This window comes from Vipera ursinii (assembly GCF_947247035.1).
Source record: "Vipera ursinii genome assembly, chromosome: 7".
NCBI lineage: Eukaryota > Metazoa > Chordata > Lepidosauria > Squamata > Viperidae > Vipera > Vipera ursinii.
Genome location: NC_139521.1, coordinates 36,359,945 through 36,483,171, shown reverse-complemented (window position 1 = coordinate 36,483,171; position 123,227 = coordinate 36,359,945). Strand labels below are relative to the sequence as shown.

At 38.5% G+C, this 123,227-nt stretch overlaps 1 protein-coding gene across 4 annotated transcripts; it reads right to left on the bottom strand.

Annotated features, from left to right (window-relative positions):
* Positions 1–3,803: 3,803 nt before the first annotated feature.
* Positions 3,804–121,478, bottom strand: MTUS1 (microtubule associated scaffold protein 1). Of its 4 annotated transcripts, none has more exons than XM_083367719.1 (16): positions 121,255–121,478; positions 90,126–92,233; positions 87,449–87,629; positions 73,729–73,935; positions 69,108–69,239; positions 67,877–67,978; positions 65,806–65,856; positions 30,867–31,081; positions 21,782–21,848; positions 12,113–12,327; positions 11,178–11,283; positions 10,750–10,823; positions 10,308–10,403; positions 8,226–8,342; positions 7,072–7,169; positions 3,804–5,871 (listed from the first exon to the last, which is right to left on the bottom strand). In XM_083367719.1, exons 2-16 carry the CDS (start codon positions 92,103–92,105, stop codon positions 5,655–5,657), a joined length of 3,858 nt encoding a protein of 1,285 aa, XP_083223845.1. In that variant the 5' UTR covers positions 92,106–92,233; positions 121,255–121,478; the 3' UTR covers positions 3,804–5,654. The 4 variants fall into 4 exon arrangements, with proteins under 4 accessions (XP_083223845.1, XP_083223847.1, XP_083223846.1 ...); XM_083367721.1 differs by having other exon boundaries at positions 73,729–73,899; XM_083367720.1 differs by lacking the exon at positions 121,255–121,478 and adding an exon at positions 119,259–119,417.
* Positions 121,479–123,227: the final 1,749 nt, after the last annotated feature.

The following is a 123,227-nucleotide window of genomic DNA, read 5'->3' as shown; positions in this document are numbered from 1 at the left end:
AGAGTTAACATATACATTATGATATAATCAGACATTCTTGCTGAAATTATGGTGAATGTTGTGATACAGCATTTAACTCTTCAGTTCCTTCCTTGAAGATAGTGTGCCATTTTTAAATCTTTTTCTGAATTCTATAAAAATTTCAACTGTGATGGATTTAATCAGACACAGAGATGCAGATGTGCTTATGATCAAATAATTTTGCTTTAATCTTTGTAGAAGATAAATGGTGCCACTTTATAAGTCTGTAAGAAGGAAGCCTTATTTTTTTCCCTATCAAATATGTAATAGACTGCAATGTAAGAGAATTTGTTTAAATCTTCATGGTTCAACAATCTCATGGAACAGACACTGTCAAAGCTCTAACCACAAATTGCATTATTTATTTTCTGCTCAGAGTTTCCTACTGTTTTTGTTTTGCCAACTCTGGATTGATGCATTCTTCGCCCAAATGATGTCAATGATATGCCCCCTTTTACAATTCTTGTCAATTAATATTTCTGGTATTTGGGGCCATTAAGGCCCAGTTGGTTTGGGGGAGCTCTATAGCTCCTTGTAGTGAGAAGCAGGTCAGTTCCAGGTAGCTCTCACTTTGCAACCATTTGCAGTTAGGGTTAGGGTTAGGGTTAGGGTTAGCGTAACCCAGTTGTGATTGCTAGTCAAGGTTTGTCTGTCCTTGCTTTTGTAAAAAAAAAGACAGCTTATTCAAACTGAGCTCAAATGCTGGTGATCTCTTGGGCACATCTATATCATTTTCTTGGCAACAATTCAGGAGTGACCTTCCTGATTTTCTAATGTGGTGTACAAGCATGATAAATTTTTTGGGTGGTTTTCCTTTCAAGTACTAGCCAGGGATGTGTACCCATGCTGATAAATGGAACAGCAAAATGAAGCCTGCAAAGTACAGGGCAGTTTTAATGGTGGAATAGACCTGTTTCATTTATGTTCTAAACCAGTGGTTCTCAACCTTTTCTTCACTATGGACCCCCTTTAAAATACCTTTTGTGGCCACGGACCATGAAGACTTAACTCAAGATTTAAACTATAACATTTCTTCAGCCTTTGTGGACCCCCTGAGATGACATTGCAGCTCCCAGGGGTTCGCTGACCACAGGTTGAAAACCACTGTTCTAAACCATCTCTCCCAAATGCTTTCAACAGGCCTATTTGAGATAGCATAATAGGATATCGAGGCTTTAGGACTACATTGCAGGAAGGACAATTGCTTAGCTGAAAATGCGTTAAGTATCTTCCAAACATATCAGATGCCTGTCTTATGAAACCCAATCTTGTTCAACCTGATTTTCCTTTATGAACAAAAATATAGTCTGATAATACTTCTCACAAGAAATGTTGAAAAAATGCAAATGAATATATTTATGTAACCATTTGTTCTTTACATTTGTACCATGCCTTTTTTACACTCTCTTTTTTATTAACAATCCACAATAACCACCCAGTGAAATAGGTCAGGCTGAGCAGGAATCACTGATTCACTCTCCCAGGAAGTTTCTGTGGCTGAGAATAAACTAACATGTGGGTTCTTCGCTCCTAATCCAACATCACTACAAATCACAACACGGCTGCTTGTTACTGAAATTCAACAAAGGGAAAAGAGGCCCCCCAATGTCATTTATCTCTTTTATTACCTAACGAAAATATGAAAAACAATTTAACAATTTTTGTATAGCAAGACAATTTTACCATCTTCGGCTAAGTGTTAAGTAGAATATTTCAATAACAATGGACAGAACATTGTAGAAGTTCATAAGAGCCTTTTAGCATGAAATCCAGCACATATGCTGTTATGGGTAATTTATGTTCTTCACCAGGGCTGCTTAGAAGAACCATTCAACTCCCCACACACACATCTTCTATAATCTACTGAAGTGCATTTCTTCATATTAATGGGCAATGCACACAATGAAAGTAAAAGCATTCCATTCTGCCCTGTGTTCATGAAAGAACAGCGGCATGTTGATTATATGCATAATTAAAATGTAATTAACAGTTAACTAGGTCGTTCACAAAAAGTGTGTATACTTTATGACATAAAGAAGGAAATCTGTTGTTTTTATAGACAAGATGAAAGCATGCAAACAACTATATTGGCTGCCCCATTTCCTAATCAAAGTGATCAGCTTGCATCCTGAGTTAAGGACTACTTGTAATCTATTTTTATAAGAATATGCATGCACTCCTTCCTTCTCTCCTTTCTTCCATAGAAACAGCAAAGGAGAAAAAAAAATCAGAATGAAGGTGAATGTCAGGACCCACCCCAAACCACGTCTTATAGGAAGACAAAACTCTTGGAGTCAAATTTAGTCCAAAAAGAATCTTTGCTATGACATGCTTGGTTGTAGGAATACAAGACAGGACTTAATATTGTCCCATGAACTAAACCCTTATAAAGAGTTCCCGGTTTAACCCCCCCTAACCCCATTTGGTCAGTCCCCCATCATTTACCTCGTATCATCCCTCTCGTGGAAAAAAGGAACTTAGGACCTTTTATGTTTATTACTCTCTTCCCTGACACAAGCCAGATGCTAACCCCCCCTTTTGTTTCCCCAGTTCAAAAGGCTTCTCTTTTCCTTTGAAATGCCTAATACCGGTTCAATACACATCCATTCTCTCCTCTTCGGGAGATGGCAGAATCCATGGAATGATGTTTGAAACATACATTTATGAATATGATATAAATGGATTCTGACAGTGAAGGTGAAACTTGAAGAAAAATTACAAGGGAAAATAAAAGAGAATTTGGCACTATACAGGAGTACTAAAAGGCTTAATCTTCAAGTGGCAGGCAAATTCTTGCAAATCTTGTCTTCAAAGGAATCTGCACTTTTCAGCAGTGGTGTCTGCAGTTATTTACATACCCCATTTTTTCTTGTTTTTAATCAGCAATTTAAAACACTTCCCCACTTTACACTCATATGCACTTCTACGTATAAGCAACAAAAAGGAAACATTTTTATATCTACAAGTTATTATCCTCTAATCTGACATGGGATATTCATCTACAGAAACATAATAGATTGAGATGCATGACCCAATATATATGTATTCCCAAGCTATTTCACAATGCTGCTACCTCATCTTCAACTTGAGTTTATTCCATTTATTACTTATGAATACATGATCTTCTACACCATGCCTGGTTCTCACTGGTCCTTGAAGACCTAGTTCTCAGAGACAAGATTAGATACATGAAACCAATGCTAGAATCCAAATAATTGGGAGGAGGGATGGTTGCAAGATGCCCTTCATTATCATGTATTTTGTATGCCTATATTTCCTCTGTATACATAACAAGGGATCAGATGAAGCTGTAGAGAAGTTGCAATTCTACTGAAACTTTTCTAATTCTTCAATGTCTTAATCAGTTTATGCATTGCTCTGGTAGTTAACCTATAACTTAATTAAAATGCAAATTGAAATACAGCAAAAAATCTCCACTGTGAAAATATATTATAAAACTTGATGTTCTTCTCCCTAGTCTGAGAATCTTGGAAGATATATCAACATATATCTTGCGTGGAAGATAGTTTTTCATTACACCAGAGAAATCAACTGCATAATGTCTGCTAAATTAAACCATTTTTTTCAAGAGATTTCTGAAATCTGAAAATTACTGTTTTGATGTCTGCAAATCTAAGCTCAGTCTAAACAGAAACCACTTCTGTTTAAATGACTCACAACTTGGAAGGAAGGCTTGTCATGTACACAACATACTTTACGTTAGCATTTATATTACTTTGGCTTCAGAGATTTGCTTACACTTAAAAAGGCAAGAGTTTTAAAGCAGTAAAAAAATTTATTTTAATTTTCGACACTCAGTACATGTGATCAATACATGTGACCTTACCAAAGAAATAAGATTGCTTCAAGACATTTCTAACCAAATTTCAGCCTACAGCAAATGGTTATACAAATCAATCTCTGGACAACAGATTATTTCGAAGTGCTAGCATCTCTAGCTACAACAGCATGTACTGTTCCTTAAATGGCTTTGGGCAAGTAAAATATTCCATATACAATGCAGAATTAAAATATTTTATCCTTGAATTTTCCATATTACCAAGTAGAATATGTTTTCATAATTACAAAATTACTAAAATCTTTCCCCCTTTAAACCAGCATTTTGCTTTCTAAACAAATATCTAATTTGACATTTTGTTCTCCAGGTTTACAGATGATTATTCAAGGTCCCTTTCTTTAATTTTATGAAAGGGACAAAGGATATCTCTGAAAGATCATTGCCAACCTTAGACTAACAATTACTAAATAACAAAGAACTATCAGTTCATTTGTTGGGTTGTATTAATAACAAACCAAACCATAGGACTTAAAACTTCCACCTATACCAGAAAGCAGAGACAATTTTTAACTGTATTAGAGCTCATTTCTACAAATAAGAGATTTTAAAACTCAGAAAAATAAAAACTGAACAGGTAATTTACAAGAGCAGACATGCACTATGCTGTTTTAAAATTTGCAATGGACAATTAAATGCTACCCAAGAAATAAGTATCTTTCTATTACGAAACAATCAGATTTTATTGAATTCAAGAAGGTCAAAGAAAACCTATCTGCAGCCAATGGGAAAATGTTAATAAATCTGTTACTGATGAATGTAGTGAACAGATTTGTTCCCTATAGCATTTACCGATTAAAGTACACATTGATAAATTATCAGTTCAGGATATTACAAAGCAACATAGTACATTTCTATAGCCTCTTGCTCCTTTTAAAATAAGCACATCTACACTTTTTTCTCCTGTGCTCTGAAGCACTTCTATTTTGAGTCGGATAAGATCCTGTAGCTACTGATACTCTAAGGGGACTGTATGTTTGAATTTTCTACTATGCTGATGTGTGTTCTTTGTAAAGGCTAAATAATATAGCTAGAGAAAAACAATTTAATTCTGACATGTATGTGGAGAAGATGAAAAATAATATTTTGGACAATGTAATTATGCCTGGAAAGGAAACGATCAGACTCATTATGTTCCACAATGAAACAAGTAGACAACCAAACAGAAACAGTATCTCCTTTCAATCATTTACTAAACTGAAGTACAGAGATAACAGAGAACATATAGTACATGTGGCAGTTTTTCTTTAGTCCCGAGGGGAAAAAACTTTGATAAAACATGCATAATGAGAATATTTTATTCATGAAGAACATGACCCTATTTTCTTCTGTGTTTGTCTTCCATCATATACATGGCAAAGGCAGCATGCTGCATCTAAGTCATTTATGCACACCCACAGTCTCAAGAACATATCTATGAGTATTAAAGGTTGCAATCATTTATTTATAAGCCCCTGAGCAATTTTTCCCTAGAGTTAGGTGAAAAAGGCAAAAGTGAACAAGACATTTCTTGTTCTTTAAGTGCTTTGTGCAACAACATTTGGAGAAGTTATTTCTGAAGTCCTTTTTCTTTAACAAGGAGGAGCATAGTTGGATCTCCTGTTCCTGAACCTTGAACATGTTATAGATATTTCTCAATGCAGTTCATCCCAGTTGTATTTCATACACAGTGAAGCCCATCTGCATTTTTATAGCTTTTTGCTCTCTTAATCCATGTTTTCAGTTCTGCAGTGTGTGAAGGAAATGCTTGAAGGGAGAGTGTCTCTTCACAGTGGTGTCATCTGGGTGACACAGTGGGGCTGGAGAAAGAGCTGGAATTTCTTGGGGACTGAAAGGCCATTGGTGGAGTACCAGGGGAGAGTTTTCTTGGGCTGCAAAGGTCCCCGTTGTGCAGCTTCCACAAAAGTTCTTCATTTTCCATCGATAGGCGTTTATTTACCTTGGATTCTTTCTCCAAAGATTCTTGCAAAACTGCTTGCTCAGTGGAAAGTTGCCTGTTTGGTTTAAAAGGGAAATTATAAATGAGACCTTCTCAACTTCAAATATTTTTATTTATTTACTTATTTATTTTATTAAACTTATATAGATTGGCCCTATTCTTCTTTTAGAACATTCAAAAGCTATAAAGGATTCCACCCTTCCCTGGGTGGGTAGTGGTGCTTCTTTCAAAATCTATGAACTCTCCATTGAATTAGCAGTAGATTATCCCCCTTTCAAAATTACAAACTTGGACAAATGAAGGTTCAGTTCAGCACAGTGAAATCCTCAACTTATCTCTCATTTTCTTCAATCTCATTGGTGCCCATCTATTAGAGGAAACTTATAATACTATTAGAGGAATAATACAGTAACTGTAATAGGATTTTCTACTCAGATGCTTGTAGAACAACTAATTTTTCACAGGGAAAAAAAGCTGGGAAACTTTATCATACTCCACTCTCATTCCTCTTAGCTTAAAGTGATACTGTCATTTTCATGCTTAAGATGGAAAGGGAGGTAAAATTGAGCAATTTTCTATACCCTCAAATGATAAGAGTATGAAACCTGGAGCCCCTGGAGTTGTAATAAATAAATGTACACACAAAATGTTTGTCTCCCAGATGTAAGAGATGATAGCAAGTAAACAAAGATATTGTTTGATTGTCCCCAGAGAACATTATTTCACTGTACTGGCCTTCAAAAGATGCTTCTACTTTTAGCAATATAGGCACAATCTATTGAATAATTCTGCCAGTTTGAAGCAAATGCATTTTTATGCAGTTGGTGCTACTCTTGTTTATTTGAATTTCAGTTCCACTTTATTATACTAGATTTAGAACAGCTTGTATCATGGCTTTATCTGCATATGTCTATCATATTAGGGTCAAATGCACACTTCCCCAAAGTGAGTTTTAGTGTGGCTGCCAGAGCATGACTGAATTATAATTTTTAAATGGGTCAGAGGATAAATATTATTAAGTATAACAGGAATCATTATATTTCTCTATTTAGTTAATTTAAATCACATTCAAGTTTATTTACTGCAACTATATTTATTCATCCTGGTCCTGTTCATTTTTTAATTACTATTCTTGACATGTCACTCAAAGTCCAAGGCAATTCTGGAGAAAGTCTGCATGCACCCTGTTCTAAATTCCCCCCATGAAGCATAGGAATCTAGAGATTGGCCAGCTAGAATTGAGCTTTTAAAATACCTGGAAAGTTCCATATGTTTGTCCATCCGAGCTTTTAATTCTTCATTCTCCTGCTGAAGTTTTCTCATTTTCTCTACCAGGGCAGTGTTGCTCTCCACCTTGGATAAAAATTCAAATTCCACATTTTTGGGGGGGGGTTTCACCAACATAAGGGAATATTTCTCTAATGCAGACATGTCAAATTCGCAACGTCGCGCAACTTATTGGGACGGTTTTGCCATTGCCGGTAATGAGGTGGGTGCAGCTTCTGGATAATGCATCTGGCCCACGGGAGGGCAGTTTGACAACCCTGCTCTAATGCATCAATGTTGCTAATCCTCTGAAGCATTTTTGCTAATTCCAACTAAAAAGTTATCCTGAATGTTTATTTATAAAGAGTAACCTAACAATGGGAAATAACTCTGTTGGTCTGTTGCCCTTGACAAAGTACACCACATATAGTTTTTAAACTGCTACAAAACAAATGTTTACAACAAAATCCAAAAGACTGAGAGTTTTCAAATGGATCAACAATGTCTATTAGAACAATGCAGGACACTTGTAGCATGATTCTTTAAGTACAAGTCATGAATGCAAAATAAAAATATGACTCCAATAGACTGAGAAATATTTTTGGCCTCAAGACAGAGTATTTTAAGCTCAAAAGTCAGCTATCAATGAAGATAATTGTTCTTTCTGATTAATAAACAATAATTCTTAGACCAAGTTAATTATCATTTTGTTCAAGTTGTATAAAAGCAAGAAATAATGTATATTACATATTTTAAACATTCAGACAACTGTGCTTTATCTTCATAATATTAAACAAGCAGTGCTTATATTCCAAAAAAGGTAAAGTGGATAGAAAATCACAGTTGGCCTCCAGGCATATTGTAAATTCATGGCTAATAATGAAATTGAACCAGCAACTTCAATTTTAGCTAGTCAGTCAACAGGCTTTACATGGGATCACAAGCTTGTGCTAAAAGCTTATCCTCTCTCAAGATTAATTTTCCTTCCTGAAATTAGTTACAGGCTAATTTATATGTATTTGTCCCATATTAGAGAACATTTTTGGTGCCTGTTCTCAATTTCATACTTCAGTGATTTAAATCTTTTTGCATTGTCAGCACAAAATGAGATTTTGGAGGCCAGCACTTCAATGCAAAACTTACCAGTTTTTCCATCTTCAACAGTCTGTTATCTTGCTGATGCAATTTCTCATTCTTGATCTCCAATACTGCTTTCAAACTTTCCAATTCTTGTTCCAGATACATAATCTGAGGATTTTTCTGAAAATTTATATACAGAGATGCTTAGGAAGGCCCCTCAAAACTGCCATGTGTTTTACATTAGGTATATGATATATTGCAGTGGTGGCGAACCTTTTTGAGACCGAGTGCCCAAACTGTGACCCGAAACCCACTTATGCATCACTGGGTGCCAGGGGTGTGGCCACCGAGTGGGTGATGCTCCAGCGACCCAATCCGGGCATCAGAGGCCTGCAAAATCGGCCGTGGGGGGGGGAGTGAAATCGCTCTGCAGCCCTAGATCTGGGCAGCAGAAGCATTTTGCAAGCCTCCGATGCCCGGATTGGGCTGCTGGAGCATCGTAAATTGATTGGCTGAGGGGCCCCCGCAAAATCGCTCCGGAGGCTTAGCTAGACTTGTGCTGCAGCTGCCTCCACCATTCAGCCAGGATCCGCCCAGCTCTTGCAGCTGCTCCCTCTCAGTACAGAGAGAAAGAGAGCAAGAGCGCAGGAGCACGTGAGGAGGGGGCGGGGTAGCTTGGCCCCACCTCCCTCTTGGGTGATGGCATGCGTGCCCACAGGGACGGCTCTGCGTGCCGCCTTTGGCATGCGTGCCATAGGTTCGTCACCCCTGATATATTGACTGGCTATGGATTTTCTTCGCTACACTTGGGGGCGAAGGGAAAAAAAATATAGACACTTGCAAACCACCATAGAACCCTTCATAAGCACCTACCTGGAATGGAGAAATTTATGAAAATTGTATTTGTATTGACTGCAAATATCCACGCACTGCCCAATTCCAAACAAACGTTACTTTTGTAACTCCACAGGGATTAAGCTATGCTGAGTGATATCTTTTATTAGGACCAACTCAAATGACACAACATGTTGTGCAGGCTTTCGAGTTACCCAGATATTTTACCAGATAAGAACTCAAAAGTTTACACATTCTTCTGCATCAGCATTTTAAAACTTATATTTTGGATTTTCTCCTATCATCCTCCAATCAAAATGGCTAAGATAGTGTTTTACCTATATGCAGATCATATTCAGAGGCTGAGGTATGCAGCATTGCATAAGGCAAAGATCTAAATGGAATTCATAACCATAAACGTGCTTCAAATGGAACGCCTTGGTTTTAGGGATTTTGCTGTCAACAGGAGAACTTAGCAGGAGTGATTGAGCAGTGTGCCCATATAACCACTGTGCATTATTCTATCAAATGTTGGAATGCCTTAAATTGGGTTATTTTAGGCGGTAGAAGAGGGAGGACACAGCATCCTGTCTGAGTCTCATTAAAGCAGCCATATCTGTTATCTAGGTTCATGAGGCTGCAATAGAAACATTATCCTATGATTCTGCGTGCAAAATAAATACTTTGAATTCAGCTATGCATGTTTCACTATACTTAACATTCATCCATTTGAAGTGACTCACTGATATATAAATGGTATAAATGTTGTTCTTTCCTGAAAATGCTTTGCTTTGGCATTTGTGTTACTTGTCCTATTTATTGGGGAAAAAAATAGAACATTCCCCAATATTTTGGACAAAAAACATTTTTGTTGGATCAGGCACTTCCCAACAGCTTTTGCAGAGAATGTTGAGAGACAAAACCTGAAGTAGACAGAATTAGGATTTCAGTGATATGGTGGTAGTGCTTCAATGGTCTTAAGGCAGGGGTGAGCAACTATGGCCCTTTATGACCTGTAGAATTCTGGGAGTTGGAAGTCCACATAGGGGCCATAGTTGCTCACCCCTGTTTTAAGGGATGAAACTGTACCTTAAGCTTCTGCAAGCTTTGCATAGTTCCTCATTTCCCCCACTCCACCCAGCACAAAGTATAATAAGTTTATAGTCTGTACTCTATGAAAGTATTAAATCAATTGCAGCTTCTGGGCCATGTTTTTGCACCCAGTCACAGGGTTTGAAAAGAGCCTGACACCAGTGAAAGATTTCTACATTTATAATATTTATAATATATACAATCCAATACCTTACTTACACAGTTTGTTTTTTCTTTGGCTATTCGTTTTTGTTCTTCCAACTTGAGCTTTTCATTTAAGCAATCATTTTCACTTTGTAATTCAGCTATTGTTTTCTGAAACATTAAATACAGTCCAATATAACAACTGAGCTTCTAACATAAAGCCAGGAATCATTTTAAAAAAATACTATCAGAATAAAGTAAATTGGTAGAAGTCAGAAATAAATATGTGCTAAGATTCTTAATACTAAAAGCTGTGATAAAATCTGTTAATCCAACAGTATAAGCAATAAATATGTTTAATAAAAACTAAACTGCTGTACTATATTAATAATGGCCAAGTATAAATAAGGATTTTTAAAAGAGAAAAGTAAAGGTAACATTTTCAAATAGTGGAGGAGCATAATCTTGAAATAGTTCACAGAACTATGTATTAACAAACTTAAAAAAAAATTCAGACCTCCAGTTCTTCTTGTTTCTCATGGAAAGTTTCTTCAAGTGACTTTCTTTCTAATTCATGGGCAGCCTTGAGTTCTGGAAAAAAATTAGAAGTTTATTATTATGAGGAAGCTTCCCTAACATGCCTTTATTACAAATCACAGTAGCAAAAGATCAGGTTACATTTCAGTTAGAAGTAGAAAAATCTTGTATCCGTAAAAAAAAATCAGGCTTTTGAATGATTTTAGATCTCTTTCTAAATATAACATACTTAGTTACAATCAGTGCTTTTTTTGTAAAAGAAAAAGGTGCCGGAACTCACACGTCATACAACCTGCCTTGCCTACCCTACAAGGTTCCATCCAAAAAAGGTGCCGGAACTCCGTTCTGAGCGTTCTATGAGAAAAAAAGCCCTGGTTACAATCATGGGAAAGAAATGAGACAATTTACCCGAACAAGAAGATTCATATTCCTTCTTCAACTCTTCTATCTTTTCTGCATGACTGGTTTCAAGTTCTAGCTTAAAATTTTCATGTGTTGTATTCAAGTTGTCAACCTAAAAAGTAACAATATTTATAAAATATTTAAAAAAACAATATATATATAAATTTCACAATTCTTATTTGGGGACAAGAAATAACTTGATTTTCTTGAACCCTATATAAATGCAGCTTAAAAACAAATTACAAAGGCAAGTCAACCAACCAAAACTAAGCCATTGCTATGGCATTACCAGGGCTCTGCATTCCAGGAGATCAGTTCCCAGCCTCTCCAGATGCTTCAGAACATTCTCTTAAAGAGCACCTAATTAGGGAGGGAGCATCTTATCAATTCAGAGAGTCAGTTTTGTGCAGTGTTAAGATACTAGGCTAGAAACCTAGTGCCTTCTAATTACACCTTAGGCACAAAGCCAGCTAGGTGAGTGTGGTTCAGTCACTCTTTCTCAGCCCTAGGAAGCAAGCAATGGCAAGCAACTTCCAAAAACCATGTCAAGGAAACTGCAAGAATTTCTCCAGCCAGTTTCCAGGAATCAACACTGACTCAAAAGAATGCATGCACGCACGCACACACACTAAGCAAACTAACTCTATAAGTGTTTCACGAGCCCACAAAGCTCATAGGGCTTTGGCCTAACATGGGTTAATCATGGTTTGCAACATGAGGCCATTCTAGAAGGCTGCTACATTTCAATGAAGTTCTTTACTGCAAAATGAACAATAAAGTTGACTTTGTGAATATTTACATATTTACACAGACACTTTTAAACTCCTTCATTGCCAGGGTTCCAGATGAATGCATTAATGTAGAAGCAAACCTTAATTAAATATTGCAACAATTAAGCATTATGCTAAGAAAATGCTCCATCCAACTCCAGCTCCACTAACCTGCTCCTGAAGTTGTGCTTTGTATTTTTCAGCTTCTTCTATGCAGATACTCTGAAGTTTTTCACACTCAGCTGTGTAGAACTGTTTCAGCCGCTCTTCTAATTCCAATACATCACTTTGGTGCTGTTGGTTCAGCTTCTGCACAAACCCTTCATAAGCTGCTTGCAATTCAGCTCGGTCCTTCTCCAATTTCTCACAGGCGGTGGTAGTAGTGACTTGATACGATAAATAACAATAATTTCTTCTTACAAACATATCTTTGCCTTCTTTTTTTTCAAAGAAAATACTCAACACAATAATTTCAAACAAAATTGCCAGGGAAGAGAGGAACAGTATACCTTTAATTTACTGAGGGTTAATTATTTCCAGGTTTAATCCTAAGCCTACCAAGTTTAAAAGAGGATTGAATAGCAGCTAATAGAAATATCTTGCAGGAAAGTTGAAAAGCTACTGATAATCTTGGCTATATTACCAGTCATTTACAAGATTTACAGTTATGTACATCATCCCTCACTCTTTCCAAATACGTAGCATCTGTATCCAAAACAATACCGCTGATTCAAGACACGTCTCAAATAAAGGTTTAACAAGGCAATAAGATTTTTTTCTAGCAAAATCTTTCTCAGTGCTATCAAGTTGCTTAAAATAGATTTCTCCCTAGAAAGGACACAGTCTACCTAAATGATGTTTTTGCCTTGTGGGATACATCCAATTTCTCAGGAGATTCCAGTACTACTGATCTGAACTTGCTACTAATTCAAGCAGTGGTCCCAGAAACCAATGTTGGGGAATCCATCCATGTGCGATATTGCAAGTGTCCAATTCTTTGTCATATTCTTTCACACCTTTGCAAAACTGCTGGGAGAAATTACTAGGTCATGAAGCATAAAGATTTTTCAGTAGAAGTTCCTTACTTAGCAGAATTCTCCCTCCCCTACCCCAAAATATGCAGCCCTGCTATTCAAAACTATATGGAAGATTGTGTGCACTTCTGATCTATAACTTTGATCTCTGGTAATTATTCTACACTGGCAAAATTATATTTTAAACTGTTACATTGATAACACAGTCTTTTTGGACAAAATTCTTCAAACTTTTAAGTGGTTGATATGTTTTTATTATGCTTTTCCTTTAGTTCAGTTCTTGTGGATTGTTTCATTGCCTAGTTTTTGTGCTTTTCTGGGCAAAAATATGGTGCACATACAAACACACACACACATTCACTTTTATTGATAGGAATAAACATTTTAAAAGCTGTCTTGAGAGTTTCCAATTTGGTAGCCATAGAGCTCTAATAAATAAGAATGCTTTTTATAAATTTAATCCTGTTCCTCTGTCAAAGGACAATTAAGGAAAAGTCAACTAAATGAATGTGATGTTAACCTAATATGTTAACCTACTTTTTCTTTTTCCCAGGGGATGGACACAGGTGTTCCTGATAAGTATGAATCAATAAATTTCATCATCTAATCCTGGAAAATGATTATTGACTGGTTAATATATATAGAATTACTATATGCTCTCCCCAAATGAACAATGAATTTTCATTAGCACTGATGATGTTATCTAATTTAGGTAATGAAACGTTTGCAAGAATACAACCAAGCTCAAGAGAGCTCTTGAGACTCATTAATGAAGAATTTCTACAACTTACCATTTAACAAGCTATTGCTTGTACTTTATAGTTCTGCTATAATTATATGTCAAGGAAAGTGAGAAGTGATGGCACATGTAATTATTTTTTAAAAAGTGATGTGACCTCAAATACATCTGTGTCTTGAGGTAAGCCAACTCAGAAAGCAGACACAAGAAAAACTAAGATTCTACCTTAGGGGTTACTTATAAACAGTGCTTTTTTTGTAAAAGAAAAAGGTGCCGGAACTCACACGAGGTTCCATCCAAAAAAGGTGCCGGAACTCCGTTCTGAGCATTCTATGAGAAAAAAAGCCCTGCTTATAAATCTTGACTCTTGACAACCTGATATCTTCATGTTTTCCAAGCAGTTTCTGCACATTTTCTTCAAGGCCTACATATTTGGAGGCAGGGATATATGGTATTCCTCAAATCTCTAGCTTTTAACTGTGGGATAAAACTTGAACTTTTGTTTTCAGTGTGACCTCAAAAGCTGAAATTATCAGCATGCATCAGCCAGATGTACTAAACAGGAACAATCTCACATAGAGCACCAAATAGTCTAGTGCTATAAGAAGCAGAAACAGAAAAACACCTGGAGGGCACTAGGCTGCCTGCACCTGATTATTGGATATTATCAAAAACATCTGGAAGGGTCCAACTTCCTGAAGAAGAAAGGAAGGACACATGAAACAATCTCGTCATTCTGGGATGCTTTCATACCTTTCCAAGATGAAATTTCATGCATATTAAAGAATAAGAAAATTATTTTAAAAATTGATTTAAAAAGAATCTGATGCAAAAAGCTAAAATATGCTTATTTATTTCAAAAGGCACTAATCCAGTCCTAAATAAGTCAGATTGTTTGCAGGCCAGAAAATTGAGTTGTGGAAATTATTTTGCCTCTTCACCAGGGAAACAGAAAATATTACTTGGCTTAATAACCAGTCATCATGGTTCCTATTTATCTGCTCCATTAAGGCCTCTACCATATGAAGGAGGATTAGGAAAGGGAGGGTTCCTTCTTTCATTTGCCATGGAAACTGAAAAAGAAAACATGACTATCACCTGCAGTTTGGACAGTTTGGACCTGTTTTATTAGCTCCTCTAAACCAGAAAACAAGTGGGGGAAAAGAGAGGAAGAAGAACATGTATGGTGCTGGGTGACCTTTTGCTAGAGAAGGACGGACATCTGGCTTGGCAAAACAATTTCAGGACAGGACAAGTATTTGGGGAAAAAAGAAGTCAACAGAGGTTTTTGAATTCAAGAAACCATATACTAACTATAACTGATCTTAGTCAAGGACTTGATCATAGCATTTTGGGCCAATTATAAGTGCTGACATTTTCAAGGAGATTCCAAATAGAAAATACTATAGTACAGGGGTCCCCAACCCCCAGTCTGTGGACCAGTACCGGGCTGCGGCATGCCAGCAACTGGTCCACACAAGCAAGCAAAGCCCCATCCACAGAATGCAGGTAGCACACAAAACCACGCACCCTCTGGTCTGTGGAAAAACCTCTCTCCATAGAACTGGTCCCTGGTGCCCAAAAGGGTGGGGACCTCTGCTATAGTAGTCCTAATTTTAGGCAGCTCATAGCTCTCTGTCAGTCTAGCGAAGTAATTCTGACAACCAGGTGTACTACATCTATTGTTATTGTAAGGTTACCTTAACAAAATCTTGGAAGACTGAAAATTTTTCTCCCCTCCTTTCCTTTTATGCTCTGGAAAACTAAGGAGCATTTCTTCTGAAACATTTCCCACATATTTTCTACCCCTCTTCTGTGAGCTGAGATACTTTTTGCAGGCCAGCTGTCCTGTCTGTGGCTCTCCCTCCTGCCTCCCAACATCATTCCCAATATCACTATACTAAGTGTAAGTGCATTACTCTTTCACAGGAAAGCCCTCCTTGTTAGCCCTGGCCTTCCACATTGACATCTTAAACCCACTAATATACAGCAACTTGAATCTTCTGCAGGAATATAATCCCCCCTAATCTCTGTTGAATCCTTATTTCCTACTTTATTGTGCTCTAATTTATCTAAATCCATTTGTTTGTTTTCTCTTTGTCTGTTAATTGACATCAAAAACTAATTGAGCATGTGAATATTTTCTTTGGATTCCTATGGAAAAACTGTATTAGATACCACCAGCACCCTGGTATCACAAAGCAGTAGGCAACTTCACATAGCATAGGGTTATACAGGGCTTTTTTTCTCATAGAATGCTCAGAACGGCAAAAAAAAAAAAAAAGCTCCCTAGCAATCTTGGCTCTTTTTTATGACTCATGGACTTCAACTCCCAGAAATCTTGAGCCAGCCACGCTGAGGGGAAAGAGAGAGGTTTCCATGCTGAGCCATGCTGGCTCAGGAATTCTGGGAGTTGAAGTCCTTGAGTCATAAAAGAGCCAAGGTTGCCTACTCTGCACTAGAGGAGGACATTAAAATTATTAACAAGGTTACTTCTTTAGGAACTAAACTTTTAGAATCTAAAACAGCTAATTCAAAAAAGCCAACAGGAAAGAACCTCACATTTTTCATCTGCTTCTGTCTTTTGGAAGGTAAAATTAGATAACAAAACGATCTATTTCCTATGTTAACAATCTCTGCAATGAAATCAGTAAAGGTAACAGGAAAGAAATGAGAAACATTTTTCTCAATGTAATATGTCTAATTTAGCTGATACTAGAAAAAATAGTATCTTTTGTACACTCTTGAAAACTATTTTGAATCTATAACCATCTATTACAACTAAACCATTTTAAATTAATCAATTCTTAAGAATAAAATATTCTTAATTTGGAGTTTACTTTTACTGTTTGGACTCTTGTGTGTTTTGAAAAATAGATTTTTAGAATCTAGTTATGTTGCACTTCAGTCTTTAAATAATTAACCTAGTATATACATAACAATATATGATGTTTTCCATGATGAGCTTAAAATCAATAACAACATTTATTAAAAAGGCTAAAATAATTTCTGGTGGTATTATCTGTACATTAAAATTTTGTTTAGTCACAATCTTTCACTTTTCACATTCTGGACAAGCAGTGGTCATATATCCTAGCAAACGATGTTACATACAGTATGTGCATAAGTGTAGTCAGTAGCATATGCCTTTTTGAAAATATCAAACATGCAAAGAAACAAAACTAAGTCCAAAATATCTGTATTACATCCAGAAATGCCAACTTTGCAACCAATAGTTCTCATTCATAACTATGGCACCCTAAGGATACCTGCATACATGCAAATACTTCTCTGGGATCAGTAACACAGCAGGGATTTTTTCCTTCCAGTAACAGATTGCTGGGAAATACCAAACATGGCCTTGAGAATTCCAATGTTTGTTACAAATTTTTCTGGATGTGGTTGGAAAGAGGCTCTTTGGCGCCGGAGACCACTGACACAAGGAACACAGCTCTGGGTTGGGGTTTGCAGAAGCTCCGGGTGGGGGCTCAGCACGGGACGCGGTGTGGCAACTGCGGGGAGGGGAATCCCCATGGCGGCTGTGGGGAGGGGAATCCCCGTGGCATGTGGCTCCGAGCCGCAGGGGCGGGGATGCAAAGGACGAGCAGTGATGCCGTAGCAAGACATCGGCATTGCTCCCAGTGACAGCACCTCTGAGTTCCAGCACTTTTTTTTTAAGAAAAAAAAAGCACTGGGATTATATATCATAACCCCAAAGCCCGATACACATCTTAACACAAAATCAGATTCTTCCAGTATCACTTTCTCCAAATGTTCCTTTAAAAATGACTAAGTTTTTGTTATTGGTTCCAAAATCTCCATGCAGAGATGGATTGACACGAGGGAAGGAAACAAATTAAAGGAAAGTCTGGATGCTTTTTCTTTAGTGTTGGTGCCCACCAGACGCATCCTTGGTAGTTTGAACCTTCAGCTAACCTGCTTTGTCAGTTGGGAAAAGAAAGTAGCAGGAGCAGTGGCAGGTTCAAGACAGCTCACCAGAACATTATCCAGGGTACCGAAAAAGCAGCTGGTCTTCTCCAAATAAAGCCAGAAAGAAGTTCAACTTTGCATGCACAGACCTGATATCTCACATGTAGAATTGTCCAGCTGCTACAAAAATCCCCACACAATTTAAGCCATTTAAACAAAAAGGGATTGTTTGCAAAATTTTTAGAATTCATTAGCAGAAAAAAATACTATATATGTTGTGGATTTTTTTTAAAAAAACACACACCCTAAGGTCTCAAAAAGGGAGTAAAAATCATTCAAAATTGCTAATAAAAAAATCTACAAAAACATTCATGATCACAATGCCATGTTTTGACAAAATTGTTCTCCTAAGGCAAAGTAAGCACCATTAAGTCAATACACTGATTAAGTGAAGGATAAAAATCTAATGTGTTTTAAGCAATTTCACACTGCAACTTGTTTCCTTTATGAAATAAATCAAACCTATCCAAAGATAAAATATATTTGTTTTATGATGATGTCCTGGAATTTTTTAATAAAATGATCACTATGTCAAGATAAAATGTGTAATTATTTCAGGTGTTCAGACATTCAATTAGCCAGTATTACAGGCAATAAAAACAGTCTTTTTTGTACCTACTGCAATGGCATCTTGAAGCATAGAGTTTTATTTTTATTCTTTTAATTTAGCTGAAAGGATTTTTTTTTAAAAAAAATAATAATATGGGCACTAACAGTAATGAGAAATGAAAATTTCAGTCCAAATCTTCCTGTTACATTTTGAAAATGCTGTTCCCATCCTCAAATGCTCCAATTCTATTCATTTTATTTTGTCAACTCAAAAGGGAAAAAAAGCTTGTTCTTACTGCTTCACTATACCTGAGACAGATTGGTTAATACAGATTGGAAGACTGTTAGATTGGTCTGGAAGAGACATCTGCTTTCAAAAAATTACATGTAATCCTCAGCTTACAACAGTTCACTTAGTGACCTGTTTGAAGTTACAATAGCACTGGAAAAAAAAGACTTATAACCATTTTTCACACTTAAAACCATTGCAGCAGCCCAATGTCATGTGATCAAAATTCAGACACTTGGCAACTGACTCATATTTATGATGATTGCAGAATCCCGGCATCATGCGACCTTCTGACAAGCAAAGTCAATGGGGAAGCCAGATTCACTTATCAACCATCTTACCATGTTAAGTGATTCACTTAACAACTGTTGCAAGAAAAGTCGTAAAATGGGGCAAAATTCAGTTAACTATCTCACTAGCTACAGAAACTTTGGGCTCAATCGTGGTTGCAAATCGAGGGCTATCTGTACATTGACTAAAAGAATATTTTTTATTTCCAATGCTGACATAACTTCTTTTAATTTCTAAGACAAATGAATGGCCAGAACAAATTGTATTTGTAAAGTTTAAGATGGAGATACATTTTCAAATATTTGCATCATGCTACAACTTCAATGAGATCTTACTCTCATAAAGCTCGTTTAGCTATTTCTATCATCAGCAAATTGCAGAGCACATATGCAATCACATCCAGTTGAAGCTTTTTGCCTCAGTCTTGGTATTCCAATTGTATAAGAACAGAAAAGAAATAGCTCTACCATGTAAACAGTTCTACCATGTGGACCAATTTCTCATAACACTAGAATTAGCTATTTAAAATTTCATGGTATTCCACTGTTTCCCAGGTTTCAAAATTGATTTTTATGGTCATTTGACTGCAGTTGACCCATAAAGCTTTGAAACATTATTCTAGCATATTTTCAGATAAACACCAGAACATAAATTAGGGACCATTTACCTCACAAAAAAGCACACATAACAGAACCTGTTCTAGTATACAAAACTAGGCTTGTAGACTAGATTGGAACACATATTACAAGTTTTAAAATTTATTTTCAAACATATATGCATTTTTATATTTATTTTTAGGAAAGTCTTTATAGACTTTTAAGAAGGCACCTAAGCTTTAGCTATTTCTTTTGGGGGTCAGACATCAATTGAGTCCCCAATTGATGAATATTTCACTCTAATAGCATCCTTCAGTTTTTATATACTTTAATGAAATATGTTTTTAAATTGATTATGAGTTCATTTTTGTGTGCCACCTAGAATCACATGACTTGAGTTGAGCAGCCATATAAATGCCTGAATGAATACATAAATAAAATGGACTGTCACAATCAATTACTTTCACTTCACTGAAATAGGTGCTATGATGTTATCCACAATAAGATCTTTTCAGGTGATCACAAGCCATTTCAATTTTCATTCACAGGTGAGATTCACAAGTTAAAAAAAGCCCTTTTCCTGCCATCAGCCTGGACTTTCCATACTTCATGTAAACATAACACCTCATCTAAGGTGACACACAGAGTTACACTTTGCTTTAAAAAAGTTGCCATCCATGCCTAATGCTTAATCCATTGATCAAAACTGAACAATGTTTGTTGCTCAACATCCTTATATTATCAATGGACAAGACTATAGGAGAAGGGAAAAAATGACCTTGAGGATCCAACAGAAACACACAATACTCTGTTGGTACAAAGTGAAACAGTAAAAAACCATGTCTAGCTAACAAAGTCAACATTCAATTCTCCCATGTATATAATTGTATTACTACCACTTGAAAAATAATCCCCTTAAAAATGTTATGCCTATGCATGATTAACATAAACATCTCTTTCAGTATATTAAGGCAGAAGAAAGCTTCTTTATCTCATCTACTGTATGCTTTTAGTAAGAGTAAGCTTTCAGTGCCAATAATTGATAATGTATGAATCACCTTAGATATGCTAAGGTACAGTAACATTTCTTGAATCTGTCACCCTCCAGATGTCATGCTATCTGCAAATAGGTTCAGCCATATGTCCACAAAGGTTGGAATTGTAGTCCATGTGCAATGAGACATCAAGTTAGAGAAGGTCATATGAACAATGGTGAAAAATATAACCACTGCTTAAAATTGCCCTGAAGTTACTTGTCATTTGTTTCATAATAAAATATCTGAAATGACAAGGGACTTATAATCACATTTCACAGATTGAATGTCAATCAACTTATAGAGCAAATTGCTTAAGTGTTTCACATATGTTATCTCATTGCCCCATTCTATTAATCCATCAAATAGGTCAGTCTTAGTTATGTGTTAAGAAAAATGGCTGAAATTAAGTGTCAGCAACCTGCCTTAGGCCAGCTAACAAGGACAGAGGTAAGATATAAAGCAAAACCAATTTTATTCTCTTACCCATAATGTTACAACAGGAGTCTTCAAACTTGGCCCTTTTATGACTTGTGGACTTCAACTCCTCAGGCACTCTGGCTGAGGAATTCTGGGAGTTGAAGTCCACAAATCATAAAAGGGCCAAGTTTGAAGACCCCTGTGTTACAATCACCTTATGACCTAACATTAAATATACTAAAGCTGTTTGTTAAGATAAAATGCTCCTCTGGTGCATTTAAAGTAGATCTCATCTGCCTTGAAGCAGTTAATCCATTTAGTTTAAGTGATGTTTTTCTTAGTTTGTTGTTAATTTCACTGCGAACAGGCTAAGAGTGATACACCACTGTGAATAAAATACAGCACATTACCATTGTTTCCTCATTGTCAAAAGGGAAAATAATGCCTGTTATACCATTTAAACTATGGATGTTCAACTTTGGCAACTTTAAAACTTGTGAAGTTCAACTCCAGAATTCCCCAGCTGATGGGGGAAGTCCATAAGTTTTAAAGTTGTTGAAGTCCACAAGTTTTAAAGTTACCAAAGTTGGACACCCCCCTGATTTAAACCAACAAAAAGAAAAACATGCATTTTCACAGCCTATCTCATCATCCACTTTCCCCACAGTGGACGTTTGGACCATCAGAGACATTTTTTGGAAGCCAGATGACCTCAGGGTCAAGGAATCAAGAATCTGGAAAAATGAAGACCACAAAGATCTGAACAGAATGAAGTGGGAGTCAGTGGAAGGGGAGGTCTGAATATGCTGAGTCATATTCTATGACTTGTTCTGGCCCTGCTTTGCTGCTCCATTTATCACTTTAAAAAGGAGGGTGGATAGCATTGATTAATACTTACTCAGATCTCCACGAAGGTTGAGAAGTTCTAGTGATAACTCTTTACGCTGGGAAAGCACTTCTTCTCTCTGTGGAAAAAACACAGCAGAGATACATATAATGTTATTGGGGGAAAAATACTTTTTAGTAGTTATATTTGTGGGCTATGTGCTAAATGACAGGAGCTTGGGAGGTGGGGAGATGCCAAGGTATGAATCATCCAGGATAACAGCTTTTTTAACACAGGAAAAACACAGAAGTTCTGAGATAAGGAAGCAGATGTGTTTAAATAAGGTTTTCATCTCTTGTTAAGTACTTTAAAGTCAGCAAGACCTTAGTTTTCAGATTAAGGGTGGACACTCTTAGGATTAAATTAACATCTTCTAACTATATTCAACAAACTTGTAGGACCTCTTATTCATAACTTTGAGGGCCACACAGGAGTGACAAAGTTCAAAGTACTTAATAACAAAGATAACTAGAACCCAAGTCTTCTATAGATTACAAAGCCAGTTACAAAATTTAGAAGCAACACAGTGTGTGTCACAGTTTCAGTCAAAACATTCTCTTAATCAGGATTGTTCTTTTCTTAACGCTAAAGTTGGTGCACTTTAAACATCTCAAAAGAATCCAGGTCCTTTTCTGCCTTTTTCCAACTACTGAACAAGTTACAGGACACAGCTCACCCTGGAGTTCAATTAGACAATAACCAAACAGCCCCCTCTCCCTCACACCCTCCCCGCCAGAATCTATAAGGTGCAATGAACCCTCTGCCTCCTTCATGCAATCACTGCTTGGAGAGCTCAACATTGCAGAGATATCAAAATCCAGGCTTCCTGCTGCGAGAAGCATTTCACCTTGCTTGCAGCAAACCACTGCTGAAAACTCCTTGACATTATTCCAGAAGAACATTACAGAACAAATACTAATTACCTTTTTTGCAGCACATGGAAAATACAAGCACACTTTGCTGCTAGAGCAGCCCATTGTACAGCTTCGGTCCCCAGCTTATATTCTGTCCCCAGCATATGCAGGCAGGAGTGTACAGGTGGCAAGCAGTACCACAAAGCAAACTGGTTGGGCCACATTTAACTCACAGCCAAGTCGCACTCCATTGGCCACTGCCTGAGCTCGACTTCATCATGCTTTGCAGTTTACCGTAGTTCTTCTACTGGTCTCTCCGAATACAGAGAGACACACTCACTGCAGCCTCTGCACTTGGCACAAGCAGCTAGTGATTACTTAAAGCTACAGCAATTTTGTTTCTGAAAAATGAGAGCCAGACATTACTAAGATCGATTGCCACTTACTCAAATATCAGTTGGTATGATGCCTGGGGGGAACGGGATCAGGGGAAGAAAGGAGGGGGAGAAAACATTCTCCTGGCCATCTCTATGGATAATGGGTTTTATTTTTAGCCGTTCTGAATTAGTTATTCTAGGCTTTTACTCTTAATTTATTAGACAGGCTGGTGGGGAAATGAGATGATGTGAGCTGAAAGAGGGGAGAAAAGAAAGGAACTTTGCCAAAATTTGCTTTATGTTTGTTATGCAGCTCTGTTGAGTATACAGCAGCAAATGAAAGAGATATTAATCCTTTCAGGAGCTTCTCATTGGGATGGTGGGAGTGAAAAGAGCAATGTGAAGAGACACAGGGATACTTCCATTCATATTTTAACCTCATTTCGCCGGGACCTGAAAACTTGGCTCTTTGATCTGTTTGGTCCAGACTGTGGGGTTGTTAATTTAACTGGGTTTTAGATTTACTCTTGGGGCTTGAATTTAATTTAATTGTTTTAATTGATTTTAATTTTTGTATTTCATGGTTTTAACTGCCCTGTAAACCACCCTGAGTCCTACGGGAATAGGGCGGTATACAAATTCAATAAAATAAATAAATAAATAAACAAACCTCAGTTCCATACTGCTGTAGACACTCTTGGTTCTAGGTTGTGTGATTTAGTGGTTAAGGCATCAGACTAAAAAACAAGAGACTGTGAGTTCTAGTGCTACCCTAGGCATGAAGCCAGTTGGGTGACCTTAGGCCAGTCATTCCCTCTCAGCCCTAGGAAGGAGGCAAGGACAAACCACCTCTGAAAATGTTGCCAAGGAAACTGAAGAGGCTTGTCCTGGCAGTCACCAGGAGTGAATAGTGACTCAAAGGCACAGAATAATAATAATAATAATAATAATAATAATAATAATAATAATAATAATAATAATAATAATAATAATAATAATTATTATTATTATTATTATTATTATTATTATTATTATTATTATTATTATTATTATTATTTAAAAAGGTGATAACCTTGAGTTGATCTCATGAGGCATCTAATCAGGAGTCAAATCCAGCCTTGCATTTATTGCTTAGATTAATATATGAATTTGGTCACCAAGAATCTTTTTCCTTCTCTAATATGGTGACTTAATTCAAAATCAGGATTTATATTGCATCAGTATTTATTCTGCATACTTAATCAGTATATTGCAAAGCATGGGAGGTCCTGCAATCATATTAGGGCTATTAATAGAGTGGGCTCTTATTGGCTCTGAATTGTTTGAATAGGTTGTCCAGATCACACATAATCCATGAACAATTATGCTATATAAGGTAGTTAGTCTTGGAGGTTCCATAAAACTTCCTGTTATTTGGCAAATAAGTCAGTCCTCCCTGCTTCTATTCCAGAGAAATATATAGGCAACATTAAAACAAGAATATTAATGACTTATTTACATAGACTAAAATGCACAAAGGAGGATTGTATGCATATTCTAAATTCTATATATGTTAATTTTATTAATAGTCTAAATTTGTAAGTATTGAGTGTACAAGAAAATAAGGTAGTTCAGTTCAAGACACAGGAATTACTTTGCAAATAGACAAAAGAGAAAGCCCCACCTTGTGAACATATTTGTTATTTCTGAAATATTTATTCAATGCAAATTAGTTTAAACTCACAATAAGAGAAATCCATTATCTGATAACTGATTAGTTTGCCAGGAGCTCCTATCAATTCTAGGTAAAAGGAACAATTCTCATTGTTTAGCAACAGAGTTCCATTTCTTAGGCCAAGAAGAATTTATGTTAAAATAGAGGACCATCTCTTTAGAAGGCCAACGCGAGATAACGAAAATCATTGAACCAAATACTAGATATTTGACCAAAAAAACTCCGAGTGACTCAAAGAAACCAACACAGAATCAAACCTATCAGTAGCTATTGGATGGATCATCTGAACAGCAACCAAATCTAATAACTGGTCTTATTTTGCATTTGTCCCAGAGTCATGTGATTGCCAGTTGTGACCTTCCCAGTTGGCTTCTGACAAGCAAAGTCAGTGAGGGAAGCCAAATTTAATGACTGCATGATTCACTTAACAGCCACAGTGATTTGCTTTACAATCATGACAAAATGGTGGTAAAATTGGGTGTCACTTGCTTATCAAATGCCTTGCTTAGCAAGGGAAATTCTGGTCCCAATTGTGATTGTACATCAACTACTACCTGTATGTATTTCAGCTGGAATCTCATAGCTATCCCTGTGCAAAGCCATGTGCATCAGTTTGTAAGGAGATGTAAAATGCTAATTTAATGCCTTCATTTTTGCAGAATTAGCCTTGTTCACAATCCATACAACTATGTATTACAGTGTAACCTCTGGACAATGCAATGATAAAGGGTATTTTGTTTGAAAGACACTGTGGAAGGGCATGTTCTATAGAGCCTTGGTGGAGCAGTGGGCTAATGCCTCCTTAAGTAACACCAGCTGCCTGCCATTAGTGCAGGTTCGCATCCCACCAGGCTCAAGGTTGACTCAGCCTTCCGTCCTTCCGAGGTAGGTAAAATGAGGACCCAGATTGTTGGGGGCAATTAAGCTGACTTTGTAATAATGCCGCTTGGGGGGGGTGAAAGCCCTAATAAGCAGGCATATACATAGAATGAAGGCTACTGCTAAGCTTGTAAGCCGCCCTGAGTCTTCGGAGAAGGGCGGGATATAAATGGAATTAAAATAAAAATAAATAAAATAAATGTTCTGCAAATCAAACTAAAGGAGATGCTCATCCCCAGTTAAAGGCAATCATACATTAGCAATGCAATCCCAGACCAATCCCAAACCACTCAGCCTTTCTTTTTTCCCATACCTGGAACTGTTAACTCCCGTATTACTTCCACCTATTTTTTTTACTAAATCTGCTGCTCTTGCTGTAAAGAAATGGGATAGGCTCTTCACATCCTGTCAAGAAGAAAATACCATTCACAGCAGGAATACTTTTCTGAAGGAAACCCAACATTATTCCTATAGCTTCATTGCTATTGGCTCTGTGTTATTATCCAACTTCAACACTAGGAGGCTATAGTGATACTGTATATCATTCTATCATCAGATAAACATATGATAGAAATGGACAGGACAATTTTTCTTTATGTGAAAAAGGCATTATAACATCACATGTAAACAAAGTATATCTGCATTTGTCTAAGATCCTTAAGCTACTACGGATTATGTTTGGTTAGTTTTCTGTTTCTGGGTATGAAAAACACTGAATGTTGTTGTTCCCTTACATAGTAACAAGAAACCTAGGTTGAAATATATGAATTGAAAATGGTGAAACATGCACAAATTGCCTAATTTTAATGACTGCTCTGGCAACCTCTTTTAAAATAACACTAATAAAAAAAACAATCCCAACTACTTCAAGAGACTTACCATTTCTTTCTTGTAGCTAGATAGGAAATTCAAAATGGTTAACTGATCAAATCCAAAGGCATGGCAGAGTTTTGCAAGTGTGCAACCCATGAATTATTGATGAAGTACACACGATGAAAACTGAATAGCTCAATAAATTCATGGGCCTGTAATATTAATTATAGAGGCCTGACACATATAATTTCAAGATTAAAGCCAGATCCATGGTCTTTCTTGATGAAGAGGCTGTTATATATTCCTAAAAGGCTTTTTTAAGGAAGTAAGCATTTACATTTGGACAGTTTTATAGCCACGATTTAATTAAAAGAGTATGTTTAAGCAACAACAATGGCCCTTCTTCAGTCTTTCCCTTGAGATCAAGGTAATGAAAAGACTATGACATCAAAGTTACCATGACAACAGAAGTGTCACTAATGCTACACTGTGATCTCATTAACTTTCAGTAGAAGATGCAACACTTGTTCTTTTAAAGCAGGGGTATCAAACTCGCAATGTCACGTGATGTGTTGCGACATATCATGACTTTTTTTCCATTGCCAGCAGTGGAGTGGGCGCGGTTTCGGCATGACGTATCCGGCCTCTGGGCCGGCAGTTTGACACCCCTGTTTTAAAGATATGGTAACCTTTAAATAACTTTTTCTAGCAACAATTAGTCTTTAAAAAATGTAACTTTTCCTGAAATTTTTTCTTCTTGACATTCAAATGTTTATTTGTTGATCTCTGTAATAATGGTATCCTGGACAAAATAATATTAAAAATATCTCAGGCATGTTGTCTTTTGTGGAAACTAAACAGATTTACAATGTACAATATTATGATACTGGCATGCTGATTTAAATAAAAAGCTACAACTAGCTTTCAAAACTGAATTGTGACTTATGAAGATGCAACACACTGGTTCCTACATGAAGAAAGCCTTCATGAGATCTTAGCACTAATTGTTTTACCTGCCTCATTTTCACAAATCCAAGAGAAATTACCAGAAATGGATACTATGTAACATTAAGTCAGAAGGAGTTTTAACATGTTTTCCAACTAACAAGTTTGATTAAAAGGCATAATCTTTTCTGAGTTATAGTTTACTTCATTAGAATGACTGATGCAGTATTTAAACTGGTATTTACAGAAATCCAGTGCTTACTCATGCTCAGTCATATACTAAGAAATAATGAGTTTTTACCACCTTGGTTTGCTTTTCTTTGAAGAAGGCCAAGGGAAAATATTTGATTTGAGATTTAGCATGACAAATGTAAAAGTAATGTCTCATTTAATACAGTATAACAGTACAAAACACTCTGCCACTTCCTTCATCTAGGATTTCAACTACCCAATTTAGTCTTAGTGTCTGAAGAATCAACCAAGTCTAACTCAGCTCAGCTTTTTAAGGTCAGCGAAGGCTAACAAGGGGTCATCTACTAGCTGGGTAGGATATATATGTATGGTGGAAAACTGATATACTAGAAATGCATAGTGCATCCTATTCCAAATTTGAGCATTTGGCTTCAAACAGTGAGTTGTTTCAATAGAAGGCTGCACAGTGTGTGATATTAAGAGCAAAGCACCTGTTTTCTAAGTGTTAAAGTAGCCTTGTTTTCCAGAAGGCATACAAAGCTGTTCCAGAAATATGTCCAGTTGTCCATGCATGGGACCACCAATGAAAAAAAGCAGCAGTGCATGCACCCACATCTCCATACAACCAGGGATAGTCTTTGAAATACATACAAGCTTCCTGGGAGACACAGTTGCTTTAATGCTTCAGGTACAGGTGTTTCAATCATACAACTGCAAAGTATGCAACTGCAAAGTATTTCATTTACGATTACAACTAACAAACCATTTAATTATAGTTCTCGATATTGTGATTAATCATTTGAAAACACCCATGGAAAAATCTCCAAGCTCATATTGTTTTAAAGATACATATGCTGTGAACTAGACTACTTGCAATCACACTGAAATATTCCATGCTCTCAACAGTATATTGTAACATAGATGGCAGCTATTTTCTTTGGAGACTTCAGATGGGCATAGGACAGGGGTAGGCAACCTTGGCTCTTTTATGACTCATGGACTTCAACTCCCAGAATTTCTGAGCCAGCATGGTTGGCTCAGTAATTCTGGGAGTTGAAGTCCACGAGTCATAAAAGAGCCAAGGTTGCCTACCCCTGACATAGGACAACACCTTCTCCAAGTACATTATACTATAACTCCCTGGAGGTGTGCCGATTGCTCCTTTCTTTCTAACTCAAAGGAAGCAATCAATATTCCTGAATGTTATGTAACCATGTTATAAGGCTGGATGAAAACAAATTAAAATCAAATCCAGACAAGACCAAAGTGATGCTGATAAAGAAAATCTGATCCGATTTGTCTTTTGCTTTTTGTAAAGAAAAAGCTGGACTTTTGGGAGTGAGGTGAAATTGTTTTGAAAAGGGTTATAACACGTGTGTCAAACTCGATCACTTCATGTGATATAATGTGACATATTGCGACGTTTTTTGCCTTTGTGGAGCCTGGTGGGCATGGCCTGCATGTGACGCATCTGGCCTGCGGGCGGCCAATTTGACACCCCTGGGTTATAACATTCAAGGTATATTTCTGCAATTTGAGAGCGCTCCTTGTTTCTCATCTGTCACTGGATTTTGTAGTCAGTAGTTGCAACAAGGAATGTGTTGTACAATTATGGCTGATCTGCCAAATACAAACCTTCTTGAATGAGCCAAACATTGTGTTACTTGTCCATACCTTAGATGACTGTTGCAATATGCTCTATGTTGTATAAACATATCCACAAATTGCTACTGGTTCAAAATACAGAAATATGATTGCTTTATTGAAAAATTTGCACTAGCTGCCAGCTGCATATCAAGAATAATCAAATCTCATTTTTATTTTGTACAACTCAAAATAATGTACATAATGCAACTAAAGTATTCTCTGTTGTTCTATAGTGCCCTAAATGACTTGGAGCCTTAATATCTGCAGAAGTACATCTCTCACGAAGGATCTGCCCAGCTAGTCAGATAAGAAGCCCTTCTGCAGATGCCTTTACTATCACAGATTCAACTTTCAGAAAATGCCTTCTTTTATTGGGTCCCAGGCTCTGGAATGTCCTCTTTAGAGAGATGTGCTTGGTCTCCACAGTGTTTAGGAGATTGGTAAAAATGTAACTTCCATCCTTCCGAGGTAGGTAAAATGAGGACCTAGATTGTTGGGGGCAATAAGCTGACTTTGTAATAATGCCGCTTGGGGGGGCCCTGAAAGCTCTAATCAGCAGGCATATACATAGAATGAAGGCTACTGCTAAACCTTGTAAGCCGCCCTGAGTCTTCGGAGAAGGGCGGGATATAAATGGAATAAAAATAAAAATAAAATAAATAAACTCTTTTAACGCTTTATCGTGTACTTAGTTTGGCGTTCTATTTTAATTTTGATTGCAGTAATGCACTTTTGCTTCCATGTTGTATGTTCTTCACTGTGGCAAGTATTTCAACTATCAAATTGCTAGAGAAACAGCATATAAATCCAATAACCAATAATTAAATTATTTTAAGCTATGCTGGCTGGGGAATTCTGGGAGTTCAAGTCCACACATTTTAAATGCTGAGCTTGTTGATCAGAAGATCGGCAGTTTGGCGGGTCGAATCCTGAGTGCCGCGTAACAGAGTGAGCGCCTGTTACTCGTCCCAGCTTCTGCCAACCTAGCAGTTCGAAAGCACGTAAAAATGCAAGTAGAAAAATAGGGACCACTACAGTGGGAAGGTAACAGCGTTCCGTGCACCTTTGGCGTCTAGTCATGCCGGCCACATGGTCCTCAGAGAAGCGCTGGCTCTTTGGCTTTGAAACGGAGATGAGCCCCTAGAGTCAGAAACGACTAGCACGCATGTGCAGGGGAACCTTTACCTTTACCTTTTATTCTAGGCCAATGTATGTGGAGTGTAGCAGATTGGGAAAAGTTATTCTAATTTGCACATAGGGTTGCTCCTAATCCACCAGAAGACTGAATAACAGCAACACAGAAGAACCTGGGAAATGTCCCTACCTACTGTACCCACCTCTGGAGGGATAACTGAAAGAGCATGCAGGAATTATCTGCAGTGATTTGGAACTCAGCATTTTCTTTGTAAAATACCTTCCTTGGCGGTTTAAGTAACTACTGAAACAAGTAGTTTAAGCAAAACTTAAGTTCAGTCCATGCCGGAATTCCAAGCTTGGCAATCATGTCTATACAGTAGAGCAATGAAGTGGGATGGGAAGTCAACATCCAGATATCCTTGGAAATGTAATTTGTGCTATTGCACTGTTCATTTAGGCTTCTCATTTAATTTGGAGTTTTTCTTTTGCGCCTAGATTTCAATAAATAAAGCATGTATAAATTTGACATGGAACCTTACCTCAGACTGAAAGTGCTGGATCACAAGAGCTAATACTTCTAATTTCCTATTGCTATTTGCCAAACATTTCTTCAGCTGCTGGATAATTCCACTTTGGTTTTCACATTTTCTTTTGTATTGTGTCAACTCTTGCGTTTTTGTTTCTGCTTGTACTTCCTTAGAAGTCCTGGTCTGTAGACATGAATTCTTAGGACTCTTCTCTTTACCCTGGCCAACTGGAAAGAGAGGGGGGAAAAAAGTTAAATCAGGAATATAATCCAAATTAGCAAGACAAGTGAAAACCACTCACAGCATGTTGCAGCATTCTTTTGATAGTTACAAGGAAAATAACTCATAAATTCAATTCTCTAAAGATTAATTATCTGTGTTTATAAGTGTCTCATTAAAATATTTCATTGCTATCTTCTACAATTAATATTCAACACTATCAATTACTTTGATCACCAAAATCCTATTTTCCCACATTTGTATTTTAAGACATTTACAATAAATATTGGAAAGCCCTTTTGACACACACTAATGCATCTTTAGTGCTGCAATTTCAAATATGGCAAATTGTAGATACACTTTATTCTCTAGACAATACTGCAGGCATACTTGGCAATTTGCAGAGTAAGCATTTTCATGGATGCTTTTATGCTCTTAATGACTTTTATAATTACTGCCTTAATGTTGACATCGAACAGAAGGGTTTCCCATTAAATGTAGTTATTCTCTTTTTTTAAAAAAAACCAGTATCAGCGTTTTATAGTAAAAAATAATTGTTTCCAAATAAGCCAGTCATTTTTTTATCTAAAGTTTATTTGTTTTAACTACATTTATATTCCTCCTTTTCTTTTGAGAGCTCAAGGCAACTTACATGTAAGTTTCCGCTCCCTGCCCAAATGTAAGTTACCCTACGCAGTAAACGGGACTAAAAAAAACATCCAGTTAGTTTTATGGTTGAGATTTGTATCTGGGTCTCTCCACCTCATGTCCAACGTTTTAACCACTGCATTGATTTCATAGTTTTATAGAGAAAAATACAGTTCCTGACATCAATGGTATATAGAGCCCATGTAACACTATTACTTATATACAGTACAACATGAATTGTGGAATTGATGATACTATCAAGTCCCTTCCTACAATTTCAAAACTGTATTGTGATTTTATGAACCTTTTCTCTGACAGTTATAAAGCATTCATTATTCACATCAAAGATGCAGCTTATTTGGAAATTGAAGTAACATTTCTAATTGAGGAGATTGCCTGAACTTTATTGTTATCTATCTTACTGAACATTTACTTCCAAATTACTTCCCAAGAAACATTCTTATGAGCAACAATAAATTTCATCTTATGTTTTTGGTAAGAGTTTTACACAAGGTTGTGTCTAGACAGGGGGAAAAAGGGGGGACTGCATTTGCAGAATTATTTGAATTGTTATATTCTTATCAACTTTTATCAAATTGTTCATACAAAGTTTGATGCCCAACTATTGTATGGGTACAAATGATATGCAGTTACAGTTTTGTAATCATATTTTAAAAAATCAATATAGTTTTAAAAATCCTTGTTTATAACACCTAGTGCAGCAGTGAGACTAGATTGTAAGACTTCCCAGGATAGAGATTAGGACTTGGCAATGAATTCGGTTTATATGATTAATGATCATCCTGGCTTCATTCCTCTAATTACAGGGAATGCATTAAATCTATATACGGGATGCTACATTAAAATGTTCCTAGTCAGTCTGTCTCCTGAGTTTCTGCTAAATTGGAATTCGGATAAGGCCTAGAAATTAATCAGGAAATGGATTGGAGATATAGGGGTGCAGTATGAAATGAGCCATATTACAGGTAGTCCTTAGCTTACAATTTAGCCCAAATTTCTGTTGCTAAGTGAAACATTTGTTAAGTGAACTTTGCCCCATTTTATGAGCTTTGTCACAGTTGTTAAGTAAATCACTGCAGCTGTTAAGTTAGTAACATAGTTGTTAAGTGAATCTGTTTGCCCATTGACTTTGCTTGTTAGTTGGTCACAGAAGTGGATCACATGACCCCAGGACACTGCAGCGGTCATAAATATGAGTCAGTTGCCAAGTGTCTGAATTTTGGTCACGTGCCCATGGGGGATGCTGCAATGGTCGTAAGTCACTTTTTTCCAGTGCTGCTCTAACTTCGAATGGTCACTAAGTGAACTGTTGTAATTTGAGGACTACCTGTACAACGTTTCTGCAACTGCTAAGACCAATACAGAGGCTTGCAGCTGCAAAGTGTTTATATTCCCTTAGTTCTATTACAGATATCCTTTTACAAGAGCTCATTTTAACACTAATTTTAACACTAATTTTAACAACTTCCCTTTAATACATTTTCTAGAACTTTCCAGCAATGTCTACATATATGCTGGATGATTGACTCTGTCGATCATATTTTTCAGTTTGTTTTTTTAAATCTGAATGGAGATGACCATTACTTCACCTATTATTAAAGAATTTCCCTAGTCACGGTAAGCAATTTTATATAAGTTATATTATGGCTGACAGAAGCCCCGAATTCATCTATTCAACAGCAAAATGTTGCTATTTAAAAACAAGGATACTCCATGACAAGAGACAGAATGACCACCTGTAGAAATGTTGTTTGTATGTGAAGACTGCTTTAAAATGTTTAAGGCACATTTGTTACACTTAATCTCTGGTTAATGACCATACTACAATTTAAAACAAAAATGCATATGCTTGCAGAAGTGCTATAGCAATCCAAGGATATCAATAAATACCAAAAATAAATTTCAAAGTTGCATTTCCATCCTTTGTTATTGCATGAATCTAAAGCATGTTAAATTAGAAGCATCAAAGGATTATTGCAAAATGGTTGCTTTCGTAAAGTTCACGTTTACATTGCATTAGCCTAGTTAACATCCAATAAGTCCATCCCTAAAATAAATATTTCTCTTTTGTAAGAAACTAATCTTGGGCATCTTAAAACCTGAGCTACTGCAGCAGCACAATTCTATTTTGTCAGATTCTCCATTTAGACAAATTGTCTGAATAACATCTGAGCCAGCGGTGGGATTCAAATATGTGAACAACCGGTTCTCTGTGTGGATGCCACTTCCGGAAGTCCATTCAGGGCCTGGGCAACAAAAAAATTAGCTACTGGTTCTGCTGAACTGGTGCAAACTGATCTGAGCCAATTCTGAGACACATTTTGCTACTAAGTAAATTTATATGCACATACATGTGTATATTATTTTTTTATACAAGTTTTATTGATTTTTTGATATTTACATATACATGTATTTATGAAGCAATATGGTGGTTGGGTAGTCAAAATAACAAATAACAAGTTCAGGTTGCATCAAGAAGGATTCCCTCTCTGATTCTATTAATTATCAGATAGTCAAAATAGTCAAATTAATACATTTCTAGTTGTAACCTAGTCAATTAACAAAATTTTCAATATATTTTCACTAATACATATCAATATCCTGTTTTTAAATTTTATCTAATTGCAATAGAATATTCTAGAATAGCCTATAATATAAAAAAGAAAGCTTAATTTTTGGGTGACCCACAATTCCCTATTTCAATAAAGAATAATTCTCTTGTCTACAAAACTTAGATTGTTCATTACAAAACATTCTCACGTTTTACTATTAAAATCTCGTTTTCATCTTAACAAATCACCAATTATTAGGAAGATATTTTTTGTCTTAATCGTTCAACAAGTATTAAAATACTATCTTACATCGTCTTAACCATACAGTACATCAATTGTTAAAATACTATCTTTTTATATATCATTCCAAATTCTATAATATAGTTCAGAATTATATTCTACTTCCCTTACAGATCTAAGACCTAAATGTAAAATCAGTTATATTTTTTTAGAGATTCCCCTTAATCCATTGAAAGGTATTTTTATACTCTATCTTTAGGGATCCCAAAAAAGAAACAAGTTCTTTTTTAAAAAAAATCTAACTCTTGCCTTCCTTTTGTGTCAATCAGGCTTTGCTTTTAGCATCCTTAAATTCTCAAATATATCTCCCTTTCTTCCAAAACCCCTTATTTAAATCCAGGGAGATCATCCAAATGTCAGTTTTGTGAAGAAAATGTCCCCTTTGTAACCGTTGAAGTTTTGCTTTAATAGTTCAGTTTTTGATGATTGATGTAATATAGTTGTCATTAAATCAGGCACGTCTTTTCCTTCTTCCAATTCCATCTGGATTGGGTAGAGAGTAGTAGCTGGTGTGATGGTTGTCATTTGATTAGTTGCATTCTCACTAAAGTATATTTGAAGGCCTTTAATGTCTTCACTCTTAATCTTGCTTTCTTCAGGTGCTATTGCTTTTTGAGTTGTAAGTTTTGTAGTTGACATTGAAATTTGGACTTTAAAATTCTCTGTAGATTGCATTTGTTGTTCTTTGAAATCTCCTGTTTTAGTGTTAGTTTCCACTTCTTCTATTTGCTCTTGGATTATTATTTCCTCATTTAAGGTCAGAATTTGATTTGGTGGCTTTAAGTTGTCAGATTTTTCTTGCAATTTGGTTTTAATTTGCTCTGTCATTGCCAAAATTGTGTCCAGTATCAATTTATAATCAAGTGGTGGGATATATTCATCCATTTTGTTGTTATTTGCAGCTAAATCTTCCAAGGTAGCTATTTTAATAATAGTCAAAGATTATCCACCTCCAAGAGTTGTTTTCAGTGCCAGGTGTTAACCACACTTATCTTTAAAAGTAATGTCAAGGACAGCTCTGTTTTTCAGTCAGTTCTCATAACAGGAGAAAAAATCACTTGCTGTACCAAGTTTCACCATAAAATGTCATCAATAGCATATACAATGCAATGTAGAAATTATCTTTTTTTCCAAATTAATATAAAACGTTTGTAGCATTAGTCCAATTTTTTTCTTTAATTCACAGCTTAGAGAGGAAATAGGGTAGTAGATCTCCACCAAAAAATAGGAGCTTTTTAGTAAATACAGATAAAATTACTCAGTTCCTTTGCTAAATTACTTGATTTTCTTTAAGGCTTTAAGATTTGTTCCCAAAGTAAATATTTGTTGTTTTCTCAAAAAGTGGGGAAAGAAATTTTCAGGAAAAGTCCCACAGGAAAAAAGTTAAGGGAGTAAAAAAGGTAGAGTCTAACCCAGGTCCTCCAGATTGCTTCTTTGTGCTAGGTAGTACTTTTGGCTTTCGGCAGGGAACAGATTAATGATTGGCCATCTTTATGGCCAGTCTCTTCTTCTTCAGGCCAAAGGAGTTCTCCTGGATTCAAGCGGAGGGCTGCCACCCTTCCGCGATCGCAGGGAAGGCCTCCTCATGGTAGTCACCCCTCCAGGGTGATTTTCGACCCTTTTCAGGGTCCTCCGAAAGAGGAAGAACTACGGTAGGAAGCAGACTGTTCCTGTGCGTCCAGAAGCGCCGCGCTCACAAACCGGAAGCCCTAAAGGTTATTATTCATGTTGACTCTATGCTATTTTATAATGAGTGAAAAGATAAATAATGAAACATAATAAATTAAGCTAAAAACTAAATCCAGAATGCTTGCCATACTTATGTTCTGATGATGAATAGATTTTAGAAAAAAAAAAGAATTAGAGGTTTTTAAAACAACAAACTTGATCTACACTAACTTTGGATAATGACAATTCAACTACCAATATGAAAGAAAGAAATATTTAAAGAATTGAGTAACATTTATACCTGACCCTATTTTGATCCACTTTATGCATTTATTTTATTCATGCATTTATTACAGTAATTTGCAATAATGTACAAATTATCAGATTTAAATTTGTTGAACTCATACTTAAATATTAATAAAAGGTATGATGGGAAACATAACATGTTTTTATAATAAATAAAAATATAACACAGCCAGATTAATCTAAAAGACTGAGTTCAAGTCCTGCCTTAGCCATGAAATCCACAGGGTGACATAGGGTCAGTTATTCTCTCAGCTCAACCCGCCTCACATGGTTGTTGTTGTGTGGAAAATAGAAGAAGGGAGGTGAATATCTTTGCTGCCTTCAGTGATTTGTAAAAATAATAAAGATGGGATTTAAATAAATAATACATATCTTATATAATTAACAGAAGAAAAATATTTTGGGGATTGGTACACCTAGTCACACATTTTAATAAAACTCCAAATACTGTTGCTTGAGTTATTAAATTGTGCTTTATAAACTTTCAATGTCATTCAAAGCTGCTCTAATTAGAAATTTAGTGGTTAGGAGGTAAAGAAACTTAGTCATATTCTCATCTTTAATTTGATAGTTGCATCAATTTGCTTATTTTCATCAGGACAATTCCACTGTGAATTATCAAAGGATTCAGGAAGCTTATAAATAAATGAAGCACTGGGGGATATAAAGATGAACTAGTCTGTAACAGAATGTTGGAGGGTCACTATTAGGGTTGATTGTAGCTAGAATTATTACATTCCTAGTGGTTTCATCATCATAATTTTGTCAGCACTCCCTTCCGTACAGTAAACTGTTTCTTCCTAACAAATGCCAACATTTAATTCCAAATATTGCCAAATGTTTGTGATTAGATACTCAGCCCCAAATACGATGAATAATTTTAATCAATACAGTGGAGTTCAGGTGCTACATAGAATCAGTGGGTATTCACCTATTTTACTAGAATTGCCAGTTTTGTGGAAACCGTCCACAGAAATGGGTTGTAAACTATTCCATGGGTTATCAAGTATTCTTGTTGCATCACTCTCACATACTACATTAGAACTAACAGGGATTGCAGAGAAAGTTATTTGAGAATTTGGTGTTCGCAAAGTTAATATACAGTATTCAGTAATTAAGAAAGTCAACCTCTTAAAGTATGCTAATTATCCAAGCCCAGAGAAAGAACCCAGAACTGTGTGGATAGATAAAATACGCTTGTATTCTGGTACAAAGTTATAATTCAGTTGTCGCTAAAAATGTAAATGATTGTGGAGTAACTGGGAAAATAATGGAACAGAGATTAGATATAAAGAATAAAAAATTAGAAAAGAACATGGTAGTCTATCCTACAAATGGAAATTCAGCATTGGCAAGAACCTTAATCAAGAATTTTTTGAGATCATTCAAAGGGACTCTCCTCTTATATACTGTATGAAGGATTGGGAAGTCCTTGCATATTCTGTATTTATTTGAAGACCAGCATTAAAGGTACCTAATTGAAGTCTGTGTAATTCTTGCTTTCTTAGCATGCCAGCTATATGATGTTTGACAGGCGGCGACCAATCAAATCAAAAGCTGACAGTAAAATACAATAAGATTATATAGGGATAGCTAGGCAAACATTTTTGTCAATTAAAAGAAATGGTTTTACTTCATGAGAATGTTTGATTAGTTATCCCTCAGTGTTTCTAATCCTTGATAACTTCAACGTACAGTATATGGACTTCCAACTCCCAAAATTGCTTACGGTTCTTGCCAACTTTGCCTCATGCACTTTACATCTTAGTACTATACATCTTACAAATATTTGGGGCATCAAAATCTGGAGAAATCTGTTATGTACTAGAATTTCTGAATCAAGACTGATTTGATTCAGAATCATCAAAGCCAAGATCAAATATAAATTTTATGATGCAAGATTAACTGCTTATAAGTATGGGAAGTTTAGATGAGTTCTTTAACTTGCTATCAGTTTAAAGAAAGTGATGAGATTTCAAGTAGAGGGAGCCAGTCTATACAGGAAAAGGGATTAAAAACATAATTATACATGATTTAGGCATAGATGGTGCATCTATTGTTCATGTTCTCAGGCACACTTCCATCTGGCATTGTAATTGAATTAAAAATTTATTATGCACTCTGTAATATCTACAACTCAGTCAGTCTTAATCCACAAGTTGAAGAGTTCCTTTTCCATATGGCAGCACTACCTACACCAGAATTTCCTAATCTCATGTCTTCCCAATTTCCATATTGGCCTTGCTGGCTATACTATGGGAGCTGAATTCTAATATAAATGGAAGACAAAAGCTGGGATCTTACCCTTTAAAAATGAAACAAATGAGTACTTTAAGTTAACCAAAAATAGCAGTTAAATCACAGGGTTGCCTAAATGAAGTTTCCTCCTAAATGCCCAAGAGAAAATTATGTTTTTTAATTTAAGTCTTTGGTATATCAGAATTACAGTAGTTACCTTACCAAAAGCCAAATTTTCTTCATTTTCCTCACTCCAACTGCTAGCACCACACCTGCTAATATTTTCAGCATTCTTGCCCAATAACTGGAATATCTGGTCTTGATCATCTCCAGGAACAGAAATCAAATTGGCAGGAATGTTCTGGCTCTTTACTGCTGTTTGAAACACTTTACTATTAATCAGATTCTGGCTCATATCCTTCATCAATGTGACCAAATCAGCTTGGGTATTTAATTGTATTTCCATTTTCATCCATGCTTCCTTAATCTCTTCAAGTGCATATTTCATTTCCAACTGACCAGATCTAATTTCTTCTTTAATTGACTGCTGTATCTCCTGTAAATCAAAAGTTGTTACCATTCCTCTTCTAGACTCTATCATGGTGTTTTCCTTTTGTTCAGCTTTATATAATTCCTCCTTTGTTTGAGTTCCTCTAAAGGTCACAGCTAAGTCATCCATCATTATGAAAGCATATTTTAGATGCCACCTTCCAAATCTTGTACACAGAATATAGTATTTCTTGAAGAAAAAAATAATCACTTATTGAAACATCGCTATTCAGACATATATCCAGTGCTTTTTTTGTAAAAGAAAAAGGTGCCGGAACTCACACATGTCATACAACCCACCTTGCCTACCCTACAAGGTTCCATTCAAAAAAGGTGCCGGAACTCCGTTCTGAGGGTTCTATGACAAAAAAAGCCCTGCATATATCTATGGATTTTTTCCAATATACGAATGGAGAGACACTGGGTAGAAGAAGCAATCTTCTCAGTTCCTGAAGTTCAACTTAACTGCAAGTCTTGGCAAGAAAATATCACTGTAATAAATGGATGCCTAACATGGCCACACCCAAACCAATCAAATCCTTTATTTCAGATCTGAAGGATGTCTCTCAAAAGTTAATGTCAGTCATAATACTACTGTGTTCAAGGAGAATATATGTGGGTGTTGTCTTACATGGTAAGTGTCAGTTCTCCCAGGTAAACCAGATAGGAAACAAAACTAATTGTATTTTATTGTAAGGCTACATTAATAAATTCTTGCAAGTCTGAAAATACAAAACTTCCCACCTCAACTTTTAATTATTTGATCCATTAGGCCAGCTCCTTTCTAAGTTAATTTCTTGGACCATTATTCTTGGAGGCTACTGCCTCTCTTGTATGATAGTTGCTAGGCAGCATTTCAAAGGTCATTTCCACATTCCATTACAGGAAGGCATCTTCTTTTAGCAATACTTTATGGACATTCTATAAAGAAAATCCTTTCCACATTTTGAAAACCTATCTGTAAATGTTTTATATAACTCCCTAATTTTCTTCATTTGAATAGATATTTAACTGTATCTTTACATCAGCTATATGAATTCATTGTTGTTGCTTCACAGGTGGTCCTTGACTTACGACCACAATTGAGATCAACCTATGACCCCCTCTGTTGCTAAGTGAGACATTTGTTAAGTGAGTTTTGTCCACTTTAGGACCTTTCTTGCCATAATTGTTAAGTGAATCACTGCAGTTTTTAAGTTGGTAATACAGTTACTAAATGAATCTGGTTTCCCCATTGACTTTGCTTGTCAGAAGATTACAAAAGGTGATCACATGACCCATCATAAATCTGAGTCAGTTGCCAAGCATTTGAATTTTGATCACATGACCACGGGTGCTGCAACGGTAGTAAGTGTGAAAAACAGTCATAAATCACTTTTTTCAATGTTGTTGTAACTTTGAATGGTCACTAAATGAACTATTATAAGTTGAGGACTATCTGTATTACCAGTACTAGCATTTCACTTAATTTCATCTCAACTCCAGACTAATAAGCAAAAATGAACAAAATAAACCTGTACTTTCAGCTGTATCAGAAATTATATACTACTAAAACTCTTGTCTGTTTGTAATTCTCTGTTGGATGATAATGGTGCATAATAGGGGAGCAGGTTTTAATCAATGAACCTCAAATGGGCTAATTTTTTTTTTTAAAAAAAAACTGGGACCCATTACTGCATAGGATTAAAATTTGGCAAAGTTGTGGTGGCTTCAGGATTGCCCTCCTGATATGAGCACATGATAATAATTTCCAATGCTCCCTGCCAGCTCCACAGAATGAAAGTCAATGGTAAAGCTGGCAGGAATTAGGAAGTTGCTCCCGTTCTCACTATCCTATCCGTGGTTATTCGATTTCTCTGTTCAGGTAAGGAAATATCTCTGACACAATAGCCCAAAGGGTAATGGGTTGTCTACTATAATATTAAAAACAAAGAACATTTACAATACAACTTTATGTTAGGATTTGCAAGATTGGACTGTTTATGAACTAGATTGGAAAGGAACACATGATACATTATACGCACTCTATAAAATTGTTTCATAGTCTACAAGAGTATTTATTGAGGGAAGGAAAGAGCAGGCACAAAGTTCTGGACAGGCTCAAGGTTGACTCAGCCTTCCATTCTTCCGAGGTAGGTAAAATGAGGACCCAGATTGTTGGGGGCAATAAGTTGACTTTGTAATAATGCCGCTGGGGGGGGGGAAAGCCCTAATAAGCAGGCATATACATAGAATGAAGGCTATTGCTAAGCACATTGATTTATGCTTAGATTGTAAGCCGCCCTGAGTCTTCGGAGAAGGGCGGGATATAAATGGGATTTTTTAAAAAAAAACATGCTTTAGGGCAGACATGTCAAACACAAGGCCCGGGGGCCGGATCTGGCCCATGAAGTGGTTTCATGTGGCCTGCGAAGCCATCCTGGAAACAGTGAGAGAACGGCCCCCACTGCCTTGGCCCTGGCCCAGAGACCCTCCTTCTGCCAGAGACCCTCAGATCTGTCCCACTCCTGCCCGGGCCCCCATAGGCACCCTTGATGCGAATGATGTAGAGCTGGCCACGCCCACCCAGTAGGCCATACGCACTTTAGCCACGCCCACCCAGTAGGTCACGCCCACCCTGGCCACACCCACCCGCCCCCCTGAGGGCAGCCGCAATGCTGATGCAGCCCTCAATGAAATTGAGTTTGACACCCCTGCTTTAGGGAGTCTAAACTAGTTTTTGATTAAAAAAATGACTCATTTCAGACATGACAGATATCAGAAACATACAGTACTGGAAGCATGGTTGTTTTTTCAAATGCAACAGCCTCTCTATAGTGCAATATTTTTATCTCCAAGTAAAAATGTTATGAATAAGCATCATTATGCAATGTATCCCATCACCTAGAGTACCACAATAATAATAATTTTAAAAGGTTATTGACCACCATCTTCCCATAATTTCTCAAATAACAGTCTAAGAATGTTTTTGACGAGATAGCTAGGATGAAAAGCAGAGGAAAACAGAATCTTTTAAATAGCAGATTAAGTGTATATAGAACAACTTGTTAGAGTGGAGAAAAGAATCTGAAATGGGATAAGCTGGCAGCCTGCTTACTTACTTTCCATGCACAGCATAACTCAAAAATATTATTTATCTCAGCTGATTCAGGAAGAATTTGTTCATAACAAACAGGATGTAGCCAAGGTGTGTTCACAATAATTACCATCAAGTTTAAAATATGTGTGGGAGTTTTGCATAAAAGCTGTTGCTAGGCATGTAAACAAAGACTTGCAATTTCCTTAAATTATTTTATTTAAAGTATTGAAACAGCATCTTAACTAACTTTTAAAATGAGCCTTACAAGTACTATTAGAAATTAATTTTCTTTTTATACTGTTCTATACTTTATAAACATTAAAATACAAAGCTTAGAAAGACTGAACACTCATTTAATTAAGAATGCATTTAGATACAGTAGCTTTGGGTCTTGGATTAAATATCTGATGGTTTAATAAGTGGAACTAATGAACTGAGAAACCTGATTTTAAATTTCAAACAATCACAACAAAAATAAAAGCATCTACTACAGTTAGCCTTATAAAATACACATACAACATAGAACAAACTGCTTTAAAGGATAATTATGAATGTAATGTATGAAATAAAATGGAACCATTTGAACTGTGAAGCAGATCAATATAAAACAAAGAGCAGAATCTGGGAAGGAATCATATAAAGCAGGGGTGTCAAACTCAATTTCATTGAAGGCTGCATCAGCATTGCGGTTGCCCTCAGGGGGCCGGGTGGGTATGGCCAGGGTGGGCATGGCCTACTGGGTGGGTGTGGCTAGAGTGCGTATGGCTACTGGGTGGGCGTGGCCAGCTCTACATCGTTTGCATCAAGGGTGCCTATGGGGGCCTGGGCAGGAGTGGGACAGATCTGAGGGTCTCTGGCAGAAGGAGGGTCTCTGGCCCAGGGCCAAGGCAGTGGGGGCCGTTCCCTCACTTTTTCCAGGATGGCTTCGTGGGCCACATGAAACCACTTCGCGGGCCTGATCCGGCCCCCGGGCCTTGTGTTTGACATGTCTGATATAAAGGCAGTATTATACATTGAATGCAATTGCTCCAGAATTGATTGCACAGTGTGGAGTCCCGAGGTGTGCAAGTGCAGTGTAGGTGGGGCAAGGCCGAGCACGGCTCATTGGATGCCCCAGGCTCACATCCAACTTTGGAGTGCTGTGCGAATGCACACACACACACACACACCCCATTCCAAGCTTGGAGACTTTTAGCTATATCTGAGCTGGCAAACTGCTAATCATGTCTGGCTTGGGGAGAAGGACTTCTCCTTTCTCTGTGGATAAAAGTCCCTAAACTTGGAATGCAATGTGTGCATGTGTGTGTGTGTTTGCCCACATGCATTCATGCGCTTGGTTGCCAGCAGTTTGGGGAGGCGAGGAGCTTGTGGGGCACCGAGTTTTCCCCACATTGAGTTAGCTGGTGCGACTTGTTCCATGCCAACACAGCCATCCCAAGTCAGCGGAGCTGGGCCCGCTTCACCTACCCGGCCACCCCCAACTGGCCATACTGAGTCAGCCGCACTGAGTAAGAAGTGTTGAGCCAGCCAGTTAAACCCGCCACCCAGCCATGCCTCCCTAGTCGTAGCAACCTGGCTGTGACAACCCAGCCACGCCTACCCAGCTACGCCCATCTGGCCCTTTGAGGGCAAACATAATGCTGATGCAGCCCTCAATGAAATTGAGTTTGACACCCCTGTTGTAAATCATTCTTTGCTCTGAGAAGAGCTAAATTAAAATATACATGGCATACCAGAAGTCAGGCCCCACAGGCCAATCACAGTATGTAAAATGGCAAGCAGTTTGAACACTTAATGCAATTTATATAATGAACTGTCTATAGGGCCTAATGTTTGTCGTAAAATGGGGGAAAAATTCACTTAACTGTCTATGTATCAATTCTCAGTGTAAAGTGTTATACATTCGATAAGGCACTTTCCCCCTCACTTTTCAAATGATACATACATTCTAACATCTAATTTACCTTTACACCCCTTCTTTCCAAGGATTTAATTTCAGATTATACAGTAGGGCTGCAGGGATCGGTCCACATCAGTTTCCCAGCCTTTCAGGGTTGGCAGCCCAGAGTGGGGGGAAGGGAGAAAGAAGGGATGGTTTTGTGGAGGGGTGTGAACATACGTGTGCGTGTGTGCATGAACATCCATTGCTCAAGTGAGTGGGGCCATGAGTGCTCGGGCGAGTGGCGCCACAAATATCTGTGAAACTCACACGAGCCCACGAATGCCTGTGGTGCTTGCAGCAATGCTCACACAAGTGGCGCCACGAATGCCCACGAGTGGAGTCATGAATGCCTGTGATGCTTGCACGAGTAGGGCCATGAACACCCATAAAGCTCACATGAATGGGATTGCAAATGCCTGCAATGCTCGCGCAAGTGGGGCTGCAAATGCCCCTGATGCTCATGTGAGTGGGGCTGTACACATGTGCACACATGCACCAGCCAGCCACTCATGTGGCCCAGTAGTGGGTCACGACCTACATTTTATTTATTTCTACCTTCCTCCATTTATCCGTATCTTCAGCGCTTTTCTAAAGAGTGTCAAGCAGGGGGCCAATTTTATTTCAGTGTTCCACAAGGATGGAGCCATCATGGAGAAGGCCCTTCTTCTTGGTCCCACTAGATGGACCTCCCTAAGAGAAAGGACTTATATATATACTAACTTATATATATATATATATACTTCCATACTTCCATCCTTCCGAGGTAGGTAAAATGAGGACCCAGATTGTTGGGGGCAATTAAGCTGACTTTGTAATAATGCCACTTGGGGTGTGTGTGAAAGCCCTAATAAGCAGGCATATACCGTATATACTTGAGTATAAGCCGAATTTTTCAGCCCACTTTTTGGGCTGAAAAAATCCACTTCGGCTTATACTCCAGTCAACAAAAAAAAAGAACTGTCCCTTCGTTCGGAACAGGCTGCTGAGAGAAGGGAGGGCTGGGCTCCCCACGGCTGCCTCAGCAGTTGGCACGGCCGCGGGTCCGGCGTTCGCCCACCGAACAGCTGATGGGCGCGGGCGTGGCCGGGCTGTCCCCAGAGCCGGGCGGGTTCCACCGGTGTTCGGCGTTCGCCCGCCGAACAGCTGATGGGCGCGGGCGCAGCTGGGCCTTCTCTGATGCTAGGTAGTTGCCACCGGTCGTGCTCCCCCGATACCCACTGTGTTGTTGAGCCCGTAGGGCTTGACACCTGGCAGCACATCCCGCAGGGAAGGTCTGCTAGGGAGGCGGCAGTCAAGCGTTGTTTCCCTCCTCGTGCGTGTGTGTGTGTGTGTATGTGTGTTTCAGACCCGCGGGAATGGCTGGCAAGGAAGCGGCGTCCCCCCCCTCCTGTGTGTCGGGCCCACGGGGCTTGACACACAGAGAAACGCAAATGCCGGACTGCCGCCACCTTTACTAGCCATTCCTGCGGGTCTGACACACACACACACACACACACACACACACACATGCACGAGGGGGAGAAACAACGCTGGACTGCCGCCACCTCTGCCAGCCCTGCAAGCCTCTGCCGCTTCTCCAACGTGGAGATTTCCAGAGGTATTGGACTTCCAAGGAGACGCAGACTGCAGGGCAAGTCGGCCGAGTGCCTTGGCGACATTCCGGCAAGGCAAAAGGCACAAAGGGGGCAGGGGTCCCTCAGGCCGGCTGGGGAGGGGGAAAGCGCGTGCTCTCGGCTGGCTTAACCCAGTTCCATTTTGCAAGGCAAAAAGGAGCCGGGAGAGGGAAGCAGGGAGGAGCTCTCCACCCACCCTCTCTCCCGCCTTTCATTCCCCGCGTTGAACAGCGCGAGTACACACGCTACGTGACTGGAGACGCATCCCTCCCTCCGGCCAGCTTATTCTGCTCTCGCTCCGTCCGTACAAAACAACTGTTATCCAGCTTTATTTACTCCTGCCCGAGCCAGCAGGGCTTACGTTCTCCTCTTCTCCCCCTCCCCCTCACTGGAGCGCTGCCTGCCGCCTTTATTCCCCCCCCGCCCCCTCCGCAGAACAAAGGAATGCGAGGCGCCGAGGCAGCGCCCTCCAGCCAGCCCCTTCCAGCGCGCACGCTTCTCGCCCAGTCATAACATCCAACGCCTTAAGGATTGCTGCGAGTCCTCCGGCTCCCTTCTCTGGTCGCCGCGGCCGCCGTCGCCCTCCGCCCAGGCAGAGGCTTGCAGGGCTGGCAGAGGTGGCGGCAGTCCAGCGTTGTTTCTCCCCCTCGTGTGTGTGTGTGTGTCAGACCCGCAGGAATGGCTAGTAAAGGTGGCGGCAGTCCGGCATTTACGTTTCTCTGTGTGTCAAGCCCCGTGGGCCCGACACACAGGAGGGGGGGGACGCCGCTTCCTTGCCAGCCATTCCCGCGGGTCTGACACACACACACACACACACACACACACACGCACGAGGAGGGAAACAACGCTTGACTGCCGCCTCCCTAGCAGACCTTCCCTGCGGGATGTGCTGCCAGGTGTCAAGCCCTACGGGCTCGACAACACAGTGGGGATCGGGGGAGCATGACCAGTGGCAACTACCCAGCATCAGAGAAGGCCCAGCTGCGCCCGCGCCCATCAGCTGTTCGGCGGGCGAACGCCGCACCCGCGGCCGCGCCAACTGCTGAGGTAGCCGTGGGGAGCCCAGCCGGTGGAACCCACCCGGCTCCGGAGACAGCCCGGCCACGCCCGCGCCCATCAGCTGTTCGGCGGGCGAATGCCGGTGGAACCCGCCCGGCTCTGGGGACAGCCCAGCCACGCCCGCGCCCATCAGCTGTTCGGCGGGCGAACGCCGAACACCGGTGGAACCCGCCCGGCTCCGGAGACAGCCCGGCCACGCCCGCACCCATCAGCTGTTCGGCGGGCGAACGCCGAACGCCGGTGGAACCCACCTGGCTCTGGGGACAGTCCGGCCACGCCCGCGCCCATCAGCTGTTCGGCGGGCGAACGCCGAACGCCGGTGGAACCCGCCCGGCTCTGGAGACAGCCCGGCCACGCCCGCGCCCATCAGCTGTTCGGCGGGCGAACGCCGGTGGAACCCGCCCAGCTCTGGGGACAGTCCGGCCACGCCCGCGCCCATCAGCTGTTCGGCGGGCGAACGCCAAACGCCGGTGGAACCCGCCCGGCTCTAGGGACAGCCCGGCCACGCCCGCGCCCATCAGCTGTTCGGCGGGCGAACGCCAAACGCCGAAGGAACCCGCCCGGCTCCGGAGACAGCCCGGCCACGCCCGCGCCCATTAGCTGTTCGGCGGGCGAACGCCGAACGCCGGTGGAACCTGCCCGGCTCTGGGGACAGCCTGGCCACACCTGCGCCCATCAGCTGTTTGGCGGGCGAACGCCGAACGCCGGTGGAACCCGCCCGGCTCCGGGGACAGCCCGGCCACGCCCACGCCCATCAGCTGGTCGGCGGGCGAACGCCGGACCTGCGGCCGCACCCACGGTCGGGGGGACGAACGGGGGCGGCCATGAATGGCCACAGAGCACACGTGCCGGCAGGGATGGCTGGGAGAAGGCTGGAGACGGCTGCCGGTGGTCGCGCAGCTCCATCAGCTGAGAGGCGGCAAGAAACAGCCGCCGGCGGAGTCAACGAGCAGCTCGTCATGGCACAGAATATAGATATGTTGCTAAGAAGGGGCCAAGCTTATACTTATACTCGGCTTATACTCGAGTCAATAACTTTTTCCAGTTTTTTGGGGTAAAATTAGGTGTCTCAGCTTATACTCGAGTCGGCTTATACTCAAGTATATACGGTACATAGAATGAAGGCTACTGCTAAGCTTGTAAGCCACCCTGAGTCTTCGGAGAAGGGCGGGATATAAATGGAATTAAAATAAATAAAAATAAAAATAAAATATACTTACTGGGGAGACTGTGGTAGTATTCTCCCTTCCTGTGTCATTTTATAATGATTATTTTTTAAAAAAATTAACACTGAACACAGAAAATTATGGCCAAAATTCTGTTTAAGTATTCTTTCAAATGGAGAATTTTTGCAAAATGCAATCAATTAACTGAAGTGCTTTGCAATTCCTTCTGGTTAACTATAAATCCTCTAAGTGCTATGTATCTGCAAAAATAGCTGGAATTAAGAATTCAGCAAATAAACTGGTTTTGTTGTGAATTTTTAAAAACCTCTTTATGTATTCATAGTAATATCCGAGAGACTTATAATTTACTATTGCTCAAAAAATGAACTCAAATCAGATAGCCTAATTCATGCCATCCGTCTTTAAAACTCAGCTATTTTTATGAAGTTCAATATTTAGCAATTATAGACAGTCCTCAACTTACAACAGTTCATTTAGTGACCAAAGTTACAAAGGCACTGAAAAAAGTGACTTATGACCATTTTTCACATTTATGGCTGTGGCAGCATCCCCGTGGTCATGTGATCAAAATTCAGATGCTTGGCAATGGGTTCATATTTATGATGGTTGCAGTGTCCTAGGATCAGGTAATCACCTTTTGTGACCGTCTGATAAGCAAAGTCAATTGGGAAGCCAGATTCACTTAACAACCATGTTACTAACAACATTTGCAGTGATTCATTTAACAATTGTGGCAAGAAACATCATAAAATGGGGCAAAATTCACTTAATAACTGTCTCTTGCTTAGTAACAGAAATTTTAGTCAAAGACAATTTGTACCTAAAATATATCTATCTCCCTGATCACTTTATATATATGTCCAGATATGCACACAGAGAGATTTAAAGGTAAGACATTTCTTTTTCTTCAAAAATGAGAAATGCAACAGATAAAGGCATTTGTTTTCTGTAGAAATATTTTTATTGACATAAAAATTAATTAGCAAGAATTATAAATTGATTGAGGTAATTCTAGTAGGGTAAACCTGTTAGGATGGATGCTCTTTCTACAGCCCCCTAGAGGCTGCTTTTGTACTATGCAGAAGCATGAGGCTAATTTTGTTTGCAAGCAAGCAACAATTAAAATCTCCATGACTCAACTATTGTATTATATTTTTTATTTTTTTTAAAGGACAAGGGTGGGGGGCAGGTTAAGCAGATATACCCACTTTCCCCAACTGGTTATCTTGCAGATGAGTTAGAATTGTAATTTCCCAAGAAACAATCCTAACTTGGAGATAACTGGATTGGAAAATGATAAACAACATAATTAATACTCTGATGAAATTTTAGTGCTTTCTCTCATGTTTATGCTTAAATATATTTTAAACAAATATCAGTCAGTACAATAAATTAGTTTTTCTTTTCTTTTCTAACACCATCTGGAACCTGAAGATATAACTATCAGATTACTTCATTTTACATCACACTTTAGATACTTTTATGCCTGCCTGTTTGTTTGTCCAATACAATGTAAAATATAAGATACCGTAAACAGATAATACAGATTCACAGAATTATCCCAGAATTCTCAAGGGGGCCATCCTTTAGATGCGAGTGAAAGTCCCAAAAATCTTTGTTGCATTGGTAAAAGGAATTCTGGGACTTGCAAACATTTCTGGAAGATGTTTGGGAGGCACAAGGCTGTTTTATTCTATTTAATCCTGGTGAAGAACATCCCAACACAGCTTTTTGTAGCCAAAGTCAACTGTCCTATTTATTTTAATCATACTGACACTCAGAAGGTAGCAAGGAAATTTCTGCAGTATTCAAAAATGGTAGTTTCATTTATTTATTTAGAAAATTTATATGGCTGCTTACTTACTTTCAGTGATTGTAGGTGGCTTACAAAAAATTAAAAACCCAATATATGAAGAGTGAAAACAATACTCCCCCTGGCTCCTTGCAACTACAACAGTCAACCAAGTGTGAGCCACCAATTCTGAATAACGTCAGCTATAACCAAAGCACATCTTCCCTTCTTTTACTATAGATACCACCCACATTTTAGAGAAATAAAAAAAATCATCTGTTTATATGCAGAACAATATAACACATAACTACCAACTTTCATCAGTAATTTCAAGACATGACATCTGTTTCAAAATAGAGGTTACAAAGAGCAGCAAATTGTTTTCCACAATGACCATCTAATCAGCATTAAAATCTTACCCTTTAATGCATTTCTTCCTCCTAGAAACTAAAATAAGCATTGTTTAAAAGTACTTAACAACATGCAATACGGCTCCAACTCTTATAGTTATGAACAGTAGCACAGCTGAATAAATATCAGCTATTAACAAAAATAGCATTTCTTTGCTTATCTCAACATTATAAGCCTATCTCAAACATATGTAAAAATTCAGCTTAAGAAAAAAAAACCAGTAGCCACAAGTGATAATCTTAGAGCCATCCAGCAGCTTACATGGGGTAAGTAGGTATTACAGATAATAAGCACTAACAAACAAATGTCAAAGAAGGAAATTTGGTATCATATTGAAGGCTGACTCATTTGAAAGGCTTGCCCCTTTCCCCAAGTTGGCTAATTCATCAAGATGGAAATATAGCTGCAAATGTTTGGGGCTGTCTGTAAGTGCCAATTTTCTAAACTCAGAATAGCTTTCAACCATAACACTAAAATGTCTCAGGTGACATGCCAGAAGCAAGGCTTTAAAAGGGTATTGGACGGGGTTTAGATTGCAGTCCTATACTTAATGAAGACATGTATTGAATTAATACTGTTAAATTGATAGAACTGCATGATGAAAGGAGTGGATAGCTGCAAACCTCATAATGGTGAGATAGAAGCTACATTGTCAATGTTACCTACAAGATGGCTACTGGTACAGAGCACTCACCACAGTTTTCACAAACACAAAAGGGCTTTTATTTTATTTAAAACATTTGTATAGCTGTCCATCTAAACTCTGAGCAGCTCCCAGTCAAGAATTAAAACAACATAAAGACCATAAAGGTTAAAAACAAATTTCTTTGTGCAACAGAGGTTGGCCTTCCTGACTGAATTACAGAAGATTAAGAGCTTCATGGGACTTTGCAAACAGGCAGGTGCACCATCAGCAAAGAACCAACACTTATTTAGCCTGGAGAGATGAGAAGCAGAACCTGAGCTGGTCTTGAATCTTTCAATCTGTATTTCTTTGTGCAATCTCCTAATTGAGTGTGTGTGTGTGTGTGTGTGTGTGTTTTTAAAGTACAATGCAGGTAGTCCTTGATTTACAACCTTTTGTTCAGGGACCATTCGAAATTACAGTGGCATTGAAAAAATTACTTACCGGTATGATCATTTTTCATGCTTACGACCATTGCAGCATCCCCATGGACATGTGATAAAAATTTGGATGCTTGGCAATTTCATAGTTTTGACGGCTGCAGTGTCCTGGGGTCATGTGATCACCTTTTGTGACCTTCTGACAAGCGAAGTCAATGGGGAAGCCAGATTCACTTAACCATATTACTAACTTAACAACTACAGTGATTCACTTAACAACTGTGCAAAAAAGGTTGTAAACACTCACTTAAAAATTGTCTCATATAGTAACAGAAATTTTGGGCTCATTTGTGGTTGTAAGTTGAGAATTACCTGTACATAGAGTAAAAGAATCTTTTTCTGTTTGCTGTCGACATAAATTTATTTTGTTTATGCAAACAGGAAGAAAAATTAACACAAGGAAAGATGGATGAGTGGGATGCTGAAATGGGGATCCAATTATTGTCTATTATTCCAGGACTCACTATGGTTTTAATCTGGCATATCACTTATGTAACATGATAGGACTCCTAAGTAGACAGGAAGCTAGCATGTCTTCCTACTGTAGTCACCTGAACTTCAGAATATGTTTTCCTCAAGACAACAGTCAATGTTCAACTGTACAGGCACCAGATTAGCAACTAAGATAGCCTTTTTATTCTTGCCAAAATTAAGGAATCGAATATAGCCAAATGTACAGTCCTTGTAGCTTTATTAATAGGAGAAAACTAAACACACATTCCTTTTCCTTTAACATCAAGGAACTTGCCACTGACAATTGTTTGTTGATTACACTGATTGCCCACTTTTCCTTCAGGTGCTTAAAACATTTTACATGAGGACTTCCCTTTACTTTTGAGCTCAGAACAATAAACCTATAAGGTAGTGAGTAATTGGCCCAAAATCACCTAGAGAATTTCTGGGACTGAGATGGGACTTCAATTTGATTCCAACATCCTAATCAATATACCATACTGACTCTTGATATGAAGCTCAGAAGGAGGGTACAAAACATACTCATATTAAATATAGAAGGTAAGCAAATCCGTATCTGGAGCTATGTCAAGTTATTTAAAGGCAAGTTATTTCTAACTGTGTAGGAGGTTTTCACTTGGATCAGCATCTGTGACAAAATGTTTCCATAAAAATAAACTGCCCTTCTATCACAGGAAAGATACCCACTTGTGATTATTCAATTCAAGCTTGCAACTGGCATGTCAGTTTCATCAAACTGCAAATATTTCAAACAGAAACTGTTTTGAATTAAAACCAGCTGTTCTGATCTTAAAGTGTTTTGATTTGGAAAGAAGACTCTTTCACAGCTAACTCGCTCACAGCTAGATGGCCCCACTGAGAGTTTGCAATATTTCTGGCAACATCAGAATAGTGCTGAAATACATCTAGAAATGGTGAAACAACCAATTTCAAGCTAAAGGACATGTTTCAGTTTTTGGACTATCTAGCACATAACAACAATAAACTCATATTTATTCACTTAAAGACTAGCTATGTTCATCCTAATCAGTTTGCAAAATGCAATCTGGGGATATTAATATTTATTTATCTAAAAATCAGAATACAAACTCTTCCAGCTTAAAAAAATCATAAAAATATACCTTAAGTAAGTTAATAAGAAATAGAAGTCATCAATTATTTTCTAATGAAGATTTCATTCAAATACACAGCTTTAAAGTAACTCTAGGTACATTTTAGAACTTCTCAAATACTCGAAAGACCTCCACTGTATAGTAAACTGAAGTAATTTTATTTTGGCATCAAAGAATGGTATTAGGAGCTGACAGGGAAACTGATACAGTTTTTCCTCAACTTACTGCCATTTTTGTTTAGTGATTGTTTGAAATTACAACGGCACTGGAAAAGTGACTTATAATCATTTTTCACACTTATGACTGTTGCAGTATCACCATGGTCACATGATCAAAATTTGGACACTTGGCAACTGGTTCATATTTATGACAGTTGCAGTATCCCTGGGTCCTCTTTTACAACCTTCTGACAAGCAAAGTCAAAGCCAGGTTCACTTAACAACTGTGTTAAGTGTGTTAACAACTGGTGTACAAAAATTCACTTTAAAATGATGTTTTTTAAATTTCTAAGATTACACATGTGTCAGGCTTAACATAATCACTACAGATAAACACACACACACACACACACACACACACACACACACACACACACAGACACATTACATTCAGCTACTGAAAAATGGATTAATCGGCACAAATTATAATTAATGGGGGATTAACAGATGCACTTAAAATTGAAAAAGGTACAAGACAGGGATGCCCCCTTTCACCATTGTTGTTTGTTTTAACATTGGAGATTTTATTGATTAAAATTCGTGTATCAACTAAAATTAGGGGAATAAAAATAAAGCAGAATGATTATAGGTTAAGAGCATTTGCGGATGACTTGGTTGTTACACTATCTCAACCGACTCAATCGGTTACAGATTTAATGGAAATTATAACTCAATATGGGAAAGTTTCTGGTTTTAAGATAAATAATTATAAGAGTAAAATATTATCTAAAAATATGACTATGAATGAAAAAGAAAAGTTAGTAAAACTAACGGGTTTTGAAATAGTGAAAAAGGTTAAATATTTGGGAGTATATATTTCAGCTTCAAATGTGAAATTATATAAGAACAACTATGAGATATTATGGCAAAAAGTACAAAAGGAGTTAGATAGTTGGAAAAAATTACAATTATCTCTGTTGGGGAGAATTGCAGCTGTTAAAATGAATGTTCTACCAAAGTTTCTTTTTTTGTTTCCAATGATACCTATATTGAAAAAGGATGCCAATTTGGATGAGTGGCAGAAGGCTATTAATAAATTTATTTGGGCAGGGAAAAGACCGAGAGTTAAATTTAAGATCTTACAAGATGTACGGGAAAGAGGAGGACTTAAAGTGCCTAATTTGAAATTATATTATGATGCGGTTGTTTTATCAGCGGTTTGTGATTGGCTTAATTTAACAAATGAAAGATTACTTTACCTTGAGGGATGGGACTCATTATATGGGTGGCATGCATATTTAGTTTATGATAAAAAAGTGGATAAGGCATTTAAATCTCACATTTTAAGAAGCGCCTTATTGCGCGTATGGAAAAATATTATTATAAGTTAAATTATAAAATACCAATTTGGGGGATTCCTGGGCATGCGATAGAGGGTGTATCTGTGGGTGTGAGCTTGGATACGACTTCATATAAGGAATTACTTAGATGGATAGGGAATGGTTGGGAATTAAAATCATTAGGTGAGTTAAAAAAAGAAAATATCATACAGTCTTGGTTTCAATATACTCAATTGCAAACAAGGTGGAAGATAGATCAGAAAATTGGTATTACATTAACTGATGAAAATTTGGTAAAACAAATTAAAGATAAAACCCGAGCGCATATAAAGAGAATATATAATGCTTTAATAGAATTGGATTCTGAAACAGAATTAGCTAAAGATTGTATGATAAAGTGGGCTCAAAATATTCAAGAACCAATTCCATTGGATACATGGGAGGTAATTTGGGTTAGAAATGTGAAATTTACCCAGGCTCAAAATTTAAGACAAAACTTTTATAAAATGTTTTATAGATGGCATTTGGATCCCAAAAAATTGTCCTGCATGTTTCCTAACGTACAGCCCAAATGTTGGAGATGTGGTAGTTTGGATGCTACCTATTATCATATATGGTGGACTTGTAGAAATGTTAAAGCTTTTTGGATTAAAATTTGGCGGAATATTCAAAAGATTTTTAAGAGAAAGATAAAATTTTCTCCACAATTGTTTTTATTGGGTATTGTTATAGATTGTGATACTAAAGAAACAAATTTGATGTTGAATTTGATAACAGCAGCAAGGCTCTTGGTAGGTCAATATTGGAAGAAAGATAGTTTGCCTACTATAGAAGATTGGTCACTTAAGGTGTCAAATCTGGCAGAAATGGCTAAGATTTCTGCTTATTTGAATTTATTTTTATTGATGCATTTCTATTAACTTGTTCAATCTTTTATTGTTAGCTGCTTTACTATACTTTAACTGCAAGTGGAAAATACAGATTGAATACCTATTTCTCCTTCTTCCTTAATTGTTATCATCTCATATTTGGTCTTTAATATTACTTTTTTTTCCTGAATGCCTGTTGCAGAAAAATATTAGAGTTTGGAAGGCCTGCTTAAGTTTTGGGACCAGGAAAAAGTACATTTCAGTAAAGTTGACAAGTAGGACCCAGATGAAGTTGCTCCTGCTTTCCTTGCTGCTTGAAGTGAACTGCTTGCTAAAATTACATTTTTCACAGTATTATGGTCACCAAAGTTGACCTTATTTGCCTGCAATTGCACAAAAACTGGGAGTCAATGCTTTTTGCATTGGGCACAGGGTTTGCAAAATTCTGTGATCAGCAGTTGTCCATGCTCACATATATGATAACTGTATTTCTGATTTTTATGAAGCAAACAATGCTTCTACCTGCCTCTGTGGTCTAATGAAGTGAGGGTGTGGGTAGAATATAGCCATCACTGCCTCTCATCAAAATGTAGTAGTGGTTGAAAGTCAAGCCTGTAGCAAATCATTAAAGAAATAATCTTTCTCTACCTTCCTTCCTGAATGACGTGTGAGCCATTGTTTTGATGCGCTTAGGGTCAGCTGTGCTGCAGTACAATGAGGTAATAAATGCAAAGCAAAAGATGGACTGCCTTGCACTATACACTCCCCTCAATCTTTTTGACACAGACTGACTAGAGGACCTGCAAAGACTGTTAAGTAGTTAATTTGACAAAAAAAAGTGTAACTGCAGTGAATAACTTGTCCTTCAGTTAACAACTCTTTGGGTGGCTTAATTACAGGCCTGCAGTAATATCCATGCTAAAAAGCAAATGTTGCAAGCTGAGCTGGTTTAACTCATTTGAATAGCAATTCAGTTCAGTTATTAAATATTCAAAAGCTTCATTTTCAGTTCAGACATAAATCTAAGGAACAGGACAATGCATAGACATGTGCACATAGGCATCAATCACAGCAGAAAAGCAAATTAGCAGAGATATCCTGAAAATCTGAGCAACTGGTACAATAAAACCATTAAAACACAAAATCATTCAGCGTCAAAGCTAACACCACCTAGCTGCACTAGTGGTGTTGCTTAAACCTTTCCTTTAAAATTAAGGAAAAGGGCAAACTCCTCAAGGGTTTGAGGTTTATTTTCTGATAATGGTGGGACTGTGGTGAATTTGTTTGTTGATGGACTTTTCTGTTGTTATCATGGAGGATTTCTGCCCTATACTTTTCTATGCTAGTTACCCAGTGAAAGGAAAAAAGAGAAGGGAGACAGCAAAACAAAATGACTTCACTGCCCTTTGACAGGTTCACTTAACAACTGTGTTACTAAATAACTCCAGTGATTCACTTAACAACTGTGACAAGAAAGATTGCAAAATGGGGCAAAACTCACTTAACAACCATCTCATTTATCAATGGAAATTTTTTTTCTCAATTGTGGTCTTAAGTCAAGGACTAAGCTGTAGTGATAATTTTTATTCAAGGGGTTATTTTACACAACACTCCATAGCAATATCTAATCTGACTAAACCAATGTTTTTCAAACTGGAAATGTTTAAGATGTGTGGATTTCAACTCCCAGTTTTTCCTGGGAATTGGTAAATTCTGGGACTTGGAGTCCACATATCTTAAAATTAGCAGGTCTTAAAAACATTGCACAAAATGTTTCTCAAATTTCCATCCTGACTATATTTCCTCAGAAGCCCAGATGATGGAACATGTTTAACCTTAATTAGAAGATTTGTACCTGCTGCTTCTATTCTATCATTGTTTCCTGTTCAGTGAGGTAGCAACACTGTCAATCAATCAATGATGCCTTTAAATAATTAGATAGCAGAGATTTGAAAGAAAAAAAAAGGTACTATGGTAAAATCACAGATTACTATTACCACATTCCTTCCTCTCTCATGCTGGAGGGAATGATTCTTCCAAAGCACTATTTAGGCAGAGAAAGGAAACGCACACATTACTGATCAATTATGTTTTGATGACTTATAATCAGCTCTGATTCATTTCAATGGGCAACATCTCTGTATTAAATATATTTCAACTGTAATTCAGCATTATATAACCAAACTGACAATGCAGCTTCATGAGTATTTATGCCATGATGGAATTAATGCCAGAACAGGGACTTATTTTCATACAAGCCAATAAAAATATTTAGACATGGATTAAAAAGAATGGTTGTGCTCAGATTATACACCTCTCTCTCTCTCTCTCTCTCTCTCTCTCACACACACACACACACACACACACACACACACACACACACAGAGTAACACTCTCTCAATCCAAATGGCTCTGACTCACATACACAACAGCTTCCACAGACAGTGTGCTTTAACTGGGGGAAAACACACTGGTATTATTGCTTCATAAAGCCATCAATGAATCTAGGTTCAAAGCCAAGCTCCTTGGGCCACAGCTTTTACCAGCCAAGTGTTTTACTTGGAAGGAAGGCAAAACAGAATACTTGCATCTAGCTATTTAACCAACAGTAATAGGGCCAATGAGATGAATAGTTTGTTTCTATATTTTTTAAACTCTCCAGTCCACACCATGCCAAACACTGTTTCGTCTGCATATCAAGGACATACTGTATACATATTCACAATCATTGCAACATGCTATCCTCTGTGGATTCATTTGTAAGGATCATAGATAAACCTATTTCGTTAAAAAATGTTGCAAGCACATTTTGAAAATTCACTTTGGGTTCAGGAAGATATTCAGGTCATATCAGACAAGAACAAATGATAATCAATGTTTATATGATTATATGCATAGCAGCCTTGACATATGCAGTTATTTAAATCAAGCTATTGAGATAATTGCAACTGTATACAGTATGTATTACATATGTATTCTGTTTTTTAATTTTCTAATTAATTTTTCAGCACCTAGTATTGAGAGGCTATTAAGCAGAAAGCATACAAAGCTACTTGAACAACCAATTTTGGTGTTTCACGTGCAATCTACATCATTGATTAGATGATTTATTTTCTAGGAAACAGAACTATAAAAATTAAGTTTTATTGTGTGTTTAGACTGGCTATTGTGCTAAGCTACTGAAGGGAAAGATTAGAATAGCCACGGGCACTCGCATGCTAACCTGAATACGAAAAATACTCAAGACACTCTGATGTTAGAAGAGATTACTGTGCTATGGTAGATGTCACAGCCAGGCTGAAAAGAAATTGCCCACAAAATGTGGGGACAGAAATGAGAAGCATAATCAGAATTTCATGCCTGAGAATAGATATGGGTAAAACAATAGTAGAAGGCTTTGAATAATTTATATAATTTGCTGGAGACTATTTTAAAGTCTGCATGCCAATATTCCCCTAACTGCATTTTCTAATCATTAATCAAATGCAGAAAAGTGTTGAACAAAATGAATCCACCCATTTTAAAATAAAGACCAATCTCATTAATTGCAACTGCAAAATTTGTATTGCCTAGTGATGTGCCCTAGAATCAAAATTATTTCTTATATAGAATAATTTCTTCTCCAAATTCATGTACAGACTTTCATAATTCCATGTACTATCATGCTAAAGAGATTAAGAAAGATACAGAATTGAAATTCAAAACTCTCAACACCTATAGACATCTGCTAAATGACCATGCATTGCATGTCACCGGTGTACCAAAATTCACTTTAAAATGATGTTTTTTAAATTTCTAAGATTACACATGTGTCAGGCTTAACATAATCACTACAGATAAACACACACACACACACACACACACACACACACACACACACACACAAAAAAAACAGACACATTACATTCAGCTACTGAAAAATGGATTAATTGCTGAATTTTCTAAGGACAAATTTTGTGAGAAAGAAATGCACACTGAACCATACATAGTTGCTATTAACAGCCAGAGAAGTCAACAAGATGTCCCCCAGGCATACAGGAAAATATACTAACCTGCATGAATAATAACTGTGCTTCTCCTATATCCAGATGGAAGCCGAAGATTTCGGAGTAATCCTTTTGCAGTTAGTTGAATATGCATGTTGGATAAGGAGAATTTTGGGGACCATAACATGTCTTTAGAAGATTTTGAAGAAAAACAACCAGGAAACATTCTCCATATATTGTCACATACTATCTTTGTAACTCAGCTCTGAAGCCATGGAGTAGCTGGCCAGATAAACAACCTCACAACATATCAAAGCCTCTCTTCATTTCTCCACTGAGATTCCACAAATAGGTGAAAAATTAAAAGAATCCAGAAAGGAAAATACTATATCCACAGCCTGCTGCCAGCTTCATTGCCTATCAGCTTTAAAACAAAGCTCACCCTGAGAATAAAACTGCTCTGTTATTTAGAAGCAGCTCTGAATTACATCACACTGTTCAGGTTTAATCAAATGTGTGGTACAGTGGCAACAGAAAGTGGGAGGAGGGGAAAGAAGTGGGTGGTCTCCCAAGCTGAATACATCAGCCAGCAATGTCACAGATCATGCCATTCAGTTTTCAGGACCACTAGAGGAGAAGATTTAATGTTCCACAAGATAGATTAAAACCATTCCTTATATTAACAGTTTTTAGTAAATCAAATTTTATGTTCATTATTATTCTGAAAGCTATCTGACCCAGCAACACTAGACAACAATAATTTGGCTCTTTGTGATCAAACACAAGTAGATTTCTTGTTTGTGGCTGTATCAATATTCTCTGTTTGATTATAAAAATATTCAACAGAGTTCTTTGCCTATAGGATTAGGCTAATTTTGTGTATTTGAACTGTCATTAGGTAAGCAGTAATCTTAATGTAGGATAAATGCTTTAAGCTGTATCAGTTATGAACTTGTCATTTTAAATTTCTAGGTACATCTCAGAAGGAAAAAAAACATTAAGCTAACTTTGTATGCCACCCACAAATTTACGATTCACTGATTCTAATTTTCCAGATGGGAAACGTTGTAACTGATGTTTCAAAAATGCTGAACTGGTGCAGCCAACTAGCATGAGGAATGCCCTAAATATAAAAAAAATGGACTGAATTAATTTCAAGATATGCACAAACATAGGCTTCATTTAACACTGGTATTCTCGGTTTGAAGTACTGTATATATCTCCAGCCATTTGATCCTTATCTCAAACCCATAGAACAACTGACTAGAGGTGCTGCTGTTTTTTCTGATTACTTGCTATATAACAAGTACATCAACAGAGAATTTGAAAAATAGCCTAAACTCTGGCCAGGCTTTAATAAGCTCAATGATGTAAGAGGTGGGAAATTCTTCAAACACATTCAGGAAAATATCCTTGCCAACATGAGGCTGTATTAATTAGCTCTTCATTCCTGCAGTGGTAGGTCACCCTAAATGGCACCAGCCAAAAGCTGAAGTGACAGCAACCTATTCATGACATGAATTACAGAGAATCTCTTGTTCGACCCAAGAGAATATAAAATTTTGCCTCTATCAGGCTGTATGTTGGAGGCTATGTATTAGTTAGTAGGATTATGTAACATGTTCAAAAGCACAGTGGTGCAAATGAATCGAACTGCTTCTTGAAGCAGTAAGAAAAACAACTCGCTTGGAATGGCTTTCTCAGATTGGGTTTCCTCATGTGTACATGTACAGCTGCTTCACATACAGTTCTAGCAGAAGTGCTGTCTGAGAAAGTCTTTGGGGCAGTTACCATGAGAAAAGTCATGGTAGGTCCCAGTTGCCACAATCTACATGAAAATGTAAACCCATTTGGGGCCAGCAATCTCAGTATCAATACTGAAAAAAGGTGGCCAGCAAGAACTGGTATACACACAACACCCAAGAAAACTGGCAGAATTATACCACTGCAAGAAGTGCAGCAAAGAAAATTGTCGTTCAGGTCAGTGCTGAAGATTATTGGGATTTATACAAACAACTGGACATGGAAGAAGGCAAGAAAAGCATATCTATATTATCAAAAACACGTGCCAAGGAAGGACAAAACATTGAGCATTATATATGTGTGAACGAATCTCAGTATGAATACTGAAATCAACCAAGGTAAGAGGTTTAAGCTGATGAATTGCCATGTCTCTGTTCAGCACATCAAGTTCAAGAAGAAAATGCTTTAGGTAGGAAAGTAGATAAGAGTGCCATTTTCATGACACTGGGATTGTCTCTCCTTCATACCACTTTAGTTCAAATAGCTTTATTTTCGGGACAGAGCTTTCTGGTTCATCATTACTTATTGAAATTATTGTCACTTTTCTTTACAGCTTAGTTGGAGATGGGGGGGGAAGGACCAGATTCTCTTTGTGTGTAGTATTGTTTCTTTTGTTTCCAACTTAAGGGAAAAGGAAAACAATTTGGGACCATCCAGATCCACAACTATTTTCTTTGATGCCTGGACAAATTGTAGATTCATTGGACTGATTTTCACTCACAAGATACACATTTCAAAGTAAGCAACCTTTTTTTTGCAAGCACGGGTATTAATGCAAACTGAAACCATTATGAAACCCCCTTTCCTTTTCTGTCTTAAGTATGTGACAAGATGAAGACTCTGTGATTTTAACACTAGATTTTTTCCCCTTCTCCCATCTCCATTTATTTTGTTTTTAATCGTGGCTAATGAAAAGTTCTGAGAATTTGAAAGCTTGGACCTTATTTGAATAATTGAGATGGCCAAATAAAATATTAATATAATTAATATCTGTCACTTTTACATACTTTTATGTTTTCAGTAATTTGCCAACTTGAGTTTTTTTGTATGAAGCATTACAATAGATGCAAATTTGGGCCATGGCTGGCTTCACTATTAATATTTAAAATATCTTTAAAACATCAAATCAAATATAAATTATGTTCTATTTCCAGAACACAACTAGAAATGTAGATAATAAACATAATTTTAACAGGACCTGTATACTCTATCCAATAATGTTTTCTTTAGCAGTCAGCCCCCATCCTCCTAAGCCAGGGGTCGACAACCTGAAAAAGGAAAAGAGCCACTGGGAACCTGTTCCATCACACACACAAAAAAGTGGGAGCCTTGTGCGTGCGTCCATGCACGCGCATGCGCAAAAAATGGACGCCCGCGGTTGCCACTTTTTTGTGTGTGTGATGGAACCGGTTCCCAGTGGCAGCGGCGCCACTTGTTCGGAAAGCTGCCGTGGCTCGTTTGCAGAGCTGCCGCTTTCGGCAGCCTGCAAACGTGCCGCGGCAGCTTTCCCAAAGAGCGGCGCCGCTGCCCGTTCACGAGGAGGTGCGTGCACACCTCTCCAAAGGTTTGGAGAGGTGCGCGCGCACCTCCGCTCGTTCGGAGAGGTGCGTGCGCACCTCTCGGAACGGGCAGGGGCGCCACTTGTTTGGAAAGCTGCCGCGGCCCGTTTGCAGAGCTGCCGCTTTCGGCAGCCTGCAAACGTGCCGCGGCAGCTTTCCCAAAGAGCGGCGCCGCTGCCCGTTCGCGCGGAGGTGCACACACACCTCTCCAAAGGTTTGGAGAGGTGCGTGTGCACCTCCGCTCGTTCGGAGAGGTGCGCGCGCACCTCTCAGAACGGGCAGTGGCGCAGCTTGTTAGGAAAGCTGCCGCGGCCGGTTTGCAGGCTGCCGCCTTCCTCTGAAGGCGGCAGCTGTGCAAACGGGCCGCGGCAGCTTTCCCAACGAGCGGCGCCACTGCCTGTTCGGGCGGAGGTGCACGCGCACCTCTCCAAAAGGGCAGTGCCACTCTCCATTTGGAGAGGTGCGTGCGCACCACTGCCCGTTCGAAGAGGTGTGCACGCACCGGGCGGCTGGGAGCCGCAGGACTCAAAGAGCCGCATGCGGCTCCAGAGACGCGGGTTGCCGACCCGTGTCCTAAATGAAATACTTATATAACTTTTCTAAATTGTGGAGGACTCTAACTCTAGTCTGATGTATAGCAGTTCTGGAAGCCCAATCCCAAAAAGCCCCATTAGGAGTTGAGACTGTGCCCCTATGGACAAGTGGCCATTGAAACCACAGATCATGTCCTGTTATATTGTACCTTTGCTGAAGATTCACAGACTCATAACTCCCCACAGAGTAAATTAGCTGGAAAATCTTGATATCTTTTATGTTCAGCTGTTATTGTTGGATTAGTCTGATACAATCACCTATAGCTAAATTCTGTTATACTGTCTACAAAATTAGGCAGACTTTGACTACCCGCTGATGATCTCATCACTAATTGTAATATACTATTAGGCTTTGTTCTGTTTATTTTAATGTTTTAATTTTTAATTATAGGCCATGACCTTAATAAAAGATTGATTGACTGGATAAACATAATCAAATACAGTCATGATTAAGACTTCAATCCCATCGTTCACTCTATTCTTAATAAGGACATATGTTCTAATTAGCACTGATTGCTTAAGAAGAAGCGGTTTCTTCATAAAAAGAAATATATTAATATGTTAGCCCCTTCAGAGATTCTGGCCCTTTCAGGGACTCTGTCTACCAGTAAAGAGTTTATGTAATGTACCTAAGTGACATCTGGACAGTTTTTAAATAAACCCTGACTTAATTTTGTCCAATTGGAATAAAACATAAGACAGCCTATCCAATCAGTTTGACATCCTTGCTTGACTTGGGCATACTTTGGGGGGAGTTAGTGTGTTCTTCTATCTATCCTCTAAAACTGCCAAGGGTGGTGGTGGGCGCTGAAATGGGCTATGCTAAACTGAAGTAACTAAGCAAACACAGATAATTTGCAGAAAAGAATCTCTGGGGAACTCAGAAAGATTAAAAAATCCTATTATTTATTTATTTATTTAATTTATATGTATCCCATTTTTGTTATTTTTACAAATAAATCAAGGAAGCAATCATCCAACATACCTTCTTCCTCCTTTTCCCCACAACAGCAACCCTGTTAGGTGAGTTGGGCTGAAAGGGAGTGACCGGCCCAAGGTCACCCAGCTGGCTTCCATGGCTAAAGTGACACTTGAACTCATGGTCGCCCACTTGCTAGCCTAATGCCTTAACCCTAAACCAAACTGACTTGACACAGTTCTCATTATTTATTCCTCCCCCAATTGTAAATATTGATTTTACTGAGTCTAACCTGCAAGAAATTCTAACCTTCAAGAAAGTCTAACCTTCAGTTTTAGCAGTTTTTCTCAATATAATCAAATTATGAGGATGAATTTTTAGCGCTGAAATTTTGTCAGATATATACCATACTACTTACATACCATATATGTATGTGGTTGTTATGATGGCTATGCATCCTTTAAAAATTATTTGGAAGAAGTGCTTCAATGCAAGCAGTAATGATTTGAATTAATGAACAAAATCTTTAAAGCAACTCTTAAAGCAGCTATGCCATTATTTCAGGCTTGCACAGAAACTTCAAAAAAATGTGGGAGATTTAATAAAGAGCATTAAGGTTGTGCGGGCTCCTGCCAGGTTTAAAGCACTTCTCCCAAACAATTTTTAAAGGGCACATAGCCATTGTTACTGTTATTGCTTTATTAAACTTTAAAAATAAAGTAATACATTTAACCTCTGCATACAAATGTTCACTTCAAATACTAGTGAATTGTGTTTTTGACTTATCTTCTTGTTTATAAGTTTAGCTAGGAGAGAAAAATACATTAAAATAGCAAATGGATTTCCTTTCCAAGGAAGGGTTTAATTCTACCAGTCTACTTTTTAATTGTTCATTACACCGCCTTATTAGAAAACTACAGAATCAATAATATATTTATTATATCAGGGTGAAATTAAATGTGGTGATGATGATGATAGCTTTAAATGTAAGCATGAATTAATCATATAGGAAGCTGATGACATCAGTGAGAACAAGAAGGATGCCGGATAGTTATTTTGTCCTCAAAGTGGACCGTATCACCAGTTTTTATTTTATTTCCAGCTAAATCTAGTTTACAGAATTAAATCCATATAGACAAAAACATTCAAAACTGTCTATGACTGGTCCAAGTAATCCATAAACATTTGATCAAGAAGTGGAAAGTGGTTGTGCAGCTTCATTCACCGTATGTACACAAATTTTAAATTTGAGACCTATGCATTTAAGCATCAAATTATTATACACAGAAAACATCCAGCATCTTAAGTTATGTACTTATACAAACTTAACATTTCCAAAACACTTACATATACATTTCAGGACTGGAATCTTCTTTGTTGGCATAAAACATTTAGGAGTGAGTGGGGAGGGAGCGATTAAACTACTCACCAGAGCTGAATGCTGAAAATAAATGCCTGGATCCATTTTGTGCTGAAGGTCCTGGAAAAGATAAAATTCTAATTTGGCAATGTAACTCGCCTACAAAATGAACACATTACAAGACGTTTCCATGGTATCATATTAGATGTTACCTACAAAAACATTTAAATATGTTTGGCTATTAATCTTGAAGTCAATATATTTGTCTCGGTATCAGCTCCTTAATATTAATAGTAAGAGATCAAAAGCAGAAGGTTTTATTCCACTTATTAAAAGTTCTGCTTTTAATAAAGGGCAGATACTGCTTCTGGAATATTTGTGAAAAGATAATCAGGAGGAACTTGGGCCTTTTCCTCTCAAAGCCTGCTACTCCATAGCAGGTCTTTCTGAAGGCATTGACTGCTGCTGCTCATGACCCCATCATTAAAGTCGTACATACATGGAATTAATCATTTGTTCCCTCAAGCAGTCTCATCCACACAATACCTTTCCATAAGACCATATCCTATGAAAATTAGTAAGTTTTTCAGTCCCCCCCCCTCTCTCTCTCTCTCTCTCACACACACACACACACACACACAGAAGGTGGGTTTGGCTGGATGTAGCCATTACAGCACAGTTGGCTCAATTAGTTCGACTAGACATAGGAAGAACTGGTCTCCCCCAAAATATGGCTTCCACTTATTTTCCACATTTAATAAAAGGGTGAGAACAGTATTCAAAGAAAAAGAATACTGGGTATTTGGAGAAAAGTCATCTGGGCCTCATGTTTGGATATCTGAAGTCATCCAAACATGAGGCCCAGATGACTTTTCTCCAAATACCCTCTCTATAATAAAATTTGGATATGTACTTTGGTCTGATATTTTATTCAAGCAGATACTATATAACCCATACAGGTAGGTTAATTATACTGATTTGTTTTTAACTCTTTGTGTGAACATTTCCTTCCCTTGTTGTTTTTTTTTGTTCTCCCATTCTCCCAATATACTTCTGGGTTCCATGAGAAATTGTAATCCCATTAAGAGACAGTAAGTGAAAAAGGCAGTCAATTTTCTATAACTCAAGTTTTGTCTCTTAATTAGGGTTTCTAAGGCGGTATTGGGAAGCTCTCTGTCTCTCACCTGAAAAAGTTTAAAATCCTCTAATCTGGAGATTTGGTTCTATTTTTTAAAATTAAAATTTCCATTACAATCTTCCTACATGCAAGATTGCATTGTTACCTTCTTATTTTAAAGATATTATGTTTACTGAGTTTTGCAATATATATCTTTAGACAGAAAGATCCAAAGATCTGTTTTTCCTAAGGTAGCCTGAATAGAAAACACTTTGCAGGCATTCCCCAGACAGGATAGAGCAGGGAATTTAATCTAATTGTAGCAGCCTATCATTAATTATTGATTCCTGGAAAACCCTTAGGAAAAGAAGCCTGTCAGTAAGATTTAATTTATTCCCTACTTTCATGTGAGACAAGGAATGTGTGGAATCTTCTCAATTAAACATCTTCCCATGATCTTTCAGAAATGAATATGCAATTATAACTGAAATCAGAGTTCTCAAGTTGGTATAATTGTTAGATTTATAACTTATCTTCGCTTCAGGAAAGGAAAAACTATACGGTGGTATCTAAACTTCCCAGAGTTACCTAGCTGAGTTGGACAGTGTAGAAATTTGATAAATAAAAATAAGTAAAATAAAATAGTTCTCTCACCTTCCATTTTTCTCCAACAAACTGCCTGTGAAATAGGTTGGACTGAGAATGATTGATTATAAATTATTTAGTAAGCTTCTGTGGCTGAAGTTGGACTTCATCCTAGGTTCTTCAATGCTAGTTAGGAATCTTAATATGATACACTCACTAAATGAGAATTTAGCCCAGACCATGAAAAAAATAACAGAAATCGTTCTGTATTCAGCAAAATACTCAAAAGCTAGGTTTAATCAATTTCCCAACCTAGGTCTTGTAAACTGAGCAAATGCCATACCAATTATCTAACAGTGATAGAAAAGGAGGCATAAAATATGTAAGTTTTTATCATAATTATATGAATACAATGCAAGAATGAACTGATCGTTTTACCTAATCGTTGATTTCCTCTTAGATCACTTGTTTTTTTCCCTGGAAGAAGAACTCCAGACTTGGGAGCACATTGGTTCACTAAGCCTATTTTACCTTTTGCTCCTTAAGAAAAAAAAATCCATAAAATAATTGTGTTAGAATATAGTACTAGTAAAGTATCAAGCATACCTCAAAACTATGGACAAACATCAGCTTTTTAAAGTTAGCAGAAGCATGCTACATATTCAGCTTCCACAGCTAGCTGGGAGTGATTGGTTCTATACCCAAACACATCTGGAAGGCACCAAGTTGATTAAGGATTTTTCAATTCTTTCTAAGGAAAACCCAGATGCTGCTTTCCAGTTCTGCTCTTCTTTCATCCAACATATGTAAAATTGCTCTTTCAAAATCAATGATGGAAGATGAACATAGGATAATTCCCACTGAGAGATTCTATCATACACTGGGTCCACTGAGAAAAACCTTCCCCAATCTGTTATCTTCCAAATGGTTATCCAACCCTGTATTCTTCAAATCCTATGTCTGCAGAATGAAGGTTGGGAGAAGATCCAAATTAGCAGCAGGTCCTTCTCAGGACACTTCAACCTTCTAACAGAAAGCAAGCCAATGCTCCTTCTTTAAATAAAAACACTGGGTTCAATTCCTGATCTTTCCTTTTACTGTTTATTTCTGCATCAAGATTTGAAGAAACTGTAAATTCTGTAGTTCTAATCTCCTGCTCACTCTATGTAGACAAAGTAAGAGCCAATTTTCATCCAATTTTTTAATACTGATAAATTTGTAGCTCATCATATTTTGTTTAAGCAATTACGTTCCAATCTACCTAAAGCAGTAGGGTTACTCAGCTACCAAACTCTCATATAGAAAGTTACCTTCAGGGACCTTTATTAGTTGATCTCAAACTGCTTTTAGGTTATCAAGATAACCAATGCCTGGACAAAAAAAATCATTACAATCCACTTTTTGGTTTAAGAATTGTAAGACCTTTCTGTCTATTAATGCAATTTCATAGTTCTAAAAGTGTTTACTTCCAACTTTAAAAAAAGATAACCATTGTGGCTGCAAATCTAAGTGTTGGTTTTTAATCAATCTCAGCTTTTTAATAGAAACTCTTTATTTTGATCAGGATTATGGACAAGAAAACAACAGGAATCAACAATTTTCTGCTTTCCCAGTATGTTTCTCACTAATGGCTATTACTGCCTCATATATCCTTGCTGAGATCAAATACCTTTCGGTGTACTTTTCAGAGAAAGGACTCGTGGCCTGGGCACTGGCTTTAGAGAGATGGATCCGGCAGTACCATTCTGACATGCAGATTTGGAATCCCATTCTCCGTTCTTGATAATAGTAGCACTTGTAGCTATTGGGGGAAAAAACATAAACTGCCAGTTTATTAATGACTACATTATGAGAATATTCAAAATATTCTGTGGCAATTACACAGCTGCCGTACTTCTGCAGGTATCCTAGAAGATGTGATACATGACAATGAAGACAGCAAAAAAGGCTTAGTGATGTTAAAGAGTAACAGACTTTACATCATAGGATTTTGTGCATATCAAGTCATATCATCAGCTGAATGAACTGTTATCCTCTATCGGCATCTGGACATAAATAAACGGACACGTTTGAAATCCACATTAAACTATACCCACAAGGAAGAAAGCCCTAGCATTAGAAGTGCAATCTGGAATGCCCTCAATACACACACACAGTTTTGCTGCTCCCTATTATCTAACTCCATGGAAACACTTGATTCCCTTACCATCCTGATGGTCAACAATAGGAAAGAGGGTGAACACAGTGAAATTAAGCCTAAACCATATAAAGTAGAAAACGCAAACCCTGACATAGTTGTTCAGCTTTTGGTTCTCTAAAAACAGCAGATACTCCATCTGAGGGGGCTCCCTGACTGCGAGCTGCAGGTGGTGGTGGCAGCAATACAGAATCATTCTGAATTGGGTGAAAGCAGGATGGTACACCAAGGAGAAGAATGTTGTAAGTGGGTTATAACACCGTTATATCTGCTCTAAATCTGCACCATGTGCCAATTATTTTTCAGCTTTAGTTTTTACCTTGAAGAGTTTGGGGCCTGGCTAGTTCAACATGAATCTGTGAACCACTTAACCTGTGAACCACTGTAATCAGCAGGAGAGCTTTCTTAAAGATATTCTCACTTCTCATGTCCATTGGTGGGACACATGGAAGAAACTAGAGAACACGTTCCTGGAGAGATGTGCTTATTAGCAAAGAGCCTTGGTGGAGCAGTGGGCTAATGCCTTCTTAAGTAACACCAGCTGCCTGCAATTATTGCAGGTTCGGATCCCACCAGGCTCAAGGTTGACTCAGCCTTCCATCCTTCCGAGGTAGGTAAAATGAGGACCCAGATTGTTGGGGGCAATTAAGCTGACTTTGTAATAATGCCGCTTGGGTGTGTGTGTGAAAGCCCTAACAAGCAGGCATATACATAGAATGAAGGCTACTGCTAAGCTTGTAAGCCGCCCTGAGTCTTCAGAGAAGGGCGGGATATAAATGTAATAAAAATTAAAAAAATTAAATTAAAAAATTATTCTCCCATCCTTCTACTTGTACAAGAAAAATTTAAAATTATTCTTTGCAGACAAGCCTTATTTTTTTGTTTGAATTAGTTAAAATCTTATAAAAGTGGCTAAAATTGCTGTTAACTGATAAATTGTGCACTGGGCAACAAGACAGGATAAAAATCAAAACCAGTATTGCTTAAATCAGTGAGAAAAAATTGCTGTTTCAAATAAAGCAATACTGTCTTCTTGCACGTTACTGTCAGCAATACTGACAGTTTGGTGTAGTGGGTAAGGCCTCAGACTAGAAACTAGAAGACTATAAATTCCAATCCCACCTTGGGCACAAAGCCAGCTTACTGATCTTGGGCCAGTCATTCTCTCTCAGCCCTAGGAAAGAGGCAATGACAAACCACTTCTGGAAAAGCTTGCCAAGAAAAATGTAAGGTCTAGTCTTAATAATAAACCTTTATTGTCAAAGTACAACATGTGTACATTGAGATTAGCTGAGCCTCCCCCTGTGCTCTCTCCCCCCAACACACAGTGACAACAAACCCTCCATCCCACCAGGCAGGCAAAGCAAAAAATAAAAATAAAAATAGAAAAAATGTGATTCGAATGTACGCATGCATACACACACTAATATCAGAGCGAACATAGTCTAATGGTTAAGACAACATGCTAGGATCAAAGAAGCCTATGTTCTAGTCTAAGTTCTAGCTTAGTTACAGAAGTCAATTGCATGGACTTGACTACATCATTGCCAGAGTTAAGACTGATTCAACAACAACAAAAAGAACAATATTTTGGATTATGATGTGAAATATACTAACCAATTAATAACAGATTGCTATCCTAGTTTATTTGTCTGAAAGATGCTATTTTCAGGTAATGAAGCAAATATATTCAATTTTCTATTCAGTACCTGTGAAAAGATACTAGAATGAAAAGAATTATTCTGTTCCTGAAACTGACCAAGTGTTTCTGATCAATACTTTCGTAATCTGAAGAGTTATGCTTCCTCTGTTGCCAATATTACAAGAAAAACTATTTATTTGAGAATCTTTATGGACAATGAATTGATTTTTTAAAAGTTTTACTTAGCAGTATGAGCTATAACTATCTACTATAAGATCATTAAAATATTGTAACCTATTATTTAAATAGTTTAAAGAATTGCAGGTAATTTAAAGTTATTTTTCTATTATTATTTTATCATTTCAAACACAACTGCCACATTCAGAGTTCATGCTACATGGCTACTCCTGTGAAGGGAGACAGTACATTTTAAACACTCAACATTCTGAAATATGCAAAAGGCAGAGGGGATTTTTCTTTTTTCATCCCTTTTCTCCAGACTGTTCCACTATGATCTTCTTTTGACTTACATTTCTGAGGAACCATTCAGACTATAGACAATGGCAGCTGTTAAACAGCCTCAGTTTAAATTCTGCAGTTATAAGGCAAGACAACTGATTAATGTTGAGGTTTATGAAGAAGAAGATAACAGTTTAGTATAAAAACATGCTCACAAATATTACAGGACCTACACAATTTATAAGCAAATTACACAAAGCACAGAGTCTATATTAAATGAAGAACTGCTATTCTGCGATTGACTTTTTTAAAAAGAGCACATTTGCAATCATGCAAAATTATACATTAAGTTATAATTTATAACTGTCTTACTGAAGATGTTTAAATCTTGACAGGAAGGAATTCTGTAGTGGTTATTGCAGATAATTTATTTAACTCTGAAGTGTATTGAGCAAAGCCATGCATATGCTGACAAGGGGGAGGATGAGAGCAGAGGCTTTTTTGGGGCAGGGGGAAGTATATACTTATAATAATTAGGTATAAGATCACCAGGAACACAAAAGTCACAGCTGAAAATGAATTTGGCTAATGTATTTTTCAGATTTTATTATGGGTGCAGAATATGCATCAAGCATGCATTACTTCATGAGAAATTAAACACACTCCTCCCTCTCTTCTCCATCATGATTTCTTTTAAGACAGACAGAATGGAAAAGCATTTCATTTGATACATTCACTTCATTTACAAAAACAAGACATGCTGCCTCTTTTCTCTATGTACAGATTGAAGTATAGGGATATAGATATAAAAGGACGGTCACCTACTTCTTCTGCCAGAAAATGTGGCTAACAAAGGAATGATACAAAAGCTGTACGATCCCACTACCAGCAAGGTCAGTAAGGTAACATCGTAGTGGCTTCCTGAGTCTGCCGGTGGTGTGAGGGTAGAATTGATGAAAATATGAGGAGAGAAGTCGGTTTCTGTGCAACTGCGATGTCCTCCTGGTACATTCATTTAAAATGATCAAAGCAAGCTCAGCGCCTGAAAGACTGCAGCCATGTTCACCCTCGCGTATTCTCCACGCTTGCTCTTAGTGAATTACAATCGAGGGTGGGCGGGGGTGGGTGGGAGGTAGAGAGAATAGTAAGCTTCAAGGCAGGAAACAAGAGCAGCTTAATCCAACTAGCAAATCAGACTTAAGAAAAGGTCATCCGTTGTTGAATCTTAAATTTGGAACTGAAAACCATGACATTTCTTTGTTAAGAAGGAAAACCGTTTCCTTCATTAGAAGCAAGGTTAGAATTGCACAGACTGTTTACAACCTCCTTAGGTGATTCAGGCACTGAAGTAAACAGACCAACCAGTGGGCAGGCAAGGGAGCCAACATGGCTGTCAATTCAGAGCCAATCTGTGGTTAGGAGAAAAGCATGCTGCAAAAATTAAATCGCAGGGCTGTTCTTTTAAAAAGCATTGCACACAGGAGGGGGAGGAGGGATGGTGGTTCAAAATTGCAAGGGAAGCAAAAAGACATCATTACTGATGCTATAGTACTGCTTGCCTTCCTAGCTCATACATTTTAGCCCAAGATCGCTCTTCTTTAATATGGCACACCAATCTTGCCATTGGCAAATCTGCACATTGCTTAATTTACTCATTTCAAAGCAGTAATAAAACAATAACTTTCATTAGAAAGTTGCAACATTAATTCCTTCTGTATATCAGCCAGGCATTTCTAAGCATTCATCAATGCTTGTGAACAACAGTCTTTTAGGAAGCCTACAAAACGAAAACGATAAATTTGATCTATATTATTTGGGCCCAAACACTGTCTAAAGCTATTGAGTGGTGTTGCAATGTAGGAGTTTGAATGTCTGGCATTCTGGAATTACCAGTAACCACTTTTAGCTGAGGAAAAAAGCAGTTATAATGAACCACGATAGGTTTTATTCAGTTATTTGTTAAACAAACAATAATCTCCAAAATGGACTTACAATTATTGCTGAAAGTGCTTTGGTCACTCTGAGTGCTGCTGACTGAAGAGATGCTAGAGGTTCTCCGAAGTCCTGGTTCTCTGATGGGCACCTTTGAACTGAGGCCAGAACTAGCTGAAGATCCCAATAAGGCCTTCACAGTAGTAAGCCTTCCCCTGGGAGTTCCTACGCCTGCCAGCATAGACAGAGATGTCAGCAATAATGCTGCTTCCTAGATAAAGCAATAGCACTTTCCAAAACAATTCAATCATTTTAAAACAATACTCCAAGTTTATTTTCTCCTGCCAGGTAACCTGCTACATTAGGACATCTAGGAAGCAAGTTACAGCGAAGGAGAACTCGCTCAGGCCTTTGCACTTTGGCACAGCTACCAGGCATATTTTTTTTCTTTGTTTGCATTAGTATAATAACGTCTTAAGGCTATTCAATATAGCAGGCAAAATCAGGGGAAATCGGCTAAGTTTACATTGAAGGCAGTGATGTCTAAATTCCTTTTGTCATCTAGGACTTCCTAGCATGAATTCTGCAGAAACTCAGAATGTAGGTTCAACAGGTACCTTGCTACATGGACAAGAATATTATTAATTTCATGGCTATTTGGTAGGCCAGATTACTTGATCTGATGGGCCCCCAATGATTCTATACATAACTTTTTTCATCTCAATGAAGCCAAGAATGAAGAAGAATGCTATAAGTTACAGCTCTGGATTCCCCATACCTCTTTTCCCCAGTGTTTTTTCTCAGTGAAGTACAAATGTACTTTACAAAAGCTGTCAATGATTTCCAAATGGGATGGATTACAAGCATAATCATCCTATGTGGCCAAGGGTTATGCTGGCTGGGGGGTTAGGAGAGACATATCTTATCAGATTTGAAAGACATCTTTTTCAGGAAGAATGGTCTATTCCATTTGTTAAATAAATTAAAACACAGTAAAGTATTAACAGCTTTTGTACAACCTCTTTGGCCGAAGGTAAAAAGGATGGTCAGGAAAGCTTTTCTTTCTTCTTTCAATAAACAGCAACATCAATTAAACATTGCTAATTGCAGACGTTCATCTATTTCCATGATTTAATTATTAGAAGGAATTATAGCATTCTAGGAATGAACATTTCCAATAAATGTCAGCTACTGGAAGGAATTTAAGCTAACCACTAAAGAGCTCATCTGAAAGGGAGTATTTAGCATCTCAAACTTATGTGATCAACTACTACAAAAGTGGAAAACATTGTACTGCTATTACTCTCCTCAACACCAGGTGGTATTATAAGATAGTCACTTGGAAAGCAACTTGGTAAAAGCATCTTTTACTTATAGCCTAGTTAATTTATTATGGTAGTTCCTTAAAGATCTATGCAGGTATTTACATTTTTCCCATCCCCAAGTCAAAGTTTCTCTAAACAAATTGGCATCAATTTAGTGAAGAATAAAGCTAGTTGTTGTGAATAATTAGTAAAAAATGCAGATTGGTTTTAAAACCAGACCACATAGCCATTATTTATTTTACTTATTTAAAATAAGTTTACCTCACTAGTCAACCCAACAAGCTCCCGGTTTTACTATGCCCAGCCTCAACTATGCACTGACTGTATTTTATTAGTTTTGCACTCTTATTGAGGTACTAACTGTACATCGCAAACTGTAAGTAGGGCAGTCTAACAAATTCTTTAAATAAATAAAATGTAATAAAATTTCCTACCCTCAAGGTTATATTGTGAAATACAGTTATGAAAAAGACTGGAAGAAAAAGGATCGGGGGGAAAATGATGACTTAGTTGGTCTGGCTGCCCAGACAGAAAAAAGTATACATATGCAGACTACTACATTGTACGCAAGTGTTCACAGCACTTTTTCATGTCTTCACAGGTCTTGTTTTTTGCAAACCTGGTTCATTCCCTTTCTTCTTCTTGTTCTGTTCTTGAGAAGCAAGTATGTCTGCCTCCCCCTTTACCCATTTAGGGTAAAAGAACTCCTTTAAGTGAGGTTTAGGAATCGTACACTGAAAAATAAAACATCACATGGAGAAGAGTACACCTCTCACAAAATTCTTATCCTGCCTAGAAACAAAATGTATTTAAGTGAGCAAGCCTGCTGGGCAGCATAGCTTTAAAAATGTCTTTGAACATCAGTGTAGCCTTAGAAATACTCTTTCATCCTTCCTCTGCTTCAAAAATCAATGTGACGTCAGAAAGAATTTTATTTTTTCAAGCATGCTCTTACAGAAGCAAAGTGTATATTTGCTGGACAAAAACTGGTAAAGGCATTTATGGGATCCAGTTTTTATGGCACAGATTAAGATGCATGATCTATAAACCTGAGTGCTTTCTTGAAGTTTTCTTGATGAGCAGAAATGACGTCTAGAAAAAAAATGCATTTAATTACAGGTAGTCCTCAAGTTACGAGTGTAATGGAGCCTGCCCGTTCCACTTGTAATTTGAAAACTCGTAGAGTGAATGTCGTTCAAGGTACGAGATCATTCCCTTGCTCGTTAAATCGCATGCGGCTCGTTAAACAAACATGAGGTATCTCAGGTTTGGGAAGGCCATGGAGGGCCTAGTGCTGGAACAGGTCCCCAAGGCCTCTCCAACCCCTAAGATACAGCATGCTTCCCCCTCCCTCCCTGCTGCGCCAGACTCACCTGGAAAAGATTTGTCTCCTCTCTGCCATGGTTCTGCTGCTGTCCAGATTTGAGGCTGGAGAACGCTTCTGTGCACCCCCGTAGCCTGATCCAGGCTCCGGAGGCATTTTTCAGGCCGCTGCCACCCAGATTTCAGGCCCCGGCCTCCATTCTAGGCTGCTTGGAGGAGGGCTCCAAGGCTCTGGGGACAACGGGGACACTTTTTCCCCAAGCACGGCGAGCCCTCAGTTGAAGGCTTAGGCTTGCTGTCAGGCAGAAAGGATTTGGGGGCAGGGGCAGGAGACAGACACCTTTTGCATAGAGAATGAAAGTTTCTGAGGTCCATGATTTGACGCAACTTCAAACACTTGCTCAAGATCACAGACTTCAGATACTTGCATTCTTAGTGCAAAAAACATTTCCAAGTCGACTCTCCTCTCCCTCAAAGGGAAAGAAACTGCAGCAGAAAGGAGTTTTGCAAGGTAAGTGAGTCCGGCACGCAGGAAGGGAGGGGGAAGCAGTTGTAAGGAGTGTGGGGGAGTAGGGTGAATGTTGCAGTGCCACTGAAGTCACTTGTAAGGGTGAACAACTGCCATGGTGCTGCAATATTCAGAACTTCGGGACTTGCTCGTAAGCACTAGGGGGGCACTCATCATGTAACTCGGGGATTACCTGTATTTGCCTAGATCAGATGCTGGGAAATTTGATTGCTCCTTTTTATTATATTGTTATAAATCTTACTACATTGTATTGAATTGTTTTAATACAATGACATTTATGCAATATTTATTGAAAAACTATTGACATTCTGATATTTAGATAACTTAGTATGTAATAGAAAAGGCAAAAATATTTCATCAATATTATTTATAATTTAGGATGTTAATATTACAAGCAGAAAACTATCTTCATTTTTCATCCAGAGTTGAGTATAACATTAAAAATAAAAGTATACTGAAGACTGCATATAAGTATTTATTGTATGACAAAGGTTACATTCTTGAGCTGATTATTGAATGTTAAGGACTCCATTGTGTTGAATCTGTCTATCCAACCATCCAAACACACACACAAACACACACACAGAGAGATAAAAGAAATAAACAGATAAAGCAAATTTGTCAAGAATTAAAATTCCCATAAAAAGAAAAGCGGGAAGAAGAAAAATAATAATAATTAATAATAATAATTTTATTTACATACCGCCCTTCTCCTGAAGGACTCAGGGCGGTGAACAGGGCAGATATATAAAAAATACAAAAATACAAAAGTTAAAAGAAAATTAAACATATGCCCAACTAAAAACAGTAAATACATATATTAAAAATGACAATAAAAACCCAACCCATCCCCATCAGGCCAGGCCGGCTTGTTCAAATAAGAGTGTCTTCAGATCGCGACGGAAGGAGCGAAGGCCGGGCGCCATCCGGAGCTCAACCGGCAACCGATTCCATAGCTCCGGGGCGCCCACAGAGAAGGACCTCCCTCTGGGGGCCACCAATCGACATTCTCTGATCGGTGGCACCCTGAGGAGGCCCTCTCTGTGGGAGCGCACAGGGCAGAGGGAAGTTGATGCTGGCAGCAGGTGCTCCCTAAGGTACTCCGGACCCATGCCATGTAGGGCCTTAAACACCATTACCAGTACCTTGAATCTCACCCAGAAGACAACTGGTAACCAATGCAGCTCACGGAGCAGAGGTGTAACATGGGAGTATTGGGAGACTCCCAACACAACTCTCGCGGCTGCATTCTGTACCAGTTGGAGCCTCTGAGTGGTCCTCAAGGGCAGCCCCATGTAGAGAGCATTGCAGTAGTCTAACCGAGAGGTCACGAGTGCGTGAGTGACGGTACATAAGGCATCCCGGTCTAGATAGGGCCGCAACTGGTGCACCAGGCGAACCTGGGCAAAGTCCCCCCTAGTCACAGCTACTATAGGGTCTTCCAGAGTGAGCCGTGAATCTAGGAGGACTCCCAAGTTGCAAGCCCTATCTATGGGGGGTAATAGTTCACCCCCCATGGAAAGAGATGGAATGTTCTGAATATCCTGGGATGCCGGTATGCACAGCCACTCAGTCTTGTCGGGGTTGAGTTGAAGTCTGTTCCTCCCCATCCAGACCCAAACCACCTCCAGGCAACGGGACATCATGTCGAGGGCATCACTGGGGTGGTTTGGGGTCGAAATAAAAAGCTGGGTATCATCGGCATACTGATGATACCCAACTCCAAAACCACGAATGATCTCACCCAGCGGTTTCATGTAGATGTTAAACAGGAGAGGCGAGAGGACCGACCCCTGAGGAACTCCATAAACTCCATAAACGAGAGACCTCTGCCCCCCTGCCAACACCAACTGCGAACGTCCCAGGAGATAGGAGGAGAACCACTGCAAAACCGTGCCTCCCACTCCCAATCCCCTGAGACGCCGCAGCAGGATACCATGGTCGATGGTATCGAACGCCGCTGAGAGGTCTAATAGGACTAGGACAGAGGAATGTCCCCTGTCCCGAGCCCTCCAGATATCATTCACCAGAGCGACCAATGCCGTCTCCGTTCTGTACCTGGGCCTGAAACCCGATTGGTACGGGTCTAGATAATCCGCTTCATCCAGGACCAGAGGGAGCTGATGCGCCACCACACTCTCAACAACCTTCGCAAGAAAGCGAAGGTTGGAGACCAGACGAAAGTTATTCAACACAGCTGAGTCCAAGGCAGGCTTCTTGAGGAGAGGTCTCACCACCGCCTCTTTCAAGACAGCGGGGAAACTACCCTCACTCAAAGAGGCAGATATAACCGCCTGGAACCAGCCTCGTGTCCCCTCCCGGGCCGCATAAACCAGCCAGGAAGGGCACGGGTCCAATAAACATGTGGTGGAGCTCAGCCGCCCCATAATCCTGTCCACTTCCTCCGGAGTCACAGAATCAAACTCCTCCCAGGTAATATTGACAAGACCACCCGTATACTGATCGTCAGACTCTGCCCAGTCAGAGTCTAGACCGGTCCGAATCCGAGCGATTTTGTCCGACAGATGTTGGTTAAACTCCTCGGCACGACCCTGCAAGGGTTCCTCCCTCACCTCCTGATTAAGGAGGGAGCGGGTCACCCTAAACAGGGCGGCCGTGCGATTATCTGCGGATGCGATAAGGGTAGCGAAGTGATTAGACCTCGCAGCCCTTATCGCAGCGAGATAAGACCTAATGTAGGTTCTTAGTTGTAATCGGTCAGATTCGGATCGGCTGGATCTCCAACAGCTCTCTAGGCCCCGTCTCCGACGCTTCATCTCCTGAAGCTCCGCGGAAAACCATGGAGCTCAATGGGATCTGCACCGGGTCAGGGGCCGCAAGGGTACAACTTGGTCAAGAGCCTCCGTGGCTGCCCTTTCCCAGGCTTCCACTAAGGCATCTGCCAAGTTGTGAGCGAAGGAGGCAGGTGGAGACCCCAGCGCTGCCTGGAACCTCTCAGGGTCCATTAAGCACCTGGGGTGGTACCATCTAGTTCAGGGGTGTCAAACTCAATTTCACTGAGGGCCGCATCAGCATTGCGGTTGCCCTCAGGGGGCCGGGTGGGTATGGTCAGGGTGGGCGTGGCCTACTGGCTGGGCGTGGCTAGAGTGCATATGGCCTATTGGGTGGGCATGGCCAGCTCTACATCGTTTGCATCAAGGGTGCCTATGGGGGCCTGGGCAGGAGTGGGGCAGATCTGTGGGTCTCTGGCAAAAGGAGGGTCTCTGGACCAGGGCCAAGGCAATGGGGGCCGTTCCCTCACTGTTTCCAGGATGGTTTCGCGGGCCACCTGAAACAACTTTGCGGGCCGGATCCGGCCCCTGGGCCTTGTGTTTGACATGTCTGATCTAGTTGGTTCCACACACCCACGGTGGGGAATGGCAAAACGGAAGACCAGCCGCAGGAGATGATGTTCGGTCCATGACAGGGGCATAACAATTGGGGAGCCCCCACCAAGGTCATCTAACCACCGTCCAGATAAGAAAATGAGGTCAAGGGTGTGGCCTCCCACATGAGTCGGTCCAGAAATTACTTGCGTCAGGTCCATGGCCGTCATGGAAGCCATGAACTCCCGAGCTAACTCAGATGATCCTCCCAGGGATGGTAGATTGAAGTCACCCAAAACTATAAGTTTGGGGAACTCAATCACCAACCCAGAGAGGATATCGAGAAGCTCAGGCAGGAGCTACATGAGGCAGAATGTGACTTAGAATGTAAAGGGAGTAAATAGTAAAAAATGACAAATTAACAGATGAAAGGGAGGAAAATTGGTATGCTGTGTGTCTGCAAAACTTAGAAAAAGAGAAGGAACGCAACAGATCTAAATCAAGAGGACTTGTCATAAAATGTGCACCAGAGAGTTCCCCCTAAGTTTAAGAAACTGCATAGTCCCGAGCTGGACAGGGCGAGGGGGAAGAGGTTCAGGGTAGTCGCCTCCCAGAATCTCTCAGGATATAATCTAATAGGTTAGAAGGTTATAGCTTGAGTTTGGCAAGTTTCTGTACATTAAGTATAAGCAATAAATGATTGGACTCAACTGGGTTTCACTGTTCCATCTCTGGGCTTCGACTGGACATGGCCTAATCTCATGAAATGGAATTTATGAACTAATCCAAGGAGATGAAAGTATACATTCAATTATGAATTAAAAGTTAGGTCACAAAATATGAATTGTGGGTGCAGATGAAGGTAGGAACCAACAGCGTGGTGACAATTTATAATACACTTCTGAAAATGATAAAGGAACAAGTAGAAATGAATTTTGGGGAAATTTCCACAATATCCTGAACTAATGCAATCTAATGTAACTGGGGGAAAAAAGAAAAATATTTGGTAAGCTGCCAGGAATAGATAAATGGAGAAAAGAGAAGAGAAATAGCAATTGGGCTAGTCGGAGACCCAAGAAATATTGAGAATTACAACTGCCTGGGGAGCATCTGCTTAAGAAATCATTTTGATTAACTACATAGTTTAAGCCTAAGTATATTCACATGTAAAGATGGAAAAGTAATAAATAAAAACATGATTTGCAGCTTATGATGAAAGAATTAGTGAAGAAAACCAGTGATGAGAGAATCTGAATATATTGGTATCAGGAGTGAATCTTTGGGAATGAATGGAGATGGAAGAAAAGGAAAGATAAGAAAAAAATATAAAGTTAAAACAGAAATGACTGCGGGAAGCAAAATGAAAAGTCCTGTATGAGAGAGTATTAGAAGATAAACTTACTCCCCAAGAAACTGAATGGCAATTGGATACAGTATAAGCAGAAGTGTCTGCAGGGTATGGTTAACAAAAACTCAAGGTGACAGCCATGACTGCGTCAGCAAATCTCTGCCCCCTTTTTACATGCATTGAGGTGAGAAAGAGAATTTCGAAGCATCTTAAATGTAGTGAAAAGAATTATGACATAGAATGCAATAAAAGTATGCTGACTTACTTCAATGAGATGTAAGAAAATGATACATCGTGGAATGGTGAAAAAACACAGGTAGTCCTTGGCTGCCCAGGCAGAGAAGGTATGTTGCGGACCCCATCAAGTTAAAGTATTCCGACTGGTGGAGTCTCTGCCATTGTCCCTGCCCTGAGGAACATTCTTCCCCAAAGGTGAGAGAGGCCCCGCTCACTTGGCCTTCTGAAAAGGAGTTAATAGGGCATGGTTCTCTGGCCTCGTGTAGGACACCTATGGAGCACACCTATGGAGCACACAGCTGAAAGCCCTCCCTTCACCTTTTAAGTAATTTTAATCTCTTGCCTCCTTTTTTAAAAATTTGTTTAACTTTTATATATAGTGTTTTATATTTTAATATTTTATTGTATACCCCAGATTCCCTCTCTGAGGGAAACTGACAGTACAGAAATGTGAAAAAAAAATAAAAAATAAAAAAAAAATAAAAGATCGGTGCAGTTTGCTTGTAGAATGGCTGTGCAACTAGCTTAATATGTGTGTGAAGACTAAAACTAGTCAAGTTTCCCAAAGTGGTCTGGACATCTAGAGAAAAAGAAGTAGGACTTAATAGCAAAACAAATACAGGTATTCCTCAACTTATAACTGCAATTTAGACAGAATTTCCTTCGTAGGTTGGCGTGATTATAAAGCAAGTCATCATATAACTGGATCCTATCACTTTTTCCCAAGGTCATTATAACTTTGAACCATGGTTAAACGAATGTCATAAGTTGAGGAATACTTCTGTAGGGAGGAAGTGTGAATGAAGCAAGAGTAAGAGGTAGATTGAGAAAATCATGATTGGTCTGAATGGAGTTTATAAATTCCTCTCAGAGAAATAAGTTTTGAAAAACAGGAGCCAATATATATAAAGCATTATAACAATTCCAACATAGTAAAATGGAGAAATATAGCATGTAGCATAAACTTCTTTTTCTTTTCCTTAACCAATGTCTTAATTTCACTGTCTTCCTACTTGATAATCTTTCTGTGCTCTGCACAAGACAAATTTTTAGGAAGTGCTAACCAGCCTGGCTAGTGAAAAGTTATTAAATCTACAAATGCTTAAAACTTTTAGTTGGACTACTAAAGCATATTAATATGGGTATAACTTATTTTGAATGGAAAAATCAACCCAAGAGAAAAGTTGAAGTCACTGTTTCATCCTGGTTGAAATGGTATCTCCCCAGGGAGACAGCTTTTGGATTAAAAAGGGAAAAAAAATTAAAGGAAGATGTCATGTCTAGCTTTAACCAGCAACATGAGCCAAACTCTTTAGCTATCATGAGATGCTATTATCAAATGCCAGTGGATATGTTTAGATTTAATTCTTCTCAGTTTATTCTATAAATAATGAATCATAACTGAAAGGCAGATTTTCTGTCAGCAGTGCAGAACATGATAACCACACACCATGTATGCACCAGATAGTAATTTCAAAACAAATGCTAATTCAGAATGCAAATAGGCAACTTGCTAGTTGGGAGCAGCCACAGATTCCTAGATAACACTTTAACAAGATCCTGAAACGGAGAACTGTTCAGATATCTACTGTAATATAAAGGTTAGCTTGAAGTAGGCATGCAAGCTTGGTTTCAGCCGTTCTTTAACAATAAGGAGTCTGCACAGTATCTGCAACAATTTTTCCATGCTAATTTTTATCTATGAATGTAATGCACTATATTGGCTCATGCTGTCTTACGCCTCTTAGCTTGAAACTTGTGGCCTTTTAACAGTTAGCAAGCTATATCTGAGCACCGCTGGGAGGGAAAAGAAATATTTGTTTAGCTCCAAGGCCTTAAATTATATTAAAAACATGAAGCCAATGAATATAATGCTGCACAACTGAGACCTTGAATTTTCATCCACTCTTCTATTAGTATTAAAAGGAGACATTTAGATTCCTTGGCTGAGCTTTTTATCGAAGAGGTCTCTAGCTGTGATGGCTTTCTCTCTTTTCCAAAAATTATCACATTTATTAAAAACAAATTTTCTATTAAGCCTTGGCCAACCAGATGCTTTCTGCTATCTACCAATCCCAGATCTTTTTTTCCAGAATCCCTAAGGAGTGCAGCAGGTTATGGAAAATTGTTTCTGACTTATCTCTACTGCTAAATGAAGGCATTTGCTCAATTTTATTATATTCCATTTATTTTTGATATATCTAAAATTATGGAGAAAACCTTTGTGTCTTAACAATATTAGTAGTTATACTTGAGTTGTTTAAAGCTCCTTCATCCATTAATACAATTCAAAGATTTTTCTCTCGATGTAAACAATATCTCAGAGAATAGCCACTGTTACAATAAAAATGTTTGCCTATGGCTATAGAAACTGGCTTTTAAATTGGAAATAATGGAATCCTCTCTTATCTGTATATAAGATAAAAAGTCCTTATTAAGATAGATTTAGAAAGCATCCAGAGAGATGAACTTGTACAATCAGCTGCCACTGAAAATGCCTACTGCTTATACTGTATTCCAACGTGAGATTCTCTCAAAAGGGTCCAACATTAGACAAACAGAAAGTGAGGGTCTAGCAAGGTCTACAAGGTTAAGGGAGAAATTTATATAATAGCCATGACCAGCTTGAAATATCATGAAGAATGGCGCACATACCATTGTCTCAAGTAAGAGCCGAAATCTAAAAGATAACTCAGTTCACACTCCCAAATTCATTACTGAAAATGCCACAAAAGCAAAACATGATATATATATACTATCCCTACTTTTAAGATCACTGTATTTCTCTCTTCTTAAAAAGAGGCGGTATAAAATTAGATGGAGCACATAAACTGTGGGGTTTTTTTAATACAATAGAGTATAAAAGCCAAGGTTATAGTTGATTGTTTTTTTCACTTTCTATGCTTACCTACCACTAAGCCCTTTTATGAATAGGAGAATTAAATTGGCTACTTAAAGAGTTCACACCAAAGCTCAGGATAGGAAAACAAACAGAGACGGCATGTCTGAACATGAAAGAGGCACACAGAGAGGCACATTGTTTTGGACTGCTTCCCATTTTACAGAGGGTGGGAAAGCCAGACCAATTGAAGCAGGTTTTTCTAGATAACAAGTCATTAGCATGCTTTTAAAATGGTGTCATGTTTTTAAAGCTATGCTTTTCACGTCCAGGCCAACCATCTAGTTAATAATGGTTAGAAAACTACCTAGTAAAAAAATAGCAATATTGTGAACTAATACAGAACTCTTATATTAAGATAGTCAGGATTTTTTTACAGAACATCTCAAGAACTGGTAAATAAGCTAATCACTGACTCCACTTCAAAGATGCAACAGCCCATAATACTGAAAAATTACTTTGTGGGCTTTTAATTTGGGCATATCCTAGATGGTAGCCTTCCCACTAGATTGTCTGGCTCAGACTTCAAGCACCCATTCAAAATTATAAAGTACCATCTTGATATGCTGGGATAGTCTGTTGTTTATATCTGCAGGGAAGCCAGCTTCAAACCATTTTCTCAGAGATCATCAGCTGGACTAACCATTACTTCCCAGCTAGATCTCACCACCTGTTGATCAATATTTGTTGATATTATCAATTAAAGGGGGGAAAACCCACAGTAAAATTAAATATACATTATAATCAGGACAGTTGATACTACATTACTTTCAGAGAAATTTAGCATTACTGATAACCAAATTCTATTGATCGTGAAAATTGAGAGTTGCTGGTTTATCAAAGAAAAAATCCAAATAATATTAAGTTTTAGTAAAGGTCTAGCTTAGTCTCTAGACCTAAATAAAGAAGATTTATTTCCCACTACCAGCCTTTCAATAACATTTATTTTGTATTACTTGCTCCCACAATAAACATTAAATCTCCTGAACAATATACCTTCCTAGCAACCAAATTACTCCATACATTTAACATGGGTTTTTATTTAACTTTTTAAAAATAGAGCCCTAGATTTTCCCAGCAGGGTACAAGTGGAAAGGTTTTAATTTATTTATTTTTCTCAGGTAGCATGGTTACAGAAGAACATCAGCAACCTGATTCTAAAAAGGGACAGTTCTATTGCTCCTAACGTAATCAATTCTAACAACGCAACTGTGAGTCCTGGGACAGAGTTAAAACTTCCAACTTCAATTTATTCTAAGAGTAAAAGCAAGATAAATCAACTATGAATAACTGACATAAATGCCAGGGGTTTGGTCAACAATGTTTGTGTGCTTTCTTTTCTATTCTCTGACCTAATCTGGACTCATATCCCGATTGAGACAACACAGTAAACTCAACCATACCAGACTATGTCAGCTTATGGCTTGATCTAACAATGATTAAAATATAATGGTTTAGTACAATGCGATATTATAGAATTTATATCCAAACACTTCAGACTACACACAATTGCAACTAGATCATTAACTTAGGATGTGGTTTTTAGGGAACATACTGACAATTATACTTGATTATGTCAATTAACTTTTATTGAAAATATTTTTCAAACTTCTATTAATTGAAACCCTATGTTGTCATACATTCTGCACAAGAACAATAATAGACACCCTTGAAGCGATAGTTTACCCAAATCTGTTTGATTTGGGTAACATAATCTCATAATCTCATACAAGGATATTCTGAATGAGGAGGGGGAATTGAAACTTAGGAATGAACTAGAATTACAAGGTATAAAACTCGATTGGTGGGCCTACTTACAAATCCAATCGAGATTTAGGAAGGATAAAAATGAATGGGGGATATATACCTCTGAAACAGCATTGGACAAAATATTATTGGGACCGGACTCTAAACAAATAAGGAATTTTTATAAATTACTTTTGGGATATAAGCTGTTTGAAGAGCAAGTGAAAGACCCCATGTTGACCTGGGCTAACAATTTAGGACATAACATCGACCTAGATACTTGGCAAACAATTTGGGATAGGAATAAAAGGATAACACTGGCCTCATCGTATAAAGAAAATTTATTTAAAATGTTTTACCGATGGCATCTTCCCCCAGCCCGCTTAGCAAAAATGTACACAACAGCATCTCCCAAATGTTGGAAGTGTTCTGAAGAGATAGGCACATACTTCCACACGTGGTGGTCTTGCAGTAAAACACAAAAATTTTGGAGAATGATTTGGATTTGGCTGAAAGAAATTTTGAAACAAGATCTGGAGTTTAGTCCAGAACTTTTCTTGTTGGGAATCACGAAAGAGAAATATCCTAAAGATGTGCTATACTTAACGATCCATATTATCACAGCAGCTAGAATATCATTTGCGCAAAAATGGAAAAAGAATGAGATCCCAGGACAAAAAGAGGTTATTAGGAAAATTTGGGATTGCGCTGAAATGGACAAATTAACTTTGGAATTAAAGAATAAAGATCAATCAGACTATTATAGAATTTGGAACAAATTGTATCTTTGGATGGATAAAAAGAAAGGTCTCTATTAGGTTTTACAGACTAGCTCACTGTTTTAAATATTGTGGTATTTCACCGATTTGTAATCTAAGTGTATTTAAGTGTATTTTTGATGTACATATATACATGTATATATATATATTTAAACATTGTAGACAAAAAGGTTTGTCAGCTCGCTGGTACTGTGTCCAATGTTTTTAAATAATAAATTTAATAAAAAATTAAAAAAAAAGAACAATAATAGACAAAAATGTTTCTTACCAGAGTTTGATGGTAAAATGTGTCTTTGAGGAGATGAAAGTTTGGTCACATGAGTATTTTTATTTTCACTTCCTCTTCTAGAATGGAATGCGATTTTAGATGGCGGTACATTCCTTACAGGAACAGGACTGCTTTTAGGAAAACCTTGTCCTTGTGCTGTGTTTGTTTTAGACAAAGAAACCTGTATGATTTAATAGCATATGGAAAAAAGAAAGAGATAGGGAGAATAAATTTAGAAACATTTATATTCTTATTTTTATTTTAATGCAGAACACAAAGTAACCACTGCCAATGAATAATTATTTAATTGATTATATGTGCTAGTAAGAGGTCTGTCTCAAAGTTTCCATACTATAGATACATACTTTTTGTTATAGTTATCCTTGCATTCTTGATTAAGCAGAGAAGGCAACTACATTCTCAAGAGTGCAGCACTATTTCTGGCACTTAATTGTGTGTGTTTGGCGTATGAAAAGATAAGTGTTTGTTGCAAAATGATTTAATGTTGTAGGTCCCAAGCACGGGACAAATCTTATTTCCTGTTTCAGCCTAACTCAAGGCCATCTACAGGCAGTAGCCACAGCAGTGGCAGCTCATATTTGTGTAAATTTTTTGGCTTGCTAACAAAGAATAAAGGGAGACAGATATGATCATTTCAAACTCATTTGTTCTCATCAGTCAGCCATACCCTTCTGAGATTCGAACCTGGGCCGACTGCATCTTAAGCAGTTGTTTTAACCCCTAGACCACAGTCTCTCTCTCTCTCTCTCTCTCTCTCTCTGTGTGTGTGTGTATGTATATGTATATGTATATATATATGTATATACATACATATATATATATATATATACATACACACATATATACATATATACATATATACATATACACATACACACACACACACACACACACACACACACACACACACACACACACACATATATATATATATATATATATATATATATATATATATATATATATATATATAAGGCCATCCACAGGCAGTAGTCACAACAGTGACAGCTCATATTTGTGTAAATTTTTAGATTGCTAACAATTGTACAAGCTCCCTTTAATTCTTTGTTAGCAATCTAAAAATTTACACACACACACACACACACACACACACACACACATATATATATATATATTTCAAATGTTAACTATTTAGATTACCTTGCTAGGCCCCAAACATGGGGCAAATCTTTATTTCCTGTTTTCAGCCTATCTTGAAGGCTATCGAACAGGCAGTAGTCACACCGGACAATTCATATATTTGTGTAAATTACTAACAAAGAATTAAAGGGAAACTGAGATGCATTTCTGACTCCTTAGTCGTCCTCAGTCAGCTATACCCTTCTGAGATTCGAACCTGGGCTGATTGCATATAACACTGCCTCATATGCAATCAGCCCAGGTTCGAATCTCAGAAGGGTATAGCTGACTGAGGACGACTAAGGAGTCAGAAATGCATCTCAGTTTCCCTTTAATTCTTTGTTAGTAATTTACACACACACACACACACACACACACACACACACACACACACACACATATATATATATATATATATATATATATATATATATATATATATATATATATAGAGAGAGAGAGAGAGAGAGAGAGAGAGAGAGAGACTGATTTGATAATGCCAGATTATTTACTCATCATTTTTGTTGTTTCAGGGAGAGATTTGCAAAATATGAAATGGGGTTAATTAATGCTGAACTAAAAGCCAAGAAGTGCTGTTTTGCAGCATTATGTTGTATTAATTGCATTCTTAAAACAACCTAAATTAAGCCATAGATTACAATAAGATTAGATGATTAGATTAGATTAGATTCAAATTGTAAACAAACTAGCTCTTTTGTATTAGACTTGTAGTGGATGGACATATCAGATCTTTAATCAGATGTAATTTTGCAGCATAAGGCTCAATAAAAAAAGATAAAAGAAAGGCTATGCTTTAAGGAAAACATGCCAACTAGTTTGTGAGTTTCGTGTTAGCATTTCTCTTCAGTATTTAAAGTACAAACAGACAGCAGCTAACCATATGTAGTTTGTAACTATTAAGTTACAAATCAACAATGCATGGTAAACATGTGGAAAAAGTGAAAACAATACATACGAGGCAACAAATTTTAAAAAATAATATCCAGTGGAAACAAAAAATATTTGTATATTTATAAAATAAATTCTATACATTTTTATATAAGTCTGGAAAGCTTTTATGAACTTTTTGCTGAATGGGTAAAAATGAACTGGTGACTTCTGGGTTTGTCAACTATAATGGACTGAATATTGGAAGTTGGGAAATATATAACGCAGTTTAGCAACTCCTATAAGGAATGGAAGCTGCTTTTTTAACTCTATCTGATTCTAGTACTTTTATCTTTTTTACGTTTGTTCTTGTTTCTCTTTTACCTATGTAAAGCCATTCAGTAAAAATATATATTAAAAAAGCTAAATCAGCATTAGCAATATAATAAATACTATTTAGGTGAAAATATGGTTTTCCCCTTTCTGCCTATAAAATCAAGGTGACATCCATCATAACCACAGAAATAAAGTTGTTTTCAGTTCAGGAACATGCAATCAGTGAAAAACATGGCTTGAAGATCAGATTAAGAATACATACATATGATGTATAATACACACATAAACTTACTGAACAAAACTGCACTAGTCCATGGCCATTGTTTGTAACTTCTTGGGTAGATGTCTCACTTGGAATCCCTGTACAGTCACTTGAATGCTTGCTTTCTCTCTGGCAGCTACTCACAGCCCAAGGCTGAATCAAAGTTTCTGCATTATCCATCCCATCACTTGGTGACCCACTATCATTCTGGGAGCTCATTAGAGCCATACGGAAGCATTCTGGAGTAAGATGCTTTGATCTCTCAGCCTGATCCACATTCTGCTTTAACACTGGTTTTGGAATCTTCTGAGAAATATTTTCAGAATAAGTTGGAGCATGCACACCTTGGCTAGGAAGCTGTTTATTAAAATGTTGCTTATGAGTCTTATTCATCGGTGTTTCTGCTTTAGTGCCTTTATCCAAGTCCTTTTTTTTCCTCAATGCTGCAAACAAATATGGTTGCTTTGGCGAGGAAGACAATGAGGAGGAGGAAGCAGTAGATAGCTGAGGAGATCTTGGAGTTATTTTTAGAACAACACTGTCCTTAGATTGTGACACAGGCCTGGAGACAACTTTTGGCTTAATGTTTTTAAAATTTGGTTTTGGAAAGCTCACAATTTCTGCTTTCCTGGCTTTGGTTATAGTAGCTGTAAGAGGAGATCTCTTTGTTGATTTTACTACAATTTGTTCAGAATTATTTTTAAGTGAAGGACTCCTGGGGTGATCTTTTACCAAAGGAGTATTCTTTCCAGGTTTAGAACCATCACCAGGTTCATCTGGCATGGAAACTACAGCAAAAGTTGCATTTTTTGATCCCACAGTAGGAGCAGAAGTCAAAGTATGTTCATTGGCTGGGGAACTATAAACAACAAAAGTTGCTTGGCAGTTGTGCTCAGACAGAGCAACCCTTTCTGGCTTTGGTGCATCATTTTGTATTTGCTCAGATATTTCACTAGGTCCCTTCAGCAAAGCCTCATTTTCTTTAAAAAAATTCTGGACTTCATCTTCACGAAATTCCTCTTCAGAATGCTCATCAAAGCTTTCAATGGCTAAACAGCAAACACCATTTACACCATCATCTATACTATCCCCAGCCGACCATTTATTTTCATCTTGTTCAGGAGTGCTATGCATATATTTCTTATGTTTGTCTTTGCATATATTGAACTGTTCTGGTTCTGATAATTGCTTACTGTAAGACTCAGCATCCTGCTTTTCTTGCTTTTCAGACGGCTCACTATTCTGTGAAACTAAATCAATATAATTGGTGACCTCATCTCCTCCCACTGAAAGGGGAATAGATTGCACACATTTATCTAGATATGTATCTGGTGCATTTCGATTGATGAAAACTTCTAGATTAGGAGAGCCAGAGTGGTATCCACAGGTGAAAGTTTCACCTAATTCCCCAGGAGTGACAGGAATACCTGCCGCCTCGTAACATTTACTTATTGCACCCCCCAAATTTATCATTGTAATTAAAGATTCATTTGTATTAGCATCTTCCTGTTCTATCTGGGCACTTCCTAATGCATATTGGATTTCAATAGTGCTCTTTTCCTTAGCGGCCAGGGGCACTAAATTCATGAGATCTGTCTGGCAATAAGATGTTGATTTCCCAGTACTACAATTCTGAAAAGGTTCCTTTGCAAGGCTTTCTATGCCACAGCTCTCTGACTCCAGGAAAGTCTGATTCGTGGCATCGATGTAAAATTGTTCCTTTGAAGAAGAGTAATATGTGGCCTTCACGGCTGAAGTCCCCATGCAAATGTAATCACTGGCAGCTTTTTGCAAGTCTTGCTCTTCAATGCACGGACTTGAAGCAACAGTTTTGAACCTGGCTGTATCTTTAAGTATTTTACAGCCTTCATGTTCTACTCCTTGGTGAGGATGACTAACAGTGCTTCCATTCAAGGATCCAATGGTGTTACTCACACATCTGTTGCCATTTTCATCTCTGATGATTAAAGGTGTCTGCAAGATTTTTTCCTCTACTTTCTCCACATTCATTTTTTATTCTTTCTATCCTGTCATTCTGGTAATCTGTAAAATTGTCTTAGTTTTATTTTTAAGAAGGTCCTCTTCAGTTTAATTCATTTTTCATAATTGTAGGATTCCCAAATAAATTCAGTTCTGATCTAGAATTGAATAAATTGAAAAATTAGGTCAAATTAATCTATTCTACAAATTGCAATGTACTTGAGGGATAGGATATATATTATATTAAGCACATATTTCTGAATATACTTGGTGTAGCACATGTGGGGGAAAAAGCTTATACAATCCATAATTAGGTTTAGATGTCAGCATAGAATTTACTGAACATTTTCTTACTTGTATTTTTTTCTCATTGGGAATTATACTCACAAAGAAGCTGTTTATCCCCAAAATATCCAATTTTCAGTCTATTATATTTTTTGAAAGAAAATAAGTTTGATGGAATTTTTGATGGGAAAAATGGCACACAATAATAATAATTAAAGGACGAAAGAGTTAACTTAGATCAAACGCCTACACTTGTTAGGGGATAGGGCCAACTGGTGCAATAAAACTCAAGTGTAGTTTGACCTTGAGTCATTGTTAATGTTTAACACTTTTCCGATCTGACTCACAAAAATAGGTATTTATTTATAGAATTGTATTTGAAGACCATGTTTTGAAGAAACCTGTATCTTTATTAACAAATAAAGGAGGAATCCCTAAATTTTTCTGGGTAAAATTAGATACTGTAAATAAAAAATGTGGAACAGTGAAACATGTGTACGAACCAGTCATTTTGCTTGTCTTCCAGAAGTTTAATTTAACTTAATATTTATCTTCTGCTCATGTTGAAAAATGTTGCCTACATATTCTCCATCAGTCTGATGCTGCATTCACTTAACCACCAGATGATTCAGTTAACATGATTTGCTTAACAACCATGGCAAAAAGTTTGTAAAAATCAGGTGTGACTCGCCTAACAACTGCCTTGCTTAGCAACAGAAATTCTGGTCCCAATTTTGGTCGTACATCAAGGACTATCTGTAGTACCTTATCCATTCCTCTATGAAAAGCATGTCAAACTCTCGATATCATATGAAGTTGCATGACATATCGCAATTTTTTCCCCCATTGCTGGCAATGGGGTGGGTGGGGTTTCGGCATGATGCATCCAGCCCGCAGGCCGGCAGTTTGACATGCCTGCTCTATGAGCTGCCAAAAACCTGAAAAGACCTCTTTAATTACACACGTTACTGTAGGTACAAGAAATTTATCCTTTTTCTTAGCTTAAGTTTAATGTGCAACACAATAGAATGGAAAATTACACTCTATCATATTTTGTTCATACTTCTCTGGATTCAGTAAGGGACTTGGATCCCCTAACCAAGGCTGGTATTATCTATTTTTTGTAAATACATAACCATTAGTTACTTAATTATAGTAGTATAGTAACTAATGATTAGGTAAAGGTAAAGGTTCCCCCACACATGTGTGCTAGTTGTTTTCCAACTCTAGGGGCTGGTGCTCATCTCCGTTTCAAAGCCCAAGAGCCAGCGCTTGTCCGAGGATGACTCCGTGGTCATGTGGCCAGCATGACTAGACACCAAAGGCACACGGAATGCTGTTACCTTCCCACCATAGTGGTCCCTATTTTTCTACTTGCATTTTTATGTGCTTTCGAACTGCTAGCTTGGCAGAAGCTGGGACAAGTAACAGGCGCTCACTGTTGTTACGTGGCACTCAGGATTCGACCCGCCAAACTGCCGACCTTCTGATTAACAAGCTCAGCGTCCTAACCCACTGAGCCACTGCGTCCCTTTAACTAATGATTACTATACTACTAATGGTATAGTAGTAACCATTTCAAACAAAGTTACATTTTATATAATGTAACTTCTATTTTAAAATGTTATATTTTAAACTGTTATTAGAAATTTTCAATGTATTATATTCAATACTGGGTAAAGTAATGACAAATTTATCCAGAGTCCAGAACATGTCATAATTTAATTATGTCATATAAATGAGAAATTTCTCATTTCAAATTAGGAAATTTACTGAATTTCTTCAACTTTTTGCTGAATTTCTCCCAATTCTTCCACCTTTCATTTTGTTATAAAATTGCACAAAACTGAAAATAATATTGGAACTGGGAGATATAGAAATATTTATAATATATAATAAAGGAATTTTGGACAAATATTATTAGGAAAAAACAAAATGTTTTAGAGCAAATAGTCAGTGTAGTCATAATTATTTTGAATTTCTGTTCACTATTACTAGTGAATAGCCAGTTTGGTGTAGTGGTTAAGGCACCAAGCTATAAACCAGGAGGCTGAGTTCTCCCATTTACAATTATTCTTTTTCCTGCCTCTCTTCAACAAATGCTTGAATTACAAGACAGGAATGTATTATTTCTTATGCCCCCCCCACACTTATAAAATGATTTGTCACAGGTGATATAGTTTAAATATATTCCTTGGAATATTATTCCCTCATTTTATTGCTTAGTTTGGTTTTCACAATCATTGCAGAAAGAGGGGAAGAGGTTTTTTTCCTCAGTAATTTTTGTTATCATGGTATGTTTATCTATGATTAAGTTAACCATCATTTGCTCAATTAATCCCACATTCTGGATTTGCACAATCTAATGAACTATAGGTGCTGAGTTTCCACAACCTGCAAGAATAAAATGTGGTTATTTATTGGTTCAAGTGTTGTATGAATCCAGTCAATATTACCAAAGAGGGTACTAAGCAGAAATATAATTAAATGTAAATTTAATTGGAATATTTTTTATCCTCTTTTATATGTTATCAGTTCGGTTTATTAAAACAAAATCAAACATTCCAAGGATGTTTTTCTTCTCCTTATAATACCATGACAAGATGCACAATTTCCCCCTCTGTATATTATATACGGTAGTCCTTGCAGGACTATAATTACCTCTTTTTTATGTTTTTGTTTTTTTGCAGATTCTTATTTTTTTCAAGTTGAACAACTACAGAGATTATGTTCCTGTCAATCCTGCTGCATGCCATTTAGGAATGGCAAATTGCAAATAAGCACCACAAAGTTCCTTCCAGCCTTATTTTCATAACAAATATTTTCCTAACATTTTAAAAATGTGCGCTTTGCCACACCTTTGTTGTTGTTTCTTGATACAGTTGTTTTCTCCAGCACCTATAGCCTGAGATTCACCCAAAAGTTTCATGAACCATCTTTAGAAGTAATATCCTTTCTTTGATAAAAATTTATTTAGCAGATATATATGAACATATTCTTAGCTACCAAAATCCCTACTGTAATCTTTTGATACTGCAATTTATCTGGGTTGGACAGCTAAGAGTAACAATGTGCTTAATCATATCATTAAGACAAATTCAGGCAAATGTTCAATCAAACTTGTTTATATTTTAGACTTTTTGCATATGAAAACCTAATATTGTCTGGATCAACCAAGTACCTATGAGGAACCAATAACGCTTTGCATAAACACATGCAAGTGAAAGAGATTTAAATCTTTAATAGAGCTAGTGTACTATAGATTCAGAAATGAATTTTTTTTTTGCACAAAGATGAAATGTCTGAAAAAGCTGCATAGCAGAAATATTAAATCAATAATTGTAAAGAATAAAACCCATTTTTGAAATATCTGTAAATGAGTTTTTGGAATAAAATTATACAATAATGCCAGCAGAATTAGGAATTACATTAATACTGCAACAATTCCAGTTAGTATTAAAATAACAATACCTCAGTAGTACTTAATTTCTGTGAGCAAAACAGGCTTTGGGACGTCTTTCATTATTACATGAAACAAAAAGAAGATATAATCATCATGAAATCCAAATAAAGCCAGAAATCTCCTCCAGCTAAGAAATTTAGTTTTATTTATCCAAGAATTCCAATTCATCAAAGACATTAAACTCTTGCACTCATTTTATAAAGTGCACTGAGCCTGAGAAATCCCATTGGAATGATACTTCAAAAATGTAAATTCCCGGGGGAGCTTATTTAAACGTTTCAGGATTTACTTCTAGTTTGCTTGCAAAGGGAAAGAGATAACATTTTATTCCAACAGTTACACTCCATTACGAATAATGGCCAAACCATGGGAGAATTTTCCAGGTTTCTTGCTTAAAGAGGAATGAGTCAAAAATGTCCCTTGCATAGTCCAAACATTTTGCCAATCAGTCAGAATTAAATGCTGAAGATTCTTTACTAGAATGTATAAAAAGTAGCCTACAGTATTAATTTTTTTTTGTCTTCTTGCACTCAAGGAAAACTTTTTGAGAGAAAAAAATGACAACACATTTGAAAGTTTATCAAGAAAAAAGCAATACTTTTGGAAAAGAATCATGTATTTGTTTTTGGTCTTTAGGAAACAAGTTAATTCTTACTATTTGAAAACAATGTGATATATCAAAGCAAAATATGACAAAATATTGGAAGCAGAACTGTCACCGTACTTTTCTGTTAAACATTTATCTGCAAATTCAAAAGTGTTCTAGTTGGTTTGTGTGAAAACCTGTTTTATAGTAGATACAATAAACTATACTGGAGTCTATTTACTGCTTTCACAATGTTTTCTACCACCCATTTCTTAGCTTGTCAAATGCAATAGAGTATGTTATATGCATTTTAAGTATGTTGAAGTATTCTGTTGAAAAGCTATTTTGCCCATCCATTCCTAGTTCCTTGTACAGGTAGTCCTACCAATATGGAATTTTGGTTTTAAGTTAGTATGGTTATAAGTTGAGTCATTACATTGACAGACCTGATTCTATGACCATTTGTGCTGTGGTGGTGAAGCAAATCACCACCTAAACTAGGTTTCCCAATGGATATTTTTTGCCAATCATTAATCGTGATCACATGTCCGCAGGATGCTGAAACTCATTTTAAGCGAAAGCCAGTTGCCAGAATTGTGATCACATGATTGTGGGGGTGGTGCAACAGTTGTAAGTGGAACTACAGGTAATAAAGTGCATTTTCCAAGGCTGTCATAACTTTGAACCATCATTAAATGAACAGTTGTGAATTAAAGACTACCATAGAAACAGAAATTAAAGCATTCCTCACCAGTGGCTCTCTAGTTTCAACTTTAAGCAATAGATCTTTTTCTTGTAACAGCTCTTTCCTTTTCAATAACGTGGTATAATAGGGTTGGAAGGGATCTTTGAGGTCTTCTAATCTAGCTCCATGCTCATTCAGGAGATCCTTTACTATTCCGGACAAATGGATGTCTAATCTTTTCTTGAAAACCTCCAGTGATGGAACACCCACAACATATGAAGGCAAGCTGTTCCAGATTAATTTGTTCTCACTGTCAATAAGTTTTTTCTTAGTTCTAGGTTGGATATCTCTTTAATGATCTTCCACCTGTTACTTCTTGTTTTGCCCTCAGGTGCTTTGGAGAATAAATGGATCTTTTGTTCTCTGTAATAGTCCCTCAAATATTGAAAGACAGCTATCATATCACCCCTAGTTATTCACTTTATTAGAATAGATGTACCTAGTTCCCCCAGTTGTTCATTTTATGGGTTAGCCTCCAGACCTCTTATCATCTTTGTTGCTCTTCACTGCCCTCTTTATAAGGTCTCAACGTCTTTTTGTATTGTGGTGACCAGAACTGGATGGAGTATTCCAAGTGTGGTTTTACCAATTCAGTATAAAGTGATATTATCACTTCACCTGATCTTGAAACTATCCCTCTGTTTATTCAACCTAGAACAATCCTTTAGGTATTTGGAAGGTGCTAGCATGGCACAGTGGCCTAGTGTAGGGCTTTTCAACCCGTGGTACGTGTACCACAGGTGGTACTTTAGCACCTGGTTGGTGGTACATGAGCCCTAGCTAATTGTAGTGGGGCTACAGCTGATACAGCCACCCAGAAGTGTGGATCAGCTGTAGCCCAGCGCTGATCTTGGAGCTTCAGTTATCGAGCAGCATATTTTCAAGAAGCACAAACAAGTGAGCTGGGCAGGAGCCCAGGTTCGGCGTTTGCAGCTACAGCTGAGCCACGCTTCTGCAGAGCCGCCCAGAAGTGCAGATCAGCTGTAGCCTGGCGCCGATGCTGGGCTCCTGCCCAGCTGACTTGCTTGTGGAAAACATGCTGCTTGCAAGTTACACTGTCCTGGGGGGAACACGTGATCCCCTTTTGCAACCTTTTGAGAAGCAAAGTCAAGCCGGATTCACTGGGACTAACTTAACAACTGCAGGGATTCACTGAACAAACATGGCAAGAGAAATTCGTAAAATGGGGCAAAATGGGGCTGTGAGCATGCGCACAAGCCTCTCAGCGACAGCAGCGTCTATGTGAGGTTTGTGTTGCCGCCGCCAGGCTCACAGCGATGGTACCACCAGCGCTAGGATCGGGCCATAGCCCGCAGCAATGTCGCCCAGGTGAAAGGATCATGCCACTGCCCCCACGCAAGGATCGCGCTGCAGCCCGCAGTGATGCTGCCCTGGCATGAGGCTCACACCGCTGCCCCATGTGAGGATTGCTCCGCGGCCCACATGCCACTCGCTATGCTGACACCGCCCGTAGAAGGTTCGCGACAATACTGCCACCCGCATGATACTAGTGGTGCTGCTGTCCCCCTGCACAACGTTCACAGCAATGGTGGCACAAGGTGTGAGTACACACGCACATCCACGCTTCTGGGCAGCTGTATCAGCTATAGCCCGGCACTGATCCTGAGGTCCTGCCCAACTCGCTTGCGGAAAACATGCTGCTTGCTAAGTGAAGCCCCAGGATCAGCGCCGGGCTACAGCTGATCCTGGGGCTTCACTTAGCAAGTAGCATATTTTCCGCAAGCCCAGGATCAGCACCGGGCTACAGCTGATACAGTCATAAGTCACTTTTTTCAGTGCCATTGTAACTTTGAACAGTCACTAAGCAAATTATTGTAAGTCGAAGACTACCTATACTCTATCATTTTTTTCCTTTTTTTGGGTCAAGTTTTTGACACCTTGCTGGGCGACTGGTGGTACTCAGATATTGCCTTATCCTAAAAGTAGTACAATGGGTGAAAAGGTTGAAAAGCCCTGGCCTTGTGGTTAAGACACTGGGCTTGCCACCTGGAAGGTTGGAAGTTTGAGACCCAAGCACTGAATGAAGGGGGTGAACTCCCATTCATGCAAAGATTCTGTCAAACCAGCAGTTTGAAAGCATTCAAATGTTATTAGATAAATAGATACGACTTCTGTGGGAAGGTAGCAGCAGCATATAATCATGCTGGCCACATGACCACAGAAGTGTCTTTGGACAAAACTGGCCCCTTGGTTAGGAAACAGAAATGAGCACATGACTGGATAGAGGAAACCTTTACCATTTTTTTAAGCATCTTCTCACTCTTGATCTCAGCTGCCTTCTCTCAAAAGTTAATCATGTCCACTTCCCACTCTCATGATATAAACATTACTTTTCAATTCCTTCTTGCCTTTCCCTGCCATTCTTTCAGTTTCTCTAAATCTTACTTAAAAGTAAGGTGTCCCAAAGTAGAAGCAGGCATGGTTTGACCCCGCAGAATATAGCAGAACAATTATTATCTGGAATTCAAAAACTCTGCCTTTCCAGATTCAAAGAAAAAGATGGACAGGCAATACTCAAAACTTGAGTATTTCGATTTGCTAAAAAAGAAAGGACTTCTCTACTTTTCATACCTCTCCTGGATTACATGTCTTGAGAAAAGGACCTAACCACTCCATAGCTTAGAGCTAAGAACATCCTGCTCTCCAGCTTCTCACAATAGTAAATATTTCAGATATGATCTAATAAAAAAAATTAAAGAGTGACATTTCATGTTTCTGCAGATGCAAAAAATAAAACTCATTAACTGTTCTAGTTCATGGTGTACATAATTCTTTGCCAAAAACTGATAGAAATTCTCTTGGTTGGAGAAACTGAAGACACTTTTATTAAGCAGAAAGTATTACTTTGATGTTCCTCTCCTTTCTATTATCCCTAAAACATTATATTTTGTAAATGACTTTCATGGGAAGGATGACTTACTTCAAGAATCTTGATTTTTTAATACAAGTTTCAGTTGTGCTTTTGTCATCAGTGAAGAATAACAGGACAAAAAAGAGTATTTTAAAAACAGCAGAGTTAAACTACCATCTAATACTGTATAGTTATTTGAAAGAAAGAAAGAAATTCCTCTGAATTCACTGAAACTTTATTTTGATAAGACATCCATGACTGCATTGGAAAAGTTCCTCTCAACAATGCAAGAGCTCTGCATATTTCTGTGGTTAATCACTATTTTTCAGTCTGTGGCTACACTGTTAACTGTTTACTTGATTTATATCTTTTTTTAAAAAAAATTGCACCAGAATAAACAATGCAGCTAACACAAAATTGTAAAAGATATAATCATTAAAATAAACATAATTTTTTTTAAAAGGCTTGGTTTAATAGGTAAATCTTAACTATTTGTCTGTAAATAGTGAACATTCCATATCTTGAAAATATCTGAGAAAAAGTATTCCAAAATATATATTTCTAAAAACGCATCTCGTGCATATCTTACTGGTCACAGATTCATAATATGTGAGGTGACATTTCAGGTAGTCTGGCTCCAAGCTATTTAGGATTAGAACCACTCCCTGGAATTGTCTGGAAAAATAATTGGAAACCGGTATAGATTTCTCATCGTGGCCATAATTCTGGAAATCCACACCAGGAATTATCTCTAAATATGCCATTAATAGCAACTTATGGGTAATTCTTAAGGGGCTACTATCTCCAATATATAATGGTGTTTTAATCTATAATTTTTTTTAGTCCAAGTCCAAACTCATATTCTAATTGTGTAGTAATTGTTTACAGATTTATTCAAGGAAAGTGCTATTAGTTGTCTCCTTACAGATGGAATTTTCCTAGGAAATGTTTGCTAAGCTTCAGGAAATTAAACCTAGAAGGTGTCTTCTAGCACAGGGCTTTTCAATCTTTTAACCCATTGTACCACTTTTAGGATATGGCAACATCCGAGTACCACCAGTCACCTAGCAAGGTGTCAAAAACCTGACCAAAAAAAGAAAAAAAAGAAAAAAGCAGTAAAATACAGGTAGTCGACTTACAACAGTTCGTTTAGTGACTATCTGAAGTTACAATGGCACTGAAAAAAGTGCCCCCCAAGCCACAGCCAAGCAAGACACCTGCCCGCCTGGTGGCGTTCTTCCTCCTGTCCAAGGTTGTCATTGTTGTAAGCATTTCTGTTGAGGATTGGCAGCGGGGGTGGGGTGGGGGGGAGTTTGGTTTTTATTTCCCCCCCCCCCCATCTGCTGGGTGGTTGCAGCAGGTTTTGGTCACTTCACATGATCCTGGGACACTGTGACCATCATAAATATGAATCAGTTGCCAAGCTCATTCCCGTTCCCCGCTACTTTTCTAGGATGGCCGTGTACAACGTGGCAGGTGCCAATGTACCACAGGTGGTACCAGTACCACTGGTTGAAAAGCCCTGTTCTAGCATATCAACCAGAGTGGACATGCAAAGGATATTATGCACGTGCATCGACCTGCCACTTGCATAAGTTGAGCCGTGTACGCATGTGCCGCAGCTCGCCACTCATGTGGCCCAGTTGCAAATAGGCCATGGTTTGGTAGTGGGGACCCCTGCTATAACCTATAGTACCAATAAAGGGGAATATTTGTAGCTCAGTGTTGTAATGAGGGATCTTTGGTACTCTCTGAGCTTGGTTGTTTTCTTGCAGACATTTCATTGCGCAAACTAGGAAACATCATAGCCTATTACTGTACTGTATATAATTAGCTATAGTCAAGCTAATTATTTGGGAGGGCCAGAGGAGGAGATGTTTTCTTCTTTAAATCTTAAGAAATGATTTTTGAATTTAGACTACAAACACTGGGAATCTATATAAGCCAAAAGGCAATCCAAATATTGTTTTAAACAATCATACTAAAGTAGTTGTTTAAAACAATTGTAAGATGCAAGTTGATATCAGAAGCCATATTCTAAGTCAGAGAAATCTTGCAGTTTTAAAAAAACATAAATGGAGTTTATCATCCATCCTTCACTGTTATTGGCATTGGATCTTAAAAGACAAAGGTAAAGATAAAGGTAAAAGTTTCCACTGTCCAGTCATGTCTGACTCTAGGGGGCGGTGCTCATCTGTTTCTTAGTTGAGGGAACCAAAGACATGTGGTCAGCATGACTGGACGCTAAGGTGCACAGAATGCTGTTACCTTCCCACTGAAGCTGTACCTATTTATCTACTCACATTTGCATTTTTTTGAACTGCTAGGTTGGCAGAAGCTGTGGCAAGTAATGGGAGCTGACACTATTGCACAGCAGTTGGGTCTTGAACCCAGGCAGTCAGCTTTCCAGCTGACAAGGTCAGCATCTTTAACCACTGAGCCATTGCATCCCCTCTAGCTATCTTACAAGTATCCAAAATGTTGTATTATTTGATCTAAAAACAAAAAAAGCTTTTCAAATGATAACAATGAAGCCAGTAAACATTTGCTATGTTTTGATTCATATGTGCCTATCAAGTATTTTCATATTCTCATAATGGCAGAGCAACCTAGAGAAAAATATGTCTACATGGTCACTGAGCATCCACAGTACGTATCATTCAATGCATAATGGCAGCAACAATTTAATTCTAATCAGAACTACCCAGAAATCTCATTAATCTTGGTGGGGGCTCTTGGTGGGGGCACTCCAATTGATCTTGGTGGGGGCTCTCCAATTATTATGCCCCTGTCATGGACCGATCATCATCTCCTGCGGCTGGTCTTCCGTTTTGCTACCCCCCGCCGTGGGTGTGTGGAACCAGTTAGATGGTACTGCCCCAGACGCTTAATGGATCCCGAGAGGTTCCAGGCAGCGCTGGGGTCCCCACCTGCCTCCCCCACTCACAGCTCGGCAGATGCCTTAGTGGAAGCCTGGGAAAGGGCGGCCACTGAGGCTCTTGACCGAGTTGTACCCTTGCGGCCCCTGACCCGATGCAGATCCCGTCAAGCTCCATGGTTCTCCGCGGAGCTCTGGGAGATGAAGCGTCGGAGACGGGGCCTAGAGAGCGGTTGGAGGTCCAGCCGATCCGAATCCGACCGATTGCGACTAAGAACCTACATTAGGTCTTATCTTGCTGCGATAAGGGTGGCGAGGTCTAATCACTTCGCTACCCTTATCGCGTCCGCAGATAATCGCCCGGCCGCTCTGTTTAGGGTGACTCGCTCCCTCCTTAATCAGGAGGTGAGGGAGGAACCCTTGCAGGGTCGTGCCGAGGAGTTTAACAATTATCTGTCGGACAAAATCGCTCGGATTCGGACCGGTCTGGACTCTGACTGGGCAGAGTCTGGCGATCAGGACACGGGCGGTCTTGTCAATATCACCTGGGAGGAGTTTGATTCTGTGACTCCGGAGGAAGTGGACAGGATTATGGGGAGACTGAGCTCCACCACATGTTTATTGGACCCGTGCCCTTCCTGGCTGGTTTATGCAGCCCGGGAGAGGACACGCAGCTGGTTCCAAGCAGTTATATCAGCTTCTTTGAGTGAGGGTAGCTTCCCTGCCGTCTTGAAAGAGGCGGTGGTGAGGCCTCTCCTCAAGAAGCCTGCCTTGGACCCAGCTGTATTGAACAACTTTCGTCCGGTCTCCAACCTTCGCTTTCTTGCGAAGGTTGTTGAGAGTGTGGTGGCGCATCAGCTCCCTTTGGTCCTGGATGAAGCGGATTATCTAGACCCGTACCAATCGGGTTTCAGGCCCGGGCACAGCACGGAGACGGCATTGGTCGCGCTGGTGAATGATCTCTGGAGGGCTCGGGACAGGGGTCATTCCTCTGTTCTGGTCCTATTAGACCTCTCAGCGGCTTTCGATACCATCGACCATGGTATCCTGCTGCGGCATCTCAGGGGATTGGGAGTGGGAGGCACGGTCTTACAGTGGTTCTCCTCCTATCTCCAGGGACGCTTGCAGTCGGTGTTGACAGGAGGGCAGAGGTCGACCGCGAGGTCTCTCGTTTGTGGAGTTCCTCAGGGGTCGGTCCTCTCGCCTCTCCTGTTCAACATCTACATGAAACCGCTGGGTGAGATCATTCGTGGCTTTGGAGTTGCTTTTTCTTTCGACCCCAAACCACCCCAGTGATGCCCTCAACGTGATGTCCCGTTGCCTGGAGGCGGTTCGGGTCTGGATGGGGAGGAACAGACTTCAACTCAACCCCGACAAGACCGAGTGGCTTTGCATACCTTCATCCCAGGTCTATTCGGATATTCCATCTCTTTCTATGGGGGGTGAATTATTACCCCCCGTAGATAGGGCTCGCAACTTGGGAGTCCTCCTAGATTCACGGCTCACCTTGGAAGATCACATGGTGGCTGTGACTAGGGGGGCTTTCGCCCAGGTTCGCCTGGTGCGCCAGTTGCGGCCCTATCTAAGCCGGGATGATTTATGCACGGTCACTCATGCGCTCGTGACCTCTCGTCTGGACTACTGCAACGCTCTCTACATGGGGCTTCCCTTGAGGACCACCCGGAGGCTCCAACTGGTACAGAATGCAGCCGCGAGAGTTGTGTTGGGAGTCTCCCGATACTCCCACGTTACACCTCTGTTCCGTGAGCTGCATTGGTTGCCAGTTGTCTTCCGGGTGAGATTCAAGGTACTAGTAATGGTGTTTAAAGCCCTACATGGCAGGGGTCCGGAGTACCTTAGGGAACACCTGCTGCCGGCATCAACTTCCCTCCGCCCTGTGCGTTCCCACAGAGAGGGCCTCCTCAGGGTGCCACCGGTCAGAGAATGTAGATTGGTGGCCCCCAGGGGGAGATCTTTCTCTGTGGGCGCCCCAGAATTATGGAACCAGCTACCAGTTGAGCTCCGGATGGCGCCCGATCTCCGCTCCTTCCGCCGTGACCTAAAAACATACTTGTTCGAACAAGCCGGCCTGGCCTGAGGGGGGATTGGGGGGGTTTATTATTATTTTATTGGGGTTATTTATTATGTATTAATTGTTCTTTTAACGGGCATGTATTTAATTTCTTTTAATTTTTGTAATTTTGTATTTTATTCTTGCCCTGTACACCGCCCTGAGTCCTTCGGGAGAAGGGCGGTATAGAAATATTAATAAATTAAATTAAATTAAATTAAATTAATCTCAAGGAAGCCTACACTTACTTCTAGGCAAGTAATTAAGTGACTATAATCCAAGGAATTTAATGCTACAGTACATACCACTAAGAAATTGCATTGTGAATGACCATGTGAAATTGAATTAATTTTGTATTAATGCTTAATGTGTATGATTTTCCTAATATAGTCTACTACAGGTTTTATATCTTCACTCCCCAATGTGCTCTTATTAGGTATAAGATTTTCTGACATGGTATTTCTAACATCCCATTAATTCAATTCTCTTTTACTTTAGCAAACGAAAATCAAGATATAAGAAGGTGAAATTGAAGTATTGCAATGGAACTTAAAGGGTATTACCAACACTCTTACATTTTATTTCTTCCAGAAAGCATACTAGTACTCACCTGGTTCTGTATCTGGGGTTAGAAAGAGAAATTAACAATATATTAGCCTATTTTTCAGCTTGTATCACATATGCAGTCAAAGCTAAAGTAATAATCGTAGGACTAATCACAAATTGAAATTGTAGATAAGGCTCTTCACATTAATAATAACCTAAATCCATTACATGATAATATGCTATCCTCAACCACAACACAGATTAGCAAGTATCCATGTTGCTGTTATCTAAAACATAGACCAAATGAATGCAAATATCACCAATTAGGAATACTACAAGATAACAAAGGACACTCAGGCAGGTGTACATGCAATTTGGGGCAATAGTACTGAGGAATTTTAGTTATTAGAATTAACAGCAGTAGTATCATTTATTACATTATGTAAACCATATAAGTAATTTTGCTTTAAAAAGTGTAGCTATGTACAATCACTCATTTAGCAATTAGGTCAGTTAGCTACCATCCATCTGTACAAATACAATAAATGGTAATAAAACAATTATTTGATCAATGACTGGTCAGAATCTTGCACCTATAATGCATTTTATTTGGCTTTATGAATCTATTTCATGTAAACTGCTTATTCAGTTTTGATAAACTAGAATCTAATGAATAAATTTACTTCTCGTAAACGTTAACATGGAATTTTCCCTGTATCTTGGAGATTTGAATGATCAGACATTGATTTTATGACTTGCCCTCTAAATTAATGTGTCAAGGGATAAACCTATCAATATCATATATACCAATTCATTCAGAAAACCTCTAATGTGCTGATTTTGTAGACTTTCAAATTTCCTCAATTGGTGGAATTACCAATTTTTTCTTGGCAGCTGTAAGGACAAGAGATGCTTAAAGTATCTTTTGTATAAGAATTCTAAAACAAATTAGTTGCTAGCCATTTTTAGATATTTATATTCATTTTATTCAATCTGCTGACTTTTATTAATTTGAAGAACCACGAATAAGACATCTCAAGAATATTTATTTACAATGACATTATGTATTAAACTGCCTAATTCCTAAGGCCTATATATTGTCTTAGTAATCATAGTATTAAAATTATTTTCCCAATGTCTGGTTTCATGAAAATTTCCTAAGAAGATGTAGAAAAAATAAAGACAATAGTTTTCATAATTTTATTAAATAAAGAAATAAAATTCATGACAGATGAAACAGAAGTATTGTAGTGTACTCTGTAGTGAAATTAGGCTCCAAAATTAAACCAGGCACAAATGAATGAATCCAATATCAACATTTAAAAATGAGCAATTTTACAGTAATATTTTCCTTTTCTCCTCATCTTCCCTTTTCTTCCCTGTATTTGTTTAACTACTCCAGTTTGTAGATTTTATTCCTAACATGCTTCAGTACATTACAAAAAAACGAGCAAGAAAAATGTAGATTTTTTTCCCTGTTACAAAGGCTCCTCTCATGAGACAGGGTGGATTCGGCAGTTCAGTAGTGCAGCAGTAAGAAGGCAGAATATAATAACTTTTTTTTCTAGCAGAAGAATTTTCCTGGGATTTGCTGCCAACCCTCCATAAAGGGCTACTTTTCTGCCAGCAATATAAGGTCCAGTAATTCTTGAAAAGCCTTTCATGGCTTTTAAGTAAGGATGTGACACATAGATATCCAATAGTCTCCAGCAGCAACTAATTCTGCTATTTTACATATAGAAAAAACAGCTTGATAAAGTGAACAGCCCATTACACATGTAAGAGGCGGAGGACATTGTGCAGCGTTTACATTCTTGGCCTCAGACAATTGTAGCAATTATTTTAACAGTTCTTTCTTACGGACAGAATTATATATAAAGTTCAAGACTGAGTGCTAGTTATCTCCTTAAAAATTGAGGTATGTTTGGCTACTATTGCTCATTAATGGAAAAGAGGATATCCATTTTATTTTCCAGCATAAAATAGTCAAGAATGGGCTCTTAAGGCATATGAACTACAAGAAAATAAAATAAAATCATTTTCAATTTTGAACATGCACTTTCCTTTCTTCTACACCCAGAAGATGATTTAAACAAGTAAGATTCCTATAACTATCACAAAACTGAACCTTGAGTTTTGATTTATGCTCTTCTTTTGTAACTGCTAGTGATTGGAAGGTTTTCCCAGTTGCAATGTAGGGCTGTGAAAGTTAGACCATAAGAAAGGCTGAACGCCAAAGAATTGAGGCTTTTGAACTATGGTGCTGGAGAAGACTCCTGCGAGTCCCTTGGACTGCAAGGTGATCAAACCGGTCAGTCCTAGAGGAGATCAACCCCGACTGCTCTTTAGAAGGCCAGATCCTGAAGTTGAAACTCAAATACTTTGGCCACCTAATGAGAAGGAAGGACTCACTGGAGAAGAGCCTAATGCTGGGAAAGACTGAGGGCAAGAGAAGAAGGGGACGATAGAGAATGAGGTGGCTGGATGGAGTTACTGAAGCAGTAAGTGTGAGCTTAAATGGACTCCAGAAGATGGTAGAGGACAGGAAGGCCTGGAGGAACGTTGGCCATGGGGTCGCGATGGGTCAGACACAACTTCGCAACTAACAACAACAAGTGATTGGAAGAAATTCTGACTTACATTTTCAAATGTATGCCCGTTAGAAGAACTGATAGATCATGAGCCCCCACTTCCCACCAAAAGTAAATTAAAAATAGTTAATTCAGTGAGATTTTGCATGCAACCTCACACTTACATATTTGTTTTGTGTGCCAACCATCTTGTCTAGACATCTATACATTCCACCTACTTAATATTATTCCTTCTGCCTAGAAAACCCCAATATTCTAATTAGGTTCATAATTGTCTGGTATGATTTTCAGGACTCTTGGATGGAGGAAATAATCCATTACAAAGTAAACATAGTGCTACTATAATGTAGTAATATATAATGTATAAACCTCTCATGTAGGGGTATTAAGTTTGAGAGGAGAGCATCAAATGGCAGATACAAGAAGATTGAAGCCTGACCCTTTTTTTTCAATGTACAATGCATGCAACACATTACAAACAGATGGGTCACAGAAGGCCCTGCTTTACCTAAAAATTCTACAGCAGGAATGTCACTTAAAGACCCATTGAATTAGTTAGGTCTCATTCATACCTTCAGTCACTTGTATTGCAATCCTGTTCCCAATCCACTATGTACTATTCATTGCTCTCAAAATTACATCCAATGTAGGCAAGCATCAACTGAAGTTGACCAACACATTAAGCATCTCTAGTCAAATTTCAAACTCTCCTTTAAATAGAGAGGCAAGATGATAGGTTTAACTGAGTTCTATTTTGTTTCAGTCTTAACATAACTTCTTCAGTACTTTTTGTAAATCAGAGCGCACAACTGTTTGCTTTATGCATTTTAAATCTCAAGATCCTGGAATTTATAAGTATTAATATACTGCTGGATTCATTAAAAATAATTTTTGTTTTAATAGTTCTCATCCTTATTTAATTAGGTATTACCTAACATAGTTTTACACGTCAGGTCCTTATTAGAGTTACAGAATAATAAAATTTGTAAGATTCCTTAGAGGTCATCTAATTCAATACCCTGTTCATCATTGCAGGGCCCATTACATCTTTCATGGATAGCCATCCAACCCCTACTTGAACGCTTCCAGTTGTGAAAGTGTGTCTAGGTTCTGACCATTTGTACAGTCAGCATGTTCCTCTTGAGACTAACATGAATCTCTTTTCTTTACTTTTAACCCATTTGTTCTGGTCCTGCCCTTTTAAGGAGCAAATCTATTTCCTCTTCTAATGGTATTTGAAGACTATGTATTAGCAATATACAGTAGTCCTCACTCCAACTTGCTATCATAATATGGTGTCAGATCATTAATGATGTACATATACTGGTGGGTCACATAAAAAACAGATCTCTATTTCTGTTTATTGTTTATTATTCTGATTGTTTATTATTACCATAACACTCATCTCTCATAGATCTCAGATGTGGGTCAGAGGAAAACCCATCTTTTTCATAGATTTGTCCCAGATTCCATGTGCAGATCCATTTACTTACAATACTATACAGTCACTTCAACAGTGAGGTGGTCAGCATATAAATTTAATAAATATCATAACCCAACAGTCTTTTCCAAATTTGCAAATATAATATAGTGCAAAACTGGGAGTAAACAAGTCTTGTTGATTTAATAAGAGCAACCATCAGGCTTTAGTACTTAAAGACTTTGAACATTTAATTCTAGGATTCAGAACAGGTTCTTGGCTCAGCATTATTTAATCTCAGCCGTATCCTGTTTGTACCGGTCTCTGACTGGTAGATTTTAGATTGTTCAAGAATATGAGACTATATCAGAAACCTGCTCATGCCTATTTTGCACAGATATCATATCTGAGTAAAATATCCACAACTACTTTATATATTTGCAAAATATTAGGTCAGTTTCTCAATCTTAGCAAGTTTAAATATGCTGACTGGGGAATTCTGGGACTTGGAGTCCACAGAGCCTAAGGTTGATAAGGTTGAGAAATACCACATAGGTCCTTAATTCACTAAGCTACATTTATTCTTCATACAATTTACATGAACAGTGTTTTTCTTAGCAAGCCAACAAGCAGAAGTTCATTTTGTAAGGCTGTAGAAAGCTTGCTAAACAGGTTGTATCTTACTGTTTAGCCTGATTGTTCACATTCATAAATAACCATAATCATAGTGTCAAGTAGTAGTGGCAAAGGAATAATTCAAGTGATTCTTGAATCGGTGACTAGGAGACTGGGAGAAGCAATATTACTATCTTCTTACTACAGAACTGGCTAGTCCCTCATGTTGCATATAAATAACTTAACTATATTAATAGCAGCTTTACTCTAACTGGACTCTGTTATACACGAGACCTAAATATAACTTCCATGGGTATTACTGAATGACCTCTACAGAATCTCTCACTCTGCCATCAGTATGCTTAGCCTACCTTTATTTAATTACACTGTAAAATGTCTCATGCAATTTTTACTTTGAGTTCCACCAGCATTGCAGATAAGTGTGCAGAACAGGTGTATAATTTCATATGTCAAACAGCTACAACGTACACTTTGCCATAATCAGTTTAATTCAGCTTTAGCAAATAGCCATGTTGATAACTACCAACTGTCTTTACATTATGGCACTTGGAGTTATAATCAACAGCAATGCGTGTACATAGGAATAGAGAAGAAAAATCTCAAGAAATATTTCAAGCAATATAATAAAGTCGAATAGCAGAATACTGTATCATGAACTTCAGTAGCATAAATTAAAAACTTTGAATGTGGGATAAGGGACCTAGGAACTGCTACAATGAAATCATAGAGCTTGACCCAATGATATTGGTTATTATTTTCTGTTTTTTTTAAACAAAATTCTGCAGAGTTTTAAATCTACCAAACAAAGGAGATGGGACTGCAATCTGATAATTTAACTCTGCAGCCATCTATTGCTCACTAACTGAAAAAAGATTCCCCATAAAATCCATTATTTTCTCACAGACAAACCTCCAAAGAGTAAATAAAACCTATAACCTATAAAGGAGTTTCCTCCTTTAAATTTCTGGGAGTCTACCTCTGTGAAGATCTGACCTGGAAAGTTAATACAACCCAGGTGGCCAGAAAGGCCCAACAGAGACTTCACTTTCTCAGGGTCTTGCGGAAGAACAGGGTAGAACAACAGCTTATGACCCTCTTTTACCGGTCTAATATAGAGAGCATCCTCTCGTATGGTATTGTGGTTTGGTATGCTGGTCTGACAGCCGCGGATAGGAAAGTATTACAGAGGATGGTGAGCACAGCACAAGACATTGTGGGCTGTCCCCTGACACCACTGGATGACATCGCCAGGGCTCACTGCCTTGGAAGAGTGAGGAAAATTCTCAGGGATGACTCACACCCTGGACGGTATCTCTTTACTCTCTTACCATTGGGTAGGAGATATAGGAGTATAGCCAGCCGTACCAACAGGCTGAAGAACAGCTTTTATCCATGGGCTGTTAGGCTTTTGAATGGGAAATAATTTTATAAACTTTATGCATAATTGACTTGCGAGGCCGGTGCGTTGTGCAATTAGCTCACTTAGTGTAATAAGATGGAGGGTTTGTGTCACTGTAAGTTGGGGGTGGGGGCACGAAGGGAGGCTCAGCCAATCTCAATGTATACATGGTTGTACTTGACAATAAAGATTCATTCATTCATTGAGCAAAGTAAAATGCTGGTATGTTTATGTCATATTACATTGCTTACTAAGTTTATTAAATATGGGAGAAGAGAGGTCATGAAGATCTTAATATAATAAGTAAAACTTGAATGAGCAATCTTAAGACACAGAAATTCTCACATACCTCTCTAGGTATTGATTTTGTAATATCTGATTTAATATGTACCACTTTTATTAAGCAATCTAAATATAAAAATATCAAAACTTTACAATGCTATTTTAGATCAAAGCATTATCTATATGTGAAATAGTAATTCATTGTGAAAATGGAAATAATTAATTATAATTATTCAAATTAATTTTGGATAACATGAATATAAAAAATAACTGAATTTGACAGAAGTGTTTGGGAATTAATAATTGACTATAACAGGATTTATTACTTATTCTATGAAGTTTCATACAATAGAAATGAATATAAATGTTGACCACTTATAGTCAACAGGTAGTCCTTGGATTATGACCATAGTGGAACCTGCCCATTCTAGTTATAAGTCATAATGGTTGTAACAGGTCATCCATTTTTTCCAATGTTTTTATGGCAGTCATTAATCAACCCATTGTTTGCTATGGTAAGGTTTTGCTGAAAACCAGAAATAAATGCTGGGTTTTGACAAAACCATCATAAAAAGCAGTCATGTGATTGAGTGACGCTACAAATCGCCATAAATATGGCATGGATGGTGAGCACCCAAAGTGCAACCACGTGACCACTGGGAGGAAGCAACTGTTGGAACTCTGGATCTGGGTCATAAATCCCCCTTTTCAGGTAACTGGTAAATTCAAACAATCACTAAGCAACTGCTCAAGGCTTACCTATACATTGATTTTCAGGCATATGGAACTATAGAGTCCTTACGTTACAGTAGACAGTTCCATTTGAGTGAAACATCAATGTATCTATATGTGAACAAAATTCCTGGTTTCAGTAAAATGAGTTATAACAATTAAAAAAGAGATTGTTTGGGAACTACAATCAAAGCCAATAATATAGCCATCATAAGAGCTTACATAGTAATCTGTCCTTATTCAACACACTTAGTAACGAGTGTATGGATAACAAACACTTTCTAAGCTGTTGATATACAGTAGAGATATACTTATTTGAAGAATGATTTCATAAACTTTTATATGAATGTTTTCTAGTAAACTGGGAACAATCCAATATACAGTTTTGAGAGTTATTTGCTAAATGACTCCTTAAAACTTTTTTAAAAAATTGATCCAATATTTTAATCTAACCTTTTCTATCCTTTTGAAAATAAGTTTCTAGTGTATTATACACACACTTGATATGAATATTTGATATTGGATGAATATCAAAGAATGTAAATTTGTTATCATTTTAGAAATTTCAGTAAGAAGCAGGAAAAAAGATTTACTTGTAAACGAAGGCAGAAATGTGATTAAATTATAAAAATATAGGGGCGAATGAAGAAAATGCACACTATTTTGAGTGATAAAAATAATAATTATTTTCCTTCAAATTAAAAAAGGATTTTCCAATTCATTCATGAACAAAAAGTAAACAAATGGAGATTGTCAGTCATCCAGTCTGTCAAGAAAACCAAATGCCATTATAGAAACAACCATAGAATTTAAAACAAAATCAAGAAATCAGATTTTGGGATGCTACATGAAAAAGATGGAGAAAGGAAGGAAGACTAGGGATACATTGCTTTATGTTATTTGATTAATAATGCTCTCAACAGTGTTAACATTTTTAATTAGTTGCAGAATGTTTATGAAAATGTTGAATGAAAAAAAATGTTTTAAGCTGATAAGCTTGTAAAAAAGGAGGACAATATTCTCATTCAAAAGCTGGCATCACCAAAGCCAAGGCAGGGAACATCTATTAGGATGTGAAATAAAACACAGACAAGTTTACCAAATTAAGGGAAAATACTGCCCTAAATAATCTTAAGTGGGGAATGAAAAGCTCGATGATCAATTTAACATGTTGTTGAGTCTGTCATTCATTTGCAATATTTTAAAATGAAGAGGTTCCTACTTTTCAATCACATTTTCTTTAATTTGAGCAAATTTCACAAAATCATGTATGCCTGCGCTGCATCTCTCTGCACCCACATCATCACTGCTCTTCAAAAGAAACCGTCTCAACTACTACACAGAAGAAGCGGCTGGAAAAACAATTCTGTAATTAGTGACAACCTATTTTCCATTGCTGCAAACTCTACTTGCATTTCACCTTCCACCTCTGCCCTTCTGTGTTAACGCTGATCACTCAGAACCATCCCATTAATATCACTAAACTAAGTAGAAGGACAATTTTGGTATTGTTTCTCAAATGGATTGTGGGATGTAGCCTTGGTGGAGCAGTGGGCTAATGCCTCCTTAAAGTAACACCAGCTGCCGGCAATTAGTGCAGGTTCGCATCCCACCAGGCTCAAGGTTGACTCAGCCTTCCATCCTTCCGAGGTAGGTAAAATGAGGACCCAGATTGTTGGGGGCAATTAAGCTGACTTTGTAATAATGCCGCTTGGGGTGTGTGTGAAAGCCCTAATAAGCAGGCATATACATAGAATGAAGGCTACTGCTAAGCTTGTAAGCCGCCCTGAGTCTTCAGAAAAGGGCGGGATATAAATGGAATTAAAATAAAAAATAAAAATAAAATAAATTTGTTTGAAATAATCACAGGAAAAAAACCCATCATGTGGCAAGCTAAGGGCAAGGGCAGGAAAAGGCTGGGTGCTGGCTGACATTCTTGCCAGTCTGCTGCAGGGGCAACTGTTTCATACATAAGATCTTAGTTTGAATATGGTGATAGCAAGGGCTATAATAGGCTAAACTAAATCAGTTGCGAGATAACAGTAGTGAAAACAGCAAATATACAGAATCATTCTTGTTTACTAATCCCAATCAAAACCTACACAAAATTCAGTGATTCTGAACATTAGCCAGTTTAAATGGACTGGATAGAGAAGTAATACAGTGAGAAATTATCCGTATTTTCTCCCAATTTTATCTAAATTGTAATAATGTAGTACTTAATTTTGATTTGTTTCAAAGGAAGGAAGCAAATCTTGACAAGGCTTTGCTTTAGATCTTTGAAATGTTGGAAGAGAAATCTGTTAGCAGCATGTGGCTAATTCATACTTGGACTATCAGACTCACTGTTTCCTGTAAAAATGGTGTTGATATTGTTGAACAATCCAGTAATATGCAAACTGACAATTTATCATAGTTTGGCATCCATCCAGAAAACAATGTCACATATACCACAGGTGATATTTCTTAAGCAACATAGAAGACAGCTTGATTTAGATAAAATTGGGAGAAAATATGGATAATTTCTCACTGTATTAGTGAGAAATACTGGGGACATCCAATATATTTTTCATATTTTAGCAAAAACTCAATAAAAAACAGCAACAATTGTATGTTCAACCAGAATGTAATGTTTCTGTTGAGCATTATTCACATTTAGCTCCATGTCTAATCTGGTCTTTTTAGAACCACAGTTTGCACATGGTTTTCAACAAATCAATATGACCTGAAAATCAGATTCTCTGTGGCTAGCATGTACATCATGGAAAGCCAAAATGTACTTGTTCTGTTTTGAACTGGCTTGCTGTATGAATCACCAATTGTGATTATGAATGCTGCATGTTCGAAGTGTGTTGTGTGAGGGCAGCCAATGTGCTTTGCTAAATAAGTCATGACTAAGCAAATTACAGGGCATATTGGTGTCTGACTGTATTCAAGAAACACACAGCTTATAAATAAGCATTAACTGGATAATTTATTATTTATATTATTCAAATTTATATAGGCCATCTTACTAAAGGGGGGAACTCTTTGTTAAAAATAATAGATAAAAATAGAAATATGAAAAGAGCATGTTTAATCAGAACTGAGTTCCATTCTTTAGCCTACAACGTGAATGCAACACTTCTCACGTAGTACAAACATCAAACATTATGAGATACTGAAATGGCAGCAATGTTGGTATTATTAATTTTAACACAACTTCCTTGGCATCCTTATATTAAAACATATTTTACGTGCGATAAGAATTCAAAAATCACATATAACACAGCCCTTTATTTGAATAAAGCAGTTCAATTGAAATCCAAAAATGTGGGCCTGATTGGGGTTAATTATAGGGGTGATGTATAAATATGATTTGCATTTTTTAAAATATGTTTTCATTCCATTTATACATATGGCCTCATTAACATTCCATGTTTTATATTCTGTATTTTAATATGGCTTAAATAATAAAATTAGTGTTACAAATTCACAAGTTATGCCTGAAAATATTTAACTTAGTGATATTTTAAATGCCAGTATTCTGAAGCAGGGCACTTACTGTCTTAAATAAACTGATGAAATCCAGAGGTTATTGTTTTTCCTATCTCCAAAGTGTATAGGTGTTTAAGCTAACAGGGTTTAAAAATCATCTCCGATCCTTTAACTTTTTAGTGAGCCTCAAGAAGTCATTCAAAACAATGGTATCAGATTCAAAGTGAGTGCTCCTTTTGGCTCCTGTATCTTTGCCAGCAGGGTTTTATATAAATAGAAACAAAAGGAAGTACAAGCACTCAAAGCAACTAAGCATTTTTCCAAAGCTGCTTAATCAAACTACCAGTCAAAAGGCACGATCATTTGGTAGAAGTCAACACATTTAAACAGTTGATCTACTAGCAAAAGCCTTATGTACTACATTTTAATCCCACAAGAAAGAGGCAAACAGTTCAAGATCAGTTTTAAGCATGTCTGAATAAGTTTTTGTTTTGCAAGCTACTGTTCCTCTAAGGCAGGGATAGGCAACCTTGGCTCTTTTATGACTCGTGGACTTCAACTCCCAGAATTCCTGAGCCAGCTTGGCTGGCTCAGGAATTCTGGGAGTTGAAGTCCACGAGTCATAAAAGAGCCAAGGTTGCCTACCCCTGCATCTCTAAGGCAAGGTTTTTCAACTTTAGCAACTTCAAGATGTGTGGGCTTCAACTCCTAGAATTCCACACACAGAAAAATAAAAATCACATTCTGAACCCTTTCGATGCTCACTGATGTCTTATGGGATCCATAGTGATTCATAGACCAAGAACAATTGCAATAATTTGTGTTTAGTTATTAAGGATAAAATTAATAATTGGGCTACAATGATTTCTGACCTTTTGTCTATGGAGATTTTCACTCATTCAGGTCATGGTTGTCGCAAAGGTGGTTTTTCATGAGGCAACTGGACTTTTTTTTCTCTTTGAAGATCTTTCTGACCTTTTATTTTTTTTATAAGCTTCAAAATTCATAGACCATCCCCCATGTTCAAAGAACAATACCTGGCTTGTCAGGAAATATATGAACTGATTCAAGTAGACATCTTCCTAAATATGGTAGAAATATTAAGTTCCTTAAACTTGAATAGTGAAACAGATGTTACCAGCTTCTTTTGTAATTCTTTAAAATCAATTCCATTAGTCTTCATGCTTTTATCACTGAAATGTTTCCAGTCACTTTGGTGTACTATACCGATACTATAAATAATATACCAGGAAAAAAAATCAAAGGCAATATCCCCTTCCAGAAAGGATAAAAATAGGTTAGTTAGTGAAGACCAACCTCCCTTATTTACATACTATAATATCTATGGTTTACTGTATAGATTACAATAGCTAGATTCCAAATTCTACACCAAAACCCAAGTATGGCTTAACATAATTTAGGAATCCAGTCATTAAATTAGGCAGGTAACTATGAAGGAGTCAAATATTAGGTTATCAACGTACTTTTACAGACTTCTGCAGAAAAATGAAAAAAGAAAAGAGAAGATTGTCTTTACTTGCGAACAAAACTCATTTGCTTTTTAAAGACATCTGTAAATCTTAAAAGCTACAGAAGAATTTTTTTTCTATTACTGTTGTTGTTGAACGCAGTCAGCCAAAAGTTTACCGTAGATTTGCCATTTTTATCTACTTATTGAGTCCCGCCCAAGGATCTGGGATAGACCAATGTTATTTGATGATGGTTGCAAGATGTAAACTGTTCCAAGTAAATTGCCTTTTGCAACTGACCAATAGTGATTTTGTCAATGCAGATAGTATTCAAGTGGCTCTTCAGATACATTATTATTAAAGTTGTATTTTTTTTCAAAGAAAAATGATTAGACATTAGAATAATACTATATTAAGCCTGAAAACTATATTGAAATTCTAAAGAATTATATATTTTACATCAATTTTATTTATAAAGGACTTCTGATACTATACAACTGCATGTCTGTTTAAATTTGCAAATTAACAATGTATAAGACATACGAGGGCTTCACCAATGCAGATTTCTTTCCCCCCACAATACCCTGTAATTGCAGAAGTCTTTGTAAGCCAAGCCAGTTAGCTTCCAACTCAATTACTTCTCCAGAAGAAACCTTTCAAAAATAATTTTGCAGGATTTCCTTTGGAACTATAGGGAAAATAGTTTCCCACTGGTCAGAAATACCTCAGTTTGGTAATCAAAACTCCAAGTGGCACTGGGCCTCCCCAATCTTTCAACACACACTCACACTCACAAACCACTCAAACTTTCTGAGTTGATCAAGAAATTGCTTTTCTTGGTTCTCCACAGAGTTAATGGTTTTTTCACTATGAAAACAGACACAGCAAGAAATGCAGGGGAAGAAGCAGCATCTTCTGCAGTTTCCTTCCCTGTTGGCCAGCTGAAGTCCCCACTGGTCTCTTCCTTCAGCTACAAAATGAGTATACCTGTAAAGGTAAAGGTAAAGGTTCCCCCACACATGCGTGCTAGTCGTTTCCAAATTTAGGGGCCGGTGCTCATCTCCATTTCAAAGCCAAAGAGCCAGGGCTTGTCCAAGGACGTCTCCGTGGTCATGTAGACTAGATGCCAAAGGCGCACGGAACGCTGTTACCTTCCCACCGTAGTGGTCCCTATTTTTCTACTTGCACTTTTATGTGCTTTCGAACTGCTAGGTTGGCAGAAGCTGGGACGAGTAACAGGCGCTCACTCTGTTACGTGGCACTCGGGATTCGACCCGTCAAACTGCTGACCTTCTGATCAACAAGCTCAGCGTCCTAACCCACTGAGCCACCGCGTCCCTTTCAGTATACCTGTAGTGTGGTACAATTGTGAGGATCCTAGTGGAAGTCATTATTCTTTACTATGTTCACTATTGCACACTGCAGAATGCTTAGAATGGTAAAGGAGATCCGAGTTAAGAATGCAACCATCTCTGTAGGATAGGATTTCCTATCTTGACAATATTAAAATGTATAGACTTCAGCTCCCAGAATTCTGGAAGTTGAAGTCCAGGTGTATTATCATTGCCAAGATTGGGAATCCTTACTGCAGGAGAAAGGGCATTTCAATGGATGTAAAAGAAATGCAGAGTGCAGCCTGACACTTTTCAGAAATCCAGAAAACTGCATATCTGACAATTTCTCTCAACTTGCAGCAAGTAAGCATATCCCAGGCACTTGTCTTAATCACACCTTCATCCGTAGCCTGGAGCATCACACAAAGCAGTGTTCCTCTTGCATTTTGGTTCACAAGCTTAGTTTGCAGCCCTAAGCAAGTCGCTTTGAAATTGTCTCTTTTTAGAAATTTCATTCTTGATTCTAAAATTCTGTTGTGTTCCTCTGAGCTTTCCTGCATGTGTTAAATGGATGGGTGGATGGGAGAGATACAATATCAGTTAATTATAACCAGGTTCAATACAAACCCTGTCCTGACTATCATTGTAATGAGTAAACCTGATCCTCATTAGCCTAGGTGAAAGGAAGCTGCACAGAAGCAATTTGATGTAAGAATACAATGGGGAACATGGAAATTATCTTTCAGGAGGAGACCAAATTGCCCAGAATCTTTATTAAGGGCATTAACAACAACAAAAAAAAGGGGGGGGGGAAGAGAACCTACAGGACCAGAATCACATATCTTTCAATCTTTACATAGTTATCACACAAGGAGAACCAATTCTCAACTTGCTAGAAATTATACCTGCTCAATTGTTTAGTGGTGCCACTGAACCCAATGCACCGCTAGTATGAAACCCAATGTTTCGTACTCAGACCATAATTTCTCTTTGTAGCAGCCACCCTTTGAGAGAAAAAGATCCACTTTACAGGGGAAGCTGAAGCAGGAACTTTTGAACTCAACTTTTCTTTCTCGGACCCAAACTTTTTCATTAAAACCATGAGAATAACTTTATCAAATGACCAAAAGCAAACGAGAGAGAACCAATTAATAAGCCATATGCACTTTTAGCATATCTAAGTTTGGCAGACGTGCTTTACAGGATAAATAAATAAAAGAAGAGGATGAAATCTGAACCACTTCTTTGGCAACTGCGGGGCATCGTTTGGCTTCGCCTTCCTCTCGGGACCTTTCTGCCATTTAGGAAAAGGAAGCAATGAAAGGTGCCTTCTAAGCTCAGCGGTCACAATACCTCCACTAATGTATCTCAGCTCTCAAATAAGGCTCATTAGGGCGTTCGTTTATTAGTGGATTAGGAAATTGCTTTTCTCTCTTTTTTAAAAGCCGTAACCACCCGGCCAGGTCGCTTTCCAAATACTTGGCGGTTGCGCGCAAGCGCAATAGAGATCAGTCCAAGGAGCCCTTTGACCAGCCGTGACATCCTTGCCAACTTTGCTCTTAAGCCCTAGCAGTGCCGAAAGCTGGCGGGGGAAAAAGGGGGAGGGAAAGGAAATTCATGGCTTGGGTTATTAATTTATGCGCTCCCGTTTGAGCCCTTCAGTCTGAGGGAACGGCGGCGGCGGGAGCTCAGGACCCGCTGAGCCCAGCCGCAGAAGACTTCGCCGAGACTGCAGTCCCTTCAACGCGGCTCCTTCCCTAGAGGCAGCCCCGCAGGAGCTCCTACTCTCCGAAGAGCCTCCGGAGAAGCGCGAGGACGGGTCGCGGCGCCGCGAGCCGCCCGGGCAAGGGTCCGAATCGTCGGCTGCCCCTTCCAATGACAACCCCTCCCCCCGTCTCCGCTTCCGCGCTTCCTATTGGCCCAACGGCGTCTCCCAGGTCCGGAGACAAGCCAACCCCCCCCCCCCCGCTTCGCTGTCGCCCCCGCCTAAGAGCTTAGCCAGCCGACCCGAAGAAAAAAAAAACTTTCCTTCCCACGCGAAAGTTCAGTCTTCGTCCGGGCAGAGGGGAGGCGGAAGGAGACCTCCAACACTCCCCCCCCCTCCCAAGGACTAGACGCAGGGGTCTTCAAACTTGGCCCTTTTATGACTTGTGGACTTCAACTCCCAGAATTCTTCAGCCCTCATGGCTGGTTGAGGAATTCTGGGAGTTGAAGTCCACAAGTCATAAAAGGGCCAAGTTTGAAGACCCCTGCTCTAGAGCAAAACTTCAGTTTTCTCCCTCCCCGTCTGCACCCGCTGCGTCGCAGCCCAGCAAGGGGCCAGAGGATGAAAAGTTAGCCAGAACACCCTCTTTCTCATCCCTTTGCAGGCCCCAGTAACCCAAAGCACTCACCTATCGCGCCCGGAGCTGCTCTCCCAAAGCGCGGCTCCAAACACAACTTGGTTTAATCTTTAGTAGCTACTGCAGGACGCTTCGCTCGGCGCCGACTTCGGAGCTGGTGCGTTGAGCTTATGCGCGCACGCGGGGGGCGCGCGCGCTCGCTCGCTCGCTCGCCCTCACTCCTTTCCCTCCTCCCTTTCCCTTAGGTCCGTTTGCTGTCTTAGTGCGCGTGCTCAATCCCGGCCGGTGCACTGAAAAGGGAGTAGTACCTTTTCTTGTGCCTTGAGGGGACTGGCCACACCTGCCTTCGGCGGTGACGTCACGGCATTCCTGGCTACCTGGCCCAACCAGAAGCGGGGAGGGGAAGCGGGCTGGGTTCCGCGGCAACTGAAGGCAATCCATTTTAATAGAGACGTTATTAAGGCAGAAAGCAATTCCTGTTGCTTGCCAATTGATAAGGCCGTCTCGGGCCAGATGTAAATATATGGTTTAAAATGCTTCCTGTTAAATTATACGAGAAGGAGTTACGTTGAAAAAAAGAGCTGCGCTTTTTCCTACGCAGGGTTTTCGTTCTCCCTTCTCTTACTATATAATACGTGATACTAGAAACGAAGTAGCGAAAAGCTTCAGCTGTATAGGATCTCATCCTGAAAGAACAGTGGTAAACTCCCAGCAGTTTGGATTTAGGGAATGCACATCCTTTAGGTCCAAGCGATAGCTTATTTTAAAAGGAACCCTCCTTCGAAAATAAAACTGACAACATGGTAAAATAAATCCCAAAAGTTTAAAGGCACAGTAACTGTATCAAAGCACTATGCTGTAAAAGAAAGCAAGTATACTCCGAACTCTTACTATGCAAAATCTGATGTTTTCCTAGAAGTAAATCTGCGTAGAGGCATTTGACATCAATAACGTTTGCTCCATTTTCTGCTTCCTTCCAAAAACATTCAAACTACGTTCCCTTGCAAAGTTTTTACAACAGCCTGCTTTGGTGTTCCATCAATCTTGGAAGCTAACTGGTGTTAGCAATTTTCTAGAAATAATTTAATTTCCAGAAGAAGAGTTTAGTGATCATATCTTTATATCATATACATAGAATGAAGGCTATTGCTGAGCACATTGATTTGTGCTTTAAATTGTAAGCCGCTCTGAGTCTTCGGAGAAGGGTGGGATATAAATATATATATATATATATTTCTTTGGTAGCTCCACATCATCTTTTTTTTACATTATTCCCCACTGTCCATTTTGATACAGGTTTCCCTTTTATTTCTGTCATCTTGGATCGTCTTCTTCCCATTTGATTATTGGGTTTCTTTGCACTCCTGCTTCACAACTACAAGTTTCTCCTTGTAGTTTCTTCTTGCTACCTCCATGTAGTTTCTTCCTGCTTTTTTCTGGCACTCAACATCTATTTGGGCAAATTTTCTTCTGCTTTTTGCTTTCTTTAGATTCAGTAGTTTCAACATAGTGTATCAGTTAAAAGTAATTTTGCTTGCCTTTTGCTTTCTGCATTTTGAGATAGGTTTTTTTTTTTGCTTCACCTCTGAAGATATCATGCATTTTGCAATGCTTGAGGTACTCTGTTTATCAAATATAAACCATTAAATCTATTACTTATCTTTACCAAATGATGTAGGCCAGACATGTCAAACACAAGGCGGGGGGGGGGGGGCAGATCCGGCCCGTGAAGTGGTTTCATGCAGCCCGCGAAGCCATCCTGGAAAAAGTGAGGGAACGGCCCTCACTGCCTTGGCCCTGGCCCAGAGACCCTCCTTCTGCCAGAGACCCTCAGATCTGTCCCACTCCTGCCCAGGCCCCCATAGGCACCCTTGATGAGAACGATGTAGAGCTGGCCATGCCCACCCAGTAGGCCATATGCACTCCAGCCATGCCCACCCAGTAGGCCACACCCACCCAGGCCACGCCCACCTGGCCCCCTGAGGGCAACCGCAATGCTGATGCGGCCCTCAGTGAAATTGAGT

Coding starts and splice junctions, on each gene's coding strand:
- MTUS1 (XM_083367719.1), bottom strand. CDS start 92,105: ATGAATGTGGAGAAAGTAGAGGAAAAAATCTTGCAGACACCTTTAATC. Junction 65,857..67,876: donor AAGAGGAAATCAACGATTAG/GTAAAACGATCA, acceptor TATCTTTTCCAG/GACCTTCAGCACAAAATGGA. Junction 31,082..65,805: donor ATTTTCAGCATTCAGCTCTG/GTGAGTAGTTTA, acceptor CTCTCTTTCCAG/TTGGCCAGGGTAAAGAGAAG.